This window comes from Nicotiana tomentosiformis, chromosome 8 (assembly GCF_000390325.3).
Source record: "Nicotiana tomentosiformis chromosome 8, ASM39032v3, whole genome shotgun sequence".
Taxonomy (NCBI): Eukaryota; Viridiplantae; Streptophyta; class Magnoliopsida; order Solanales; family Solanaceae; genus Nicotiana; species Nicotiana tomentosiformis.
Genome location: NC_090819.1, coordinates 108,293,804 through 108,437,982, shown reverse-complemented (window position 1 = coordinate 108,437,982; position 144,179 = coordinate 108,293,804). Strand labels below are relative to the sequence as shown.

The following is a 144,179-nucleotide window of genomic DNA, read 5'->3' as shown; positions in this document are numbered from 1 at the left end:
AAGCAAAGAAACAAAGAGAAAAACATGACACTTATGTGTATAGTTCCAAGCCTCAGGGAAGCCATCGACGTTAGCCATAACGTCCTCAATTCTGACATAAAAAAAGTCTAGCAAGATTTGGAGACTAGCCTTATCATCCATCTTCACCACCAAGCACTTGCCTCCACGGTGGCAAAGGTTTAGCATCGTTACCCTATTGTGGCGAACAAGTGCACCAAATGTTGCAGCGTCAGTTCGACCCCGGCCAACTCAACAAATTTGATCAACATTATGATAACTTTGTAGACGTACGGTGTAAGCTGAGCAGGGAAACTGCCTTAGTGGTGACAAAATTCTTCTACCAACAGAAGAAGAGGGAACGGGTAACCAATGAGAAAGGGATAGATGTATCAAGCACACTACCCAAGACGATGAACCTGCACCACATCCCCTTCAGTTGGGATCAGTTCGACGTGGTTGGGAAGACCAAACTTGGATTTGAATTCAACCAACTCTTTGGATGCCATCGTTGATAGAAAATTCCCGGGTGCCGTGTTCGGTGATCGGGTGAGATCAGACCTGGTATCAGAGTTGCGGGGGAGTATCTCCTCCACCGACGAGAAAGCTTCATCCTCAGTAATGGCGGAAACACTCTTCTCACAAGTAGGAAACACAACCGCCAAGGGAGCAACGCGACTCCCTTCACCAGCATCTGAGGATATGTTTGACATACTTTGAGATAATGAAGAAGAATGCAAGAAAGAGAGATTGGGATGCGGTGTAAGGCAATAGAATAAGAAAAGAAGTTTCAGAGAAAAAGGTTGATATCTCAAAACTTTAAGAGATCGAAATTTCAAATCCATGTTTAACAACCCCTATTTATAGAAATTAAGGCACCAAAACCCGAAATGGCTCATCATAATAGGCACCGGAATCGAAACGGCAGATCCAATCAAAGGTCACGTGCAAATCAAAGCAGTGAGTCGGAAACATATGCCATTATGACGCATGACGTCGTGACATCATCCCTTCTCTTGGACCAGATGACTCCAACAAATCACCCGGAAAATTTAAGGGATTTGAAATACACGACCCACAGAGAGCCACATTACCTGCTCTCCACGACGACTACGACCCGTATAGTCTGCTTAATAGATCGAGCATGAATGACATTATCCATTAATTGAACTCGCTTGCGAGGACGACCTCAACAAGTGGAGGGACTAACTGTATGGGCCAAAAATTATCTTTGATATGATTAAACCGTATTAGCATTAAGAAGGTCCTCATAGATTGCCATGTGTCACCAGTACGACTTCAACAAAGGCCTGCCCATGGTCGAAGTGGTCTCTTAAAAGGTGAAGGGCGGAGCCGATGAAGTTATTGAAGATTAAGGTCGAGGAGTCATCAAAGATCAAGGTCGAGGTCGAGCACTCATCGTAGACAGAGTAAATAACAACTAGTTTTAGGATAAGACATTAAAAGAGAATATTCTAGTGGATATTCTTTGTACCTGTACTATTAGGTTTTTTTAAGGTATATGTTCCCTATATATAGAAAGAGACACAATGATAGGGGACATAAGATATTTACTTGTAAGAAAACACGTTGACTTTCTCCATAGAATCTGGTTTTACTGCAAACAAACAATATATACCTTCTCTTAAGATTCTTGCTTAACTCTTCCACTCGATCCAAGAACAATCTGAACATTCGAAGGCTCATCAATCATTCCTCATTGTCAGAGGGAATATCCACAAATCTCACCCTTTTTGGGCGACTAACATGTTCTTATTTATTTAAATGACATTCATTGCTATTTATTATAATTTAGTGCTATCCCCTTCTTTTTGGGTCATTGAATACTGTTAGTATTGTCAACATTTATTGTTGTTCGTATAATATATATATATATATATATATATATATATATATATATATATATATATTATCTTACTATAAAACCAACAAACATATCTTTTGAATATTAATATTGGCTAAGATTGACTCTATTTTATTAAATCTAATTGTCTAAACCCAGATCTAAATTTTGGGTCAAATAATACAGAAGTTTGATTGTATTATATAAGTATCTTAAACTTCATATCCAATCAAATGATGTCATCCAAAATGGCGGTGCGGATTGATTGGCGCTTGCATATTTTTATTTTAAGTTCTAGATTATATTTTTCTGAAGAAATTTTTAACCATGAGGAATATGCATAGTTCGATATTTTGATTGTAGCTTTGTCAATTTAATTTAACTAAAATTAGTGAGATCCCGATAACTTTTGTATACTTATTGATTAGATAGATAACCATAAATAGTTTTCATAATCCAAAAAATACCAGTGGTACCTCCATAGGTGTAAGTTGTTGATCAATAAGTTTAGTTTTTATTTTTTAATGACGGGGGAAAGGTGGAGGAGGATAAATTCATTAGCAAATAATAAACCTATCATTTTTAACTTGCCGTCCGCTTTTAGTTTCATCATTAAATAAGGAAAATAAAACTATGTATATATTCCTGCCTTTAATTTCGTCAACCAAATTTCAATGTTATATATTCACTCAAGCTAGAAAGGAACGGGTTATGGAAAAAAGTCAAGAACCAAAATACAATGTATTATATTTTTATTTTTGGAACCCCAGGAAAACCCGCAGCCGCTACAGCTTCTGCCACAGCCTCTATCCTTCGGGTGAGCACTCTGTGCGCGCTAGGTAAATCCCCTACTGTGTAATAGCCTGCAAACCACACAAGGGATGTAAACCGCACGAGGCTTATTTTTGGAACCCCAGGAAAACCCGCAGCCGCTACAGCCTCTACCCTTCGGGTGAGCACTTTGTGCGCACTAGGTAAATTTTCCACTGTGTAATAGCCTGCAAACCACACAAAGGATGTAAACCCCACTAGGCAAGCTCCGTACGACAGGCTCAGACCCAGAGGGGCATTGCGGTGGATTGATCCTGTATCGCCCGTGTGGACGTCGCCCGCCAAACCCAGCTGGGCCGTCCCTTCGGGACAATGTATTATATTTTTGATATTGTATTTATGTCTTATTGCAAATGATCTTTTTTTTTAGGTCAAAAGTATAATACATTTATAATACTAAGTTAAGATTGTTCTTACATTAGGCTAACGAGAAGTTAAGCCCATTGCACCAAACATTGAATAATCCAAAGCTACATTTACACTATTACAACTTGTGACATTCATTTCTAAAATAGTTTCCAGGGTGTCTGCCCATAGTACTTCATTGACAAACACTGGAGGAACTACCAAAAAATTGATTTCTGCTTTCAGCTGCTTCCCTGCCTCTGTTGCCAACTTCTCCGCCACCCTATTTGACTTTCTGAATGTGTTATTTACTGGTGGATGGCCCAACGCTGCTAGAAGAGACCTGCATTCATAGATCAGTGGATCATATATCAGATGTCCATTGTTTATGTATTGTATTACCTCCGTTGAGTCCACAGTGGCCTCTAAAGGCACTAGATTGTTTGATATTGCCATTTTTAGGCCATGCAAGAAAGCTGTTAGCTCATTGTTCATACCCAATTTTGGCCTCATATTTTTTCAAATAGTATATATACCTTCAAAATATTATTTTGTATTATTACTTAATTTACAAGAGTTATACAACTATTCTTTATAATTTTCCATAATTTTAGAGCTTTAAATTAATTTCCTTGCATTTTTAATTACTTGATTATTTATTTATTATTATTTTAAATTATTTTATGATGACTTAATTATCCAAATTTATTATTAGTATCCATATATATGCTTCACAATATTTTACTTTATCTTATATAATTATTTTTGTATTTTTAAGATATTTTACATAATTTTACAATAATAACCTATATTGTATACATAATTGTATTTATTATATTATTTATACTAAAATAATATTTTTATATTTTATAATATCAAGCTAGTATTCTAAATCATTTTATTGCATAAGTGATATTTTTATTATTTATTAATTATTTTTATAAATTATTTTTATAACAATTTTGCATATTTAATTTATAGCCTCAACACAGGGCTAATTTCGGATCAAATTTGCCCCAAATCATTATCCCAACACTCCAGCCCAATCCAAACGACCCCTGTGACCAACCCGGTCGCAATCCGTCTAAACGCCACGCCCCGCTCCCCTTTCTATCTTGTCCGTTGATCTCAAATGATCAACGACCCCTAATAAACTAACCCCTTTCCATATATTCCTCCCCTCTAACCCTAAAGACCCATTCCTCACTTCCGCCACCTCTACTCTCTCTATTCCTCTCTTCCTCTTCTCAAACCCAAATAGCCGCATCCTCAATCCTCTCCAATTTCTGCTCAGATATGGAATCTCTCTGGGATTTTCCTTTCATATATGCTCGATTCCTCCGTTATTTATATGGTCTTGGTATCACATGATACTTGCCTATATTTTGCAAGTATACAGTCTAAATCAAGCAACCATCTCCAGACCTTCGAGATTTAGATAATATTTCGTCTATATACACCCACTACCAGGCCCTACGTGTCCGATTCAGTGAGATTTTACTATTTTTTGTTCTTCGTTTTAAACTAGGGTTTGCCGTATTTCTCCTAAATTAATTCTAATTGATTTTGTATGCTATGTTTTCCTTATTTTATGTTTAATCGATTGTCTTTCCTTGTTTGGGTACTTAATTTTGATGCTATATAAACCCCTCCCCAATTTCCTCTTGGGACAAACTATAATTGCTAAAAAGTTACTAATGTCTTTCTTATTCTTTCTTGTCTTACACTATTCTGAGGCTCAATCTTTTGGCTGACTGAAAGCCAAGGCCACCGTATTCTGTTAACCTTCCTCTAATGCAAGCATTGCTCGGGATCTGTTTTGAGACTCTTGTGAACCTCTGGAGCGCTGAAGGTTTGGGGGTTTTCATCACTCTCATGCAATTGTTGATATTCCTGAGATTTTGAGTTTCTCGTTCTTTATTCGTTTGTTTGCAACTGGTTAATGCCATGTACCCTCATAATTCTACTTCTTTCTGTTTATTATTATGTTATGTGCATTAGTGTTATCTGGGTTTCTCTGAGTTAATTTCAATATTTTATACAATGTTGCTTATTTCAGCATTACTCTATAGTTCCATTAGCTTCAATTTTGTGCAGGTCTTGATATTAACTCATATGTGTAAAGCTAAGTTGATTCATGACGCCTGCCTGATTCGTAATTGAAACCTAATTGATAGTTATTGAATTTCGATTGATTTCTTGCACTGAAACCCCTTTGTGAGACTATGTTCTTGCTCGAAATTTCTCTCTTCATGTTGAATCCCTTATGCCTAATTTGCTATTTTTTTTGCAAGTCATGCCTAAATGCTTAGCCTAATATGCTAACCTTAATTGTGTCCCACCTGAATGATCATTATGTTACTTATACCTGTTGCTTATTTTGAGTTTGTCTTTTTGCCTTGTTCTGTACTATCATGATAACTAACTTATGCCCAAAATGTGTTCTAATTCATGTAGAGACATTCATGCCCAACCTGGTATCTCTATGGAATTCTCCTATTAGCTATGATCCTTTCCCATGCTATTTGTAACTCCACTGAGTTCCTGACTTGATCAATCTTGTGTTCCTCAGTATCAATTGAGACCTTTAGAGTAGATACCATAACCGACACTTTTCCCATAAATGTGACCAACTAGCATAAGGTTTGATGCTTGTCTGGTATGAAGGTGACATATTTTGTTCATTATAAGTCTTCTGGTATTTTAATTGATACTCATCATGTTAAAATTTTCTCATTCTCGATTAAGTGATTGTTCGAATATGTTCTGTTATGTTGTCTTCATTAAGCCTTCATGTTGAAACTTTTCATGAGAAGGCTATGCTCTATTTGTTCTTGTCTATGACTTTATTAGACTCTTACGCTTAAATCTTGTGTCTAAGATTTTTTTTAGGCTAATTCTGAATCAGTTTACTCTTGAAACTCTATTTTTTGGAATAGCTCACTATCCTATGATGATCAATTCTATTACTTTAACTTTGTTTCTGAAAATACAAGCATGAATCTGCCTTGTGAACTTGTCTGTATTCTTATCTATATGTTTGGGCTAGAATTGTTGTTAGCCTTAGGAGTTAAGTATGAAAATCGTTAATCAATTCCATGAGTATTTTGTCACTAGTAAGGCTAAATTGGGCATCCCTTTTGTTAAGTAAGTCATTCATTTGGGCCTAGTATGGTTGTCCTGCTGTGGTACTGGAAGTCTGAAATGCAATGTTCACATTTGAAGTTTGGGCATGCTGTCCGTGTGAAGTTCTGAGCATATAGCAAGGCCTAGGTATGTTACTGGGTTATTTTATATTTGTAATTGGTCTGGAGCTCTGTTCAATATGGTATGTAATAACTTGTAAAACTGAATAATAGGGAAACTAGTGAAATTGGAGAAAACGGGTACATTCTAATGCTTGCAAAAAGGGTAGAAAAATGCCTATAGGGTCTACGTGGTCTATTTGGTATTTTGTTCAACATTCCATATATGCTATTTAATTTCATGTGTTGTACACTAATAGAAAGCATGCCTATAGGAATCGCGGACACTCTTCACTTTTTTTGTCAAATATGCCACACTTGTTTCCATGTCTACTATTCAACACTCTTAGGTAACATGTTTATAGGATATAGCAATGCAATACTTTTACTTACCTGGATACCATGACTATAGGATCTTAACTAATTAATCAACTACTTCGTGTTGTTTTCGTACTGCTTCACTTAGATAACATGACTATAGGGATAAAGTGTTACAAAATCGAGTCCATTTGTCAATTGTTAGAAATCCTGTCCATAGGATGTTGATTGACGCTGCTAATCCTGTGTTTTCAAATGACTTCACTGCCTAATTATGTGACTACTAGAGATCATGCCTATAGGGACTGTCATCTGACTAAGACGCATGCCTATAAAAACCAGCATTAGTAATTCAGAATTATGAGATTGTTTTCACTACCTTATTACGCAAAATGATTAGATATCATATCTATAGGGCTTGCAACACTCAAATTTGTCTATACGTTAGTCCAGAAATTACAGCACTGCCTATATAATACTGGAATCTAGCATCACATAGAAATGATGCCTATATGACTTAACGATTCCAACACGTCTTAATACTGTTTACTGCCTAACCAGAAAATCAGTCTACGTGCTCTCTTGCTTATGTGTGGAGGTTACTTGAGCCTTTATTGCAATTATATGTAGTCCTATCTGTTTTTGATTGTCTCCTAGTTTTATCATTTTGAGCATCTGAGTTGAGTTTAGAACTACCAAATAGTAGGTTCAAAGCCTCCTGGACGATAGGCCTGGGACGGGTAGTGCACGCATAGGGTACGACTTAGAAATGAATTAGAGCGCCTTTAGGTAAACAACTTCAACATAGTAATCGAGTAGCAGGAGATTATAGTCTGTGCCCGCTGAATAATATGAGCAAACCCTACCTAAAGGGAGTTGCGAAGTATTATTTATGTTGCACGGGGTAATCCTTTAGGCAAAAAAACTTAGTACCCCCTCCCTTTTTATTTATGTGCATGTTATCCATACTTAACATAGATCAACGTGGTTTTTACCTACATAGTCATTAAGACTTGTATCGATTCTCATATGTTTAACAAGACTCTACGACTTCTGAATTTCGCTTCTATTTATTTGATCACCTAGCTTAATTATATAATCCACATAGTCTAAAGTTCGGCCGGGACCCACAGTTGTAGACCTCGAAGAGTGCCTAACACCTTCTCTTTGAGGTAATTTAAGCCCTTACCTGATCTTTGTTGGTGTTAACTAGTCAAACAGAGTTATTTGCAAATAGGTGCCCTAACACACCTCAAAAGTGTTAGGTGACGACTCTTCTCTTGTAATACTACCTTTAAAAGAGTTGTCACATGTCGAAATCCGCTTTCGCGAGAAAATGGGGGGCGTTAGCATGGCGACTCTACTGGGGAAACTTAGGCTTTTACCATAATGAACTCGACTTACGTGGATTTCTTTCTTTTTCTTTATTTGTTTTAAAACTTCTATTACATGCACATCCCTTCCCTTATTCACCTTTATTTGTTTAAATTTGCTATGATATACTTTCCCCTATTCTCCTTTGTTTGCTATGACCGCTCTCAATTTTTTTCATCTTGTCTAAGACTGCTATATCATGACTCTTCCATCCCTACTTCCTTACCTGCTTCATTACGTTCTCGCACATTTTTCATGAAATAAACTGACTTCTTTCTTTTGTCTTTCTTCTCTTTTATTTTCGTGTTTACTTTTGATATTTTATTTACTGCTTTTACATATTTTATCATGCAAATACTTGGCAACGTGTTATTATTTTTGCATAAAGCATGCTCCACATCATACTCCACTCGTGCCAGTTATCAACATAGCGGCGCTTGATGAGTGTTCGCTCTTTCCTGAAGATTACCCTTTTAAATTGGAAAGGTTTACTTGCGGTAGACTAGTCGATCAACATGCAATCGATGGTCCCATGCCTTTCCCTCTCATGTTGTCCACTTGGGAGTACCGGTCTAGAAACCCTACTCCAATTTGAAATGTACATGCATCATGCTAAACCTAGTACGGGTTGAAGCATTGTTAATGTAACAACCCGCTAAGATGAACCTTGTCTTAAGTCCAACAGGATTTCCACAATCCCAATGGACACTATCATAGTATGTGCATCACTTGGAGAAAATGTGCCAACTTGTTGATCATTATTGCGTAAGTAGTCAAATCTGGAGGGGAAAGGGCTAACTTTTGTTTGTTTGTAGCAAATGAAGCATGAAATCCCCAGGTTTGGTATGGTCCAAAATATCCCACCTTTGCTACTTGATTGGTGGAAAGACCTTGTACCGTGCGATAAAAATCATGTGAGAAGAGTACTTGGTGACCTGCCATCCTTGCTAAACGTTCGACCAAACGGGGAATTGATTGAGGCCGCTACCATGTTCTGGGATGAGAAAAGAGTTATTTTTCGATTTGGCAATATAGAAATGACTCCTCTCTTGGAAGAAATAGGAGGCTTCGCCAATTTTCCATGGGATAGTCCGGGATTACTGGTACCAGACAATCGCACTCCCCGTAATTTTCTGAAAATGTTGGGTTTTAAGAAGAATGATGAACTACTATATCTAACGAAATCATACATCCCTTTTGAATTTCTTTACGAGCGCTATGGGCATAGCAAGTCGTATCGTCTTCACCATGATGAACTCGCCATTAATTCCTTGGGTTGGGTGCACCGCCGGGTTTATGTGTTCGTCGTCTGCTTCTTGGGGTTGTTGATATTTCAAATGAAAGGAGGAAGGATTCATACTTGCTTAGCCATGGTCGCCAGGACCTTGATGGATGGCATCAAGGGACAAACTTATACCATCATCCCTATGATCTTAGCTGAGATATACCGCACTCTAGATCGGTGCAAGCAGGGATTTGGACATTTTGAGGGTTGTAATCTATTGCTACAAGTGTGGCTGCTAGAACATTTTCAGAGAGGAGAGTACCGTCAAGAGCTTCTGCAAAGGCCACTGAATGACTACATAGCTAACCATCACCCAAGGAAAATGACGTTTATCCCAGACAGGTTTGCACAGCCTGGGAATGCTGTAGGCCTACCTCAGGCACGATGAGGTCCCCAAAATTAGGGCGTGAATTATTGCATGACTTTGCGAAACATGTTTAAATACTGCAAACACTCTTTTATTTTTTACCTTACTAACTTGGTTACCTTTGCCTTTTCTTTTCTTTTTGATTATTCCCATTCCCAAAGGTTGGTTCGTATATACCGGCATCATCATCATACCACACCAGATCCATAGGACCTCTACCTCCTCCTCCTCCTCCACTTAGCATCCCGAAAAGGGAAAATAAGGGAAAAGGGAAGATGGATGATTTGAGCATCAGGAAAGACAATGCTACTATGGCAGAAAATGTGGAAACTTCAGATGGCAGAAGAACTCCAAGGCAGAATGAACTGGTCTCATGTTTAGAGCAGAAAATCCTGGAACTACAGGGCGAGCTTGAGCAGGTCCGAAATCTGGCAAACCTCTCCCTCACTCTCAATGTTCCCGATATCAACCAACATAACTCGACTACCCAGAACCAAACGCCACCACAAAACCCACAAAACCTAAATTCTCCACCAAATCCTCCTGCACCACACCAATATCACAACCTCGCACTTCCCAAAACCTTAACCCATCACCAGTACCGACCCTCAACACCACCACCATCATCCAAATTAATATTCATAAACCACTACTTATCATACCCCCCAACATGCACCATAATCCGTTCCCGATCCCCAAAGCTCGACCAATGACCACCCATATACCCAAGTTTTGGGAACTCATCAAAGCAACTCGATATATGTTGAAACCTTACCCCACACCCCACAGCAAACTCTATACATACCCGAATTAACTGAGTAGGACTCGCTCATTAAAAACATAGTGGAGGAGCTTAAGAAGCTCACAGGTAGAGTCTAGAGTATTGAAGGTGGCAAGGCGTTGAAGGTCTAAACTATGAGGACCTATGTATTTAGCCTGATGTGGAACTGCCAGAGGGTTACAAATCTCCCAAGTTTGAAATATTCGATGGTATCGGTTATCCAAAGGTGCATCTGAGAATATACTGCGACAAGTTTGTAGGAGTGGGCAAGAATGAACAAATCCGCATGAAACTATTCATGCGAAGCCTTACAGGAGACGCTTTGTCTTGGTATGTCATTCAAAACCCAAAGAAGTGGGTTAGTTGGGTGAGTATGGCATTAGATTGCATGGATAGATTCAGGTTCAATACGGAAAATGCGCCAGACATTTTCTACATTCAAAACCTCAAGAATAAACCGACATAAACTTTCTGCGAGTATGCTACTCGTTGGAGATCAGAGACCGCAAAGGTAAGACCAACACTTGAAGAAGAACAAATGAACAAGTTCTTTGTTAGAGTTCAAGATCCACAGTATTACGAAAGGTTAATGGTCATTGAAAATCACAAATTCTCCGACATCATCAAGCTAGGAGAAAGAATAGAAGAAGTAATTAAGAATGGGATGGTAACCAATTTTGAGGCACTCCAGGCCACGAATAAAGCTTTGCAATTAGGAGGCATTTCGAAGAAAAAAGAAGTGGGTGTTATGATGGTAGCTTTGGGCCCTAAGTATTCCCTTACATACCAAACACCCCCACCCACATATCAACCCTCACGTTGTTGTGGAAAATCCCTCCCAGTAGATCAACCCCAACAAAACATGTGCTTATCATTCAGGTATGAAAAGTCATACCATTGAGGAATGTCGCATGTTGAAAGACAAGATTTAGACGCTAATCGACACTAAGGTTATACAGGCGAAGGAAGTTGCACCAAATATTCGCAACAACCCTATCCCGGATCACAGAGGTGGGGGAGTGAATGTGATAGAATTGATGAGGAATGGGACCAGGAAGGGTCCACTGGACTCATCCGAGAGGGACACGCTCCTAAAACACCTCCAGTCACCCTCACGCTAGTTGTGGTACAAACCCAGGCGCCATTTGAAGTTGAGGTAGCTACGCCCTTCACTGTGATGGTAGCTCCCACACCATCTTACAAGTCTAATGCTATTCCATGGGATTATGTTGCGAAAGCAAGGTGAAAAGGAAAAGCCAAAATGGAAGAAACATGTGTCGCGCAATGTATGGCTAGAATATGTAGGGTTTACACACCTGAGAATCTGGGTGGAACGAGCAAGGAAACTGCACCTAAGCCACCTGTTGTCGAGACTGGCACTAATAACCTTTGGAGGAAGATACAAGCAAAAGAGTGCTCTGTTGTTGACCACTTGAACAAAACTTCCGCTCAGATATCCATCTTATCACTGCTGCAAAACTCAAACGCGCACAAGAATGCTATGATGAAGGTGTTAAGTGAAGCTTATGTACCCGCCAGCATCACTAGTGGAGAGATGGCTAACATGGTCAGACAGGTATTGGAGAGCCACAAAATCACCTTTCACGAAGATGAATTACCACCAGAAGGACTGAGTCACAACAGGGCATTGTATATCACGGTGCAATTTGAAGATAAGTTCATCTCCATGGTCTTGATAGATGGAGGTTCAAGTCTCAACATATGTTCATTGACTACTCTAAAGAGACTAGGTAAAGGCCTGCATGAGATATGAATGGGAAGCATGAATATGAAGGCCTTCGATGGATCTCAGAGAGCCACCATTTGAGAAATCAACCTCAATCTATAGATGGGTCCGAATTGGTTTGATGTTTGAGTTCCAAGTGCAAGATATATCTGCTACCTACAATCTATTGTTGGGACGACCCTGGATACATGCAGCCGGGGTAGTGGCTTCAACTCTGCACCAAGCCGTGAAGTTTGAGTGGAAACATCAGGAGGTGATTACCCATGGAGATGGAAGCAACCCCATCTGTACCAACCAGACTATTTCGGTCATCGAAAACAGAAGGAAGCTGGGTGGAGAAACATACCATCGCATTGAACGGGTTAACGCAATTGAAAAGGAATGATGGTGGAGCAACAAGATAGAAAGCATATTGCTGTGGACGGGGTATGGACCAGGCAAGGGTCTCGGCAAAAAGCTTCAGGGGATCACCAAACTCATCCAACCACAGTACCATGGCACGACTTTTGGACTCGGATATGAATACATATGGCAAGAATATCAGGATTGGACACCACCATGGTATGCTCCTTATTATCCACTCGAACAACCCGTACCACCTCTGCACCAGACATTCCATCAGGATGACATGATGTGGGGATCTAGGGAAGATGAGTTTTTGGATGGCATGAGGAAGCTGTTTCTAGATGAAGAAGATATGGACTGCAGTGCAATTGTTGAGGAGAAGGAGGAGGAAGACCTTACCATTCAGACCGTGGAAGAAGGAGTTGTTCTCAAGAACTGGACCGCTGCACCATCTCGGGCTCACCAAGTTCCTGGGTAGCCTCGAAAATTAGCATGAATTATTTTCAAATAGCTTTGAGCATTAAAGACATTTTCCAGTATTTTGTTCTGAAATAATTACTCGAACCATCGAGTCGTACTAGTTGACATTTTTAAAGTTTTATTAATGCATTACTGCTTTTCATATTTATTATTATCTTTCTACATTCTTTTCAGCATAATTATTACATATCCTAATGAACCCATGACTGTGACATGTAATGAGACAACGCAACATAAGGACAGTGATTCAGAGAATCTGGAAGATTATATAATACCCGAGGAATTCATTAGAGAAGTAGAGAACTTTGAAAACAAACCTAAGTGTAATTTGGAGGAAACTGAGGCCGTTAACTTAGGGGATTCCAAAACGGTCAAGGAAATGCGCATAAGCATTTATCTATCACCATCGAAGAAGGAAGAGTATATCAGATTCCTAAAGGAATATGAAGACATATTTGCATGGTCCTTCGACGGTATGACTGGTTTAAGCATATCCATAGTAGCTCACAAACTACCCACCGGTCCTATGTTTCCACCAACAAAGCAGAAGCTCAGGAAGTTCAAGTCGGATATGAGTTTGAAGATAAAAGAGTAGGTCACCGAGAAAATCAAAGTCAAGGTTCTCTGAGTGGTCGAATACCTGACTTGGTTGGCCAACATTGTGCCAGTTCCAAAGAAAGATGGGAAAGTTAGAGTATGTGTCGATTACCGGGACCTGAACAAAGTAAGTCCTAAGGATGATTTTTCGCTGCCCAACATACACATACTGATTGACAATTGTGCCGAGCAAGAGCTCCAATCCTTTGTGGATAGCTTCGCAGGATACCATCAGATCTGGATGGATGAAGAGGATGCCGAAAAGACAGCCTTTATCACACCATGGGGAATATACTGTTACAAAATGATGTCGTTTGGTTTGAAGAATGCTGGGGCCACCTATATGAGGGCCCTGGCGACTATCTTCCATGACATGATACACAAGGAAATAGAGGTGTACGTGGATGACATTATCATCAAATCAAAAAAAAGTCCGGATCACATAGAAGACCTAAAGAAATTCTTCGATCGGCTTCGAAAATACAATTTGAAGTTGAATTCTGCAAAATGTGCCTTCGGAGTCCCTGCTGGAAATTTGTTAGGATTCATCGTCAGTCGCCGAGGTATTGAGTTAGACCCATTAAGATGTAATGAGTTTTCTAGGGTACCTCAATTACATTAGCCGCTTCATAGTGCAATCAACCGTGATATATGAGCTAATCTTCAGAATGCTAAGGAAAGATGTTGCAACGAGTTGGACTGAAGAATGCCAAAAGGCCTTCGAAAAAATCAAGGAGTATTTATCTAAGTCGCCCGTTCTGGTCCCACCAGAACCAGGAATACCTCTACTGCTTTATTTGTCCGTGTAAGATACGGCCTTTGGTTGCGTTCTGGGACAACATGATGAAACTGGAAGGAAGGAGCATGCGATATATTATCTAAGCAAGAAATTCACGCCTTATGAAGCTCGGTACTCTTTGTTGGAACGCACCTGTTGTGCTTTGACATGGATAGCTCAGAAGTTGAGACATTATTTCAGTGCATACACCACATATACCATTTGAAGGATGGATCCGCTAAAATACATCTTTCAGAAACACATACCTACGGGTAAGTTAGCAAAGTGGCAAATATTTCTGTGCCTATGGGTATTTCTATGCATACACCACATATCTCATTTCAAGGATGGATCCGCTAAAATACATCTTTCAGAAAACCATGCCTACGGGTAAGTTAGCAAAGTGGAAAATATTATTGAGTGAGTTCGACATTGTCTACGTAACTTATAAGACAGTCAAAGGGCAAGCATTGGCAGATCATTTGGCAGAAAATCTCTTAGACGGAGAATACGAACCATTGAAAATATATTTTCCCGACGAGGAGGTGTTGTTCGTAAGAGAAGATATCACCGAGGTGTACGATGGTTGGAGGATGTTCTTCGACGGAGCGGCAAACTTCAAAGGAGTAGGTATCAGAGTTGTCTTAGTATCAGAAAATGGTCAACACTATCCGGTATCCCAAAACTCAGGTTTCCATGCACCAACAACATGGCGGAATATGAGGCATGCATCCTCGGACTCAGATTGGCCATTGACATGAACGTTCAGGAACTGCTGGTAATCGGAGATTCAGATCTTTTGGTGCACCAGATTCTAGGGGAATGGGCTCGAAGAACACCAAAATATTGCCATATTTGCACTGTGTACAAGAGCTTATCAAGAGGTTTATAAAAATAGAATTCAAACATGCTCCAAGGATTCAAAATGAGTTTGCATATGCACTAGACACTTTGTCTTTCATGATACAACACCCAGATAAGAATTTCAACGATCCTATACCGATAGGAAGTCATAAGCAACCAGCTTATTGTGCTCATGTTGAAGAAGAGATTAACGGAAATCTGTGGTTCCACGACATCAAGAGGTACTTGGAAAAGGGAGAATACCCAAAGATTGCTACACATACTCAGAAGCGCATGCTTTGCAGATTAGTCAACCACTTCTTTCAAAGTGGAGGAATTCTGTATAGAAGGACTCATGCCTTGGTATTACAGCGATGTGTCTATGCCAATGAGGCATGCAGATTGCTTAGGGAAATACATGCCGGAACCTGCGCACCCCACATGAATGGTTTCATTTTGGCCAAGAAAATATTAAGAGCAGGGTATTTCTTGATGACTATGGAAACAAACTGCATCAAATATGTTCAAAAGTGTCACCAATGCCAGATACATGCTGACATGATACGGATACCACCCAACGAACTTAATGCAATAAGTTCACCCTGGCCCTTCCCCACTTGGGGTATGGATGTCATCGGACCAATCAAACCCACTGCTTCAAACGGACGTAGGTTCATTCTGGTGGCTATATACTACTTCACAGAATGGGTTGGAGTCGCATCTTATAAATATGTAACTAAGAAGGTTGTAGCGGATTTTGTTCGGGACCGCATCGTTTGTCGATTTGGAATACAAGAGTCATTCATTACGGACAATGCTGCCAATCTCAATAGTGACTTAATGAAAGCCATGTGTGAAACATTCAAGATCAAGCATCAGAACTCTACAACATACATGCCGTAAATGAACGAAGCCGTAGAAGCCGCCAACAAGAACATCAAGAAGAAATTGAGAAAAATGGTAGAAAATTACAAACAATGGCACAAGAAGCTATTGTTTGCTTTGCTCGGGTATCGCACCACAGTTCATCATCAACTAGGGAAACTTCTTATCTACTGGTTTATGGTACTGAAGTCGTTATTCCCGCCGAAGTGGAAATCCCTTCTTTAAGAATTATACAAGAAGTTAAGCTCAGCGATGCAGAATGTGTACGAAGCCGGTATGAAAAACTAGCTCTCATTGATGGAAAAAGAATGAACACAGTATGTCACGGTCAACTCTATCAGAATAGAATGGCAAGAGCTTTCAACAAAAAGATCAGGTCGAGGCAATTCACGCCGGTGCAGTTGGTACTAAAGCGAATCTTCCCACATCAAGATGAAGCAAAGGGGAAATTCTCACCCAACTAGCAAGGTCCTTACATGGTTCACCGGGTATTGACAGGAGGAGCACTTATACTTGCATAGATAGATAGAGAGATCTGGCCAAAACCCATCAATTCGGACGCAGTCAATAGAAACTATGTTTGAGATTATGTTTGCACTTTCTATTTAATATAACCGAACTACGCTTGACCTGATTCCCATTTAAAAGGGGATACGTAGGCAACCCTGTGGGTTCAGTCACGTCATAATAAAATCTTCTTTTCCTCTATGGTCGGAAACTGGGGCAAGGTCGCAAGTTTGCCCGATCTTGTCATGTTCGGAATCGCCAAAGAATCTATTTCCAGAAGTATGCATTTAAACTGGGGCATCCTCCTTAAAATTCTGAATCAAGGAGGTTGCAACGTCTCAAAATGCGTCACAATCATTAATTCATCAAAATTATTTGATCTCGTGCATTATCACATATTTCAAACAACTACATTTCTACAAATAATTTGTCAAATATATGCACGTTTTTTTTAAAATTTTTGTTTCTATGGCAGCCAGACGTTACCCAGGGTGACTCAAGCAGGACCTCAAGACAAGAGTAAAGGCGAAGCAAGAAATCGAGAGCACGAACCAACCTTTCCCCCGCAAAACTCATGATTTTTCTTTGGATGCAGGTACAATGAACATAACAGGAATGTCCGCAAATACGTACACACAAAAAGATCACTATCTTCATAACGACAAAAGTCGCCAAGCGCAAACACATCAAGCTAAGAAATGTTTTATCCTCTTGCATTTGGTCATTGCTTTTCTTGCATAGGGCTAAGCATTGCCCTCATCATTGCATACGGCTAAGCATTGCCTTTCTTTGCTTAAGACTAAACATTGTCTCAAGTCCTTGCATAGGGCTACATATTGCCCTCACCTTGCATGAGGCTAAGCACTGCCTCCATTATTGCATAAGGCTAAGCACTGCCTTTCTTTGCATGAAACTAAACATTGTCTCTATTCCTTGCATAGGTCTAAACATTGCCCTCACCTTGCATGAGGCTAAACACTGCCTCCATTATTGCATAAGGCTAAGCACTGCCTTTCTTGCATGAGACTAAGCATTGCCTCCATTCCTTGCATGAGGATAAGCATTACCCCCATTGTTGCATAAGGCTAAGCACTAACTTTCTTTGCTTGAGACTAAACATTGTCTCAACTCCTTGCATAGGGCTAAATATTGCCCTCACCTAGCATGAGGCTAAGCACTGGCTCCATTATTGCATAAGGCTAAGCACTGTCTTTTTTTGCATGAGACTAAGCATTGTCTCCATTCCTTGCATGAGGCTAAGCATTGCCTCCATTGTTGCATACGTCTAAACACTGCCTCCCTTGCATGAGACTAACCATTGTCCCCGCTACACTGTATAAGCCTAAGCACCGTCTTCTTTCTATGCATGGGGCTAAGCATTGCCCTCATTTCATGCAAGACTAAGCCTTATCTTGTCTCGTCCTCGCATATGACTAAGCATCACCTGTTTCCTCTATCAAACGATCGATATCGCCACATCTTTTCATTTTATGGGCTGAAACATCGCCACATTGTACGAAGGCACCATAGTCCAAAGGCACCATCCTCATGGCCTGAAGACACCATTCCATGGCCGGAGGATCTCTCGAAACTGCATATTATTATTCAAAGGTGTCATAGTCCAGAGGCACCATCCTCATGGTCCGAGGACACCATTCCATGGCCTGCGAATCCCTTACCAAACGCTTCATGGCCCAGGACGTCATGGTCTAAGGATATCATTCTCATCGTCTTAAGACAACCTTCATGGTCCGAAGAAAATTTGCATCATGTTCAAATTTTTGCAATAACCTATATATTTCGCGTGCATCGTGTTTTAAGTTTTGCAGGTAACTCGGGAAGTAACCGTTCTACAAACAGGAGCAATTTTTGCTCTGGTTTTCGTTCACAATGTTCACATCCTTAGTTATCTCAAACGTAACCGACAATCAGTAATTGATTACCTTTTGCCCCATAACTGCTCAAACACTTACCTTATATATCCATAACGTTCAAAATCGCATCCACCTGAAATCATTCGTTACTCAACATCGCATCCAAAAGATCCTTTTTGAAACATACAACCACTCTTATAATAACTCAATCAGTTTCGTTCGACGTTGGATCCAGAACTACACACGACTTGATTCTCGTAACACCATGGATATGTAGACAACTCAAGAACCAGGGTTCGACCCCCATTTTTCAAAAGTAAATCATTTCTCACCCACTTCGGACAAAATTAGTCATCATTTTCTTTACCCGATAACTCTTTCATCCTTCCCGGGTAAAGAGGTGCACCTGTTGATATCCAATTTTGCCTCATATTTTTTTAAATAGTATATATATCTTCAAAATATCATTTTTCATCATTACTTAATTTACAAGAGTTATACAAGTATTCTCTATAATTTTTCATAAGTTTTAAAGCTTTAAATTAATTTTCTTGCATTTTTAATTACTTGATTATTTATTAATTATTCTTTAAAATTATTTTATGATGACTTAATCATCCAAATTTATTATTTGTATCTATATATATGCTTCATAATATTTTACTTTGTCTTATATAATTATATTTTTATTCTTAAGATATTTTACATAATTTTGCAATAATAGCCTATATTCTATACATAATTGTATTTATTATATTATTTATACTAAAATAGCATTTTTATGTTTTATAATATCAAGAAAGTATTCTAAATCATTTTACTGCATAAGTGATGTTTTTATTATTTATTAATTTCTTTTTTAATTTATTTTTAAAACAATTACACATATTTAATTTATAGCCCAACACAGGGCTAATTTCAGACCAAATTCGGCCCAAATCATTAGCCCTACACTCCAGCCCAATCCAAACGACCCTTGTGACCAACTCGATCGCGATCCGTCTAAACGACCCGCCCTGCTCCCCTTTCTATCTTGGTCGGTGATCTCAAATGATCAACGACACTTAATAAACTAACCCCTTCCCATATATCCCTCCCCTCTAACCCTAAAGACCCATTCCTCACTTTCTCCGCCTCTACTCTCTTTATTCCTCTCTTCCTCTTCTCAAACCCTAATAGCCGCCTCCTCAATCCTCTCCAATTCCGGCTCAGATATGGAATCTCTCCGTGATTTTCCTTCCATATATGCTCGATTCCTCTGTTATTTACATGGTTTTGGTATCACATGATACTTGCCTATCTTTGGCAAGTATACAGTCCTAAATCAAGCAACCATCTCGAAACCTTCGAGATTTAGACGATATTTCGTCTATATACACCCACTACCAGGTCCCACGGGTCCGATTCAATGAGATTTTACTATTTTTTGTTCTTCGTTTTAAACTAGGGTTTGCCAGATTTTCCCTAAGTTAACTCTAATTGATTTTGCATGCTATGTTTTCCTTATTTTGTGTTTAATCGACTGTTTTTCCTTGTTTGGGTACTTAATTTTGATGCTATATAAACCCCTCCCCAATTTTCTTTTGGGACGGACTCTAATCGCTAAAAAATTACTACTGTTTTTCTTATTCTTTCCTGTCTTACACTATTCTGAGGCTCAATCTTTTGGCCGGCTGAAAGCCAAGGCCATCGTATTCTGTTAACCTTCATCCAGTAAAAGCACTGCTCGGGGTCCCTTTCGAGACTGTTGTGAACTCTAAAACGCTGGTGGTTTTGGATTTTTCATCACTCTCCTGTAATTGCTACTATTCCTTAGATTTTGAGTTTCTCGTTCTTTATTCGTTTGTTTGCAACTGGTTAGTGCCATGTACCCTCGTAATTCTACTTCTTTCTGTTTGTTATTATGTTATGCGCATTAGTGTTTTCTGGATTTCTCTGAGTTAATTTCGATATTTTATACAATGTTGCTTATTTCAGCATTACTCTATAGTTCCATTAGCTTCAATTTTGTGCAGGTCTTGATATTAACTCATATGTGTAAAGCTAAGTTGATTCATGACGCCTGCCTGATTCGTAATTGAAACCTAATTGATAGTTGTTGAATTTCGATTGATTTCTTGCACTGAAACCCCTTTGTGAGACTATGATCTTGCTCGAAATTTCTCTCTTCATGTTGAATCCCTTATGCCTAATTTGCTATTGTTTTGCAAGTCATGCATAAATGCTTAGCCTAATATGCTAACCTTAATTGTGTCCCACCTGAATGATCATTATGTTACTTATACCTGTTGCTTATTCTGAGTTTGGTTTTTTGCCTTATTCTGTACTATCATGATACCTAACTTATGCCCAGAATGTGTTCTAATTTCTGTTGAGACATTCATGCCCAACCTGTTAGCTATGATCCTTTCCCATGCTATTTGTAACTCCACTGAGTTCATGACTTTCTCAATCTTGTGTTTCTCAATATCAATTGAGACCTTTAGAGTAGATACCATAACCTGCATTTTCCCATATATGTGACCAACTAGCATAAGGTTTGATGTTTTTCTAGTATGAAGGTGACATATTTTGTTCATTATAAGTCTTCTGGTATTGTAATTGATACTCACCATGTTAAAATGTTCTCATTCTCGATTAAGTGATTGTTCGAACCTGTTCTGTTATGTTGTCTTCATTAAGCCTTCATGTTGAAACTTTTCATGAGAAGGCTATGCTCTATTTGTTCTTGTCTATGACTCTATTAGACTTTTATGCTTAAATCTTGTGTCTAAGGTTTTTTTTAGGCTAATTCTGAATCAATTTACTATTGAAACTCTTTTTTTTGGAATAGCTCACTATCCTATGATGACAATTTAGTTACTTTAACTTTGTTTCTTAAAATACAAGCATGAATATACCTTGTGAAATTATCTGTATTCTTGTCTATGTGTTTGGGCTAGAATTGTTGTTAGCCTTAGGAGTTAAGTATGAAAATTGTTAATCAATTCCATGAGTATTTTGTCACTGGTAAGGCTGAATTGGGTATCCCTTTGGTTAAGTAAGTTATTCATTTGGGCCTAGTATGGTTGTCCTGCTGTGGTACTGGAAATCTGAAATGCAATGTTCGCATTTGAAGTTTGGGCATGCTGTCCGTGTGAAGTTCTGAGCATATTGGAAGGCCCAGATGTGTTACTAGGTTATTATATATGTGTAATTAGTTTGGAGCTCTGTTCAATAAGGTCTGTAATAACTTGTAAAACTGAATAATGGGGGAAACTAGTGAAATTAAGATAAACGGGTACATTCTAATGCTTGCAAAAAGGGTAGAAAAATGCTTGTAGGGTCTACGTGGTCTATTTGCTATTTTGTTCAACATGTCATATATGCTATTTAACTTCATGTGTTGTACACTAATAGAAAACTTGCCTATAGGAATCACGCACACTCTTCACTTCATTTGTCAAATATGCCACACTTGTTTCCATGTCTACTATTCAACAATCCTAGGTAACATGTTCATAGTATGCATCAATGCAATACTTGTACTTACCTGAATACCATGACTATAGGATCTTAACTAATTGATCAACTACTTCGTGCTATTTTCGTACGGCTTCACTTAGATAGCATGCCTATAGGGATAAAGTGTTACAAAATCGAGTCCATTTGTCAATTGTTAGAAATTCTATCCATAGGATGTTGATTGACGCTGCTAATCCTGTGTTTTCAAATGACTTCGCTGCATAATTATGTGACTATTAGAGATCACGCCTATAAAAACCAACATTAGTAATTCAGAATTATGAGATTGTTTTCACTACCTTATTACGCAAAACAATTAGATATCATGTCTATAGGGCTTGCAACACTCAAATTTGTCTATACGTTAGTCCAGAAATTACAGCACTGCTTATATAATACTGGAATCCAGGATCACATAGAAATCATGCCTATAGGACTTAAGGATTCCAACACGTCTTAATAGCGTCTACTGCCCAACCAGAAAATTAGTGTGCGTGCTTTCCTGCTTATGTGTGGAGGTTACTTGAGCCTTTATTGCAATTATATGCAGTCCTATCTGTTTTTGATTGTCGCCTAGTTTTATCATTTTGAGCATCTAAGTTGAGTCTAGAACTACCAAATAGTAGGTTCAAAACCTCCTGGACCATAGTCCTGGGATGGGTAATGCACGCATAGGGTACGACTTAGAAATGAATTAGAACACCTTTAGGTAAACAACTTCAACATAGTAATCGGGTAGCAGGAGATGATAGTTTGTGCCTGCTGAATAATATGAGCAACCCCTACCTAAAGGGAGTTGCGGAGTATTATTTATGTTGCACGGGGTGATCCTTTAGGCTAAAAACTTTGGACCCCCCCCCTCTTTTATTTATGTGCATGTTATCCATACCAACGTGGTTTGTACCTACATAGTCATTAAGACTTGTATCGATTCTCATATGTTTAACAAGACTCTACGACTTCTGAATTTTTCTTTTATTTATTTGATCACCTAGCTTAATTATATAATCCACATAGTCTAAAGTTCGATCGGGACCCACAGTTGTGGACCTCGAAGAGTGCCTGTCACTTTCTCTTTAAGGTAATTTAAGCCCTTACCCGATCTTTGGTGGCGTTGACTAGTCAAACAGAGTTATTTGCAAATAGGTGCCCTAAAGCACCTCAAAATCGTTAGGTGGCGACTCTTCTCTTGTAATACCTCCTTTAAAAGAGTTGTCACATGTCGAAATCCGCTTTCGCGAGAAAACGGGGCGTGACACTCATAATTGAGGGTATTTGTGCTCTTGATTTTCCCCATGTACCCTATTACCCAATCCCCATTATTGTTTCTAATTACCCCTCATATTCCCCATGTGTTGTCTTTTTTATTGTAAGCATTGTCAGTGTTTAGCTTGTAACATCCTCTCTCGGGGAGCTGCCATTTAATTGACACAATAATGCTATGTCTGGGCTCTATCCCTCCTATTGCTATGTGCAAATTCTACAACCTTGTTAATGGCCACTCTAAAGGGGACATGATCCTTTCTATGGTTAAAGTTGTTGATATTCCTGGTTATCCAAATTTGCCAAAGGCAGAAAGGGATTAAGTGCCCTCGTTGAGAATGTCATTGAAAGGTTGGTGTTTTACCTTGTTAAGAGTGAGCACCCAGTGTGTTTGGCTAATTACAAGGTTTGGGATGCTGAGGTTGGTTTGGCTTTGCTCAGCTAACTTCTTCCAGCATTGCTTAGCATTGTCACATTTGTTGAGCAGATGTTCAATGGTTTCTTCCTCTTTGTTACAGAAGAAGCTCATAGGGTTAAGATTCATCCCCCTTGAGTGGAGGTATTGGGTTGTAGGGTGCCTAACATGGTTAACTAACCAAAGAAAGTATTTTATATTGTTTGGAAATTTTTTGCCTTAAACCCAGTTGATGTGTTTCCCAGAGTTGTGATCCTAATGATGGCTCAGACTTCTTATGAGGGTATATGCATTTTTGGTTGAGAAGAGGCCACTTCCAGTTTGGTTCCAAACCATCCTATCAAAATTCCCAGAGTTAGGATTAACAAATATTGAGATGATAGTAGTAACTACCTCCTCAGGGAGGTCAAAGGAGATATTACTAAGGTCCCAATGTCCCTAAGTGTAGCATGAGCCTACATTCAAACTCTCCTCTCCCCTGTTGAGTGGACCACTAATAATGCTTCTAAGGGTCTCCTTACCAGGGATCCATCTGTTACCTTAAAGGTTAATTCTATCCCCCTTATGTACTACCCACCTAGTAGCCTTACTACAAACAGACCAACTATTTTTGACATTTTGCCAAGTCCGAGAGGCTATGTGTTTAGAAGGGTTCCTGCTAGTACAGTGCTTGTGGAACAGAACTCTGGCCCACAGGGCATTGGTATTGTTGTACATCCTCTATGCCAGACCAGTGTGGGTGGAACTGTTTCTGCTTTTAGTAGTCTGCACTCCCAAGCCACCCTCCTACTTAGGCTTGGTCACAGTTTTTCACCCAACTAGGTGCATTTTCCTTTTTGCTGCAAGGATACCCCCGATGACATTCCTCTGTATACTGTCAATTTGTTTGCACACCTGGGCTGGGAGCTTAATGTATTGCATGACATGGCTAGGGATGCACCCAAGTGAGGATTTAGCTAGAGTAGTTCTCCCAGCCATATTCATGAAGTGGGTTATCCAGCCTGCAAGCTTAGTCTGCATATTATCAATGATAAACTGGTAGTCTCTATTGGTGGGTCTTTTGTGGAAGATAGGAAAGCCCAGGTACCTACCAAAGCAGAGACTAGTTTAATGGTCAATATCCTGGCTAGTCCATCAACTTCCTCTTGGTGGCAATTTGTGGAGAAGATAACTTTGGATTTGATGTTATTCACTTTTTGGCCAGACTTACAGCTAACTCCTGGAGAGTTTCTATTATAGTATTGCAGTCCTTGGTGTTTGCTCTAGCAAAGAGAGTAAAGTCATCTTCAAAGAAGATGAGGGAGATTTTGGCCCTGATTGTAAGCACGTAATTTTTGACCCGCACATTAAAATTTTCTTTAATAGTCTTAATATTTTTAGAATATTTATCTGAGTTTATCTCTATAGGATTTCACTTTTTATTAATTTTAATTCTAGTTTTAAAGCACAAAAATTGAAAAATACAAATAAAAAAATAGTTTCATAAAGTTTGCCTTAATTAATTGGAATTAATTTTATATTAAAATTATTAAGTTTCTTAATTGATAGACTTTAAGAGTTGAAATCCCAAATTTTGAGCACAAACTTGGCCACTAAAGACCCAAATCTGAGCCCAACTCGCTCAAGCGGATACCCACTCCCCACTTGACCTAACCTAATTCCTACTCCCTACAAAAAGGACCTCACCCCTAAATTCCCAAAGGAGAGACCTCACGGCGGTAATTTTCTGCACCCCAAAAAATGGTAGTCATCTCCCTTGATTGAAAAGGGATTTCTCATTCTCCCTTCAAAAACAAAAAATGGCAGAACACCATCGGGAAGGAGAACACTCCTTTTTCTTCTTCAAAATCACGACAGTCTCACACACATGAGAGAGAGCTCTCATTCTCTCAGAAAATGGTCACTTCCCCCACTGAATTCCAGAAAAAGCTTCAGCCACTGACTCCCATAAAAACATGCACACAGTCACAAAAGAAAAGGCACATAACACGTTTCTATGGAGTTTTGAAGTTAAGCGAGGTTCCATGTCGACGGCAAGTTTACTGGCTTCAGTTTTGGTCGTTGTACTCATCCAATTCCAATTCATTGCCGGATTCTCTTGATTGTACATCTGAAGCCTAATTTATTGAAAAGATTTTCATCTCAGGTTCATCCCTTTCTTTTTTACTATCTTATTTTGGTGTTGATTTGAATGTGATAAGAGCCATGGTTAATTAGTTTTGGGGGTGTTTAAGAGTTAGGTTAAATAAAAATAATCAGGAAGTGATTTAAGAGGGTGTATGGTGCAGTTTACAAATTCTGGCGGAAATTTTGGTTCATGTCTATTTGGTTCTAAGTTAAAAGATTGGAGAAATTGACTTTATCTTTGAAGATTAGGCTTAATATTAAATCTTCAGTTATTTTTCTTTTGAAGAAATCTTGTTTGTGTTCTACTGCCATGGAATGTGTAATTAGTTAATAATTTTGGATGCTATAGGCTAGCTTGTTATTAACCGGATCTGATGAACTAGGTGTATAAATTCATTTTATGTTTATTATTAAGTCCAATAATTTAGATATATCATTAATCTTTCTAATTCCATTTAGGTAAGTTTATACTTTACCCATAAGTTCTGGGGCCTTACAACAATCTCAAACAACTCTTGAATATCGTAGTTTGTTGTAGGGGCGATTAATAAATAAATCACCGTGAATATGGGTACGGTTCCCGTGGCTTGGTCACGATACGCAATCCCCAATTCGAGTGTGCATTTCACGTGACTCGACCATAACTTTAAATAATAATAAAATTAGCATGTTGTAGATTGTGGGTGCGTTTCACGTGACGCGGTTTGCAATATGTACAAAATAAATGAGTTGCGACATCGCGACTTGTTCAAACAAATTTCATAAATAATTAAAAGCAGTTAGAAGATAAAAATGCACAATAGGTTTTAAAACATGTAATAAATCAGATAATTAGCCAATTATTAATAATTGAGCGATCGTACTAAAATCACGGAACTCGGGAGTGCCTCACACCTTCTCCCGGGTTAACAGAATTCCTTACCCGGTTTTTTGATTTTCGCAGACTTTAAATAGAGTCAAATTTCCTCGATTTGAAATTTAAAATAAACCGGTGACTTGGGACACCATAAATTATTTCACATGGCGACTCTGATCAAATAAATAATCTCATTTCGAATAATGTCACTTTAATTGAAAAAACTCATTATCCCCTCGGAAAAAAAAAGTGTGATAGCTCTGGCGACTCTGCTGGGGATCAAACCCAGAATCTCTGGTTCAGGGTTTAGAATTCAAACTTAGAATAACTGTTATACTTGGCTTTTGTTTATTATATGATTTTTACGTGATTGAGCCTAATGTGCTAAATACCGCTTTTACCGCTTTGATATTGTGTGAATTGTATATTAAACTGTTACGAAACCCTTCTTCTCTCTGAGTTTTCTAAATCTTTTGGAAAGTGCACGCTGGCGTGACTTCTTTTCTGTTAGTGTCATATCCCTAATTTTAGAACAAGGATCGGATCAGTTACAAAACCGGATGGCATTTTGGTTCCCGGTACGTTGCCCCCCTCGGCTCGAGTTGTTCGCTCGGGTAAGCTAGGTCTAGAACAATACACCCCAGGATTTAAATTTAGAATAACATATCCTCATGCCGGATCCCTAGTAGGAACGTTTGTTTGCATCATTTGCATTTGACTTTGGGGACTCAACATAGGGACTGGGTCCGTCTAGGATAGGTGTACCCAAATTAAAAGACCATCTTGATGTATTTTTACGTGCTACTTGTACATTTATTTGCTTCGGCTTGCATGTTGACTGGCTTCTAGAATAGGGAAAGAAAATCAAAAAAAGAAAAAAAAAGAAAGAAGAAACAAAAAAATAATAATAGTGAGAGGTAAGTATCTGAAAAGATTCGAAACTCTGCCGACATTCCGAAAACAAGAAGAAGAAAATAAAAGGTCATTTCATAATGAGCCAAAAATTTCAAGTCATGTTTTCTCTGTTCCGTCAAAACTACCGAAATACACGGGTATGATTCTCACCGGATGAGAGATACGTAGGTAAACTTTATCGGTTCCGGCCCACAATTTTCAAAAAAAAAATTAATCCAAAAATATTTTCCTTTACTTCCTTCCTTAGAAAGTCTTTCTTTTAGACCCCAATTTTCAAAAAATCCAAAAATATTTTCTTTTAATCTCTTCTAAAAATCCAAATATACTTTCATTCCTCTTCAAAAGTTATTCTTTCGAAAATTGAAAAGAAAATTCAAGATTCAAAAAATATTTTTTTTTTAGAAGTCTTTCTTTCATAAATTCAAAATCAAAGTCCAGAATCAAAAAATATTTTCCTTTTTTTCCGAAGTCGTTCTCCGGAAAAAATAAATAAATCGAAATCCAAAAATATTTTCTTTCTTCTTTATAAGTCTTTCTTTCGGAAATTAAATAAAAAGTTCAAAATCCAAAAAAAAGAGTTAGTTTATTTTCTTTATTCTGGATCTTCCCGAACTACGCAAGATCTAATTCATGTTCCCACATGATATGTAGGCAACCCACATCAGGTTTGCTCGACCATTTTAAAATAAAGTGTTAAAAATGATGATGATAATAATAAGGACCGACTGAGTCCATTCTAACATGTCTCTTGTTTGGAATTGTAAAGAAAGGTTGAGGTGGTCGGTTTGTGGTAAACTGACAACACAAGATCCAAGGAAAAATGACAACTGACATTGAAGTTATTACGAGTGCTCAAGAAGCTCAGGGTCATAAGGTTCAATAAGAGTCTACTGTGGTTGAGGAAAATAGAGTATTGAAGCAGCAAATGACTGAAATGTGTCAAGCATGGGCCAATGGCCAAGGACCTCCTTTTTCTATTCATGGTTTTCCAGAGTTCACATCCATCTCGACTACTACCATTCCGGTCTCATTGTCTGATCAATCCTATCCATCTGGGTTCAGTCTTTATCCCAACTGTACGACTACAACTGGAACTTCTATTGCGCGCTCCCAAAGTGTGCCATTGATAACCAATCAGAAAACCACTACTGTTATGCCCGTCTTCACAATCCCAGAGCCGACGGTGGTGCAGAGGAAAACTCATGAGTCACAATTTGCTATCCAGCAAGAACAGTACCACTCTCCTCAATACCGCTCGTACCTATTTGATTTTCCTGCAAAGATTGAGAAGCCTGCCCGAAAGATGGCACGGGAATAAATGACCCAAAGAATGAAAAGCTTAGAACAATAGTTGAAAAACATACAAGGGTTGGCAGGTTAGAAGAGTATTGCCTTCAGGATCTATGTATGTTCCCCGATGTCCACTTGCCACCTGGTTTCAAGACTCCTAAATTTGAAAAATATGATGGACATGGAGACCCCATAGCCCACCTAAAAAGGTATTGCAATCAACTAAGAGGTGCGGGAGGAAAGGAAGAATTACTGATGGCTTATTTTGGGGAAAGCCTTACGGGAGTAGCCTCCGAATGGTTTATGGATCAAGACACATCTCGCTGGTATGTCTGGGATAACATGGCCCAAGCCTTTGTCAAACAGTTCCAAAATAACATTGTCATCGCCCTAGACCGCAATTCCATTTCCAACCTAAAGAAGAAACCAACTGAAAGTTTCAAGGAATATGCCATTAAATGGAGAGAGCAAGCGGCTAGAGTTAAGCCACCCTTGCATGACCACGAGCTAATCACTGTCTTCCTTCAGGCTCAGGAGCCAGATTATTTTCAAAACATGATGTTCGAAGTGGGCAAATCCTTCTCGGAAGCAATCAAAATTGGGAAAATGGTTGAGAATGACCTTAAGATAGGCAGAATTATAAGTCAATCAGTTCTCAAAGCCGCAACTCATGCTGTCCAGATTAAATCTGTTAATTTTAGTGACACGAATGAGAAGGATGAAGAAACCATGATGACATCAGGGTCGAGAAGAGGTCCTAAGAGAACATCTTAAAGGTATGACCAGCCTCGTCTGGTTTTCGATGATTCCCCTGAGCACTACTATCCACCTCAGAACCCACATAACTCTGTTGTTGCACCTCAGAGCCCACAATACTATGTTGTTCCACCTCAGTATGTTGTCCAGCCACCAAGACACTTCGGAAGGCGAGCACTAGCACCGCAAAATCTCCACCAGCCTACATAAAATTTTTAAATGCCCCATAACCCATATCCAAGCCAGGGATATAGAGGGGAACAAAGGTTGAAAGATAATTTTACACCAATAGGAGAGTCCTATGCAAGCTTGTTTGAGAAGTTAAAGTATTATGACATGATTGCACTTATTACTCCCAATCATATGGACCCACGTGCAACAAGCTTTGACCCTTATAAAAGGCATGAATACCATTCCAATGCTCAGAGGCACAATGTTGAAAGCTGTCGGGATTCGAAAAGAAAAATTGAAAGGATGATCCAGGAAAAATTGATTGTGATCCAAGACAGTGACACCCAGAATATCGCGCATAATCCTTTACATGCACATGATGATGTACACTTTGTGGGAATTATACGTGGTGACATGGAACATGAGTATCCTCTTGGGAACTTGCTGATTGAAGTTAATGATGTTGACATTGGAGAAGGCCCCGGTGATTCTGATGAGCAATTTTGTGGCTAAATGTCAGGCTTAGCAATTGAAAAGTCATTCCCTCCTCACTAGGAAGGAATCTTGGTAGCTTGCTTTGATGTTTTTTCTATTATCTAGGTTATTTCAGGATTGTGATCCAGATTTTATTTGTTTTATTGAATCAAACTCTTCTATCCCTCTATTCTGTTTGTGTAAGTCTTGTATGTCTGTTATGTTGCTATTTTCATTATCCGGGTTATTTTAGGGTTGTAACTCAGATTTTAGGATGTTTATCTTGTTGTTAAACCCTTCCATCCTTTACTCAATAAAATACATTTTGTCCTTTATATCATTCCATGCTTAATTCTTTCGCTGCTAGTTCTAGTGACATGACATGCACGCAGAATTTTTGGCCAGATCTTAGAAAATTGATTTAAGCTTGAATTGGATAACTGAGAAAAAAATATTTTTGAGGATGAAAAAGAGTTGAAATACCTTGGAATTAATCCCGAGTAAAATTCAAGTGGACCTATAATATTCATACCCATGGAGTTTAAGGATCTTTACCTTCAAAATCATTGTGAAGATCATATTTGAGAATGTTGAATCATTTGAAGTTCGGTAGAAAGTTTGACATTCAATGGATGGAAAGTGTCTTTCGACCACGACATACCAAGAAGGCGTCATCTTCATCAATGATGTGGTTGTGAAGAGATAATATATTTGGCGTTCTCTAGGCTTGGAGGCCATTTTTCTGCTATCCAAACACTTTATAACCTTCGTTACCCCTTTCGAGTCTGTATTATTACCTTTGACCACCTTCTTTTGGAATCAAGTTTAGATTCAAAAATAAAAAAATAAAAAGAAAAGTCCATGCCCCAAGAGTACAAAATGGGGCAACTCTTAGAAAGTTCAAATAAAAAAAAAAGAAGAAGAAAGGAATAATCAAAGGTCCATGCCCCCAGAAAATAAAAGTTGGGGCAACTTGTTTTAAGAAAAAAAGAAAAAAGAGAAAATAAAAGAGGAAAAAAAAGACAAAGAAAAAGAAAGAAAGAAAGATGAAAAAAAAATAGTTAGGTCAGATGTTTGAACTACGTTTGACCTGATTCCTTTAAAAAGGATATATAGGCAGCCTTACACGGTTCGGTCTAACCAAATAAGAATTCAAAAACAAAAAAAAATCCACAGTATATGAAACTGGGGTAAAGATTTTATTTCACTTTTTAAGGAGTCGATTCCAAGAGTTGTAAGTCTGCAACCCCTCATTTTAAGTCTACTTTGAGCCTTCATGCGGTCCTTTCTTTCCAATCCTATCCAAAAACCTTCAAAATAAAGACCTCCTGATCAGCCTTCAAGAATGCCAAGAGAAGCATGCAATGAGCAACGGTTGTCATGTAAACACTGCCAGTTGCTCACACTAGAAAGCAAAAGAAAAGGAAAAATAAAAAAGAAAAAATGAGAGAGTCTTACTAGTGAAAACCCTCACGGGCACTGTAAGACGACGGTAAGCATAAATGAATAAATGAGAGAGACTTGTTGGTGAAAACCCCTCGGGGTACCATTAGTCTAAAGTGAGTCACGAAACTGATGCAAAGGATTGGCACGAACAAGCCCGACTTCAAAGATCATAAGAATGGTAAAAGATAAGATTTGGTCAGTTTGATAAATCAGACTGTTAAGTTCAAAACGCATGTCAGGATCATTAAGGTTAGTTACCGAAAAATAAAAAGAAAAAAAAACTCTTCCTTCTGTCCTTTCGATAGGGGCATTTCTTGTTAGTACTTGTTTCTTTGCATCATTATGTCCTTCACTCTGAGTCAGTCCTTGTCAAAACAAGCAAGAAAAGATTTTAAAATCTGCTACCAGCTTTTTAGTTGCACAAAGTAAATTTGGCCAGCACACTTAGTTTTTACAGTCAACATGCATTGAAGATTCATGCAAAGGCTTTCCCCCAAAAAACTCTTGTCAGCCTATTCGGGTAACGCAAGCAAAGATAACTTCAAGGTTAATCAGGGATTCTCTGTAGTACCGAACAATGACTATAAAGTATGCACATCGTGCAAAAGGCTCTTACCAGTTGTGATTCTCTCTGACAGACAAATTGCTCCAAAAGCAAAGCCATTCAAGATATCATAAAAGATTATCCAAGAAAAGAAATCTCTTTTTTGAGATAAGGCTGACTGAGCCACAAATACAAATAGTACTGGGTGTGAAACAGGAATAAAGCAGTGCAAAGAAAGTGGTTCAAAAAAAAAGAATAGGAGAAGAGCCGACAAAGGAAAGTTTCTTAAATCTTTGCCTTTATTTGTCTTGCTAGTGTGCATAAAATGTTGCCATTTCTCTTCACATTTTTCCTCCTAAAAAAAATACCTAGTCTGATGAATTTTCTCATAGGATCGAAATCTTAGTTTGATGAATCTTTCTCCTAAGTTAGAAGACCTAATCTGATGAATTTTCTCCTATAATAGAAATCTTAGTCTGATGAATTTTTCTCCTACGATTAAAAAAAAAAGACATAGTCTGATGAATTTTCTCCTAGGATAGAAATCTTAGTCTGATGAATTTTTCTCCTAAGATAAAAAAAAAGACATAGTCTGATGAATTTTCTCCTAGGATCAAAATATTAGTCTGATGAATCTTTCTCCTAAGATAGAAGACTTAGTCTGATGAATTTTCTCCTAGGATAGAAATCTTAGTCTGATGAATCTTTCTCCTAGGATAACAAAAAAGGACCTAGTCTGATGAATTTTCTTCTAGGATCGAAATCTTAGTCTGATGAATCTTTCTCCTAAGATAGAAGACATAGTCTGATGAACTTTCTCCTAGGATAAAAATCTTAGTCTGATGAATCTTTCTCCTAAGATAACAAAAAAAAGGACCTAGTTTGATGAACTTTCTCCTAGGATCAAAATCTTAGTCTGATGAATCTTTCTCCTAAGATAGAAAACCTAGCCTGATGAATTTTCTCCTAGGATAAACATCTTAGTCTGATGAATCTTTCTCCTAAGATAATAATAAAAGACCTAGTCTGATGAACTGTCTCCTAGGATAGAAATCTTAGTCTCATGAATCTTTCTCCTAAGATAACAAAAATTAAGGACCTAGTCCGATGGATTTTCTCCTAGGATACAAAGTCTTAGTCTGATGAATTTTCTCCTAGAATCGAAGTCTTAGTCTGATTAACTTTTTCCTAGGATAGACGTCTTAGTCTGATGAATCTTTCTCCTAAGATTAAAACCTAGTCTGATGAATTTTCTCCTAGGATAATAATTTTTTTAAAAAAGGAAAGTCTGGATTTTAAAAAACAAAGGTCAATTTTTAGTTTTCTTAAGTTATCAATCTTTAGTTTTCTCGAAATCAGGGGTCCCGCCTGGAGAATAGGGTCAGTTTTTAGTTTAGTCAAAGCTCAGTTTATAGATTTCCTTAAGCTCAATCTCAAATCTAGGAGACGCACTTCCTAGTTTGGGTTTTTCAGATTTTATTTCTTTAGGAGACGCACTTCCTAATTTTAGGTTAAAGGTTTCACCCCTAGGATACGCACTTCCTAGTCTGGGTCTTTCAGGATATACTTTTAGGAGACGCACTTCCTAAATTGAGATTTCACCCCTAGGAGACGCACTTCCTAGTTTGGTTCATTCAAGTTTCACCCTAAGGAGACGCACTTCCTAGTTTGGTTCATTCAAGTTTCACTCGTAGGAGACGCACTTCCTAATTTGATTCATTCAAGTTTCACCCCTAGGAGACGCACTTCCTAGTTTGGGTTATTCAAGCTTCATCCCTAGGAGATGCACATCCTAGTCGAGTCTTTAATTTTACTCTCATCATTGCATCATTCATCAATAGCATAGGTAATTTATAGTTCTGCTAACAACTCACAAATCTTCCTATTGCAAACTAGGGCAGAAAAGTTTCTTTTATTTTGTCTGTTTTGCTGTAGTAGCAGGCGCCCACCTGGAGAACGAGAGAAGACATTTTAGAATTCATTTCAGAGTTATTTCAAGTTTCAAATCAGTAGCAGGCACCCACCTGGAAAACGAGGGAAGTCATTTCAAAATTTATTTCAATTTTCAAGTCATTGGCAGGCACCCACCTGGAGAAAGAGGAAATTCATTTCAAGTTTCAAGTCAGTTACAGGCGCCCACCTGAAGAACGAGGGAAGTCATTTCAGAATTCAATTCAAGTTAGAGAGGCATCAGGAGCCTGCCTGAAGAATAGGGTCAACTTTCAATTTTCAAATTCAAGTTAGAGAGGCATCAGGAGCCCTCCTGAAGAACATGGTCAACTTTCAATTTTCAAGTCCAAATTAGAGAGGCACCAGGAGCCAGCCTGAAGAACATGGTCAACTTTGAATTTCAAGTTCAAGTTAGAGAGGTATCAGGAGCCCGACTAAAGAACATGGTCAACTTTCAATTTTCAAGTTCAAGTTAGAGAGGCATCAGGAGCCCGCCCGAAGAACAGGATCAACTTTCAATTTTCAAGTTCAAGTCAGAGAGGTATCAGGAGCCCGCCTGAAGAACAAGGTCAACTTTCAGTTTTCAAGTTCAAGTCAGAGGCAGCAAGATCCCTCATGAATAATAGGGTTAACCTCCAGTTTGTCAAGTCAAATCAGAAGTAGCACGAGCCGCCTAAAGAACAAGGTTTGCAAGCTCAAGTCTACCGCAAGTTCAAGTTTATTTTAAGTGCAAGCAGCAGGGTGCCCGCCTGAAGAATAGGGTCAACTTCCACTTTTCTTCAAATTCAAGTCAGCAGGATGCCCACCTGAAGAATAGGGTGAATTTTCAGTTTCATGTTGAAGGATCAAATGGAGATTCAAGGAAGATTCAAGACAAGAAGTAGATAGGATCTTGTATTTTTCTTTTATTATTGCTGTAATTTTTGCTTTCAATTAATGATGTAATGGCAGAGACAGCGGACCAGAACCTCGACAGAATCTCACTCGACTCTCTCATCCTCTCCACATATTCCATCACTTCATTCACCTCTGAACTACACGTGGCCTGATTCTTTTATAGCCAAGGATATGTAGGCAGCTCCGATACCAGGGTTCGGTCACAATCTTTTATCTATATTTCTTTTCTTTTGAATAAGTGTCGGGTCAGAAATCAATTACGTCGCTTACTTGTTTCTTTGCTCAAAAATACTTTGTGTTTCCAAGCAAAGAGGGACAGCTATAAGCACGTAATTTTTGACCCGCGCATTAGAATTTTCTTTAATAATCTTAATATTTTTAGAATATTTATTTGAGTTTATCTCTGTAGTATTTCACTTTTTATTAATTTTAATTCTAGTTTTAAAACACAAAAATTGAAAAATACAAATAAAAAAATAGTTTCATATAGTTTGCCTTAATTAATTGGAATTAATTTTATATTAAAATTATTAAATTTCTTAATTGATGGACTTTAAGAGTTGAAATCCCAAATTTTGAGCACAAACTTGGCCACTAAAGGTCCAAATCTGAGCCGAACTCGCTCAAGTGCATACCCACTCCCCATTTGACCTAACCTAATTCCTACTCCCTACAAAAAGGACCTCACCCCTAAATTCCCAAAGGAGAGACCTCACGGCGGTAATTTTCTGCACCCCAAAAAATGGTAGTCATCTCCCTTGATTGAAAAGGGATTTCTCATTCTCCTTTCAAAAACAAAAAATGGCAGAACACCATCGGGAAGGAGAACACTCCTTTTTCTTCTTCAAAATCATAACAGTCTCACACACATGAGAGAGAGCTCTCATTCTCTCAGAAAATGGTCACTTCCCCCACTGAATTCCAGAAAAAGCTTCAGCCACTGACTCCCATAAAAACATGCACACAGTCACAAAAGAAAAGGCACATAACACGTTTCTATGGAGTTTTGAAGTTGAGCGAGGTTCCATGTCGACGGCAAGTTTACTGGCTTCAGTTTTGGTCGTTGTACTCATCCAATTCCAATTCATTGCCGGATTCTCTTGATTGTACATCTGAAGCCTAATTTATTGAAAAGATTTTCATCTCAGGTTCATCCCTTTCTTTTTTACTATCTTATTTTGGTGTTGATTTGAATGTGATAAGAGCCATGGTTAATTAGTTTTGGGGTTATTTAAGAGTTAGGTTAAATAAAAATAATTAGAAAGTGATTTAAGAAGGTGTATGGTGCAGTTTACAAATTCTGGTGAAAATTTTGGTTCATGTCTGTTTGGTTCTAAATTAAAAGATTGGAGAAATTGACTTTATCTTTGAAGATTAGGCTTAATATTAAATCTTCAGTTATTTTTCTTTTGAAGAAATCTTGTTTGTGTTCTACTGCCATGGAATGTGTAATTAGTTAATAATTTTGGATGCTATAGGCTAGCTTGTTATTAACCGGATCTGATGAACTAGGTGTATAAATGCATTTTATGTTTATTGTTAAGTCCAATAATTTAGATATATCATTGATCTTTCTAATTCCATTTAGGTAAGTTTATACTTTATCCATAGATGAACTCCATAAGTTCTGGGGCCTTACAACAATCTCAAACAACTCTCGAATATCATAGTTTGTTGTAGGCGCGATTAATAAATAAATCACCGTGAATATGGGTACGGTTCCCGTGGCATGGTCACGATACGTAATCCCCAATTCGAGTGTATATTTCATGTGACTCGACCATAACTTCAAATAATAATAAAATTAATATGTTTTAGAACGCGGTTGCGTTTCACGTGACGCGGTTTGCAATGTGTACAAAACAAATGAGTTGCGACATCGTGACTTGTTCAAACAAATTCCATAAATAATTAAAAGCGGTTAGAAGATAAAAATGCACAATAGATTTTAAACACATGTAATAAATCAGATAATTAAGCCAATTATTAATAATTGAGCGACCGTGCTAAAATCACGGAACTCGGGAGTGCCTCACACCTTCTCTCGGATTAACAGAATTTCTTACCCGGTTTTCTGGTTTTCGCAGACTTTAAATAGAGCCAAATTTCCTCGATTTGGGATTTAAAATAAACATGTGACTTGGGACACCATAAATTATTCCAAGTGGCGACTCTGATTAAATAAACAATCTCATTTCGAATAATGTCACTTTAATTGGAAAAACTCCCTATCCCCTCGGAAAAAAGGAGGTGTGATACTGATTGACTGATTTTGATATGGGAATCAACTCCCATTCTACACTTTAGCATCAATGCTTCCTGATAGTCTATCCATACACATGATGAAGATGTAGGGAGACATGGGGTCTCCCTGTCTGATTCCCCTACTATGTTTAAAGTACCTAGTCCTACTCACATTGACAAGCACAAAGATAGAACTGGTGAAAATGCAGGACATAATCAGCTTTGTGATGCTACTAGGAAAACCAAAGGAAAGCAATGTTTCTATGATGAAGGACCATTCTAACCTATCAAAGGCCTTTTCCAGATCAATCTTTACGATCATATTAGCATTTTTGACTTTCATTTACTTAAAGTGACTAATGTATTCTTGCACAATAATGGCATTATCACAGGCCCTCCTATTAAACAAAAAGTTGGCTTGGCTAGGGCCTATGATAGAGGGCAGGGTAGGCTTGATTCTGTTAACAATGATTTTAGTGATCAATTTGTACATTGTATTGCATGGGCCAATAGGTCTGAAGTTCTTTAGCACTGTTGCATTTGCACATTTAGGGATTAGCCACAGATGGGTAGTGTTAACCTCGGGGTTCATTTCAAGGGTGTGGAATACTTGCTTACATAATCTGGTTACCTTACCCTCAAGGACATTCCAGTACTTTTGGTAGAACATTAGGTGTAGGCCATCGGGCCCATGTGATTTTGGAAGGTCTGAATGAGAATAAAGCAATCTTTATCTCATTATTCCTCAGGGGAGCTCTAAGGAGGTAATGTTCCCTATGTGAAAGAGTGTGTGAGTCATATGGGGTGGTATCTCTATCATTGGTAGAAGATTGATAGTCAGTAGTGAATAGGGATGAGTAGAACTGAAATATGGCATCTTCAATTCCCTTATGGTCATTTATCCAATCTTCTGCCTCATTTTGTAGGGCTAGAATCCTATTCCTTCTTCTCCTGTTGAGGGTAGAGGTGTGAAAAAACTTAGTGTTAGTATCTCCCTCCATTATCCAAATTATCCTAGATTTAGTTTTCCAGAATTCCTCTTCACTTTTTAGAATGGTTGAATAGTCTTCTAGGAGTTGACACTTTAGTTACTGAAGGTAAAGGCTGAAGGGGTAGGCATTAGATTTTTGGACACCTCCTAGCCTAGCTAGTAGATGCTTCTTTTTATGGAAGATGTTACCAAAAACTATCTTGTTCCCAGTAGTAACTTGATCTTAGAATTTGGTAGTTCCCTCAAGTAGATTGCAGTTACCCTCATAGGCATACTGGGCCACATTGGCGAGGAGGGGTGGCTGCATCACATGAACTCAAATATAAATAAATGGTTTAGAGAGACTGTTGGGCATGAACCAAAGATTGATTAACATAGGGAAGTGATCAGAGTGAGTTCTAGGAAGGTGGATAATTGTACTATAAGGGAATTCTTGGATCCAGTCTTCATTAGAAAAACACTTGTCTAGACTTTTTAAGATTAACGGACTCCTATTCTTATATCTCATGTTAGTCCAGGTAAATTTGCTACCTTTAAAACCAAGGTCAATCAGTTTACAATGATTAATGCAATTCCAAAAGAGATTAGTCCTAGGAACAGAGATGCAATTCCCTCATACTTATCTCTGGCTCTCGGGACTGCATTAAAGTCCCCCTACTAGCTTGCTCCCCTGATAGGTATCAGGTATAGTTTTGAGTTGCTGCCAGAGATTTCTCCTAAGTGCATAAGTGTTACTAGCATAAACAACAGTGAAGAGCCAACAGTTGGAAGAGGGAATTACCTTGACCATGACATTAATGCCCTTAGATGTGGTGGAGACTTCATCAATTTTTAGCAGATCATCCTTCCACATAATGACTATGCCCCCAGACAGACCAATAGCTGGGCTTTGGAAGCCCAGAGAATCCTAGTTCATGAATCAGGTGCTTATGCTCAGTTATCCTAGTTTCTAGGAGGACTAGCATAGCAGGCCTGTGCATTTTGACAATCTCAGCATAGTGCCTCCTAAACTCACTACTATTGGCACACCTAGCATTCCAAATGATGAAATTTATTAATAGCTTGGGGTGTGGTGGGGACTTCCTTTTCAGGCATTTGGCCTTCCCATTCACAGGATTGATATCCAAGTTCACATGTATAGGGATGACCTATTTATTTTCATGTGTTAGGACTAGACTTAGTTTTACAACTTAGTCTCTTGAGTTTGGATTTGAGGCTAACTTTAGTCTTACCCCTCACAGTTTCATGCTCCTTAGGCATAGTGCGATAAGCATTTCTCCCCCAGGCCCTTTGAATTATATTAACTCCTCTTGTTGTAGGAGCATTGCCTTTGTTTTAGGTACTCCAGTTTTGCAATCAAGGCCTACAGCTCTGTGTTAGAGGCTTGGAAGTACTTGTGGACCTTTTCTGATCCTGCCATCTGGGTTTCCCTTGATGGTGGGGTCATGGTCCATACTGGTGTCCATTGAGAGAATGTGGGGCATACAATCCCCTCCACTAGTATTACTAGGGGAAGAAGAGTAGGGAGTGGCTGATATGATCCATCAGGGCACTCAGCTGGTTTAGTGACATTGTTTGTTGGTTGAGTGCTACTTGGACTTGTGCCAAGGTTTCCAGCCACAGTGTAATGAAGGTTCTGGATTACCACAGTGAGAGGCATTGGCCCTATTGAGAGGGTCAGTGGAAAGGTTGCTCCCTGGAGTGCGATTTTCATCCAAGAAGTAGGAAGGTGGTCTGGTGGTAGTGGGTCTGTTGTCACCATCATAAGAAACGGTTCCCCTTCTAGGTTTTAAGCTTGAGTGGGGGGTTGCATGTTGTTCTAGTTATTTTCCATCGGAGCAGATGAGAGTAGAATGGTGTTGGATTGTAGAAGGCATCAATTTAGTTGGTTTTAAAGCTTCATTTGCCTTATTTGGTTTTTGTGCACAAAATTTCCCATCATTACAAATCTTTTGAAGGCGATGGGTACTGTCAATTCATTATAAGGGTCAATATGGTGGGGGGGAGAGGATAAGTAGAGCTCTGAGTGGGTAGCTCTCTCAAAGAAAGAAGCTCTCTTTCCCCTTGATCAAATCTGAGGCTATCACATGTAGACTTGACCTTAGTCGTGGTCCCTATGGTATGGCCCTTAGAGAAGGTGGTTGATATCATTTTTGGGTTAGAGGCGGGTATATCAAACTTACCTCTATTAGTTGTTTCATGTTTCCCTTGGAACACGTGCTCATTCAGAAAGGAGTGTGCTTGGTTTTGGCGTGTGGGCTTCATGTGGCCAGTTTTACGTTTGTATTTAGATACGTTTGTATTCAGAAAGGAGTATGCTCGGTCAAGGCTTTTTTGACCATCCCATTTAAGACCCTCTGTTGGCTCACCTAGGCTCAAAGTCCTAGGTCTATTATATTTTCGTTGGGCCTGGACTCTTTGGCTCGTTAGGGTTTCAGCCCTGGTCTCCTTTTGCCCCAAGTCCTCTAAGACGATAAACTTATATGTCGCCGGTGATACCGGGTTGTTTCCCCTTCCACCTACTGTATCCACCGTGTGTTCTTCTTTTGATAGTTGATGTGCTCTTGCTTTCCTTCATTTTCTTCAAACCCAAGTATGAGTAGCTAGATTTTTACTAGGGTTGTGACTCAACCCTAGTGTATATATCCGTCTTGGGAACTCCGTTGTTATCCAATCATTGCCTCATTTGGTTGTGGTTCCATCGTGTATGATTCCGGCTTCTCCGTTGTTTCCAGAGTTCATCTAGCCGTGCACTTCCCCGTTGTGTGGCCTATCCTCCCACATGCCTAGTACAGGATTCCCTCCTCCTCGCATTCAATTTGATGCGTGTGCTCTCCAATTACGATGGAAGTTCTAAGTGGTATGTCCACGGGGACTTGGATGCATATCCTTGCACTAGATGAAGATTGCCCGTGTAACATATTAAGCATTATGTTTGTTTGTTTTTAAGTGTTCCGGTGCCGATAGAATAGTACTCCGTCTGTAGATAAGAAATTGGACTATCATAACCAGTAGGCTTTTTGATATATCATACAAAATGGTAGGATGGTACAATAAAAAAGTTATTCTAAGAGATAAAACGCCTCAAGATCCTATATAAAAGAGGATTGTATGAAGCAGTATCCCATAACTAAGGATTACATGTTATGTCTTAACCATTTTAGTGCACCATTCACGTCAGACATGCGATCACAAACCTTTACTTAGGAGAAAGAAATATTGGCAACATGGAAAACAAAATAAGAGCACTTGAATTTTAAGGAAAACTAAACCAAAACGTGGATAGATCAATTATTGTAGAATTAAGACGATGCCAATGGTGCAAATTTTATCGTTAAACCAAAGTACAACACCGAGCTAAAATATAAACCTACAAGTAAGTTGTCATTCTACCATGGCTCGGTGAATGTAAGTAATGTCTATTTTCTAGCACGTTTGCTCAATTCATAAAGCAAAAATACTTATATGGTTAATGATAATGTGCTCTACCCATGGTTTTAGATGGAAAATAAGTGAATTCTGTGGTTCTAACAACATAAGCATTTAACTAAGAAATAAATACTTTCCAAGAAAAATCCTATTTAAAGAGTAATGTCAAGAAATTTACCCAGCAAAATCTGTTAACTTCTTCAATAGATCATCTTGATCTTCTGATGACTCATTGATTTTTGTTGTACTTGAATCTGAATATGCTGGAGTTTCGGTTATTTTAGCTGCAAAGTAGAAAAATATGGGTCAACTTTTATGCTAGAGGAATTGACTAACTATAAATAGGATATTCATTTTGATACCCAAGTGCCATGGCTTTTAGTTTACTCAACTTGATCATAATGTTCCTACAGTTAGAGCAACATGTGGTTTCCCTTTTGAGTGAGGAGAATTTCTAGCTTTTGATATTGAGAGTGAATTCAGAACATGATTTTCCTATCCTCAGAGTGAACGTACTTCTTTTTTGGGACAGTTGTACAGAGGAGGGGTTCTAACACCTGACTATAGTTTCTAATCAAGTGCTCTACATTATTTCTGAGAGCACCCTCAGAAAATGATTTCCTCTCCTCCTAACGTTCTAGGTTAAGAAAACGCGAATGAGCATTTATATACTATGGGGTGGAATCAATTACTTCATTTCTCAATTCACAAGTAATAATATATTTCTCTTGTTCTCCACATTTTGCATCAGTTTTAACTTCTTGAAGCATCTCACAGATTTCCAAGTCAAAGATAGCGGTTGATCTTGCGGTGTTTAATGACTATCCAAATACCAAGCTTCTCTGAAGACGGATAATTTTTCCATATAAGACAAATGAGGCATATCGGTAAATCTTTGTTAATCTGATAACTTTTTGACAAATGCTACTGGTATATGAAACAGAGGTTTGACGCTTTTAACCAGTATTCCTAAAGAAGGCAAAGTCTATTGCCAGTTATTTTGCTTATTGTTCATTTCAGTAATTCTTGTTGAAACAAACCTCTTGTGATTATACTATAAATAAGGGTTGGCTTGTGTGCTTACAAATCATTGCTAAAATGTTATCCTTCTGAAAAAAGGATAAAATTTTCTGATGCGCAATATATACATCAATGCTATATCTATTTGATTTTATTTGAATAACAAGGCTTATTTTTGTGGATTAAAACAAATGCAACTAAAAGGAAAAAAAGTGATCAGAACGAAAATCTTTGAGCTTTGCTCAATTACCTCAGCTAATGAATGCGAGGACAAGTATTTGTTGCACAATCATCAAGACGAACATATACTCTGTAACTCACAGCATTCATATACCTGAGATACTTTAATAAGATGAGAATTCAAGCAGAAGTCATTCTACCTATATTGACAGTTTCCTTCCTCACTTTTATCATACAAGCTAGTAAACCTTTAATTTCTACAAGTGTAAAAAAGTATTTCTTCTTTCATCCCCTGACTATGACCCTCTAATCCAAAAATAGACCAAATCAGCCAACAATAAATTAATCACTGGCAGTGCGGGATATAAATTACAATTACTTGAGCAAAACAATCTCGTCAATGTTTAGCTAGAAGAAAGATGAGATCTTCCAAAAGCAGTATACTTCGAGAACCCAATTTAAGCGTGGTGCCTACCATAGATATGTGCTAACTCATATTATATTTTACACATCTCCAGTAAATATTCTATTTCAAGTTATTATAGTATCAATGTCAAAGATCGCCAAGAGTAATAACCAATAAGACCTGAATAATGAGCATTTGATCCCAAAGACAACTCCAACAACTATCCATTGTTGAGGCAGCTTAATCGGGTAGTATAGAGAAGACAATAAGGGAAAAAATAACACAAGAGCTCCAAAACAGACAATATAGAGAATAATTTTTTTTTTAAAAATCTATATGAATGGTGTTATGATTATGCGGGACAATATCACAACCATCACATAAATCTCCACTACTACCATAAAGACATAAGATGACATTAACTAAATAAAATAAACACATTGTTGGCATCGATAAATTATTCACTTGGGCACAGACAAAGAGACTTGTAGCCATTCAAGAAGAATCTTATCCTACTGTGGTGCTTATCTTTTGTTGCCTCAATACCCAAAGTTTTACCTTTCGATGTGTCGATACCCAATGTTAGAAAAACAAAATAAAGATTTTTTTTGGAAATCTATCTCACGCACTTTTGCAATTTTAGTGATCATACGAATTTTGTTAGAAGTGTAGCAACTCAATCTGTAGAATATGTAATCAAAATTTTAACCATAATACATTAATGAACCCAAAGAAAGAAGTTTCAGTACTTTATTCGAGAACCAATAGAAAATTGATTCACATATTTTCAATCAGTGTTTTATTCGAGAACCAACAGAATAATATTTTTTTATTCACATATTCTCAATAAACACTAACAAAACAAGAAGCAAAGCAAATTAAAAAAGGGCAATACAATAATAGAGAAAGCCTCAGCAGAAGTATTGATATTCACAAAAGGAGAATCTATGAGAGAAACCGAGAACTGTTGAAGAAAATAGATAAGTATAACAGGGAAGACGATGGAGCAGAGTAAACTCAGATAAAATCCGGTGGTCACTGCTTGATTATGTTGTTATCGTTAGATGCTGCGAAGACTTTGGGCGGCAGAGAAACTCAGCCGAAACCCCAATTTCTATTGTCAAAAGAATTTGATACAATATCAAGCACAGATGAATTTAATTCATGAATACAAAAGTGGTATAAAATCCACAAAGGAAACGAACTGAAACTTGTATAACTGAGAGAAGAAAAGGTTCAGAAAGGTGAAGAGTGAGAAAATACGATAAAGCAACGTCTGTAGCTATGATTGCTGGGTAGGCTAGGTTAAATTGACCACATAGACCCTATTTTGATCAGCATTCAATAATAGTCACGAGGGGCATAATAGATAATTCAATATACAGCTGGTCTGAAATGACCAAATAGCCCTTGGTCGGCAAGCAAGGATGTCGATGGTCTCATGTTTGCTTTAGAGCGTTTCTATATAGTAGAAAATATCTGCCTATGAGAGTGGAAGATGTGCAGGTATCGATCTTCAATAGTTTCTCTACTTTCTTTCCAACTCGTTGTAGAATATCTTTATCGTAGAACTCGGTGGGTAATTGGGGTAGCCTAATCCATATGGCGGTTGATTGGACCTTGGACTTTTTGGAAACAAAAATGGGTTTTCAATTTGGGACGAAGAGAAAATGGCCCATAATGGACCATGGGCCTCCGTGTAAGGCCTTTTCCGTGTTAACTTTCTCCAGAAATTTGACTACGAAAAAGTCTTAGCCCAAATCTATGATCATTAGGTGCTCACTGGGGCACCATAGTTGTTGTAACTTTGGTTTGAGTAGGTGACGGGGAATTTTCTTCCCAAATATTTTGATGATCACTGAGATCCTCCAAGGGTGATAGATTCTCATTTTTTGGTCATGGGTTAGAAGGATTTTCCCCGTATTTTCTTCTTCCAATGGAGCTTTCAGAGCTGCCTCCACTTGGTGGTAGTTTGGATGATAGACGCTTGACTTTGTCAAGTGGTTGTCTCCAGGACTTCTTTGAAGGAGTTCTTCATTGAAGAAGCTTCGATATCCATTGGTGCTGCCGTGGGATCCGGTGGATCAGGCGGTTTTCGTAGTGGTGAGGGGAGTAGGTCTTGTACAGGGGGTGGGAGTAGAGCCATGTTAGGAGGATATAATAATTGAAGAGAGAAGTCAGAGCCTCTCTCTCTAGAATCGCACACTATTCATCTTGTTCGTTTTTATTACAAATGATCTTTATATTCCCCAATATGAGTAGATCGGAGTTAGAAAATAGGAAGAGTAAGGATTCATTATATGTCCTAATATTTTTCGAATTAGAAAGTAGGAAGAGTATGGAACAAGTATTGTTGTTTTGGAATACGTACAAAATTGAAGAGTAACTTTGATACGAGAAGAAGAACTTGAGATCCTCAAAACAATGAGGCCCTTTGCAGATGGTAAGGCTAAAATCACATAATTATGAGTCTTTTTTTACATACTAGGTCGCCTTCGGCTCGTGCTAATGAGGCCCTTTGCAGATGGTAAGGCTAAAATCGCATAATTATGAGTCTTTCTTTACATACTAGGTTGCCTTCGGCTCGTGCTAGCACGAGCCCAACAATTTAGGTTCAAATGTGATTTTATTTGTAATTCCTTTATTGATAGATTTCCTAATATGTTTTACTATTATCTTCGACAAATGGAAATAGTTTCATTTTTTTTGTTCCAACAAACTTTAATATTGCTAATATTTATTAGGAAGTTAAATACCTAGTTCTACAACAATAAAAGTAATCATAAAAGCAACTTTGTTTCTACAGATAACAATTATCTTAATGTTAAGTTCTAGATGATACTGTTCAAATTTTTTTGTAGCAAACTCCAAATCACATACCACAAAATAATTAATATGTCTGCTCCCTTTTTCAATTTTTTTCAGGTTGTTCCTCCCTTGTTTTATTTTGTTTTTACTCTATTTGTTTTTCCAATATGTCCTAGTCTCTTTTTTTAATAAAATGCAATTATCCCTCAAAAATAAGATGCAACGTAAACTTCTATAATTTTCAATGTAATAATATATCTTTATATTCTTTAATATTTTAATCATTTTTAATATTTCTTAGAATTTGAATATATTTTATTTGATTTTTTCTAATTTTTTCCCTGGTAAATGGTTTATAGTCTTTGATGTTAGAAAGTATCAAACATAGAAATGACAGTCCATATAATAAGCTACAATAATTTTATATTATCTAATTAATAAACAAAATTAGCACACAAGTAAATTTAAAATTAAATAGATAATATTAAAATAGTAGTACAGTGAAACAAATGTTAGATAAATAAAAATGCTAATATAGGTTATGATTTGTTAAAGTAATACCGAGGGAAGAAACGATGAGTTAGGTTGCACGTGTGGGCTGGGGATCTGCTGGGTAGGAAAGGGTGTGATGATGGATAATGACATAAGTTATGGGTAATTTAGTCAAAACTGTCGAAAGTTTATATATAAGCTACAACAAGATTCCTTTTTAGCCAGTTGTATTACTCTATTTGAACTAAAATGACCAAATTGCCCTTTACTTCCCAAGCAGGCCTGCTTATTCCCCTTATTAATACAGAGAAAATAACAAATGAGAACTTTCTTCATGTTTCTTTTGATAATAAAATCAAATTACTAAGGGTTAGGGCGTAAGATTCAAAATTCAGTGGATAACGAGCTTGTTCTTCTATTCTTCTTCATTCAATAGTTTTTTATCTACGTACAACTGGGTCAGACCTTAAATCTCTTTGACACTCTTCTAATAATAATTGTATGATAATCATGATTATAACGTAAATAATGTATTTGGCTATACTTTTTGACCGAGAAGGATAAAGCTTAAATGGCAAGCAGATCAGTTATTAAGGCATTCAGCCTTGTTGCAAACAATAAAAGGTTTTCTTCAGTTTGGAGGTCATTGCGATGGGGCAGCTCTTCAAAAATGTCGGTGACAATATGACATAGTACCATTTATTGTCAATAATAAAGACTATGCATTTTTCAAATTAATGATGCAACCATGTTTTGCACACCCTTGATGTTCTACCACAGAGTTCAAGTAATTTAATGTATGTTATTTTCATTTTCGACTCCTCTATTTATGGCATTTCTTGAAAGAAAACGATACCAAACGCCACAGCTGCATTTTAGCTGTTGACAGACCTTTTTTTTTATTTTATGTATATAAAAAAAAAATCGCCCTTAAAAGCTTTGAATTTTAGCACAGAAAATGCTTTACAGAATTGATTCTGCGCTTTATGGTGTAAACATAGTTGTAAATCTGTAGTCACTAGACTGTAATTCGTGTAGTTACACTGTCACAATTGACAAAAGTAGTACTCCTTATAAATTCCATAAATAACGTCTATGTCTCAATTAATGATCAAAGAAGATTAAGGAGTCTAAATAACATCAACTGCAATGTACGATCGTAACTATAGTTTTTTTTATACTATATATGTCATTTTTATCTGTTGTAACAAATAACACATCTTATTTTTAAGGTTATAAATCGTATTTGTAAAGAAACTTACTTATAAATATTTTTTGGATCACCTCAATAATTTTTTATATTGACGGTTTATGTACTCACAGGGTCAGCCCCCACAATTTGTGGATCATTCAGAATTTAATAATCTATACAAAGGAGCATTTTTTCTTGACTTTCAATATAATAAGAAAAATAAATCAGAGGGACCAGTACTTATATACTTGTAAAATACTATTCTACTAGGTAGCTGAAGTATGTTATGCTAAGGAAAATGACAAGACGATCTTCTGTTGCATGCCTCCAAAAATAATCAGACTCAAGATTGTCAGATGAATTAGAAAAGAAATATTTTTTGAGATCATGAGCAGGGGCCAAGGCCTGAACATATCAAGGCAAGGTACTGTACTGTAAAACGGACCGTTTGAAGGGTCTATGAAAAGGACTTAACTCTCTTTGATTATAGATTTTGGCTTTATTTTTTATTTTATTTTTAAAATATTATTTGTTTATGAAATATGATTATGTTTTGGGGGAAAAAATTCAGAAATTTTCAAGTTCTCAAAAATTGCCCTAAACTTTAATTTTTGTTCAAATAAAATGCATATCCAAACACAATTTCAAAAACTATTTTTTCAAGTTTACGCTAGCTTAAACTAATGGTTTCGGAAAAAAAGAAAATAAAAGAAAGACCTCAGATATTACTTAACCGACACAATTAACTAGAGCAAAAGTTTTATTCGAAGGACGATTGGCCAATTCGATACTTGAATGATGAAGTAAAACTACTGAACGTATAAATAAAGAAATTATTTTGGTCAAAGACTATTTTTGGGGATGTATTGAGTTTTTCATGTGTTTGATACTGTAAAAGTAATTTTTCGATATTCGGTTAGTGGGTGGAGAATACTTTAAGAAAAGTATATACTAAAAATGAGTATTAAATAATATTAGCAAATTTTGATTATTTTGATAAAATTTTCTCGCATTAAAGAATTAATAATATCTACTTAGTTGAAGGGAGTAAAATAAAATTAAGAGTTAAAATGGTTGTAGGGACAAGGACTTTCGCCCTTGAATGAGATAAGTCTTTTTTCTTTTTTGATATTTTCTAACTAAACACCAAAAAATAACATCACTGTACAAAATATTTTCTTCAAAAATAATTTGGGTTGTACCAAACACACCATCATGGACACCTATATTAGTATAAGATGGAGAGTAAGAAAATCTCCGCGCATTTGCTATTTTGAGAACAAGCATTTATTGCTTACCGGATACATGTAAATTTTCAAGACCAATAATTTGTTAGTTACTATTCTTTTTCCCTAATTTAAGAGATGTCATTCTCATGATTATTTTGCTATGTCGTTGTAAATAATAATAAAAAGATATCCTAGATCTCTATGTCCATTTAACTAATAAAATGAAGGTTAATTTTGGCAACGTGACAGCTATACAACACCGTTTCTTTTCCAAAATCAACCAAACGACAAAGATCTGTAATTTGTACTAATGAGTATTGACTTTCGAACAAACGGCCTTGTAAAATGTGTCAAGGGGCCGGGCCGGTAGGGTAGAGGAATAGGGAATCGGTCGGTTTTGGTACCAGGCTAATTTTCGGTTATTTTTTACCGGTTTCGGACTTCCTCGATGCTAAGTTTAATTGGAATGGTTCCGGTCCGGGCTGGGCCGATTTTATTTAAATTTTTTTTGTTTTTTGTATAATAATCTTAATTTATATTAAGATAAAGTAAAAATGTAAAATACTAAAAACTAACGTATAAAGAGAATGTTTAAATAAATTTAAAAGGCTTTAAAGCCTTATATTTGAAAAATGAATTTAAGATAATACAATGAACATGAAAAAAATATATAACTTATAGTATAAGTCTTATACTGGAGTGTTGATAACTTGATATGTAAGGATCAAACTTCAAAGGATTTCATTTTAAATTTTCATTGCATAATAATACTTCAAATTAATCTAACAAGCTAAAACAATAAGCCTAAATAAGTCTAATAATTTTAAAATAACACAATTGTCTCAAATCAACTTAAATATAAATTTCTGGAGGACGCACAAAACAACTCTTCATATGTCTCCTTAAACAGCCTGTGCCCTCCCACTTTCGACGAACATTTAAGACTCGACCACAGTTCTTGCACTTTACTTTGCGAACTTCTTCATTTTCTTCTACCACCTCAAAGTGTTTCCAAACATATGAGCGCACTCTACAAGTACGGGGCATGATTTAACTTGAATTGAGAATTTGGGTTTGAGAATTGAGAGCTGAGTGAAGAAATGAAGAAGAGGGGGGTCTATTTATAGTTTTTCAAAGGGCTAAATTAGTAAATAATTAAAGTGTTATTTTTGAAGGAAAAAAAGCCTAAAAAAAGGGTTATTCTTGCAAACTAGCCGTTGGGCAACGGTCAAAATGGCAGTTGACCGTTGCCAACGGTCAACTTTATTTAAAAAAAATAAAATTGAACTAGCTGTTGGACCGGTCTGGACCGGTTTGGTTAATCGGTTCCCAAATAACTTGACCTTAACGGGTCGTACCGGTCCGGTTAACCGGTACCAAAATTCTACCTGGTACAAGCCAGTTTCCGTCCCAACCCAGCCCGGCTCCTTGCTACCGGGCCAGGTCGGTCAAAAATCGGTCGGTGCCGGTCCGGAACCGGACCAGTCCGCCCGTTTGACACCTTTGGCTTGTATAGAGAAATGTAACCTCTCTAGTGTTTTGCGATAATGAAGCAAGGAATTAGTGCTTTGGAGTCTTGGACAGACAACTAATTCAAACGTCAGTGACTCATTCATTGACACCGACAGTTTTTTAGCTACGTAGTGAAATCAAACTGGACAGTGGACACTGGTAGATCTCAGATTTCCTGGATCGGACACCTCAATTAAAGTTTATCACCTATACCCAGAATTTTAAAGACCTCAGATGGTGTCGTACACGGTACAGGCGCATCCGATGCATAGCATTTAAGAATTTTACCCTCAAACGTATAAAAATAGGAAATACGCAGCTTCCCTCCTACCATACATAATAAGGAACACCACCAACCAATTCTTAATTTGGAAGCAGGATTTGATCCATTTTCAAGTCGAAATATAAATCCCACTCATGAAATTGCACTATACTTTTGTTTAAACCCCATCTCTTATCTCCTAATGAATTATTTCAACTCGGACGAAAGGCGGAGCTAAATTACTAGCTACTTTGGTTAGATCTTGTAGTTATATTAAAAAATTCATTTAATATGTATAAATATCTAATTGTAAATCTAGTAACTGAGACTAGCTATAATTCAGTGATAAGTTCATAACCGATAAACTTCAAATTTTGGCTCCGCCTCTGACTCGGACGGCAATCAAAGTTGCATAACAAATCAAGTTGACTAGAAAATCAAGATTCAGAAAGAGATATTGCTGCAATATAGTCTTGTAAACTCTCTCCCACAACATAACAAATACTCCATTGCATATGTAGCAAATGTATATGAATCCGATCAACAACAATGCCACTTCTTTTTATTAGCATGGGAGGTCTACAATAACTAAATATAGAGCAAGGACAAACTCTCTAACAGTAGTAGATATCCATGAACACGAAATTAAGCAAGAAGGAAGGCAACTAATTTACTAATACTAAAATTTACAATATACCAGTTTGACTATATTGCCATATAGTTTCCAAAACTAGAACTGCATCAAAGACATGCTAAGACAAAACCATACCTTAACTAGAAAATACCAAGCTACCAAAATACTGAGTCATTTCAAAATGGCAGGCTCTTAGAAGTTGAGCTTGATGTGAGGGACTTCAAATGATCAGAAGGAACAAATTCATGGGGTAAGTTAGCCCTTTTCACTATCCTTTTCATGTTACTCTGCAAGCTCTGTTGAACTAATTGCTTCACTGCTTTTTTCTCTTCACTCATCATATCATCATCCATCCGATCTTTCAATTGAACACTTGAAGAATATGCCGTAGAAGCTTGTGGGGCAGATATCGTCGCGCCCACACCACCACCTCCATAGTTTTCAGAAACTTGCTTCCCTTTGTCCACCCTCAAGGATTCCAAGATTCTGGACGCCCGCTTTTGAGCCAATGTGCTGCCTAGAAGGGTCAATTCGAGCAGGGCTGAAGCAACTCCAGCCTCAATCATTGTCTGTCTATCTCCGTATGACTTGTGAGCCATCACCATCAAAATATATGATGCTTTCTCTTGGCAACCTGGTGCATCCGTCCAACTCAGAATATCAATCAGCATGGAGAAGACATCACGTACACTACTAATTGCCTTCCGGGCCTCTGCTACTGATACTACATTGCAAAGAATGGACAGAATTCTCTCGGTTACATCCATATCTCCCAATTTGTTCATGAGATACGATATGAGATCGCTCTCAAGTATGGGGAAAACGTTCAAAGGCGAGATGGAAAGGTTGTAAAGCGCTCGTAATGAGTCTTGTCTAGCTTGACAACTGTTTGTGTTCTCCACATTCTTCAGAGTTTTCACCAGAAATGCAATTGCTCCAGATGAACCAATTATGGGTTTATTGGAGTCCAACGCACTCAATCCAAGAAAATTAGCAACTACAGCTTCAGCGACCTCTGGGTTTGGAAATTCAATTACTACTAGCTTGAGCATCTTGTGAACAGCCCCTGCCTTGACGATGGCTGCTTTATTTCTACATTTAAAAACGAAAAATAGCAAAAATTAGCTACCATTGTTATGTACTTCTACTATACTAGAGAATGGATTTAAACTATATGCACCGAATGTGTAACAAAAAAATTTACAACATCAATAATTTAACTTGTTAGCAAGTTACTTACAAATAACATCGTCAGCATAGAACTTAAACTCGACTAGAATAAAGCAATAGGTATACTGAATCAAGCACAATGAAAATCAATAAAACTTACGCATCATTGCCAATTCCAAGGTTAAGCAGAGCATAGAGAGCGGCGATCTGAGAAACGGAATCTTCTGAATCAAGCAATGCTATGAGCGGTGGAATCGCTCCGAGCAAAGCAAGGGTGGTTCTGGCGTCGGAGTCCTCTTTAGTAAACCGCCGGACCTCCTTGGCTCCTTCCAAAACGGCGTCGACGTGGCTACTCTGTAAGCGTTTGACTACTCCCTTCAACTCCTCCAACATTTGCTCCTTTCGCCGGACGTCTTCTTCGTTCTCTGACGACTCCGAAAGCCTCAACAGCTCCGACAACCTGTCGGATCCGGCAGGTTTCTTCTGTTTTACGTTGCGTTCACATTCAGATCTTAGGTTGACGGGATCGACAGGTCCCGGTCCCGGCGGTGGCTGATCGGAAGGAGACTTGGAAGCACGCTTGTGACGTCCGCCGCCACCGCAGCGGAAGGCGTCGAGGATCATGCGGCGGAAGGAAGCGCGAGAAAAAGAAGACCATAGCTTGAAGTGATCAGGTCCGGGAGGAGTGGAAGAAGGGCGGTCGAGGACGACCGATGCCACGTCATTTCCGCGATGACACTTGCCCATTCTAGTTTTCAGCAATGCTGCATTACACGACGGTTGATTGTTACCTCGGGGACGGAGAACGGAGGCGCGTGTTTCTTACTTTCTCCGAACTAAACAAACTCTAAAAGTAGCAGCAGAAGAGCTAGCGCACTACTTAGGTGTGCACAAGGAGTGGAGAGTGCAGCGCTGTGCTGTGGAGTCTACTATATTTATATTATATGATTGAATTATTAAAAAAAGAAAGAGAAAGAGGGACAGTGACAGTGTGGAGGAAAGTAATACTCAATAATGGTGTGGAGGGAAGAGAAAGTAGTTGGAAAAAAGGGAAGAATGAAGAGGCATACACCGTCTAAAAGAAGCCATTTCCCAGTACACCACCGACCCCAGTCTCCCAAATTAAAAAAAATCTTCTTCGCCATAAATTGTTGTTTTTTCTTCCCTTTGAGTAAAGTTGGACATGAATGTTTCAATGCCAAAGTTAGCAGTTAGCACTTTGCTTGGCACTTTTGGACGAGACAAAACCGTGGGTAGTCATTTGGTTACAAATTATGTTATAGTGCCATAATTATACGTGAAAATTACGCGACAACAAATGTTGTATTAACCCTTCGGGTTTGCCTAGTTGGTTTGGAGGGTGATTATCCGTACGGTCTACGGATGACCTGGGATCGATTCCTCCCTCAATGCTTTCTGGGTTGAACATGTCGCACATGGCTTGTCTAGTGCGGTTTACGTCCCTTGTGTAGTTTGCACGTGTCACGACCCAAACCGAGAGCCGCGACGGACCCAGTACCTTACACAACCGAGTACCAATATAACGTATCTTTCGTATCATTCCATCATGGGTAAATAAACCGAAGTAAAGCATGAGGGAATAAACTTATACATATGACATACTTGCCTATAAGACCCAAAACGATCACTCGTACACTCAACATAGGCCGACAAGGCCATACAATATTTTACGTACATGACATCTGCCTACAAGCCTTTAAGAATACATAATTGTCATAAGGGTCAGGACAGAGCCCCGCCATACCAAACAATATATGTCTAAAACATACTGACCAAACAAGCAACTCCGGAGCAAATGGAGCGCACCAATACCTTTCGCTGAGCTAATAGCCTACTTGGAAGACTCTCAACCTCTCTATCGGGACCTGCGGGAATGAAACGCAACGTCCCCAGGCAAAGGGACGTCAATACAAATAATGTACCGAGTATATAAGAAATGAAAATCAGTAAATAATAGACATGGGAGAAACATGGAGTAAAAGACTCAACATGTACGTCTGCATAGCTTTGCGAAGCATTTCATTTTTATAATGTCATGCATATGCATATAAATCTCATATCATGCATAGGTATATGCGTTCATAACATCATCAAGCCTCTGAGGGCATCCCATCATATCATTTCGGCCACTATGGGCAAATCATCAACGTATACCGGCTGATCAAGTGGTGGTCTGTATATAATGTCGTAACCTTTTCCCATATATATATATATATATATATATATATATATATATATATATATATATATATATACACACACACACACACACACACATATATATATATATATACGCGTATATAACGTTGTATGGTCATGGGTCAATGTACATGTATAAATGAATGCAATGCATGAGAAGTGCGTCAATAAAATCTCTCGGAACGTCATAACACCATTACACCTCTGATTAATATCATGAAACAAACTTTATCAACTTGCGTATTTTCTGAGATCCATGAACAGACGATAGAATAATAAGACATATGGGAATTCAAGAATATAGACATCTCTAATACTTCTATGAATAAAGTCATTTATGGAATTTTTGCATTTGCTCCTTTCGTTCGTGTCGTATAAATTATACGAAAAAGAAAGAAGAGATAGCCTTAACATACTTGGAGTAGGGAAAAAACCCGTACGATATTCTTGAGAAAGGTTGCACCGTACTCCCTTATAATTGCAAAATTTCACGTTGCTTAAGATGCTAAGAAATCTCGTTGGAATTTTTGTTTCAAGAAATCTTGTGGAAATCTCGTTAGATTGAGGTTGCTAGCGTTGGAATCTTTGTAGGAATTGTTGAAGACGTTATGAATTCCCTTCATATATTCTCACATCTGTTTTGCAATCTTCATAATAGGACGAACACTATAAGATCACTTACTTGCGTATCTTAAGCCAAATGAAGCCAAAAATACCAAACTTCTATGTATGGCTTTACACGTAAGTGTCTTGTGTATAACACCTTTGCCACCTTTCAATCTAGGTGTACGAGTCACTTAATTTGAAGGAGGGGGGCTGCCGCGTAGTGGAAATAAATCCTTATCCAATAATTCCCTAATTAATTAGGTAATATCTCATTATCCAATAATTAACCAATTATTCACATAATTAAGAGTTATTTCAAATTACTTAAAGTATTACCCGCTTTTAACATACATTATAATACATACCATCATGGTCATGTGGTACCTTGTATGGCACTAATCCATAAATTCCGGGTATTATAGCTCGGACCATATTTTATCCCAAATTATCAAATTTCGACGAAACTCGTTTTCTTTGATTCGTTTACCCTTTCACCTTCACGAATTTACTCATCATTTATTTAAAATTACATAATATTTATAATCTCCAAATAATCTTGTCCTTGAACTGATGTTAATTATCTTACGACAAATTCAACGTACAATACTACAGGGTGTGACATCGTCGTAAGAAATTATTGTGGAGCGTAACATCGTCGTAATAAATTACTGCAGAGCGTAACATCATCGTAATAAATTACTGCGGAGCGTAACATCGACGTAATAATGCGAGGCGTAACAACAAGCTATTACACGGGGAGGTTTACCCCGTGCGCACAAAGTGCTCACCCAAAGGACAGAGGTTGTAACGGCTGCGCGTTTCCCCTCTTACCAAAAAAATAAAAACAAATGTTGTATCATTTGTATATACTCTTATATTTCGCCTTGGTTATACAATTAATACATATTGTATTCGTTGCGCGAATGAATACAATTGCACGGACGAATATAGTTGATACACATTGTATTCGGTGCACGAACGAATACAGTTCACAGTTGTACGTTTGAATACAAGTGATATAATTTAGTAACAATTAAATAATAGCTACAGATGGTAAATAGACAAATTATAGTTACTAGGCATTAAACTATAATAGTTTATGAAAATTCTTCTTAACTATATTGCAATGAATAAATAATCATTCGGTTATCTGTACACTATGGAATAACATATACGGGCCTCCTCAAACTTAACGTTTTTTTTCCCTTCAATTATATACATTTGCTTTTCACTTTTTTTTTTTTCAGAAGGTTGATTCATTACCTTAAAAATGAGATACATAACGTACTGACGAGCGCAAAGTACAACACAAAATTAATACTCATTAGTCAAAGACGGTATAGTAAAATTATTGTCTCTATATGAATTGAATTTAAACAATGTTCGAATAGTTTCTTAGTTCACTGCTATCCATGACGATCAATATTTTGATTGGAATGTTTATCAACTAAAATTAAAACAACTATCAATTGATCACGAAAAATAAAAATTGAGCAACACAGAAATATCAGTGCGAGAAGTAAGGCGATTGACTAGACATGTGTAAGACAATTAACTCAAGATAGTTTATAATACTGTTGATTCTCGCGAATTCATCAGATTATTAGATTACACTTGAAGTTAAGGTTCCTCTTTCGATTAAAGTTTAATTTTCGGATATAATCCAATTGAAACACGACGAGCAAATGCTATGAATATAATGATGGTTTTAGTCTAAATAGTAACTTCTCACGAATATTTTTCTATATCCTAATTCAATTAAAAATTCAAGAGGCTCTTTCGATTACCTAGATGAATCAGAATTTAAACTAGAGCATAAGATGCGAAGAACTTCAATATCAAACTCCTCTTCCGATTAAGCAAAAATAATGAACAACTTCACAATACAATTCAAAACTCCATAAATAAATTCAAGCAATTATCAAGAATCAAATTCCTAGTCAAATTAACAATATACCATATCTATAATAAACCTAAGGGAAAACAACTCCATAATAGTGAAATTACCACATATAAAATTAAGTAAGAAAATATGAATTCAATCCAAATTGGGTACTGAGTTGATGGAAGAATGATGAATTCTTATGTCTTGGAGTCTCCATTTCTTTTCTAATCTTCCGTAGGTCAAAAGTCCTCTCAAAATCGTATTTTGGTGTATTTATACTATGTAGAAGTGGGTCCGAACGGAACTCCCTTTTATAGGCCGAAGTGACAAAACTTGTCAAATTGCACAGGCGCGACGCGCCCTGCGGCTCACCATGCGCCGCGCCAATGGAGAAGTTAAGAGAACAAAATTATGTCAGACATCTTTAGTTGCATTGCCGCGCCGCGCCCCATGCGGCGCATTAGTGCAAAAAGTCTTAGAGTGGGATTTTTTTTCTCACTTTTTGATATTCAAACTTGGTCTTCGACCCCCGAACATGATTCCGATTTAATTTCTTGGGTTTTTACTCATACTTCAAAGCAGGAGCGGGCCTACGTTGGGGGAAGGGCGGTCACCAGAACCTGTTAGTCTCGGCAAAAAATTATATATAAATTATATATATATATATATATATATATATATATATATATATATATATATATATATATATATATATATATATATATGCAGTGAAGACGCCTTAAGTATTTTATGCTCCCCCACTAAAAGCACAAAAACTGGACAGAGGCACTGGTTTGTAGGATTATTTAAGTACCTATGCATATTTGATGATCCAAGTTAATTTATGGGCTCCTACAATTTATTTTTATTTGTTTTTAAAGTGGTGCCCCTGCAATACTCAAATCCCGAGACCGCATATGCTTTAAAGCTCAAAATTATTCAATTTAACTCCAAAATATATTCTTAACTCAGAATCATCTCTTACAATGCATATAACACGCAATAAGTGCAAATCATCATCAATTAAACTCAAACACGAATAAAGTGCAGTAATTAGAGTGCAAAATATGATTAAAATACGAGTTACTAACCTACCATCACGTGCCATATAAAAGTTTACGGTGCAACCGTTATATTTTAAAGTAAATAAGAAATGAAGTCAAGATTTCTTTGAACTTTTGTGTCGTATTCCCTCTAAGTTTCATTAGTAGACTTAACCTCAAAATGTATTTATTATTGCACAAATGCCATCTTCTTGTTTAAGTGTGTTCAACGATGGTGGATTATCTTAAAAATATAGTTTTCACCACTTAAATGGATGTGATTTGTTGAACTAATATTTATATCACAATTACTGATTCGAAAATCAGATTAAAAGCTTGAGCGTTTAAAAAAATATTGAATAATATTTTCGAGAACCTATTTGAAGTTGAATGTTGAATCCTAGCCACTTATTTTTGGACTACACCTTTGCAAGGTTAAATATAGCCCACTTAGTTGCAATATATGTGTATTAGTTATATTTATGTCTAATTTTCCCTATTAATTATTAGTTACATTTCAGTTACACAATAAGTACAGGCTCTAAATTGATATAATTCTTTCTATTAAACATATATGGATCTTATGCTTTTACTAATAATTAGTCATACATTACACAGTAGACAAGGAATAAATTAATAAAAATGATGTATAATGATCTTATAATTATAGTTACGAGTAGGGCTGGCCATATATCGGGTAAAACTGATAATCCGAACCGTTAATTATTTATTGGGTTATCGATATTGGGTTAATGGGTTAACGGTTCTGTAACGGTTTAGAATTTTTTCACTATTGGGTTATCGGTTCGGGCCTCGGTTTGGCAATTCTGTTATTGGGTTAACCGATAACCAATAAGGATTAACGAAATTAATACTTTACCCTTAAGTATATACATGTGCGGATATGCTAGGGCTTCATTCTTTCCTATTCTTTCTCATCCTCAACCGCATTCTTCATAGTTCAGACTATTCACTCTTCAGTTGCTTCGCAATTCATATTTCTCAACCGCATTCTTCAGCTTCATCTTCATTCTTCGTGTAAGTTTTTAGTTGCTTCATCTTCATCTTCGGTTGCCTATTTGCCTTCATCTTTATCTTCAGTTGATTCAATCGTTTATTGATTTCTAATCCATCTTCGTGTCATTTTTTCTAATCAGTTTATTTTTGAGTTGCCTACCCGAATCGTTTATGCTCTATTTTGATTTTCCACCACAACTAGTATGAAATTAATTTGCTCAAGTTCCTTTATCCTTAATAAGAAATTTTGAGTTTGACCATTAAGAATGAAAAACTTTTGAGAACATGCGTTTCACCCCTTTTAGTAATGCGACTGACTCCAAATATGTCGGGCCAATTGATTTTGGATGATAGATGGCTAAACAAAAAGGAAAATGTATTTGCGGTTTTCGATTTTTTATGTGTTTCTCGCTAATATATTGATTTTTTTCAATGGTTTTTGCCTATTGTGCCCTAGGTTTGGCCAGTTTGTTGACTGTTGAATTCAACTTATCTGTTTTATGCAAAATTTCAGATTAGATCAGACTTTGGGTAACTATTCCAATGTGCAACACACTAATTGCTTGAATGTAGTTAACAACTAATCTTGTACATATTCATACTCATTGTCTACATGGAACTCATTTAACAATTTCAAGTCAAGTTTAAGTTGGTCTTCCACGTTAAGCACTCCTAGTGGTATGTAAAGGATTTGTGATGATATGATAATTGTCTATGTTGCTCCAACTAAGTCTTGTACTAGGAAATCATAAAATCAGCTTTAAGAATGAAAAACTTATGAGAATATTAATTGTAAAGTCACAGAGAAAGTAGGTGTAGGATAACCAATATGTATTTTGTTCGGTTGCCTTATGTCTAGATTTTTCATCTTCAGTTGCCTTATGTCTAGATTCTTCTAATTCGTTTTTTAAGATGTTGTCGCCTCGCTGCTTGATTTCTTTTAAATTCAAACTCGCATTGACACAAATGCATGGCTAAAAATATCATAATTGATAAGGTTATTGATGAAAGTGGAGCTTCTAATTCAAATGCAACAGCACAATCTCAATTAGTTCAATCGATAGTAAGGAGACAAAGAAAAAAGAGGTCTCCTGCATGAGATCATTTTGACCAAATTATTATTTCGGAAGAAAATCAAAAGGGTGCCTGTAAATATTGCAAAAGAGAATATTTTGCTAATACAAAAGATAATGGTACGAAATCACTGCTTACACATATAACCAATTGTAAAAAAATACCTTTAGATGTTGCAAAAAGTCAATCAAAACTAGCCTTTCAACCTGTTCCGGGGGATAATAAGGGTGATATAGCTGTTGTTCCTTGGAAATTTGATCAAGAACAATGTAGGAAAGCTTTGTGTCGTATGGTGATCGTTGATAGACTTCTTTTTAGCTTTGTTGAAAAGGAAGGTTATATGAATTTTATGAAAGTTGCACAACCTTCACGTGATGTGTATGACTCATATTATGAATCTTGTTGTTCATGATGGTATAAAAGAATCAATTGTGTCTATTGAATGTATTAGGCAAGCAGTGAGATATATCAGGCAGTCTCCTGCTAGGTGGAAAAAGTTTCAGGAATGTTGTGATGAAGAAAATCTAATTAGAAAATCTTTATGTTTGGATGTTCCTACAAGGTGGAATTCTACATTCTTGATGTTGAACAAGGCTATTGAATATGAGAGTGCAGTTTTAGAATATGCTAATCATGATATTGGCTTGTCACATCATCTTGAGTTATCTTATCGGGTAAACCGATAACCGATAACTAATATCTTATCGATTATAATATTCATAACCGGACTGAACCGACCGATGCCTACCCCTAATTACGAGACTCCATCACAGAAAGAGAATCACTTTAATTATTTTAAGATTATAGTATATCAAGTAGATTTATTAAACAATATTAATATGATTTATCTTGTCATATATTGTGCGGTCATATTCTAATAAATTTCACATTTATAATCACATGATATAAACTTTCACAATATCAAACCCAAAAAAAGAAGAAAACTTACACAAATGTCCCAAATAAGTGTCAACTTACCAACCTCTAGCCATTAGTCAGAGACTTACCAAAACTAGTCAAACACATATAAAAATTAAAAAAGCAAATAAATAAAGTTCTTTCTCTCAAAGAATCACATGCAAAAATCTCCTTCCATATTTTTAAGCATGATTACCAACATTAGATGCAAGACGGAAAGAAAATTTCATGGATGAGGTAGCAAATAAGGTGATGAAATAAAAATAAAAATATAATATTCCAAAGATCTAAGCAAAAAAGAAACTTTTTTTCAATGAGTATAGTTGAAATTCATTGAAAACATATAGATAAGTCAATATACAAAATTTGAGTAAGATTTGAGGTGATTTGGACTGGTTTTGTATCAAAATTCGTAATTAAATCGAGTTCAATTTTTTTTTTTGCGACACATGTATCTCACACACATGTATACATGTGATACACAATTGATACATATGTGATACACAAATGATACACAATGTGATACATATATTATTTTTTTTCATGTTCAATTTTTACTTCGAATTTTTAATTCAAACCACCTCAAAATTTCACCAAATCATCCCAAAACTGAGATTCCTTAAGATGTACCCAATTTATTCTAATAACACCCACTCAAAAGAAAGCAAAAATTTGATATTTTTTTGCTACAAATAGTTAATTGGCTAATATTAGTAATATATGGCTAATATTAATAATATTTTATGAATTAGTCAATTTTTGTATGAACTACTTATAAATGAACATAACGGTCGGTTTAAAAAAAAAGAAAAAGAAAAGCTTTAACAATAACATTACCCTTTAGCGATTGAGTCAGCTCTATAAATTTACTTTTTCATCTTGGACAAAACGTCGTCGAACCTCATTTTTCATGTTTTTTTTTTTTTTTTGACAAACCCCAAAAAGCAAAAAGGGTAAATAAAGATTTTAGAGTACCTCAAATTAGGAAAGGAAAAGAAATATCCAATCTCCTTAAATAATTTTCCAAAAGAAGAGGGGTTGGTCGAGATTTTAAGAACTAAAGAGGGAGGAGAATTATAATACGAAATTAACTAAGTACCAAAATAGAGGAACTGAAGTTCTTACTCTTGTTGTGGTGGGAAAGTGGAAATTAGCATACATCAGTTCCCTCTTATTCCTTACGTTCAATTCAGCAAATCTGTGCTCCCAACGGCATTTGTCGCTTTCCTCTGGCGTGTCCTTTTCTCTTTCTGGCATATATACAAACAGATACCAGGTACTTCATTCCCTCTTTGTTGTAATCTAAAGGAGTTCTGTATAAACTCCAAGCCCTAGTCCCATTTCATCCATTTTTCCTTAGAATTCTAACTCACATTTTAGTTTGTGTTTGATTTCACGGCGTTAACGTTTAAAGGTTTTTTGGTGCTTTCCACTACTCTCTTTTTATATCCTGTTTGGACTGGAAATAACGAAGATTCCGTTCGCCTGAATTTTGAGGAGGACCAAACGTGTCTGTGTTTAATTTAATTCAACTCAGTTCATTCTTCCTCTTTTTAAGTTTAGGACTTTTGATTGGATGCTGGCTAAGGGTTGATCTTTGTGTATTTTTTTCCCTCCTCACTCCTTTGTTTGATTTCAGCAAAAACTGAGATTCATATAGCCCGAATTTTAGAAGAGAAGTAAACATTTCTATGTTTTGCTTAATTCAATTGATTTTCATGCCATTTGGTTTGTTTTGTTGTTGTTGTTAATGATAGAAACTTTTTTCGTTCTTTTGTTTTCCTTTGTTGCTGTTGTTATTATTATTTTTATTGGTAGAAGTTTGAATGTGTATAAATTTTTTTGGGCGGTCTCCTCATCTTTTGTGTGAATGCAGAAAATGGCTAGCTTGGTGGAGAGGCTTCGTGTGCGATCAGATCGCAGACCTGTCTACAATTTAGATGAGTCTGATGAAGAAGCTGAGAAGCCTGGAAAGTCTGGGACTAAGAAGCAGGAAATTGAGAAAATTGTTCGATCTGATGCGGTAAATTGCTTGTAGATTGGGGATTGTTTAATTCTTTTACCATTTCTTTACTTGGCATTTTCCGAAGCAGGGTTCTTTCTTTGGATGGTACAAGTCATTTCATTGCATCTACAAGACTACAACTGTGAATTTCATTTAGAAATTTCTGTTGTATATTGGATCGTTATTGCTAATTCTTTTACCATCTCTTTCCTTTACTTTCCCCCCCATATAGCTCGTCCAGCCAACATTACTATTAATTTTTGTGCGTCTACGTGTGGGAATCATCTTCAGAAATCTATTTTCAGCTTTAAGATATGACTTAGAGAGACTAGACACGACTTGGGCTTTAGCTTGTTCATCATGGGGAAAGTTGTACCTTTTGCTATGTCTGATGACTTAATCATAGTTAACTTAATCCAGCTTGTGTGTGTGTGTGCTAGTCGGAAGATAAATACATGTTTATACTGTTTTCTTGAAATTGTTAGAATGGCAACACCGGAGTCAAGATCAGTTACAAACTTTAGTAATTGAATATGCTCGTTCCTCTGTTTCATGGTGTCTGTAAAAGACTGATTGTAGACTGTGGTTGCATCCTTTTTTTTAATCGGATGTCCCCAAAGGGGCCTGATTGGTTCCTTTCAGATTTGCTGAATTCCTTCTAAGTGTAACTGCTGCACCTTGATCTTCTATTAGGTACGTTTCTTTGCTGTTGCCTTCTAATTTTTTGTAGAAGGATATGCAGTAGAGGAGAATGCATCACATGCTTGCAGTAGGAATAACCAATCATCCTATCTAGCATCATAGCATCCTCCAAGATGAAGAGTTAGGATCACTGTCTCTTATTATATACCCGATGACTTTCATGAAGAGGAACTGATTTTGAGGACTATCACGGTCGGTCAAGCTAGTAAAAATTTGGACCATTTTAATATATATAGTCAAAAATGAAAGAACATGCATTCTTTCAAGGTCAATGGTTCGTCTCAACTCTGTCCGCTAATTTGGAAGATTGTATCTGGTGATGGATGCATGTTTAATTTTGTTTCAGCGGAGATATCTTGTAGCGTGCAACTATAAAGTGGAAGACTAACTTGTGAAATGTCACAAGATAACAAGAAATGATATCTAACATACTTTAAAAGAAAACCGAGACCGACCGTTAATTTTTTTTCTTTCTTTGACAGTTTGATTTAAGTGTGCGGTCATGAAAGGAAATTTATTACTCCCTCAGTTTCAATTTATGTAACGCTGTTTGACTCGGCACGTAGTTTAAGAAAAAAAGGATTTTTAAAAAAAAATTTGTGGTCTTAAAAGCTGAAAAGGTAAAAGCTTTTGTGGGGCTTTCAATTTTTATGACTATAAAAGTTTCTCATTAAGGGTAACTTGAAAGTTTAAAGTTAAATTATTTCCAAGTATATAAATGCGCCATTCTTTTTGAAATGGACTAATAAAGAAAGTGTGTCACATAAATTAAAAAGGATGGAGTATATTTAAATGTTATTCTGTCTGTACTAATTTTGTATAACTCTCGTCCTTTGTTAGGATGCCTCAAAACTCTAATTCTAAGGGGCCATTTTTAATGATTAAACTGTTTGAATGTAATTATTATTATGTTGCATTTAGATATGAATACAGAATGATTAAGTCTATTTGTTTTCTCAATTTCGGAATGTATATAAGTTATCTTTCTTATAAAATTAATAAATATAAAATCAAATAAAATTATTTAAACATCATATCCACTAATTATTAGGTTGTAAGGTGGTGATTGGTGGTGGCGGGTGGTATTTGGTGGTGGTGGCTGATGGTGGTGGTTGTTGTGTGGAAAGGGTGGTGACATTGATGGTTAGCCGTGGTGATGTTGGTGCTAGTGGTTGGTGGTAGTGGCTGGTGATGGTGGAAGCGGTTGGTATGGTAGTGACTGGCAATGATGGTGGTTGGCAGTGGTGGCAGTTGGCAGTGGCGGCGATGGTTGTTGTGATGGTGGTGATGGCTGATTGATTGTGGTGGTTGCTGGCTGGTGGCTGACAGTGGTGTTTAGTGGTGGCGGGTGGTGTTTGTGGACAGAGTGGTGGTGAAAAATCATCTTTAAAAATCTTTGAATAGCTTCTTAATAATTTAAGACTTTGTAAGGTCGGAATGATTCAGGTCAATTCAAACCAATTTAGTGGTTAAATCTTAAAAACAAACAAATGCACTTAATCATCTGAGGTTCGAACAAGTTAAATTCAACATCCATTAAGTGCAAGCAAATGGAGCCTAAATGAAACTGGGGAGAGAAATAGGAGAGTTTTTGAGGGGATTGAGTCTCCGTTTTCACATCTTAAGAATAGTCTTTTATCTTTGATCGCTTTTTGGTGCACACATATAGCCCCTACGTGTGTAGAAGATTGGGCGTCTTTTGTAGAGAATCATGTTCTGATGTAAATTCTCTACTTTTTGGTATATTTCTTGTATGCGGGAGTTTTTTCTCCCTTTTTATTAATACAATTTACCTTATAAAAAAAATGAAACTGTTCTTTCACTAATTACTTGAATTTATGTATTCATGAATTTGTATATTTATGTAACTAATCATGATTGAACTTTGATTTTGTTCTATCAATCAAATTAAATTTTTTACAACAACTACATCAATATTTCGTATAATTCATATGGGAGCTTTCGGTTTAACACTGTGTCAAGCCAAATCATGATATGCTATATGCAATAGTTTGATTATCAGCTGTGAAGCCCTCTATTTGTTGGCCATTCATTCTGTTACTTAATTCAATCACACGTAGTGGTTTTTAGGATAAATCAATCCTTTGTTGGGTTGTCAACAACAACAACAACAACAAAAAACCCAGTGTAATCCCACAAGTGGGGTTTGAGGAGGGTAATGTGTACGCAGACCTTACCCTACCTTGTGAAGGTAGAGAGGCTGTTTCCGATGAATTCATTTTGATTGAGCATCTTGTCTTCATATGTGCTATAGCATAATCATACATATAGTATGTCTTTCACAAATGAATAATAGTAGCATAATGTTCTCATTTATTTATAATTTCTGCCGAACCCAACTTTATAGGTCAGATAGTAAAATTGAAAGTGTTCTTAGCAGTTATGTTGTAGAAAACTTGAGGAATGTGAATTTTTGTTAGCTCCTTAGTATTAGCCTGTACATATGTATTAGAGCTGGCATTATTCCTTTTTGCTATAACTCTTTTGTAACTATTATACATCTTCCTGATGCCAACAATGAAATCAATTAACAACAACAGCAACAAATCCAGTATGTTCCCAACAGGTGGGGTCTTGGGAGGATAGTCTGTACGCAGACCTTATCCCTGCCTAATGCAGGTAGAGAGGCTGTTTCCAATAGACCCTCGGCTCGGAAAGGGTGAGAAGAAGAAGAAGAAATGAAATCAATTACTTCATCAAAAAAAAAAAAACTTGAGGAATGTGAAACTAAAAAGCTGTGTGTTTACAATACTTATAAAAAACAATTAAGGGGTTTCACAAACTTAGGATGATCATTTCGGAATGTGATTAAACTGTTTATTGTTACTGCCTTCAAGAAAAGTTTGTTTGACCTCATAGTCTAAAGCTTTCTTATTAAAAAAACTCACAGTCCAAAACTATCGCTTCAAAAGTTCGTGGTTTATATTATCTCTCTTCTGAAGATATAAAATTGCTTTTCTCTTGGCTCTTTGTTGTGAACCATGAAATGTCTTCTAAAGAAACCTCGGGTCATAGATTCTATATGTTAGAGCTGTAAATAAAGGCAGCAACAGAATTTGTTAGTATTTAGTCAAAGACATATCTGCTTTGCACGATAAGACAAAAGGTAGCTGTTTTGATTAGATCCAGACACAATCAAAAAGCAAATGGGCTTCTTGTTTAGTGCTAATGGAAGCCTAAGATGTACAAATTTCTACATCTGACTCACGCTACGTGCAACCTGTACTCAAATGTTTTGTTTTTTGGAAAGTAAATTATAATAGCAAAGAAGCTTAGAGAATGATTGGGTACAGAACATGCAGCTATTACAGGTTCATTTAATCTCTGTACTTGGCAATTCTTAGACACAGTTTTAATCGCATATAGTAATTCACTGTATTATTTTGATCCTATTTAATTTGCAAGCATTAATTTCTGTAGTAAAAACAGTCATCTTGATTTAAAAAAAGCAGTCATAAATTAAATGAATTTCTGAAAACTAGATACTAGGGCACACCGATAGTTGGCTAGTTTCTGGAAGGCTTAATGCACACTTGTACCATGTCAGTTTTGTAAAGATAACACCAGCTTAGTGTACGTAAATGCATATATTTGATTTATCAATAATTTTTTTGCTTAATCGAAAGATATATCTGATTTATACGAAATAGCTAGATACCAAGGCACACTCTGCTGTAAGTTAGATTTGGATAAACTCTAATGAAACATAAACATAAGTCGGGAAAAGTAACAAACTGGATGGTGCTGGAGAAAGAAAGTACATGGAAGTAAAGGAGATAACCGGCTACTTAATATAGTGTCTGTTTTAACCTCCAATTTATTCTTTATGGTGGGTGTTATAAGTTTGAAGATAAACGTAACAAGTTTCGTTAACTGAATAACACCACTATTTAGGATATACTATAGACAAAGAATCTCTCTACCTCCGCGAGGTAGGGGTAAGATCTGCGTACACATTACCCTCCCAGACCCCACACGGTGGGAGTGTGTTGTTGTATAGATAAAGAATCAGATTGTTAAAAACATCACTTTTGCATTTCAAGATACTGAGAAATGATAACGGATGTAGGAATTTATTTTGGATACTGTTAGTTTATCTTTCAAAGTTTCATCTCCTAGCCTATCTTCACTTTTGGTTAAATTTCTTTCTATACCATTTTTTTTGATCAAGCAAAGAAGTTTTCATTAAAATCAGGGCCAAAACAAAAGCGCCCGTATACAAGAAGTATACCAAAAAAGTAGGGAACCTACAAAATATGGTTTGTACGAACCTACAAAATATGGTTTTCTACGAGATACCCAATCTTCTATACAACAAGGAACTTCATGGGTGCACCAAAAGAAAATAATGGATAGGAGGCTACTCCTCAACGGAAAAAAAACTCATCTACTCCTCAACGGAAAAAAAACTCATCTCTACCCCTTAAAAGCTCTTTTGTTTCTCTCTCTCCAAATAAGCCACATGAGTGTTAGTGGAGCACCAGTCCATTATGTCCGATGGTAGAAACATTTCTTCGCAAAGATGATTGATGATACTTATTATTATATGAATTTTCGAGCCTGACCATGGTGGGACATGTTGCGTGGCCAACATAGTTAAGACTATAGGTTGAATTATTATAGATTTCTTTACAAGGTCAAATGAAGTGTCTTAACATGTACTTTAAGTATGTGTAGAGGTTGTTAGTGGTCGCATGTTGTCCTCTTGCAAGTGCCTGAGCTCCTGTGCTGCAGCCAGAATTGGTTCTACTCCTTATGTCCGATGTCCTACTTATATATTTGTAGCTTATATGATGTGTCTGTCCCATAAAATCTATAGTCTGATTCTGAAGGTATCAGACTGGGTGACGTGTCAATGAGCTTTACGACAGTTGTTTCATTTATTTGTTTGTGTCACTGGTAGCTCTTAATTCAATGTAAACAGTGAAAGCAATTAATTCAAAGATCCTTTTACGGTGTTTCCTTCTATGAATTCGGGTAGTCACTTGCTGTGCTTAGTGGGGATTTTAAATAATTATTTCAAGTTGCGACTTGAACATCTTAATTTTAATTTTTTGTTAAAAGAAATTTAAGAAACCTTCCTAAAGTTGAAAGTTTTGCCTTCTGTTGTTCAGTATATGTACTTTTAGTTAAAAATTGAGCGACACTTCCCAAAACTTTAGGAAAAAGGAAAAAGAGAATGCTGGCAGTTTAACCCTTAATTTTACCCTCACTTTAGACAATTGTGCACCTTAAATTCTTTTATTAAAAGTATCATGTAAAAGGTCTACGGTTGAGATATGTGAAACGCATGATAAAAGCATACGGGAAGTACTGGGCATTCAATTTGAAAGCTGCTAGATTAGTTAAGATGCTATCGCCTACCAGTACTGCAGGTGCACTGCTCAGATTTGAATGTTAGTTTCTTCAGTTCTAGAAAATATTGATAGGCTAAAATAGTTGAGTCGTAAATATCCTATCCAAATATTGAACAAGTAGGTACTTTACTTTGATTTTCAATTTTAATTTTGCAAAGCTTGTCTTTTTCCTTTTCAATTCTGTACTTTCTCCAGCATTACAGTTAATTCAAAATGAGTTGCTGCCTTAAATTGAGGAGTGTTGCCTGCTTCATATGCTTTCAACTCTTGGATTAAGTTGAAAATTTACTTTCTTTCCTCATTGAGATGACACCTTTCTACTCTAGCTCCTTGACTTTGCGTTTAAAGATTTATGTGGCGTTTACAAAGTAATTCTTTCATAGGAAACAAATATAATCAGAAATAATGAAATGTTTACTTGCTAAGACGTATTATACTTATACGACTGAACTGGCTTAATTAACGTTTGGATTGGATTGGGTTCTTTTGAGTCTGAACAACTTGTCCACGGGAGTCTGTAAAATGATAAATGGCACATGCATAATTCACTTTTTCCTCTTTGAGTGGATTAGTGAAAGATTCTTTTAATTAAATATTTTTTGTGGAAATATTAGACATGCCCTCGGATAACGCTTGTTCATGCGAGGTAATTGACATATCCTTTTTTGCCTTTATTTGACCCCAGTAATGGATTGGATCCCCTCCCTTCACGATTAGAGTTCCCTTAGCCATGTCTTCTATTGTTTTTTTTTTTTGATATGGCTACTAACAATAAGTTAAAAAGAAAGAGGAAAGTTTTTCGTTTCTCGTGGTGTGGTAGTGTTCCCAAATAGGCTGATGAAGAGGAGTACTACTGACTACTGGCCTCCTCCTGTTGAATCATGTGAATTTCCTTTTGTCCTTGGATCGATTACAGCATATCTAAGTTGCTTTATGGAGTTTGCTTGTATTTAGAGAATAAATGACACAATAGCTCCATAAATCATAAACACGTGCCAGTACATAGTAATACAATTCTAGTATGGTTGCATCAACAGCTTCTTGGAAACAGGCTCTCTTTTGTAGTATTTCATGGTATTGATCTTCATTCGTTTTACTTACACCAGAAATTATGATGCAAATTTACTCTTTTGATAGAAAGACGAGTCTTGTCAAGCTTGTGGAGGAGATAGTAACCTTTTGTACTGCGAAACATGTAACTACGCTTACCATCCCAAGTGTTTAGTTCCACCACTAAAGGCTCCTCTGCCAAGCAGCTGGTGGTGCCCTGAATGTGTATGTACCCATTCTATCAAATTTATATATTTCACATGGAATTCTGATACTCTTGTTAGTTCTCTTTCCCTCCCCCCTAAATTTACTCTCGATGTTGCCATTTCTGCAGGTGAGTCCCCTAAATGATATTGACAAGATATTGGATTGTGAAACGCGCCCAACTGTTGCTGATGATAATGATGCTTCCAAGCTTGGGTCGAAGCAAGTATTTGTTAAACAGTACCTTGTTAAGTGGAAAGGATTGTCTTATCTTCACTGCACATGGTATTTTTATTTCAAAACTACTACTTTATTTGCTCTAGATTCTCTTTACATCTATGAAAGCTGTACAGCAACTAAGGGCATCTTGTAGTGCTTATAGTTGTGTTCTATGCTTCACCATAACGCTTGTTTGTGTAAATTATCAGTTTAATATGTTACGTTATCTCCTTTAGACCTTTTGACAGCTTCATTTTTATGTATTTGAAGTCATATTGTGCTTTACATGCAGGGTGCCAGAGAAAGATTTTTTAAAAGCTTACAAAGCGCATCCCCGTTTAAAGACTAAAGTGAATAACTTCCATCGCCAAATGTCATCAATGACTAACTCTGAAGAGGAATACGTCGCAATCCGTCCTGAGTGGACTACAGTTGATCGAATTCTCGCTCGCAGGTTCTTTGAAAGAATTGACTAGTAGATATTCAATTGAGCTGCTTTATCCAAAAAACAAAACAAAACAAAATAAGTTGAGCTGTTAACTAGTCCTCAAAATTTTCTGTTCAATGCTTTTCTTTTGCTTCTGAAAAGTTTTAGTTCTTAAAGTTTGCTATTTCCCATGTTTGCAAGAATTAGGCTCTTGCCATATTGTCAGTTTCCGGATTCTTAATGATTAGAACTAGAGGACCTCTATTAAGAAATAAATTTGTTTGTGTTGATGAAGCACAGACATGTTAGTGCCCACATGGGGGCCATGACTGTGGCATGGGAAATGTAGTAATAGATTGTGAAAGTACCTACTATTTGTATTCTTTTCCTAAATTGTTCATTTCTAGGAGTTGTTTTACCTTTGGGAGATTAATATGTCAGTAGAAAATAAAATGAACTTCTAATACTTTTAAAAAAAAAAATTATTTCTTATTAATTATTTTTATTAAATAATATTAGCCCGAGATAAGTTTATATGGAGTAGCATGGTCAGATTGGATTCATATAGCCGACCCCAACTTGTTTGGGACTGCGGCTTAGTTGTTAATGTAATTTTTCCGGCCTATGCATGAAATTCTAGTTTCAGGTTAAGTTGCATTGAATAATATGCTGTTGTTCTTAGGGGAGATGGTGAAGAAAAAGAGTATCTTGTAAAGTGGAAGGAGCTTCCATATGATGAGTGCTACTGGGAATTTGAATCAGACATTTCCTCTTTTCAGCACGAAATTGAAAGATTTCATAGAGTTCAGTCTAGATATAAAAAATCTTCAAAACAAAAGGGTGAGCTTAAAGAGACAACAGAATCTAACAAGAAAGCCAAAGAATTTCAACAGTATGAAAGCAGTCCTGAATTTCTTTCTGGAGGTATATCTGATATCGGTTTTAATTTGTCTACACTATGTTATTGTATATATCTATTATCTAGTGAAGTTCCTTAATCATCATCTATGGTTGAAATACAGGTTCACTGCATCCATATCAGCTTGAAGGGCTGAATTTCTTGCGGTTTGCTTGGTCCAAACAGACACATGTCATACTGGCTGATGAAATGGGGCTAGGTAAGATATATTTTGTTCTTCCACTGCTTCTAGTTTCTCCTCGTCTTTTTCTTATTTGCGTAATACTGCTGCTGCACGGTCCTTTTCTAAAAATTGTTTTTTATTGTCCTTATTGCCTATAGTTTCTTCTTGAATACTATTAGGTTATTTTTGCTGATACATTTCCAAGCTTGCAGGCAAAACAATACAGAGTATTGCATTTTTAGCCTCCCTTTTTAAAGAGAATGTTTCTCCACATTTAGTAGTAGCGCCTCTTTCCACATTGAGAAATTGGGAGCGTGAGTTTGCCACTTGGGCTCCTCAAATGAATGTGGTAAGTTTGAGGTGATTTATTTCCTACTATGAATAGCGTAACAATAATTACTGTTATGATTACTATAATGAATAGCAGATAATGCTTCTCCTGAAGAGAATTGACGTGTGTAGGTTATGTATGTCGGGGGTGCACAAGCTCGTGCTATTATTAGACAATATGAATTTTTCTTCCCGAAAAATCTCAAGAAGAGCAAGAAAAAGAAATCTGGTCAAACTGTTAAAAGCAAGCAAGATAGGATAAAGTTTGATGTCCTCCTGACTTCATATGAAATGATCAACATGGATAGTGCCTCTCTGAAGCCAATAAAGTGGGAGTGCATGGTAATTGCTTTCTGAATCCTCAATTGTGCCATTAGCGCTTGTTATTTGTTTTGCCTCTAAAAGATTCTTGACATTTGCATTTAGATTGTTGATGAAGGTCATCGTCTGAAGAACAAGGATTCCAAGTTATTTTCAACTTTGAAGCAGTACTCTACTAGACATCGTGTTCTTTTAACTGGAACTCCCCTTCAGGTTTGTTGCAATAGGTTGCTTTCTATGCACCTTGTAGTTCTCTCATTTCATGTTCAGATACCCAGTTATGCAGAATTACAGAGTGTATTTATCCTGATGTTACATCCTCCATACTAAAATTTTTGGTACAAAATTTAATCCCGTCTTTCTTTACGTTTGTTTGACCAGTTATTCTACTTCTATGGTTATAGCTTTTGCCCCCCTTTTTTCGAACATGTGAATGGATTTGTTAAATAATGAACACCCTTGGGAAGAGCAGGCTGCAGCTGTATGCGACAGATGTATAAATATGCCCCAAGAAAACGTATAAACCCTCCTTAACCTGTTGTTTCAGGTTATCTTTCAAGTAAATTTTCATTTCCTTGCATGTCTGTTTTTTTAAATCATAGATCATGTAACATTTTTCAAGTATCTAGGGGAGGGAGACAATGAGTGGCTAGAAAGAGCTTTCGAGGAGGAGGAGGTGCACGATGCTGTGTCGAGTTGTGCTGGTGATAAGGCCTAAGGCCCCTGGGCCTGATGGTTTCTCCTTGGCCTTCTTCCAGCTCTGTTGGGACACCGTTAAGGGGGAGTTGATGGAAGCCATCGAATATTTCCACTTGAATGGTGCTTTCGAGAGAAGCATCAATGCTTCTTTTATTACCATTGTGCCTAAGAAAGAAGGCGCATCTTGCATCAGGGACTATAGGCCTATTAGTCTAGTGGGGAGCATTTACAAGATATTTTCTAAAGTGCTCTCCAACAGACTGACTCAAGAAGGTTCTTGACGTGTCTGTTTCGTCCTCCCAGAATGCGTTTGTGGAAGGTAGGCAGATCCTGGATGCTGCTCTGGTGGCAAATGAACTTGTAGACTCCAGAAGGAAAAATAGAGAACCCGGATTACTGTGCAAGTTGGATCTTGAGAAGGCTTTCGATCATGTCAATTGGGAGTTCCTGGACTTCATTATGAAGCGGATGGGGTTTGGGGAAAGATGGAGGGGATGGATCAAGTTCTGCATTTCATCAGTCAGATTCTCTGTCCTGGTTAATGGTAGTCCGTGTGGTTTCTTTGGCAGCTCCAGGGGGCTCAGGCAAGGTGACCCCCTATCCCCCATGCTATTCATTTTAGTGATGGAAGCTCTGAGTAAAATGATGGATCGTGCAGCGAGTGGAGGCTTCTTGAGAGGATTCTCAGCTCCGATCGGGGTGCTCAGTGCCCGAAGGGTCTCTCATTTGCTTTTTGCGGATGACACCCTGGTTTTCTGTGATGCCGATATGGATCAGTTGACCTGCCTGAAGCAGGTACTGTAGTGGTATCAGATAGTATCAGGACTCAAAATCAACCTCGACAAGTGTGGGATTTTCCCGGTGGGTGAGGTTGCTAACATTGATGCTTTGTCTCATGTTCTCGGATGCAAGATGAGCTTTCTTCCCACTACTTACCTGGGTCTACCATTGGGCGCTTTGCAAAAGGATACTACTGTTTGGAATCCAGTCATTGAAAGGGTTGAAAAACGATTAGCAGGCTGACAGAAACGGTATTTGTCAAAAGGCGGTAAGGAAGTGCTTATTAAAAACACTTTGTCGAGTATCCCTACCTATTACTTATCCCTGTTGCAAGCACCACAGAAAAACTGGAGCGGCTTCAAAGGAATTTTCTTTGGGATGCGGCAGATGGAACTAGAAAGTTTCATCTAGTGAATTGGCAGACAGCCACTTCCCCAAAGAAGTGGGGTGGACTTGGAGTAAAAGATCTCAGGGTATTCAACAGAGCTTTGCTGGGGAAGTGGCTGTGGAGATTCGGGGTAGAAGAGCATGCTCTATAAAGGGAGGTCATAGAAGAAAAGTACGATTCCACGGGAGGGGGTTGGAGGACAAAGGCAATCACAACACCGTTCGGGTGTGGCATGTGGAGGAACATCATGAAGAACTGGAAGGCTTTTATGGCAACATCACTTACAAGGTGGGAGATGGAAGGAGAATCAGCTTTTGGAATCACAGATGGTGTGGAGAGACTACTCTGAGGGTCACTTTCCCCCACGTCTTCAGAGTTTCAAACCAGAAGGAATTGATGGTCCAACAAATTCGCAAGGAATATGAAGGGGATAGTATGGGACCTCTCTTTTAGAAGGAACATGCAAGATTGGGAGATTGCGGAGCTCCAAAATTTGTTGGCACTGCTATACGGGCAAGATATGCCCCATCCATCTTATGATTCTTGGAGATGGGGGTTGCGTGGCGATGGCTTGTTCACCGTAAAGTCCTTCTACCAGAGTATGTTGGTGAGACAGGAGACTACTTTCCCATACTCATCGATCTGGATTCCTAAGGCGCCCACGAAGGTGTGCTTCTTCGCGTGGCTAGCAGCGAGGGGAGTGATCTTGACATCTGAAAATCTGCGAAAGAGAGGAATTACACATGTTAGTTGGTGCTACATGTGTAAAAGCTCAGGGGAAGAAGTTGATCATCTTATGCTGCATTGCCCTGTGTCCTGGGGTTTATGGAGGGCAATCCTGAATCTTTTTGGTGTTTAATGGGTGATGCCAAACACTGTAAAGGAAATGCTATATAGCTGGGCCGGTTTCCGTAGAAGAACCAAGCAAAAGGCGTGGAAGTTCGCCCCGTTAGCTCTCATATGGTTAGTCTAGGGAGAGAGAAATAGGAGAGTTTTTGAGGGGATTGAGTTTCCGTTTTCACACCTTAAGAATAGTCTTTTATCTTTGATCGCTTTTTGGTGCACACATGTAGCCCCTACTTGTGTAGAAGATTGGGCGTCATTTGTAGAGAATCATGTTCTGATGTAAATTCTCTACTTTTTGTATACTTCTTGTATGCGGGAGTTTTTTCTCCCTTTTGATTAATACAATTTACCTTATAAAAAAAAAATATTTTTTAAGTATATGTCTTAGTGTCATAGATCATGTGACATTCAAACCCTCATTTCTAGTTGACCTCTGTGTGACTACTTTACATTTCTGTATAACTTCGTATCTCTCTCTCTCTCTCTCTCTCTCTCTCTTTCTTTCTTTCTTCTTTCTTTCTTTCTTTCTTTCTTTCTTTCTTTCTTCTCTCTCCTCAAACCCTATCTGTTATTTATACTCTATGTCTTGCATCCTCTAGATTTCCCTGCAATTCTAATTTTTCTTTGCCCATTTGAATCAGTCAAGAATTCCTGGATTTCACTCATTCAATTTGAACTCCTCAAAATTCGCACTCTGAAAATTTAAGAGTGTGACTAGGTGCTACATCACTTTGCGAATTGTGCTTATGCCCAAAGTAATTAGAGAATGGTAGTATTAAATAATCTGATACTGAACTACTTAACCTCTAGTGGTGTGGGACGTTAATATCAGCCTACTGCATACGTGCCATTAATGCAATAAAATCATGGATGCTTTACTTATTTCTTTCTATGCTTTAATTAAAACCTTTCTAACATAAATAATACTTATTTATTTCTTGATTAGATTAAATAATACTTATTTATTTTTAACATAAATAATACTTATAATGAAGTGTTTACTGCATATGCCTTTTCCATGCTATGGTGACCTTGGAGCTTGCACTAAGGACTTTTGGAAACTCGACTCACACACTCCTGCAGTCCTCTCCGGTCTCCAGGAATTTGCCCCTCATTTTTCTCAGTGGTTAACGTGTTATTATATTCTGTTCAACCACTTCCACTACCTGAATCGTTAGCTGTTTGCTGGTTTTGATATTTGATCCACCAACCATACTGTACCTGTATAGTGTTAGAATATTCCTTGGGGCGACTGTATATTCCACTCCCTCTCCCAAATTGGTTTAGAGTAATCTGCCCGTTATAATAGTACCTTCGGTTCATATCTTACTGTTACCAACTGCCTTCTGGTTCTTTTCTCCCTGCCAGATCAGATTTTGTTGCTGAGGATGTATTTCAGTTTTCTAAGTTCAGACATGGAATGGACCTTTGGTGATAGCGACTTGATTTGATGTTTCTATTTCTCTTTCTTGCTTCTTTCTCATGTTGCCTCATGTGATCTGCTTCAACCCACCACAGAATAGCTAAATTATGTAACAACAGGGCAAGCAACCATGCGATTTGTGCACATCGTGGTGCCTTCGCGCTGACAACATTATAAGGAAGCCGTATTCTGCCAACTTCCCTTTTTCATTGTCTCTTTAAGCAAGCTCTTTGTGACTTTCATCTGCACCATCTTAGCCACTTGGGGTAATTCTGATTCTTTGTATTGTACTTCCTGCTTAATGGTACTCAATGCACAACGTGCATCCTTTGTGCTTCTCATCTACTCAACAACAACAACAACAAACCCGGTAGTTTCCTACAAGTGGGGTTTGGGGAGGGTAAGATGTACGCAGCCTTACCCCTACCCCTGGAAGGGCCGAGAGGCTGTTTCCGATAGACCCTCGGCTAGAGAACGAATAAAAAAGAAAAGGTAATTGCAACAAGTAGGAATAACAGCAAGATGAAATAAGATCGAATCCAAGAATACAGTCAAATTCTAGGTAGTAATAGCCATCTATGAATAAAAGATGTGCTTCTCATCTACTCAGTGAAGTTAAATCTTTTATCCAACAACAACAACAACATATCCAGTGTAAAAGGTCGTCCTCGATTGTCTAGCTTCTTGAAGCTCAAAAGTCATTCCCATCATGTTGGTTATTGTGTTACTGCGTGGCATCCTACTATTTGATTTATTCATAAAAATCCGAGCCGTGAAATCAGCCATTGATGCTTGCATCAGGGTTGTCTGCCTACATCACACCCCCTTGGGGTGCGGCCTTTCCTCGGACCCTGCGTGAACGCGGGATGCTTTGTGCACTGGGTTACCCTCATAAAAATCTGATATTTCTTTCGTTACCGGTCGTTATGGCAATAGAACTTTGTTAAACTCCAGCTCACCATCTTTCCTCGGATAGAGTCATGAATTCTGAAAGAACTGCAGCCGTTTAATGTACGGATTAGGATTACTGATACATCTGTAAAAAAGAGACTTGAACGGAAGTGGTAGATAAGGGAATATCAAATTAGGACGCTTTATTGTTATTACTTTGCTTTGATATGATAAATTCACACTTTACCCTTAGTGGAAATAAGGAGTTTTTATTATGATAATGTGGAAAAGTAGGTCCGAGAGTTGTTCTCTTTTGGATTCATTGGTTGGAGAAACAACAGAGTACGAGTATTGACTTATCAATATACATGTATTAGTAGTAGAAACTGCTTTGCATAAACTTGTGAGTTATAGAACATAGTATTACCTTGAATTTTGGTGCATAGGTTTAGGGAGGTTGTATGCTAATTTTCTATATGACTGCCTGCTGGGGATCAATTTGGGGTAAATGTGTTACTAACTCAGCCTGTGAAATGAAATTTCATTCGTCTCAAGGAAACTCTAAAAACTACAGTTTTTTGACTTCTCGACCTCTCAGTTTGTCAAGTGTCAAGTTCGAGACCATTGAGTGCTCATTTACCTGCTCCTGATTGGTTGCAGATCTTCAAATGTACAACTCATCTGCAACAAATTACTTTACCAGCTTCTTTCTCTTATCTGCTGTCCTTGTCCTTCTTTTCTATTCCTTTGTGGTGTGAAAGTGGGCTAGTGGTGGTGATTGATGTCAACATGTTTTGCTTCTTACCATCTATCTAAAACAATCTATACACTTTCAATACTTTGTATTTTCCGTAATAATTATAATCTTCAAATAAACAAGAATGGGGGTTTTTGTCATGCAAAAACTGACTTGCACGAGGACAACTCTTCTTTATTTCTTTCGTTTGGCTTTAATAGTAATTCTTTCGATGCATTTCAGAACAATCTGGATGAACTTTTCATGCTGATGCACTTCCTTGATGCTGGGAAGGTCAGTCCCACTACATGTTTCTGGCAAAGCTTATAGCACTAGTTTACTTGTTGAGTTGTCATGTGAAATATTCATGGGTCCTGATGTCGGATGCAGTTTGGAAGCTTGGAGGAATTCCAGCAGGAGTTTGAGGACATTAGTCAGGAGGAACAGGTTTCAAGACTTCATAAAATGCTAGCACCTCATCTCCTCAGAAGTAAGATTCTGAAACTTTTTCCTGCTTTTGTGATTGAATATTTGTTAGTTCGATGATACGGTTGGTGAAATGTATATCTTATCAGCTTTTCCTTTGTCCTGTTTGTCATAATTTCTTTGTTGATTTCTGAATGTCATCCTAGCTATATCCTTGTAAAAGCCTTTCCAAATTGCGATTCATGTTTGTAGTAATATGAAACTTTTCATATTAAACATGAACTTTTGGTTTTTGTCTTTTCTGGACACTATGGCTTATCATGATAGAATAAGCATTGCAGATTTATAATGGCCCAACAACAAGGAAGTTTTCAAACTTCTCTTTTATCATTTCATTAGAAATTCTTATTAGGTTGACCTTTGCACCCTTTATTCAACAACGTTGAGGGAATTTATGAAACAAAAATTAATATCAGCTCATAAATTCTTAGTGTGTAACTCTTAGAGCCCGTTTGGCCATGAAATTTTTTTCACCTTTTTTCGAAAAATTTTCACTTTTTTTTCGAAATCAATGTTTGGCCATAAAATTTTCAATTTTCACTTGAAGCTGAATTTTGTAATTTTTCGAAAATTTGAAAAACTCCAAAAAGGTTTTTTCCAAATTTTTCACTCGGATCACTCACAAAATTCAAAAACAACCCAAAATTATATTCATGTTCAAACACAACTCTAATTTTCAAATACCATTTTCACTTGAAAAATTTTCACTTTTTTTCGGAATTTTACATTTCTTATGTCCAAACGCCCACTTAGTTTTTGAGAATTATAATTTTCTTGAGAATAGTGTATAACTTTTAGTTTATTTTAGAAAGATTCATGAGGCAGGGCATGTTTCGAGAACATGAATTTAGTTAATTTTTCCTTGTGACATCTATTTTAGACTATTCTCGGTTGCGAGTTTGGTTTTTCAGGAGTCAAGAAAGATGTCATGACAGAGCTGCCTCCTAAAAAAGAACTTATTTTACGTGTGGAATTGAGTAGCAAACAGAAAGAATATTACAAAGCTATTCTGACGCGTAACTTCCAGATACTGACTCGCAAGGGAGGTGCTCAGGTGGGCTAATTTCTTGTCTAAGTTACCCTTTTTGCTACGAAGGAATTCTGACCTTGCTGGATGTTTGTGTATCAGATTTCACTCATAAATGTGGTGATGGAGCTGCGCAAGCTCTGCTGCCATCCGTTTATGTTAGAAGGTGTTGAGCCAGAGGATAATAATGAGTTTACCAAGTATGTCATGTTTCTTGACAGTCAACTGCATGATTGTTAATTCTTGTTTGTTAAGATTGAGTTTTCTTGGAGATTTTAATGAGGGCTTTTTTCTTTTTGAGTCGGTCCTTTGGTTATGTAAAGCTCTTTTTAACCCTCTGTGACTCTAGTTGTATTAAAAATTCACCTGCAATGCTACAAAAATGGCAGTTTTAAGTAAATTGTTGATGAAACTATACAAATACTTTTTTATGTATAGGTAATTTAAAGTTTAATCTCCTACATTTTCTTAAAATAGGAAATGCCACTTGTGAGCGCAATGTGATAGCCCACTGAAGCTCTGAGGGTGCAGACACACATTAAGTACTTTCTATCGCTTTGGAGCATTAGGGTAGGCACCAAATCGATTATTGCAACGCCCATGAGCTTCATCTTGAAGAGGGAAACAATAAGCAGTAAATATAACTTTTAAATCAATATATTCCTTGTTACGGCCAAGTTATGGATGTATATTTAGTGAAAGGAATAAAAAGTACAAAATTTAGTTGGCAAACAGTCGTTAATGTGTATTATAAAGTTAAAACTACATGTTTTGCAATTAGAAATTAGAGATTTAAGATGGCCGTTGAACTTGATTGATATGGTTTTTACTTCATATATCTTATTTATTGCAGGCTTTTTGATGCCTTGATATATATATATGTATGTATGTATCGTTTCTTCCACTTCATTTTATATGGTGGTGTTTAACTAGGCAGGGGGTTTAAAGAAGAAAGATATACTTTTGGGGCATACCATAAGTACCCTTAGAATTTGTGGTTTTAAACATGCCATGCCATTTCTATGACTGTAAGAGCATGCTGTTAAGGGTAAAGTGAGAAGTTTAAAGTTAAAGAGCAGTATACGAAGGAAAGAGTGCTACACAATAGAAAACAGAGGGAGTTGTTATTTTCTTGCATCTGTTTTTTTAATCATTTTTATTCATCTGCGTCTTTCTTCATTAGAACACCTTTAAATGCGCTTTGTGCTTAAATTCTCGATAGGACTTGATGCTTTTCGCCTTTGACAACCCTGGGTGTGTGGAGTTTGGCATTGTTTGTGAGGGCCGGGAGTGAAGAAGGGGTGATATTGGATTATGAGGGAAATGTTCTTCTTTGAACTGTAGAATGGCAGATGAAGAGGGAGGCTGTGGGCTTGCTCATGTTGAAAATCTTAAAGATTTTGTTAAACTGGAGGGTGATTAGCAGCCTGGGAGGGATGGGGGACTTGCGGACTGAAGGTTGGGGATCATGAGGTGTGGTGGGCAAGCGGTTGGAAGGGGAAAAAGTTGGATATGGTTAAGTGGAGATGATGGCGTTGAGGAAGATAGGGATGCCGGTGGTTGCTTTCTGTAGGATAAGAGATGATGTGGGAGTTAAACTTGAGAAATGAGAGAGCAATGGTCCTTTTTTTTCCTAGTTCTTTCTCTCTCTCTCTTTTCATTTCTTTTCGGGTCAAAATGTTTTATTCTCTTTTCAGTCGCCTACTTTCTCTGGTTATTTCAATGTGCCAAATCTCCCTTGAAGTAAGTGGCATTTAAGATACTTGTATTTCCCTTGGATACCATCATAACTTTGACTGAAGTGCTACCTTCCAAAAAGAAAATTGACTTTTCTTGTGACAGAGGATCAAAGAGGAGTTTCACGTTGTTAGTGGCCCTTAAACGCAATAATCCACCTATTGAAATTCCAAGTGTTATGCATTGTCTCAGCAGTGTAACTCTTGGTGACCTAGGGAACAAGAACGGTGTGCCTATGGAGCTAACATAGTTTAAGAAAGTCATTATGCTCTTTCTGTTGACCTCACATATATTTGTTCTATGGCTTCTATTTATTTGACAGACAGCTGCTGGAATCTTCCGGCAAATTACAACTTCTGGACAAGATGATGGTTAGGCTTAAAGAACAAGGTCACCGAGTTCTTATATATTCTCAATTTCAGCATATGCTTGACTTGCTAGAAGACTACTGTAATTATAGGGTATGGATACAAACTAGTTCATTAAATTATTATTAGAGCTATATCAAAGTCTGTCTTCTTTATTTCGAGTTTGGTACACTTACCTGGTAATTTTTCAGAAATGGCAATATGAACGGATTGATGGAAAAGTTGGTGGAGCAGAGAGACAAATCCGAATTGATCGATTTAATGCTAAGAATTCATCAAGATTTTGTTTTCTTCTTTCTACTAGGGCAGGGGGTTTAGGAATAAACCTTGCAACTGCTGACACAGTAGTTATTTATGACAGGTAATTTTATTGTTCCACTAGATTATCTCCTTACCTCAAACGTGGCTCCTTACAAAGCAATATTGATGGAAATATTAGCATAACTGTGTAATCCTGAATACACCTGCATGAGTTTTACCTTCTTGAGTAAATGGTATTAGACTATCAGTTATCAAAGAAGCATCATCCCTGTTAGTATTTTGTGCCGGAACAAAATAATCGAGTTTCTAATCTCCTGGATGAACTTAGCCAAACTTTTGAAGGTTCTTAGATAAAGCTCTAAATCGTACAAAATTTCATCCGAGCAGGTCTTCATCTTTCCTTATCTCTATCTGCTGGTTTGTAGAAATTGAAAGTACCTTCATTAATCTCCTTCTTCGTATCTTACCTTCTCTACAAATTATTGTTAAAGTTTTCAAGTCTTAGGGTTAGCAATGCAACTGAGATGTCATTATCCCGTTCCTTAAGCTAAGCAATTCTTATCTTTACTTAACGAGTCTTTTGAGCGCCCTCCATGATCGTACTTTCCCTTTTCAGTCCATCTTATTGTTCCATTCTGATTGGCCTTTCTTCTTCCTCTTTATCTAGCAAGCTCAATTAGTGCTATTATTCTCTCTGGCGACCGACGCCACACATCTCTCATGCGGCAGCTACAGCAGCACTTAGCTTCTTTCTGAGGACTCTTTCGGTGGCAGAATGACAAGATTCTGACAACTAGAGCTTTACTGACCAGATATCCATGGGTTATTGGCATATTTTTCGACAATATTTACTTTTTTATGAGGGTGCGTGTTAGAATATTATGTTAATGTTAGAATATTATGTTAATGTTAGAATGTAAAGTATTAGAGCATTTGTGTTCCTATCTGGGATATTGTCCCCCATTGGAGAAAAATATTATGCATATCTTGCATTTAACACATAAATAGGTGTCCTTGCATTCATCAAATCACTAAGTCTTCAATATATTCTCCTCTCTTATATTTCTTCACTTGTTAGAATCCCACCTATAATCTCCTCGTTTGGTCTGTGGTCTCCTTATGCGGTCTTGAACAATCTTCATCACATTAGGTAGCTTTTGTGGTTAAGTTAGGTTTGATGTCTATTTTACTTAACATGGTATTATAGGCAGATCCATGGTGATATGTTACTGAACTCTCCTAATTTCCAGTCTTGGGCGTATGGGAGGATATTAGATCCTACATTTTTAAGTACATGCTGTTCTCTCTTTATATAATATGTGATATTCTTACTTCATGAGCCAGTTTTGGTGTTGAGTTAGGTCAATGTCTACTCTTAACATAATATCAGTGTAGAGCCAGATCCATCCCTGATATTGAGCTACCTAATGATGAGCCACACATACTATGTTACTCCATTCTCAGATGTCTAGCCTTGGGCGCGTGAGGGAATTGTTTTGGATCCCATATCAAGTGTATGAGATGTAGGCTTCTTATATAGTATTTGACAATATTTGTTAACAGTACTCCTTCATTTAATTCAACTTTCTCTCTATTCGCCTCCTGTTTCATGGAAATTTGGATAGGAATACACCACAATGTTATGCTTGAACACCTCTCCTTGATGCTTCTTCCTGTCTTGGCCCGGTCTATTCTGTGCTTGAAATTGCCTTTTGAATTGCTTTTAGAACTGAAACATAGCTCAGTTGTTGCTTGATTGCCGGTGAATTAGGTCGATGATCTTAGAGGCATATTGAAGATACTGGTGTTCTTGAATTTTTCAAGGCGTATGATATAATGACAATAAACAATTTTTGAGAATTCTTAAACAAAGTGATGAGAGCTCTTCCCAGTGCCTCCTGATTTATGATCAATCCTGGAATTAGATCTTGATATACTGCTGTAAGAAAGGTGATTCCCCCCTTTTCCCCTCTGGTTGATATACTGAGCCGTTTTATTTCAGGACATATGATGAGTGGTTTGGTGGAGGCTTATTATGTGTTGAGTAGAAGATCACTCGTCTTGGTAGATTTGCTGATGATACTTTCGTTTCATTAGGTTTGATGAGAGTGCCTTTAACAAAATAGTACGGTCATTAGCAATTTGGAGTTCACTTCGGTCTTGCAATGAACGTGGTTGTGAGTAGGATGGCGGTGATTTTATCTTCACAGGCCTTTCACTTGCATAGGATTGCCTTTAGGTGTATTAACCTTCCAGATCAATTGCTCTTCATTAACTTCTTCGAAGGAAGTTTTATGGGTCAATTCACTGGAAGCAGCAGCTTCCTTTTTTCTTGGAACCTGTATTACAGATTGTTTTTCGAGCACTAGTTTTTTTTTTCTGGCTTTCCTCAAAATCTTTGAAAAATTTGCAAATAAAATAATGAAGCTAGTGCATGACTCTCTCAAGGGGTACACATAGGTCTATAACTTGTTGAGACCCCTTCTAAGAGGGACGTGTGGTATTGGATAATTTGATGTTGGAGAACATCCCTCAATTAGGAAAATGGTTGTGAAAGTTTTCGGAGAACCTACTTCTGCTTGAATTGGTTGATTAAAGCAAACAAGTCTCTGAGCTGAGAGAGAACTAAGATGCTATGATTAGTCAAGTTGTTACATATTCTAGTCTATGGAAATTTATCATGTTGGTCTATTGGTCTACTCTTCTTTCTTCTCTTTCGTTTCCTTAAAAGTAGGTGATAGTGCATTAGCTCTCTTGCCCCTGGAATAGGAATACCTTTTATCTTTGATTTGCCAATTATTTTTGTTAACTCTCCTGCCTCGAAATATTTGCCATTTCATCCTTCTGTCATGGGAATGTGAATCACTTTGACCCTTCCCATAAATCCCAGCTCTTTGGAGGTTGTAAGAACATAAAACAAAAACAACCTGTAAGAGTATAAAAGAAAACTACCCGTGTTGCTCTTCGTTTATCATCTTTAAGGAGTTTCCCTCTGTTTCTCTTTCATTTGTGAAACTAAAACCGGCTTCAGCAAGAACCGAGGGGTTTTACTTGGTCCTTGGAGCCCTTAATGTTGCATTATGTGCATGAACAGCAGTGCAAGTATTCTCCTTTACCTCTATATTGTTATACCAAAGTAGAAATGTGGCACAAGAGTATTAGAGCGATTTGAGCAATCTTTATTGCTTTATATACACTTTCTGAGCTTTTTGTCAGTAAATTAGGAATACAGCTTTGAGAAGAATGATAAGATTCTCTTGGTAAGTACTTTGTTAATTGTGATAAATGTCTATTTGTTAAGCATATAGTGAAGTGATTCTGCACGAAGCTAAAACAATATGGACAATTAGATTCTCCATGTTGAAATTTCAAACTGGTTGTCCATTTCAGGAATTCTCCTCCAAAACAAAAGCGTGTGTGGGGAAACTGTTAGTTTACAGCATGTATATAGTGTAGTATTGTCCCACATTGGTAGAAGAGTAGTATGTCCTTGTATAGTATAGCTATAAATAAGGACCTCTTGTATTGTATTGTTCATCCAATATCAATAACATATTTTCTCCCGTGCTTTCTCACATGGTATCAGAGCAATTATGAGAGACTTATCGCTGTGCATAAATTCCAGCGATTCCGGGAAAGAGAAATCGCTGTGCATAAATTCCAGCGATTCCGGGAAAGAGAAATCAGTACTTTTTTAAGGCTGTTTTCTATATGCTTCATTTCTGTCAGTGTTGTGCAAAATCCAACACTACCACAAGAGTCGTCACTGTCCGGCGACCAAACCCCAGTGAAAAACTCCGGCAGCAGCCTCCTCACGCGCCACCAGTAGCTCACGCGCGTGAGCTCACGCGCCGGCGCGTACGACCACTTCCGGCCATTTTTTGAAAATCTTCCTTCAGAACAGTTGGGTCGCCTGGTAATTCCGATCCTACCCCTACTGTTTTCATTTCATTCCGACAACTTTGAGTTTTTTCAGGCAGCTACAGTACTATTCCGACGGCTACAGTAGATTCTGGCAGCTACAGTATTTCAGTATTCTGTTTCTGTGTTTCCGTACACTGTTTCAGTGGATTACAATTGATTCTTTCTCCTATTTGGTAATAATTTGCAACAATGTCTTTGTGATTTGATGCTTTTGGGTCTAGAAACATGAGTTCTGGAAGCTCTAGTGCTATCATTACCTCGGAACCTTTAATGGGAGGTTCAAACTACTTAGCTTGGGCTTCATCTGTCGAGTTATGGTGTAAAGGTCAAGGTGTTCAAGATCATCTAATCAAACAGTCTAGCGATGGAGATGAAAAGGCAATAGCACTTTGGGCAAAAATCGATGCTCAGTTATGTAGCATCTTGTGGCGATTTATTAATTCCAAGTTGATGCCCTTGTTTCGTCCATTCCAGACATGTTATTTGGTTTGGGCAAAGGCACGCACCTTATACACTAATGACATATCTCGCTTCTATGATGTGATATCACGGATGACAAACTTAAAGAAGCAGGAATTGGATATGTCTACTTACTTGGGTCAAGTACAGGCAGTCATGGAGGAATTTGAGAAGTTGATGCCAATTTCTGCTAGTGTGGAAAAACAACAAGAGCAACGACAGAAGATGTTTCTCGTTCTTACCCTCGCTGGACTTCCTAATGATCTTGATTCAGTACGCGACCAGATTTTGGCTAGTCCGTCTGTCCCTACAGTTGATGAATTGTTCTCTCGATTACTCCGCCTTGCTGCAGCACCAAATCCACCAGTGATCTCATCACAGATACTTGATTCCTCTGTTCTTGCATCCCAGACAATGAATGTTCGGGCATCTCAAACTATGGAGCATAGACGAGGAGGAGGTCGTTTTGGAAGATCTAGACCCAAGTGTTCTTATTGTCACAAACTTGGACACACTCATGAAATGTGCTATTTCTTACATGGTCGTCCACCCAAAAATGCTTACATTGCTCAGACCGAGACTCCATGTAACCAAGGATTTTCTTTATCTAAAGAAGAATATAATGAGCTCCTTCAGTATCGAGCAAGTAAGCAGACATCTCCACAAGTAGCCTCAGTTGCTCAGACTGATACTTCTGTTACTGGTAATTCTTTTGCTTGTGTTTCCCAGTCTAGCACTCTTGGCCCATGGGTCATGGACTCCGACGCTTCTGATCACATCTCTGGTAATATATCACTTTTGTCAAATATTGTATATTCACAGTCTCTTCCCACTGTTACTTTAGCCAATGGGTGTCAAACTAAGGCAAAAGGAGTTGGACAAGCTAATCCCTTGTCTTCTATCACCCTAGATTCCGTTCTTTATCTCCCTGGCTGTCCTTTTAGTTTTGCATCTGTTAGTCGTTTGACTCGTGCCCTCCATTGTGGTATATATTTTATTGACGATTCTTTTATTATGCAGGACCGCAGTACGGGACAGACAATTGGTACAGGACGTGAATCAGAAGGCCTTTACTACCTTAACTCACTCAGTCCTTCCACAACATGTCTAGTTACAGATCCTCCAGATCTAATCCACAGACGTTTAGGACATCAGAGTTTATCCAAACTTCAGAAGATGGTGCCTAGTTTATCTAGTTTTTCTACATTAGATTGTGAGTCGTGTCAACTTGGGAAACATACCCGAGCCTCCTTTTCGCGTAGTGTTGAGAGTCATGCAGAGTTTGTCTTCTCCTTAGTTCATTCTGATATATGGGGCCCTAGTAGAGTCAGTTCATCCTTGGGATTTCGTTATTTTGTCAGTTTCATTGATGATTATTCAAGATGTACTTGGCTTTTCTTAATGAAAGATCGTTCTAGAGTTATTTTCTATATTCCAGAGTTTCTGTGCTGAAATCAAAAACCAATTTGGTGTTTCTATTCGCATTTTTCGCAGTGATAATGCCTTAGAATATTTATCTTCTCAATTTCAGCAGTTTATGACTTCTCAAGGAATTATTCATCAGATATCTCGTCCTTATACCCCTCAGCAAAATGGGGTTGCTGAGAGAAAGAATAGGCACCTTATTGAGACTGCTCGCACACTTCTAATTGAATCTCGTGTTCCGTTGCGTTTTTGGGGCGATGCAGTTCTCACAGCTTGTTATTTGATTAATCGGATGCCTTCATCTCCCATCAAGAATCAGATTCCGCATTCAGTATTGTTTCCCCAGTCACCCTTATACTCTTTTCCACCTCGTGTTTTTGGGAGCACATGTTTTGTTTATAACTTAGCCCTTGGGAAAGATAAGTTAGCTCCTCGTGCTCTCAAGTGTGTCTTCCTTGGTTATTCTCGTGTTCAGAAGGGATATCGTTGTTATTCTCCAGATCTTCATAGGTACCTTATGTCAGCTGACGTCACATTTTTTGAGTCTAAACCTTTCTTTACCTCTGCTGACCACCATGATATATCTGAGGTCTTACCTATACCGACCTTTGAGGAGCTTACTATAGCTCCTCCTCCACCTTCGACCATAGAGGTTTCATCCATACCAACCGTTGAGGAGTCTAGTGTTGTTTCCCCTAGTTCCCCAGCCACAGGAACACCACTCTTGACTTATCATCGTCGTTTGCGTCTTCCATCAGGCCCATCTGGTTCTCGTCCTGCACCTGACCCTGCTCCTGCTGCGGACCCTGCTCCTGCTGCGGACCCTGCTCCTAGTACACCGATTGCACTTCGGAAAGGTATACGGACCACACTTAACCCTAATCCTCATTATATCGGTTTGAGCTATCATCGTCTGTCATCTCCCCATTATGCTTTTATATCTTCTTTGTCCTCGGTTTCCATGCCTAAGTGTACAAGTGAAGCGTTGTCTCATCCATGATGGCGACAGGCTATGAGTGACGAGATGTCTGCTTTACATACAAGTGGTAGTTGAGAGCTTGTTCCTCTTCCCTCAGGTAAATCTACTGTCGTTGGGTTTATGCAGTCAAAGTTGGTCCCGATGGACAGATTGATCGACTTAAGGCCCGTCTTGTTGCCAAAGGATATACTCAGATATTTGGGCTCGATTACAGTGATACCTTCTCTCCCGTGGCTAAAGTGGCTTCAGTCCGCCTTTTTCTATCCATGGCTGCGGTTCGTCATTGGCCCCTCTATCAGCTGGACATTAAAAATGCCTTTCTTCACGGTGATCTTGAGGATGAGGTTTATATGGAGCAACCACCTGGTTTTGTTGCTCAGGGGGAGTCTCGTGGCCTTGTATGTCGCTTGCGTCGGTCACTTTATGGTCTAAAGCAGTCTCCTCGAGCCTGGTTTGGTAAGTTCAGCACGGTTATCCAGGAGTTTGGCATGATTCGTAGTGAAGCTGATCACTCTGTGTTTTATCGGCACTCTGCTTCAAGTCTCTGTATTTATCTGGTAGTCTATGTTGATGATATTGTTATTACTGGCAATGATCAGGATGATATTACCAATCTGAAGCAGCATCTCTTCCACCACTTCCAAACTAAGGATCTAGGCAAATTGAAGTACTTTCTAGGTGTTGAGGTTGCCCAGTCTAGCTCAGGTATTGTTATTTCTCAAAGAAAATATGCTTTAGACATTCTTGAGGAGACGGGGATGATAGGTTGCAGACCTGTTGACACTCCGATGGATCCGAATTCTAAACTTATACCAGGACAGGGGGAGCCGCTTAGCGATCCTGCAAGCTATAGACGGCTGGTTGGAAAATTAAATTATCTCACAGTGACTAGACCCGACATTTCTTATCCTGTGAGTGTTGTAAGTCAGTTTATGAATTCTCCATGTGATAGTCATTGGGATGCAGTTGTCCGCATTATTCGATATATAAAATCGGCTCCAGGCAAAGGGTTACTCTTTGAGGATCGAGGTCATGAGCAGATCATTGGATACTCAGATGCTGATTGGGCAGGATCACCTTCTGATAGACGTTCTACGTCTGGATATTGTGTTTTAGTAGGAGGAAATTTGGTGTCCTGGAAGAGCAAGAAACAGAATGTAGTTGCTCGGTCTAGTGCAGAAGCAGAATATCGAGCAATGGCTATGGCAACATGTGAGCTAGTCTGGACCAAACAATTGCTCAAGGAGTTGAAATTTGGTGAAATCAGTCGGATGGAACTTGTGTGCGATAATCAAGCTGCCCTTCATATTGCATCAAATCCGGTGTTCCATGAGAGAACTAAACACATTGAGATTGATTGTCACTTCGTCAGAGAAAAGATACTTTCAGGAGAGATTGCTACAAAGTTTGTGAGGTCGAATGATCAACTTGCAGATATTTTCACCAAGTCTCTCACTGGTCCTCGTATTGGTTATATATGTAACAAGCTCGGTACATATAATTTGTATGTACCTGTTTGAGGGGGAGTGTTAGTTTACAGCATGTATATAGTGTAGTATTGTCTCACATTGGTAGAAGAGTAGTATGTCCTTGTATAGTATAGCTATAAATAAGGACCTCTTGTATTGTATTGTTCATCCAATATCAATAACATATTTTCTCCCGTGCTTTCTCACAGAAACAAACTCCTGCTACTTTATTTTCCAGATGCTTGTGATTACTAGCTTATCTCTTACTTGGATGTTTATCTCAGTGACTGGAATCCCCATGCTGACCTGCAAGCAATGGCTAGAGCTCATCGGCTTGGACAAACAAATAAGGTTATAAATCTTGCTCCCCCAACCCCCACCTCTCACCGAAATGATTATAAACCGTTTAGTCCCCATTTCCATGCCAAAATGGAGGTCATATGATTTTGCTTAGTGAATTCGACCTGTATATATGAATTGATAGCTTATACTTTTGTCTGTTGCAGGTGATGATCTTCCGACTCATAACAAGAGGAACCATTGAAGAAAGAATGATGCAGATGACTAAGAAGAAAATGATTTTAGAACATCTCGTTGTTGGAAGGCTCAAAGCTCAAAACATCAATCAGGTAACATATTCACAAGCTTGAATTTATGGCACATCAGGACCACACAAATATTCATTGGTATATAAGATTGATATCTTAGACATCTTAGAATAAGGTCCTACTCGTCCCCTCAACCGGGCTGTGATTTTTCAGTACCTCGTACAATTACAGTCTGGTCTGCACTTTTTCACCAGTCACCATGTGATGAAGGGAGGTTGCATATCATCATAGCTCAAAAGTGTGGGGAAAGACTGAGACACCCTTAAAAAAGTTGTTTTTCCAGTCCTTGATAGTGAACCAGATTGATATTGGGAAGTTAATACAGTGGAAGTTACAAAGAGAAAATTCTGGGGCATGGCTGAAATTGCGTGCAAGCTACTTGTACAACACGCAACTCACATTCCAAAGTGAGTTGTATTAAACGTACAAAAAATATGAGGTTTTCCTTTTAGGTACATCAAGAAAGATTAAGCACCAACTTCAGTTCTTGTGGCTTTTGTTCCTTCTTGGTGATTTTCCTTATTATAAGAGTTTCTTTCTATAATTCAGTGATAATACATTGGGCCTAACTCAACCCCAGAAGCTAGCTTATGCGATGAGGATTGCCCAAGACCATATAAGGAGACCAAGGACCTCAAATCACACCGTGGGACAGCTTAACACCCCTCTCACGCCCAGACCTGCAAATTGGAGCGTGAATAATATAAATAGGGGCCCAACATCGGTTGCAATAATAGGGATGGGTCTGGCTTTGATACCATGATAAAATGGACATTGGGTTTAACTCAACCCCAAAACTAGCTTATGAGGTGAGGATTGCCCAAGATCATATTGGAGATCAAGGACCTCAAATCCTACCGATGTGGGACAGCTCAACACGGTGTTCTTCAACATTGTCTCCTACTTCTCTTGTTTCTGGTTGGATAGATGGATTGCCATGTATAACTCGTAAGTTTGTAGTGAAGCTTCTTTGGATTGGAGACCAGGGGCAGACCTACCTTCAACCAAGTGGATTCAACTGAATCTGCTTGGTTGAATATTGTTTCTATTTTCATATGTGAATTTTTCTTTGGAACTGTACAAATGTTATTTTGGAATCCGCTTGAGAAAGCGAACTCTTCCAGAGTCACGGCTTAAGTGGTTCAAGCGGATTCAATATAACACTAAGGTTCTGTGTTCAAACCCGCAACATTCACATGTACTTTTTTATCTCAGTTCCCAGGGTTCAACACTCTACAGAGCTCTTTTTCCCACTCTTTTTCTGTTTTTTTGGGGTAAAAAGGAAACTAATATTATTAATACTAGGAAATTAATTTGTGATTTATGTTGTTTGATGTCAGTAACTTTTTTTTAATGATAGGTAGTTTTGTTTTCTGTGGTTCTATACTACTAGCAATTTCCGGTCTGTCTTTTTAAAAAAGAACAAATTAACCTAGGGTTTGGTAATTTAGTTTTGTTTAGTTTATTATAAGTTTAAATGTCAAAAACTTTTCATTGATATATACAATTTGGACTTCTTTTTTTGACTTTTATGGAAAGGTTTCTGTATGTTTATTTGTAGTGATAATTTTACCGCGAAATGTCAGTAATGCAAATATTATTGAGGCTAGGAATTAAGTTATGCTAAAATTTTAAAAATTAATTAAATACCAATGGAAAAAATAAGTAACCCAGAAATGCTAAGAATTTCACAAGAGGTGGATATATATAAAATGTTTATAAAATTTCTTAGTTTGTATCATATTGAAATTCTTAATTTAGTTTGTAAGCTCTCTTTCATCTATAAGTTGTGTTTGTTCAATTTAATTTATAACTTTGACATTGTTATTGGCTTTGTTAATTTAGTTTAGTGTATAACTCATTTTATGTTGTTTCCTGTTTGCAGTAAATAGTTTTGTTAAAGATAGAAATTCTAAAAGTAAATATATAAATTGTTATATAGATTCTCATGTTAAGATTGTTATCTCTTTGTCAAATCAATTTTTTTTCTTTTAATTTATTGTCTCAAAACATTATCTAGAAAAAGGGAGTAGCGGTAAACCGCATCTACGTGCTTAGGCCAGTACGAAGGTTCTATCTTAGTTTTCGACTGAATCTGCTTGTGAAAATTTCTGGATCCGCGAATGTTGGAAACTAATAAAACTTACAGGAGTCGGGCAATTGATGTGCTTTTGAATCCAAAGGCCAATCTTTAGCAGTCAGATGATGTGGTATTGTTTTAATTGGAGTGGTTGCTGTTATACCTCCTTGGTTAGCTGTCCATACAAATGCATTCTTCTTAATGACCAACTGATGAAGCGTTCTTTGATGCGTTGTTGTCAACGAGATTTGCAGTCAGATGATGTGGTGTAGTTTTAATTGGAGAGAATGTGTTTCTACAATTAAACCATCATTTGAGTGTATCCTTTAGTAAAAGTAAAAGCCAGTAAAAGCCAATAACAGACCTGTCCTTTGGCGCCAGACCTATTCACATGTATTACATGTATGAAGAGAATCCGGCTCTATCATGGCATCTCATTGTTTCAATGTATCACTAACAGTTTTTCATATAAAAACTTTAGACACGGTTGACTGAAACATATAGTAGGATGGGAAAAGACGATAACTCAAAAGTATGTAAATGAGATGTAGATTATGAGAAGAGCAAAACGACAACAAATGGAGATAGGATGGAGAAATACAATGTTAACTCCGAAATGTGTAAATGAGATGTGGATTATGAAAAGACCAAATACCTATACGTATGACAACAAGTGGAGTTTCTATGCCTATCAAAGGCATAACTGGAGTAGGTAACAAACAGAGTAGCAGGAAAAGAGTCGTCAAGAGTTGCCGATGTATATCTTGGGGAGAAATATCACTGGTGCTAGCAGGAAGAAACTCGTAGTGTAGAAGTATAACTCGTAGAACCCCTGGGATGAGACTTGCAGAACTTGGTAAAAAATATGTTGAGTTTTCAAAGAAGGTTACATCTATTGAGATAAAATACTCATTTGTGGTGGGATAATAGCATTTCTTACTTTTGCTTCATAAAAAAATAGCATTTCTCACATCTCCTAAGATGAGATTTGACCAATTTTGGTTGAAGTTTAATCTTTAGTTGATGTATGGTCATTAACACAACAAGTACAACAAACACTCTTAATGGTAGGTGTGCGGATTCTGGTCTGGAAAAAGACTTTCATGAGGAGTCTGATGTTATAACACAAAAGAGGGCAACTGATTAATAGATAACAGGTAGTTGGAACATCTGCCAAAAATGAAGAACACGATGGTAAATAAGTAAGGTACAAACAATGACTTGTTGATTCCTCCTCGCCAACTTCATTTTGTTGAGGAGTATAGGTACAATTTGATCGGCGATTTCCTGATAACACGTGGAAGTGGTAAAAGGAATAATTGTCACTGTGTAGTACCTACATTGAAACACCAAATTGATTGCTGATTTTAGCAGCAACAACAACATATAACAACATACCTAGTATATTTTCACAATTGGGGTTTGGGGAGGGTAATGTGTAGGCAGACCTTACCCCTACCTTGTGCAGATAGAGAGACTGTTTCCGATAGACCTTCGGCTCCGGAAAGCACAATATCAACAGTAAAAAAATGTAATATAAAAAATGAACTAGTCATGGAAAGAAAACATAAGCAATATGGGGATATTAACAAATCGAAACAAAATCAATATCAGGTAATAATATGAATTCAAGAATAAGCCACCACTAGAGTAATACTAAAGCTACCGATATGTAAGGGAAGTACGCTTTACTACCTATTAATCTTCTACCCTAATCTTCGACCTCCACAACCTTCTATTAAGGGTCATGTTCTTAGTAAGCTGAAGATGCGCCATATCATGCCTAATCACCTTTCCCCAATACTTCTTAGGCCTTCTTCTACCCCTCCTTAGATTACCATGCGCAACCTTTGACACCTTCTTACTGGGGCATTCAGGCATTTCATTCTCACATGCCCTTATCCTCACTTCCCGCAGCTTATCCTCGCTACCTCTCCTTGTCCCGAATATCTTCATTTCTGATCATGTCTCTCCTAGTATGCCTACACATCTACCTCAACATGCTCATTTCCGCTACTTGCAACTTCTGGACATGAGAGTTCTTAACTGGCCAACACCCCCCATACAACATAGTCAATCTAACTACCACTTTGTACAACTTACCTTTAAGTCTTGGTGGCGCTTTCTTATCACACAAGACACCAGAAGCAAGCCTTCAATATGGTGTGCGACATCCTCATCAATCTCCCTGTTACCTGACCCAAGATACTTGAAACTACCCCGATTGGGGATGACTTTTGAGCATCAAGCCTCACCTCCACTTTATCATCACGAGTTCCGCTATGGAAGTTGCACTCCATGTACTCTGTTTTATTCCTGCTTAACTTTAGATTCGAGGGCGTGTTTCCAAACCTCCAGTCTGGCATTAACTCCGCCTTGCGTCTCGTCAATCATCACTATGTCATATTCAAATAACATGCACCATGGCACCCCCGAATGTGCCGCGTCAATACATCCATCGCCAAGGCGAACAAGAACGGGCTAAGCTCTGATCCTGGTGTAACCCCACCATGACCGGGAAGTATCCCGAGTCTCCTCCTATTGCCCTTACCCGGGACTTAGCTCCATTATGCATATTCTTAATCGCCCTAATGTATGCTACAGGGACACCTCTCGCCTCCAAGCACCTCCATAAAACTTCTCTTGGGACTTTGTAGTATGCTTCTCTAGATCGATAAACACAATGTGCAAGTCCCTTTTTCTCTCCCTTTACTGTTCCACCAACCTCCTTATGAGATGAATGGTTTCTGTGGTTGATCGGGGCATGAATCCGAACTGGTTCTCGGATATAGATACTCTCCTCCTCACCCTTATATCCACCACCCTCTCCCAAACTTTTATAGTATAGCTTAGCAGCTTGATACCCCTGTAATTGTTGCAGTTTTAGATATCCCCTTGTTCTTGTACAACGGGATCATCGTACTCCATTTCCATTCTTTGGGCATCTTAGATGTCCTAAAAATAACATTAAATTGGCCTGTGAGCCACATTAATCTTACGCTGCCCGTGCTCTTCCAAAACTCCATCGGAATCTCGTTGTGCCCGGTCGCTTTAACCATGTTCATCTTACGCATAGCCCACTCCATCTCCTTGGCCTTTATCCGCCTACGGTACCCAAAATATCGGCGACTTTTGGAGTGCTCCAGATCATCCAGCACAATATTCCTATTCCCTTCCTCGTTCAAGAGTTTATGAAAGTACGCCTGCCATCTTCGTTTGATCTGTGCCCTTCCATCAATATTTTTCCTTTCTCGTCTTTGATGCACTTCACTTGGTCCAGGTCATTGGCCTTCCTCTCTCTTATCTTGGCTAGCTTATACAACTTTTTGTTTCCGCTTTTACCCTTAAGTTCTTCATACAAGCGTCCAGATGCTGCTGTCTTCGTTGCCTTGACCGCTAGGTTCGCTTCCCTCTTAGTCGTCTTGTACCACTCTTTTTCGTCCTCTTCTCCTCGTCTTTGATCTCTATCAACTTCAAATATGCCGCTTTCTTGACCTCCACTTTCCCTTGGACCTCTCGATTACACCACCAGTCTCCTCTGTGCCTCCCAGAGTAGACCTTCGAGATCCCTAGCACCTCTCTAGCTGCTTTCCTGGTGCAATTCACTGTCTTGGTCCACATACTACTGGCATCCCCACTACTCGGCCATGCCCCATAATCCTTAGCTTCTCCCCCAACTCCTGGGATATCTCCTTAATCAAAGCTCCCTTCTTGATCTTAGGTTGACCATACACAACCTTCTTTTTCCTCTCCTTTATAATCCCCAAGTCCAACACCAAGAGCCTATGTTGGGTCACGAGGTTCTCGTTCGGGATAACCTTGCAATCCATGCATACCATTCTATCACTCTTTCTGAGAAGTAAGTAATCAATCTGGGTCTTGGCCACCGTACTCTGGAAGGTGGCCAAGTGCTCCTCCTTCTTTTGGAAACTCGAGTTTGCTATCACCAAATTAAAGGCTTTAGCGAAATCCAACAACGATGTTCCTCCTTCGTTTCTAACTCCAAAATTGAAGCCGCCATGCACATCGTCATAACCCCGGGAGATAGTCCGGAGGTGGCCACTGAAATCTCCTCCTATGAATAGCTTCTCGGAAGATGGAATACCATGCACCACCTCGTCCAAATCCTCCCAGAAATGTCGGTTGACCTCCTCATCCAAGCCCCCTTGAGGTGCGTAAGCACTAATAACGTTGAAAGTAAGCCTTCCAAGGACCAGTTTAATAGCCATCAACCTATTGCTCACCCTCTTAATCTCCACCACCTGCCCCCTGAGACCCTATCAACCAAGATTTTACACTTCAAGACTCCAAAGTACCACAGCTTAAACCCGTCTACATCCCTAGCCTTAGAACCCGCCCACCTAGTCTCCTAGATAGTTTGAAAGACAGAAAACAACTTAAACAAGGTTTCCTTAAAAACGCCCAAGTGAAACCCTTGTGCTGAATTTTACCCTAGGTTTCTTTAGCAAGGTAATCAAGAGAGAACATTTTAGCCTTGTCTGCTGGAGTATCCTGATCAAATTCAAGAGATGGAGGTCTCATCAAAGACTTGAGGAAGTATAATTGAAGCTTGTAGATGAAATGGCGTTGGAAGTTTAATATTGATATAGAATTTCTATGGGGAAATGTTAGTGCTAGAGAATGGAATGGAAGGTCAATGGTCCATGGAAGTTGTCAAAGTAACATATGGTTTTATTATTTGGAAAAGCATAAGCAAGATGTGGCCTGAATATTTGGTGAGAACTGAGCATAGCTTAGGAAATGGCAGAACAATACCTTTTTGGTATGACATGTGGATAGGGCGCACTCCTCTAAATGATCAATCCCTTGATCTTTCATCCTAGCTCAGTCCCCTGGAGCAACATTGGCAGAACGCAGAGGCGCTCGTACATGGAACTTCACATTTAAAAGACATGAATCAGATAAGATTCTTATTTAGTGAAGTCCTTTTCTTTTCAAGGAAAATGGACAACAAAACACTTGGCTCTACACTCAAACTAAGGTCTTCTGAATAGACTTCAGTTGAAATATAACATAGATTAGAAAAATTGTACAGTATCTTTTGTGACTCCAACTAATGAAGGACCAAAGGACGTTGATTCAAACACCAGAAGATGAGTCTGAAGAGAAATAATCTCACACAACAAAAAGTCGACAAACATAGAAGCAGGTCAAACCAAAGCTGTAGAGAAGTTGAAGATACATATCGAAACAAGCAGTGGGATAGATATAACCTGTTAAGGTCGTTGACCTCTTAGAAATCAACTGTTGCAAGTTGCAAATAGAGAAAATTGTGGAAGCATGTATTTCAAATTTGAGAAGTCACAAGTTAATGATGTGGAGCAGATAGAGTAAAGATTAGTGGATAGATGGATCACCGTCTTCAAGCGAGTATTTGAAGTTCATGAGATTATTGATATGTGGCAATCGATTGTGAAGGTTTGGCAATGGGCTTTAGGTAAATTGTTCGCTGGGGTTCTCGAGCCTTTCTAGCGGGGTAGTGAGGCTAGAAGACTGATGAAAGAACGAACATTTGCAAACAATCATTGGGAATATTTTGGTCTTTATAGATCCTTTGGCTGCCCTGTAGATTTTCCAGTGAGCAGCGTATACTTGAAGAATATGATGAAAAGAGTGAGAAGTGAAAAAGACTTGATTATTCCCTTGCTCGGTCAGAAATTTATTGTGATTACATATGTCATAACTTTGGTAGATTATTATGTCCCAACTTTGGTAGATTATTGATTATAGGAAAGATTACATTCTCTAATATAGGCATAATTAGAGCAATTAAATCAAATCAAATCTAATGGCTCTAATTAATGCAGAACATTTATAATCTCAACATTAGATATCAAAAACCTTCTGTGGATGCTCAACATTTTGATATAATACTGCCTATTAGATGCCCATTCATATGTATGTGAGGCGGCTCTGATTGATTCCTTAATGCAGGAAGAACTTGATGACATCATAAGGTATGGGTCAAAAGAGTTATTTACTGATGAAAATGACGAGGCTGGGAAATCTCGGCAAATTCATTATGATGATGCTGCAATAGATAGGTGAGTTTTACTTATAAAAAAAATAGATATGTAAGTTTTGTTTACCTGTAATGGCTTCTTAACTTTTTCTTCATTTAAAATATAATTTTGGGGTGTAACCTTTTTGAATTGCATATAGGACATCTCCCTCTGTCTTATTAGTTGTACCTTTTGATGCGTCCAAAAAATTTGACCTATTTCTTAAATGGCTAGTATTTCTCCTTTGAGAGAGAAGATCAATACAAATTATTGCTCCTTTTGTTTTACTTTCTTATGGCACTGTAACTATTTGGAGAGTCAAACAGTTTTTCATTTTTTAATTTTTACTGTGATTTTTCCTACATTTTATAAATATTGTTAATTATAATAAATCGTGTATTGTAGTCCTTAGTAGTTTTTTTTTTATAAAAATTGAGTTATAAAGGAATCGATATACGCATTGGAACTAAAAATTGATTTATTTCTTCATCGTACTCCTAATCCCACCATTCTTTTCCAGATGAAGGTAATAGTTATATTTTTTCTATATTGATTCTACGAATTTTCTACATGCTCAGCATTTCACATTTTAAACAATTAATTTTAACACGACTCTCCAAACTCAATGTAATAATTTATTCAAACATTTTACTCTTAGATTACGCGCATGTCGAAATGGGTCTAATTTATTGGGTGGAAGGAGTACCTTAGTACTTATGATGTTTTATAAAATGTATAATTTAAGTAATTTATTCATTCTATTAATTCTAAGATTACTTGATCGTGAGCAAGTTGGAGATGAAGATGCTGCAGTGAATGATGAAGAGGACGATTCATTTCTGAAGGCTTTTAAGGTTTATATCTCCTCTAGCATTTTAGATCAGAAACTGATTTTTTGGAATTATGACTTGCAATTGAAGCGAATTATAGCTAGATTCACTAAAGTAATTAAATATGAAATTGAGTGTTGTGAATTACTTCTATTTCGTGGTTGGCAAATTGAAAACTGAAACTTAATGTTGCAATGATTCTTCTTTGGGCTTGTTCTACTTATGTTTTAATGATGTTTAAATTGACTTGGGATTAATACAACAACAACAACGACCCAGTGGAATCCCACAAGTGGGGTCTGGGGAGGGTAGTGTGTACGCATACCTTACCCTTACTCCGGAGGAGTAGAGAGGCTGTTTCCGATAGACCCTCGGTGACTTGGGATTAATATATTGTTATTATGTATTGGATTCTGAAGGTAGTAATGATAATGATAGTGATGATGTTATAAACACTAACTTCATATATGTAAGGTATCTTTTTTTTTTGTTTGTAATTTCACCACGAAAAGCATGCACTTCTCTCTTAAGCGCCAAGAGTCTTGTTGCTTCGTTTTTTCTCTTTTTGGCCGCTTATCGCTTTTAATAATGCTGACTTGACAATCTTAAAGTAGCTAAGTTTAATGCATTAAAAGTTAAATAAATACATTTGTGATTTTAAGTACATTTACTCCCCCGAAAAAGGTAAAAAGAATGAAATAAATACATGTTAAACGAACTTACTTAGTTAAACTGTAAAGCAAGTTATGATTAGTCATGAAAGAAGACACTTTTCATGAAGTATACTTGCTTCTTTTTTTTTTGTCAACATGTTTAACTTGTAGCATAATATCACTTGTTGTATTGGTGAGGCATCTTTCTGAAGATAAATATATAGGTTGAAATAATCGATCACCAAAATAACTATATATATTTTGACTGATGATAGTAATCTCAGCTAGTTATTATTTTCGAGTTTTTATATTTAATTTCATGTAAATTTCAAAAAGAATATGTCGACTCAGATCCAGGACTGGCTATTAAAGTAAAAATTCCTGGTCAGTGTGAACTTGATATTTCTGCGCTAAATTTTGGGGATTGGCAACTCTCGTGTGATTGGATCATTCTATCGGTTTGATCAAATACCACAAAGTTCGCTACTCCTTTTCAGGTGTTCCATTGAGGCTTGCTATCCAGGATAAGGAGTTCTTATACATATGGACTTGCAGTTTGGAGTTGTAGCCAATAAATTTGATCTAGTGCAAGTTGATAGAGTTAAATGCAAATACTTATAATGATTGACTTTTTGGTGTAACTTCTTAAATTTACACGTATTAGATACTCTGGTAGATTTTCTCAGGTCCTTCCAAGTTTAGTGTGGAGCTGAGTTTGTGAAACTGTTATATTCAGCACCTACTCAGTGTGGCCTTGAATTAACTTTTTCTGCTTGCTTGTAATGACAAAAAGTTCATAAATATTTGGCTTTGAATAAGAAAGAAATAAATTTGATGACTTTTATGCTTTTCTGTAAGGATAATAAATAAACAATGTTATGACCATCGATATACTAAATTTCTGATTTAGTTGGGTAACTGCTATAATTTAAAAATTCATAGCTGCATTTTTGGCTTTTCTTTTTTCATTTGTTCATATAAGCTGCTGAATGTCTCAGGTAGCTAATTTTGAGTACATTGAAGAAGCAGAAGCAACAGCAGAAGAGGAAGCACCACCAGCCCCTATGGAGAATAAAGCAACTGTAAACAATTCTGAGAGAGCAACTTATTGGGAAGAATTGCTACGAGATAAATATGAAGTGCATCAAGTTGAAGAATTCAATGCTATGGGAAAGGGAAAGAGGAGTCGTAAGCAGGTGTGAATTGTCCTTTGCATGTTTATTCAACTTGTCGTTTATTCTGTTGTATAAGTTTGATGGCCTATTAAGCACTGTTTCGTGCCTCTCTCTTTCATGCTCTTCAATAATTTCTGGTATGTGCTCTTTCTTGGACATGTTAATCTAGCCATTTCTCGCGACTTTTCCTTTTTGATTTCTCCATTTTATATCTTATTCTCTTCCTAGATGGTGTCTGTTGAAGATGATGATCTTGCTGGTCTGGAAGACGTGAGCACTGATGGAGAGGATGACAACTATGAAGCTGAAGCTGATTCGAGTGATGGTGAGACAGCTTCACTAGAAGCGCCAGTTGTGAGGAAGGCTCACAGAAAGAAAGCCCGCGGTGGGATATGGGTTCTCAATCTCATTTTTGAATTTCAGTTAAGACTAATATACTATGATGTCTTAGTGAAGAATATATTTTCTTTTGACAGTGGATTCTGCTGAATCGCACCCTTTGATGGAAGGAGAAGGAAGATCATTTAGAGTACTGGGCTTCAATCAAAGCCAAAGGGCAGCATTTGTTCAAATTTTGATGAGGTTTTGTTTTTTTCTATATTCTTTTTCTGCTACATTTTTATTTATATTTTCCTCCCACAACTTCCTACCATTGAGTTTGGGATTGAGACGTAGTTGCTGTTGTTATAGTTGTTGTTCTTGCACTGACTTTCTACGATTCTGAATTTGCATCTTTTGTGCATGCAAAACTTGAAAATGTTGGAGATAACTAATCTTCTTGACAGATTTGGGGTTGGTGAGTTTGACTGGGCAGAATTCACTCCACGATTGAAGCAGAAAACTTATGAAGAAATTAAAGAGTATGTGCATACATCAACTTTCAAGTTGTATATTTCCCAATTTTCTAAATTAGGCTATTAGTAACGTGCAAATTCTGTGTTGCTCTAGGCAGTAGCTATCTCTCAACTAAATGTGTTTGCAAGTGAGGGGTAGACCTAACTTGCCTTCTATTGCTGAACCACTACCTCTTTCTGGTCTCAAAAGTTGCTCATCATGCATCTTCTTACTCTTCTCCTTCTCTGTCTCGCTCCCAGATATTTTATGCATCTGAGTATACCGATTGAATAATTGAGATACTTGTGGATGGAACATTATGTCCTGTGCTTTCCCACCAAGTGTTAATTCGATAATTTCTACAATTTTGATGCTTTGTCAATATCAGTAGACCGCTTGATGTGGTATAACGTCTTCAAAGCTATGTTATGTTATGGTAAATATAGGTAAAATTAGACCTGTTGAAAAGTAAAGTAACATCACTGTGACAGTATAACTTATCCCCCAAAAGAACAACAGATTCTTCTTGTGCATCTATGATGATGTGGTATTATTTCGACAAATTCCTAATTTTGTATGTCTCTTGTTGAATAGACATACCTAGTGCTCCAATTTCTGCTGGAAAAGTTTTTCCCAGTCACAATTTTCACTAAATGAATAACCTCCCCTAGTGATCTCCACTTGATTTGTCTGAAATTTGCAGATAATATGTACTGACATGTTCTAATCTCTGTCATACAGTTATGGAGCTCTCTTTCTGTCGCACATAGCTGAAGATGTCATTGACTCGCCAACATTTTCAGGTGAAGAAAATATATTTCTCTTTAAATTCGTGGTTTATGATTCTTATAGGCTTTAGTTTCTCCTTTTTCTTCTCCTTTACCCTCTTGCTGGTCAGGAAACATTTAAATATTTTTGATTGCAGATGGGGTTCCAAAAGAAGGACTTAGAATACAAGATGTGCTTGTTAGGATAGCTGTCTTGCTGCTTATAAGGGACAAGGCAAGTCTTTATTTATGGCAAAGGATATGTTATTGCATATCTCTGATATACCAATGTCCCGTATAGCTTCTAATTGCAGTATCGAACTCTCACTGGTGTGTGTGCTTGTAACTTTCAGGTTATAGCCCTGTGTAAATTATATGAATTAGTCCTAGTCCTACATAGAATAGGAGTATGATATGTATTGTATACATAGGGCTCATTGTATTATAATTAAATAGAATATCAATAATAGAGTTTTCTCCCGTGCATTCTCACATGGTATCAGAGCATTGGTGAGATAATTATGGTTGTGCGTCAATCCAACGACATCCGGGAAGAAATCAGGCAATTTTCCGGTGAGCTGAGAAGCCGTTTGCATCAAAACCATTTTTTATCGGTGTTGTGCATAAACCAACACCACCACAGTGTTCTCCATCCTCCGGCGACCAAATCCCACCGGAAAAACACCACCCACGCGCCGTCACGCGCCGACCAGAGTGAGAATTTTCCGGTTAGATCTGTCCACGCGCCGGCGCATGGACCATTTTCCGGTCAGTTTCCGACGAGGCTCCTTTTGGACAGCTTTCCCAGGACGTTATTCCTAGTGTGGCCATTCAAGTTTCATCAAATTCCGGCAACCTTTTTATTTTCCGGCTAGTGAACAATGTTTTCCAAAAAAAAAAGGGGTGTTTCTGATTTGGCATTCGAAGGTTAACCATACAAGTTGTAATTAAGAATTTGAGAAGTTGGTTGTAGCAAAATGGAATCCAATACTATGAATAGTTGGATGGTTTCTCTACCGGATTATATTGAGTTCCTTCAGTACAAAACATGTAAACAGACATCTTCAGGAATAGCTTCCGTTGTTCAAACAGATGGTAGCGTGACTTGTGTCTCCCAATCTTAAACCTCTGAGTCTTGAGTCATTGATTCAAGTGTATCTGATCATATTTATAGTAACAAATCTCTTTTCACTACTATTTCATGTTCTCAATCACTCCCAACAGTCACAATGGCCAACGGGACTCAAACCATGGCAACTGGAATAGGTCAAGCAAGTCCACTTCCTTCCTTACCTTTAGATTCAGTTCTTTATGTTCCCGATAGTCCTTTTAATCTCATAATTGTTAGTCGCTTAGCCAAATCACTTAAATGCTTTGTTTTATTTCTTGATGACCTTGTTTTTATACAAGAACGCAGTACAAGGCGGATCATTGGTACCAGGCGTGAATCAGATGGACTTTATTACTTTATCCTTGCAAAATCACATGGACTCACATCTTGTCTTCCTTTGACAACTTGTCATGTTAATGATTCACTAGATTTATTACATAAACGGTTGGGACATCCCAGTTTGTCAAAACTTCAAAAAATGGTACCTGGTTTATCTTACTTGTCCACCGTAGAGTGTGAGTCATGTCAGCTCGATAAGTATACCCGCTCCCATTTCCTTCGGCATTTTGATAATCGAGCAGTCACCTTTTACTTTAGTCCATTCAGATGTTTGGGGTCCTAGTCGGGTTAGTTCTACCTTGGGATTCCGCTACTTTGTCAGTTTCATTGATGAATTCTAGGTGCACTTGGATATTTTTGATGAAAAATCGATCTGAGTTGTTTTTTATTTTTGAGACCTTCCACGCTAAAATTCAAAATCAATTTGGGATTTCTATCCGCACATTTCGTAGTGATAATGCCCTAGAGTATTTGTCATCCCGATTTCAGCAGTTTATGAACTATCTTGGGATTATTTATCAAACATCTTGTCCATACACATTCCAACAAAATGGGTAGCTGAAAGAAAGAATAGACATCTTATTGAAACTGCTCGTACCCTACTCATAGAATCTCATGTTCCGTTGCGTTTTTGGGGGATGCAGTTCTTACATCTTGCTATCTTATTAATCGTATGCCATCTTCAGCCATTCAGGATCAAGTTCCATTCTCTGTCATGTTTCCCCACTTACCTTTGTTCTTTCTTCCACCTCGTGTCTTTGGGAGCACATGTTTTGTTCATAACCTTACTCCAGGAAAAGATAAGTTAGCTCCTCGTGCGTATTTTTGGGTTACTCGAGAACGCAAATGTTACCTTCTTTGAAACCCAATCATACTTCACAGGTCCAAGTAATCACTTAGATATTTCTGATGTGCTACCAGTTCCTTCTTTTGGAGATTCAGTCACTTTCTCTAATTCATCTTCCTCTATAACTCCAGCTTCACCACCTACAGCTCCAGTTGTAGCTCCACCACCTATAGCTCTAGTTCCACCACTTAGTACAGTTCAACCTTCTACAGCTCCACCTCTCCTGACTTATCGTCGTCGTCCGCGCCCAGCATCAGGCGCAACTGATTCACGTCTTGCACCTGACCCTGCTAATACTGCGGACATTTGTCACATTTTCGAACAAATTCCTTCGCATCTTTGCCCATAACGATCCAATAATACTCTGCTCTGATTATTTTTCGGACTAATGGATCGGCACCGGAAGGATTCCCACAAGTGCCCTCGTGCACCTCACGTAAGATGTAATCGGTATCTCCTGGAGCCAAGCATACTGCTAATGGTCCATCGAATGTCCTTCAGTATAGCGTTCCATCAGAAGCCAACGTGAATCGAGCGGCTTTGGTCCGTAGGCCCTTGAATCTTTAGGATCCGATGGGAGCTTTTCGCTCTTTAAGTATTCAATGTACTTATTTCTCCAATCCCAGGTTTAAGCTTGTAGAATTTATCTCGGCGTGACCCTCTTCGATCACGGATCTCGAGAGTTGAACGACAGTCCCCGGGCTCAAGTCACCTTCCTCAACCGACGATCCCAAATTCGCAAGTGCATCGGCCTCACTGTTTTGTTCTCGTGGAACATGTCGTAAAGTCCATTGTTTGAAATGGTGCAAAGTAACATGTAGCTTGTCTAAATACCTTTGCATTCTATCTTCTCGAACTTCGAAGGTTTTGTTTACTTGATTCACCACCAGCAAAGAGTCACATTTGGCTTCAATGCCTTCTGCTCCCAAGTTTTTAGCTAGCTCGAGACCTGCAATCATGGCCTCATACTCGGCCTCGTTGTTAGTCAACCTGGTAGTTTTAATAGATTGCCTAATAGTGTTACCCGTGGGTGGCTTCAAAACTATGCCTAGCCCGGACCCCTTCACGTTCGAAGCCCCGTCCGTAAAATGGGTTCATACCCCCGATGATGTACCCGATTTCAACAGTTCTTTTTCGACTTCGGGTACGAGGGTTGGATTGAAATCGTCCACGAAGTCTGCTAAAATTTGAGACTTGATGGCCGTACGGGGTTTTCGATATCGTACCCACCGAGTTCGACGGCCCATTTATCTAATCGGCCTGATAGTTTGGGCTTGTGCAAAATATTACGAAGCGGATAAGTGGTTAATACGCATATGGGGTGACATTGAAAGTACGGTCTTAACTTTCTAGAGGCTCTTATCAGTGCGAGTGCCAGTACCGATTGCACTATGGAAAGGTATACGGTCTGTGAGAAGACACAGGAGAAAAAATGTTATTGATATTGGATGTTCAATACAATAAAAGAGGTCCTTATAGCTATACTATACAAGGACATACTACTCCTATTCCAATGTGGGACAAGACTACACTATATACATAGCTGTAAACTAACACGGTCTACACTTAATCCTAATCCCCATTATGTCGGTATAAGTTACCATCGTCTGTCATCACCCCATTGTGCATTTGTGTCATCTTTATCCTCTGTTTCCATCCTTAAATCTACAGGTGAAGCACTGTCTCATCCAGGGTGGCGTCAAGCTATGATTGACGAGATGTCTGCTTTACATACGAGTGGTACTTGGGATCTTGTTCCTCTTCCTTCGGATAAATCGACTGTTGGTTGTCATTGGGTGTATGCAGTCAAAGTTGGTCCCTATGGCCAGGTTGATCGACTTAAGGCTCGTCTTGTTGCCAAAGGGTATACTCAAATATTTGGGCTCGATTACAATGATACTTTCTCTCCCGTGGCTAAAATAACATCAATCTGCCTTTTTCTATCCATGGCTGCTGTCCGCCATTGGCCTCTCTATCAGCTGGACATTAAGAATGCTTTTCTTCACGGTGACCTTGAGGATGAGGTTTATACGGAGCAACCACCTGGTTTTGTTGGTCAGGGGGAGTTTAGTGGCCTTGTATGTCAGTTGCGCTGGTCCCTCTATGGTCTAAAGCAGTCTCCTCGAGCCTGATTTGGTAAGTTCAGCACAGTTATTCATGAGTTTGGCATGACTCGTAGTGAAGCTGATCACTCTGTGTTTTATCGACACTCCTTCAAATCTCAGTATTTATCTGGTGGTTTATGTTGATGATATTGTTATTATCGGCAATGATCGGGATAGTATTACTAAGTTGAAGCAACATCTCTTTCAGCACTTTCAGACTAAGGATCTGGGCAGATTAAAGTATTTTCTAGGTGTGAGAAAGCACAGGAGAAAATATGTTATTGATATTGAATGATAAATACAATACAAGAGGTCCCTATTTATAGCTATACACTACAAGGAGATATTACTCCTCTTCCAATGTGGGACAAGACTACACTATACATATTTGTAAACTAACACTCCCCCTCAAGCCGGTGCATACACATCATATGTACCGAGCTTGTTACACATGTAACTAATACGAGAACCAGTAAGACACTTAGTGAAAATATCTGCTAGTTGATCGTTCAACTTTACAAACTTTGTAACAATATCTCCTGAAAGTATTTTTTCTCTGACAAAGTGACAGTCGATCTCAATGTGTTTAGTCCTCTCATGGAACACCGGATTTGACGCAATATGAAGAGCAGCTTGGTTATCACACACTAGTTCCATCTTGCTGATTTTTCCGAACTTTAACTCCTTGAGCAACTGCTTGACCCAAACTAACTCACACGTCGCCATAGCCATGGCCCGATATTCGGCTTCGGCGCTAGATCGAGCAGCTACATTCTGTTTTCTTGCTCTTCCACGAGACCAAGTTACCTCCTACTAGAACAGAATATCCAGACGTAGAACGTCTATCAAAAGGTGATCCTGCCCAATTAGCATCCCAGTGACTATCACAGGGAGAATCCATAAACTGACTTACAACACTCACCAGAAAAGAAATGTCAGGTCTAGTCACTGTGAGGTAATTCAATTTGCTAACCAACCTCCTATATCTCGTAGGGTCTCTAAGAGGCTCCCCCTGTCCAAGCGGAAGCTTAGCATTTAGATCCATAGGAGAGTCAATAGGTCTGCAACCCATCATTCCAGTCTCCTCAAGAATGTCTAAGGCATACTTCCGTTGTGAAATAACAATACCTGAGCTAGACTGAGCGACCTCAATATCTAGAAAATACTTCAATCTGCCCAAATCCTTAGTCTGGAAGGGTTGAAAGAGATGTTGCTTCAGATTAGTAATACTATCCTGATCATTGCCAGTAATAACAATATCATCAACATAAACCACTTGATAAATACACAGATTAGGAGCAAAATGCCGATAAAACACAGAGTGATCAGCCTCACTACAAGTCATGCCGAACTTCTGAATAATTGTGCTGAACTTACCAAACCAAGCTCGAGAGGACTGTTTCAAACCATATAGTGACCTGCGCAATCTGCAAACACAACCATTAAACTCCCCCTGAGCAACAAAACCAGGTGGTTGCTCCATATAAACTTCTTCCTCAAGATCACCGTAGAGAAAAACATTCTTAATGTCTAACTGATAAAGAGGCCAATGACATACAACAACCATGGACAAAAAGAGACGAACAGATGCTACTTTAGTCACGGGAGAGAAAGTATTACTATAATCAAGCCCAAAAATCTGAGTATATCCTTTTGCAACAAGACGAGCCTTAAGCCGATCAACCTGGTCATCCGTGCCGACTTTGACTGCATAAACCCAACGACAACCAACAACAGACTTACCTGCAGGAAGAGGAACAAGCTCCCAAGTGTCACTCGTATGTAAAGCAGACATCTCGTCAATCATAGCATGTCGCCATCCTAGATGAGATAGTGCCTCACCTGTAGACTTACAGATAGAAACAATGGACAAAGAAGATATAAAAACATAATGAGGTGATGGCAAGCGATGATAACTTAAACCGACATAGTGGGGATTAGGATTAAGTGTGGATCGTACACCTTTGCGGAGTGCAATTGGTTGACTAAGAGGAGACAAGTCCGCAGTAGGTGCAGAATCTGATACGAGGCGTGAATCACCTGGTCCTGATGCTGGATGTGGACGACGATGATAAGTCAAGAGTGGTGGAGCTGCAGAAGGTTGAACTGGATTATGTGGAGGAACTGGAGCTATAGTTGGTGGAGCTACAACAGGAGCTGTAGGTGGTGGAGCTACAACAAGAGCTGTAGGTGGTGGAGCTGGAGTGACTGAATCTCTAAAAGATGAAACTGGTAGTACCTCAGAAATATCTAAGTGATGACCGGAACCTGTGAAGTATGATTGGGTTTCAAAGAAGGTAATATCAACAGACATAAGGTACCGCTGGAGGTCAGGAGAGTAGCATCGATACCTCTTTTTGTGTTCTCGAGAAATCTAGAAATACGCACTTAAAAGCACGAGGAGCTAACTTATCTGTTCCTGGAGTAAGGTTATGGACAAAACAAGTGCTTCCAAAGATACGGGGTGGAAGAGATAACAAAGGTAAGTGGGGAAACATGACAGAGAATGAAACTTGGTTCTGGATAGCTGAAAATGGCATACGATTAATAAGATAGCAAGATGTAAGAACTGCATCCTCCCAAAAATGCAACGGAGCATGAGATTGTATGAGTAGGGTACGAGCAATTTCAATAAGATGTCTATTCTTTCTTTTAGCTACCCCATTTTGTTTAGTTGTGTACGGACAAGATGTTTGATGAATAATCCCATGAGATTTCATAAACTGCTGAAACGGGGAAGACAAATACTCTCGGGAATTATCACTACGAAATGTGCGAATAGAAATCCCAAATTGATTTTGAATTTCAGCGTGGAAGGTCTGGAAAATAGAAAACAGCTCAGATCGATTTCTTATCAAAAATATCCAAGTGCACATGGAATAATCATCAATGAAACTGACAAAGTAGCGGAATTCCAAGGTGGAACTGACCCGACTAGGACCCCAAACATCTGAATGGACTAAAGTAAAAGGTGACTCTGCTCGATTATCAAGACGCCGAGGGAAATGAGAGCGAGTATGCTTACCAAGCTGATATGACTCACACTCTAGAGCTGACAAGTGAGATAAACCAGATACCATTTTCTGAAGTTTTGACAAACTGGAATGTACCAATCGTTTATGTAATAAATCTGGTAAATCAGTAACAGGACAAGTTGTAGAAGGAAGACAAGATGTGAGTCCATGTGATTTAGTAAGGATAAGGTAATAAAGTCCGTTTGATTCACGCCCGGTACCAATGATCCGCCCCGTACTGCATTCCTGTATAAAAACATGGTCATCAAGAAATAAAACAACACATTTAAGTGATTTGGCTAAGCGACTAACAGTTATGAGATTAAAAGGACTATTAGGAACATAAAGGACTGAATCTAAAGGTAAGGAAGGAAGTGGGCTTGCTTGACCTATTGCAGTTGCCATGGTTTGAGACCCATTGGCCATTGTGACTTTTGGAAGAGATTGAGAATACGAAATAGTGAAAAGAGATTTGTTACCAGAAATATGATCTGATGCACCTGAATCAATGACCCAAGACTCAGAGGATGAAGATTGTGAGAAACAAGTCACGCTATTACCTGTTTGAACAACAGAAGCTATCTCAGAAGATGTCTTCTTACATGCTTTGTACTGAAGGAACTCAATATAATCTGCTAAAGAAACCATCCGACTATTCAAAGCATCGGTTCCCATGTCGCTACAATTTGTAGTAGTAGGGTTAACTTGAAATAGTGGAAATAAGTAATTCCTGTGAAAAAAATGAAGAACTAGTTTGAAAAATACTGTTTGCAACAGGAAAACAGAACACTGTTCTGCGCCGGAAACACTGTTCACACTGAAAACACTGTAGCTCGCCGGAATCTACTGTAGCTGCCGGAAAAACTCAAAGTGGTCGGAATGAAACAAAACCAGTGAGTGTAGAATCGAAATTACCAGGCAATCCTATTGTTCAACTGAAACTTTATCAAAATCTGGCCGGAACAGTGCTCACGCGCCGGCGCGTGGGTCAGATCTTGCCGGAAATTGTTTTCTTTTCCAGGCGCGTGAGGGCGCGTGGACGTGTGTTTTCCGGTGGAGTTGACTGGGGTTTGGTTGCCGGAGCCTGAAGAATCTTGTGGTGGTGTTGATTTTTGCACAACACCAACAGAAAGTGATTTGCTTACGGACAACTTTCTAAGTCGCCGGAAAATTGCACGGCGAAGAGGTCTTTCTTCCCGGAAGTCGCTGGAATGATGCACAACGACGGGTTTCTCACTAATGCTCTGATACCATGTGAGAAGGCACGGGAGAAAATATGTTATTGATATTGAATGATAAATACAATACAAGAGGTCCCTATTTATAGCTATACACTACAAGGAGATATTACTCCTCTTCCAATATGGGACAAGACTACACTATACATATCTGTAAACTAACACTAGGTATTGAGGTTGCTCAGTCTAGCTTAAGTATTGTAATCTCACCACGGAAGTATGCCTTAGACATTTGTGAGGAGACAAGAATGACATGATGTAGACCTGTTGACACTCATATGGATCCGAATTCTAAACTTCTACCAGGACAGGGGGAGCCGCTTAGCGATCCTGGAAGATATATGCGGTTGGTTGGTAAATTAAATTATCTCACAATGACTAGACCTGACATTTTCTTTCCTGTGAGTGTGGTAAGTCAGTTCCTGGATTCTCCCTGTGATAGTCATTGGGATACAGTTGTCCGCATTCTTCGATATATAAAATCAGCTCCAGGCAAAGGATTATTGTTTGAAGATCGAGGCCATGAGTAAATTGTTGGGTACTTAGATGCTGACTGGGCAGGATTACCTTCTGATAGATGTTCTACGTCTGGATACTGTGTTTTAGTAGGAGGTAATTTGGTGTCTTGGAAGAGCAAGAAATAAAATGTGGTTGCTCGGTCTAGTGCAGAAGCAGAATATCGAGCAATGGCTGTGGCAACATGTGGGCTAGTTTGGATCAAACATTTGCTTAATGAGTTGAAATTTGGTGAGATCAGCAAGATGGAACATGTGTGTGATAATCAAGTTGCCCTTCATATTGCATCAAATCTGGTGTTCCATGAGAGAACTAAACACATCGAGATTGACTGTCACTTCGTCAGAATACTCTCAGGAGATATTGCTACAAAGTTTGTGAAGTCGAATGATCGGCTTGCATATATTTTCGCCAAGTCTCTTACTGGTCATCGTATTAGTTACATATGTAACAAGTTCGGTACATATGATTTGTATGCACCGGCTTAAGGAGGAGTGTTAGATAGTTATGTAAATTATATAAATTCGTCCTAGTCCTACATAGAATACGAATATGATATGTATTGTATAAATAGGGCTCATTGTATTATAATTAAATAGAATATCAATAATAGATTTTTCTCCCGTGCATTCTCACAAGCCCAAACTGGGCCTTCGATAGTATGTGCTAGATGTTTCCCAATACGCATATCCTATTTGTTTCTTTAGTCTCATTCTTCTAGCAACTTTTTTGTTTATCGCGGTTATACAAAAATCTTAAGTTTTAAACTTAATATCCAGTTCCAAATTCGATTTGTGTCTTTATAAGTTCCTACAATTATCGTGCCTTTTGTGTTCGCCTCCAACACGACGTTTGCGTCCTCATTTGTGCTACCACGATTATAACTTGGTCTTTTTGGCATGAAAATATGAGAAAAGAATTTCATGTTTGAAAAGAAAAAAAATGGAAGTTTCTCTTATTTCATGGTTAATGGTATTATGCAATGTGGTTGAGGTATAAGACAGGTATAAATATGATGTGACTTGTCCAAAAATAGAATGGCAAAATCCAGTGCTGTTGCTGGATTTCTTCTTGTAATGTCTGGTAGTGGTAAAATAATTTATAAGTATGATGTCTGTTTTTTATATAGTCCTTTTGATGCTATCAAATTTTTATGTGACCTTTAATTTCCAGTAAAACTGAAGCTTTTTACCTTAAGTTAGATTGTCTGATGACTGTAGATATTCATTAAACTACAATTATAGAGGTGTGTTCATGGTTAAAGGTTGATAGGTATTTTCTGCTGTTTCAGGTGAAGGCTTTTTCAGAAAAGACAGGTGGCCCTCTTTTTGCCGAGGACATTGTGTTTCGGTTGCCTGGATTGAAAGGTGGAAAGCTTTGGAAGGAAGAGCATGATCTGCTGCTGCTACGAGCAGTGTTAAAGTATGTAACTTTTCATCTCTGCTGATCTATATCATGAATTTAGGAACTGTCGAACCAGTTGAAATAACTCTGTAGATCTGAAATTGCACTTTATAAAGAAAGACAAGTATACGAGTTGATTAGATTGCATATACCAGTAGTGAAGAAAGACGTAAAAGTCTGGATTAAATTTAAAGAGATGAAGGCTCTTAAAAGATGATCCTTTGTATTGGTCTCATACTTAATTGGCTTACTTTCCTTTCATTTATCACAACTACTTGAACCCTTCCTCAAATGCTAAAAAGTAAATATGGTTTATCTAAAAAATTCACAGTAACATATTAAGATACTGATACCCTTGACTCCAAAAACTTGATTGGAAGAACTTATCCTGCACCTTATAAATGTAAAACTTGTTTAAATGCTCCAAATCTTGGCTGAATAACTGGAAAGAATTTGCTGTGATCAGTTTATGTTTCATGTCATAATTTTTACTGTTTGACATCAAGATTGCCAAGATGCATCTTGCATATGTTCTAGACCCAAACTTATAATGATTGCACTGTGTTTCGAGGCCTGGTCTTTCTTATTAATCTGCTTCAGACTGCAATTTTGTGTGTTCACACCATGGAAACCATCATCTCACATTTGCTCCTTGAAACACAAGTTTATGTATTTAGGGTCACGTATTTTTCACTGTACATTTCTATTAAGTTCATCTTAGTAGATTGGTTCATCTCTGGATTTCGGCAACTGGGAGCATAACTGTTCAATCAATAACTGCGGTAGATATTGCCAAGTTCTGCTGATATTGTTTTTATTTTGTTGTGTCTTTCTGGTTGTGTAGGCATGGTTATGGAAGATGGCAGGCAATTGTTGATGATAAGGAGTTGAGGATTCAAGAGATCATCTGTAAAGAGCTCAATCTTTCCTTCATAAATTTACCGGTTCCCGGAGCTTCTCAGCCACAAGTTCCTCCTGCTCCAGGAGCTTCCCAAGAACTTCCTGCTTCAGGAGTTTCCCAAGCTCAAGTTACTGTTCCTGGAGCTTCTCAAGCAGCAATTGGTGTAAATACAGCTAATGCTGAGCCTGCTGGAGCTGCTGGAAGCCAGGTGAAAGCTACTGGTGATGGGAATGCCCATGGGGCTGACCTTTCACATGGGACAAGCGATCCTTCAAATAGACCACAACCTTACCAAGATCCATCTTCATTATATCATTTTAGAGAGATGCAGAGAAGACAAGTGGAATTCATAAAGAAAAGGGTGCTGCTTCTTGAAAAGGGCCTTAATGCTGAATATCAGAAAGAAGCCTTTGTAAGTTGTCTTATTACAACAACAACATACCCAGTTTAATCTCACAAATGGGGTATGGGGAGGATCGTGTGTACGCAGACCTTACCCCTATCTTGTGCAGGTAGAGAGGTTGTTTCCGATAGACTCTTGGCTCAAGGAAAGCAAAAATCATAGCAGTTTAAAACGAAATATGATAGCGAAAAAGACGTGGAATAAGAAGCATTGATAACAACTAGATAATAAGAGAGCCAAAGCATAAGAAACATTAGGTAGTAATGGAAATTTAAGACTAATAATAATAGTACTACTGGTAAGGGAAGGAAATACGTCGGACTACCTACTAACCTTCTACTCTAATTCTCGACCTTCACACCTTCCTATCAAGGGTTATGTCCTTGATAAAGCTAATGATGTGCCATATTCTGCCTAATCACCTCTCCCCAATACTTCTTTGGTCTATCCCTACCTTTCCTTAGGCCCAAACCTCTCATACCTTCTCACTGGGGCATCCGTGCCGCTCCTCTTACGTGCCCAAACCATCTTAGTCTCGCATCCCGTATTTTCTCCACCACGAAGGCCATTCCCGCCTTATCCTCACTATCTTCATTCCTAATCCTATCTTTCCTATTATGCCCGTACATCCATCTCAGCATCCTCATATATGTTAAATTCATTTTTTGGACATGAAAGTTCTTGACTGGCCAACATTTTATCCCATACAATATAGTCGGTCTAACCACCACTCTGTAGAACTTACCTTTAAGTTTTGGTGGCACATTTTTATCACACATGACACTGGATGTAAGCCTCCACTTTATTAATTCTGCTCCAATATGATGTGTGAGATCATCGTTAATCTTCCCATTACCTTGGATTACTAACCCAAGATGCTTGAAACTTCCTCTCTTAGGGATGACTTGTGTATCAAGTCTCACTTCCACTTCCGCCTCATGAGTTCTGTCACTGAACTTGCACTCCAAGTATTCTGTTTGTCCTGCTTAACCTGAAACCTTTAGATTCCAGGGTCTGTCTCCAAACCTCCAACCTAGCTTTAACTCCGCTTCTCGTCTCGTCAATCAACACTATGTCGTTCGCAAATTACATACATCATGGCACCTTCCCCTGAATGTGATGTGTCAATTCATCTATCGCCAACGCAAATAAAAACGGACTAAGAGCTGATCCCTGGTGTAACCCCATCATGACTGGGAAGTGTCCTGAGTCTTCTCCAACTGTCCTTCCCGGGTCTTAGTTTCATTATATATGTCCTTAATTGCCCTAGTGTATGCAACAAGTACACCTTTGGCCTTCAAACATCTCCATAGGACCTTTCTTGGGACTTTGTTGTATGCTTTCTCCAGGTGAATGAATACCATATGCAAGTCCCTCTTCTCCTCTCTATACTGTACCACCAATCTCCTTACAAGATGTATGGCTTCTGTGGTCGATCGCCCCGTCATGAATCCGAATTGGTTCTCCGAAAATAGGAACCCACCTTCTCACCCTCATCTCCACTACCCTCTCCCAAATTTTTATAGTGTGGCTTATCTGCTTAATACCCTCATAATTGTTGCAATTTTGAATATCACCCTTGTTCTTGTACAACGGAATCATTGTGCTCCAGTTCCATTCTTCGAGTATATTCGCCGTTTTGAACAGCCCAGTTAACCACTCCAAACCTGCCCTGCCCACGCTCTTCGAAAATTCCACTGGGAAGAGTCTGACCCGGTCGCTCTTCCCCAGCTAATCTTGCGCATAGCCCTCTCAACCTCCACAACCTTTATATGCCTACAATACCCAAAATCTCGTCGGTTCTCGGAGTGCTCCAAATCACCAAGCGCAATACTATGTCCCCTTCTTCGTTCAAGAGTTTGTGGAAGTATGTCTGCCACTTCCGTCGAATGTGTGCCTCTTCTGCCAATACTATGTCTTCCTCGTCTTTGATGCACTTTACTTGGTCTAGGTCATGAGCCTTTCTCTTTCTTGCCTTGGCTAGCCTGTACAACTTCTTGTCCCCCTCTTACTCTCGAGATCAGCATACATGTGTTCAAACGTACCCGTTTTCGCTGTCGTTACAACTAACTTTGCCTCCTTCCTCGCTGTTTTATACCACTCCTTGTTCGTCCTTTTCTCCTCTTCGTCTTTGCTTTTCACTAACTTCAAATATGCGGCCTTCTTGGCTTCCACTTTCCCTTGGACATCTCCATTCCACCACCAATCCCCTCTGTGTCCACCTGAGTAATCCCTCGAGACCTCCAACACCGCTCTAGCCGTGCCCCTAATGCAATCCGTCGTCCTGGTCCACATATTACTCGCATCCCCACTACGCCTCCAAGCCCTTATTGCTATAACTTCTCCCCGAACTCCTGAAATTTTTCCCTTGTCAAGGCTCCCTACTTGATCTTAGGTTGACCATACACATCCTTCCTCTTTCTCTTAATCTATAGGTCCATTACCAAGAGCTTATGTTGGATCATAAGATTCTCACTCGGGTAACCTTGCAGTCCATGCATCAACCTTTATCACACTTCCTAAGGAGTGTAATCAATTTGGGTCTTGGTCACTGCACTCTGGAAGGTGACCACGTGCTCTTCCTGCTTCTGAAAAACCAAATCAAACACTTCAGCGAAATCCAACAAAGAAGTTCCTACATTTGTATCCTCAACTGCCATGCACATCGTCATACCCCTTTCCGATGTGATGCTGGATTGCATGTGATCTAATTATGAAATCCATCAATTTATGCCTCAGCCCAAACAAGTTGGGGTTTGCTATATGAATCCTCACTTCTCCATTATGCTCAACTCATGTCATCATCATACCTTAATATATTTTAATATATGTAAACAATAATAGATAATACTAATAATGTTAGAAGTTCTCTAACAAGTCTAAAACTTATTCCCAACTAGTAGATATCGCCTATATGGATCTTTTTCTTCCATTGTGCCCTATCTTTAACTAAGTCTACATTGATTCCAAGCATTTGTAGGTCTATCGAGACAATTTCTTTCCTTGTAATTTTTAGGTCTACCCTGTCCCATTTTTAACACTTTCACTATTACAGTTCCACACCTAATGATCGATGCATCTGAAGGTTGACGCAGGACATGAACAAACCATCTCTGGCGACCTTATCTTTTTATCCTCAGTGTGCTACTTGCACCTTCTGGCGAATGTGGTCATTATTAATCTTATTTAATCTTGTATAGCCATGCATCCATCTTAGCATCCGCATCTCTCAACAGTCAGCTTGTGAATATATTGGAATTTAGTGGCCAAGCATTTACTACCCTATAACATTGTCGGTCTTATAGTTGTTACGTAGACTTTAATTTCACTTTGGTTAGTATCATTCTATCATATAACATTCTGGTAGCACCTCACCATTTCAGCCATGCGGTTTTAACTTTGTGAGTAACATCTGTATCTGTCATTCCATTCTATTGAAAGCCTAGATATCGAAATTATTTTCATTTTGGCATAGCAATCCCGTTTAGTCTCACTCAACTTCGCTCTTCTCATGTTGGCTAAATTTGTTGGGCATGTATTATGTCTTACTTTTACTTATCCTAAAACTCTTACTCAATAAAGTGCTTCTCCATGGTTTAAGCTTTTGCTTGACACCCTCTCTGGCTCTGTCATATCATCAGTAAATAGCATACATCATGAGACCTATCTTGTATTATGTAGGTTAGCTCATTCATAACTAGGATAAACTAGTAGGGGCTCAATGCCGATCCCCGGGTATAGACCCATTGTCGTGGAAAACTCCTTTTTAAAATCTCCTATTACTGTTCTCCCTCTAGTGATGGCTTCTTCATACATGTCCTTTCAGTATATATCAAATCAGATTAGAGAACTAATTCAAGTAATTTCAATACTCCCTCTGTTTCAATTTAGATGAGGTAGTTTGACTCGGCACGTAGTTTAAGGAAAAAAAGAAGACTTTTGAAATTTGTGGTCTTAAAAGCTTAAGGGGTAAAAACTTTGTGGGTCCATGACATTTGTGTGATTATAAAAGCTTCTCATTAAGGGTAAAATGGGTAAAATGAATAGTTTAAAGTTGAATTATTTTCAATTGTAGATATGTGTCATTCTTTTTGGAACGGACCTATATGGAAAGTGTGTCATCTAAATTGAAACAGAGGGAGTAGCTGTTTTATGTTCTCTGAGATTCATAGTACTATGTGCCTGGTTTGGCAGGTTAGCTCATGAATTGAACAGCATATTCTCACTATTATAGAACTTTGTGGGTTCCCAACTGTATATAAGGATAGATTTTCTCCTCTATAATCAATCAAGCCTTGAGAATTTGAGCCGCTCTCTTGAGAAAGAACTGTTGGATATGTTTGAAACTCACTACAATTCTTGGACTTGCTTAATTGCTTCAAATTCTGTCAGTGAACCAGTTTTTGAAATCTAGGTCACCAGGTGTGGCAGCTCCATTGGTTACTTCTGTGGAGAGCTACACTTGTAATGTTATACTGATCCTTGCATGTTTCCTCTAGGGTGATGAAAAATCTCATGAACTCCCTAACGAAGAGATGGTGTGTGATACCAAGGCTGCGGATGAACCAAATCGAAATTTTGATGAAGCCAATACTGAAATGATTGATCATTTCCCTAGACTTGTAGCAATTTGTAAGTAGAGACATTTACCCTCCTCGAGTTTTCTATAGTGTGTCATGTAGTAAAGGCACTGACCTAGTATCCAATCATGCTCTTCTTTGAATGCAGCTCCACAGGGAATCTCTCAAGTTGCTTGTGATCGTAAACCAGATCGTTTAGGTGTTGCAGAGCTTTATAACAAGGTGAATATTTCACTGACAAACATACTTCGACTTCATCTTATGCATAATTTGACAAACTTGCCAGTACAAAGACGATAAAACCACATATTTCTCAGCAAGTATTCTAAAGATGATACTTATATGTTTTTTTGTCTGTTCTGCAGATGTGCCAGGTACTCTCTGGAGATGTCCAAGATTCATTAAATGTGAGTCACCCTTGTATGAGAAAGAACATCCTTCCATTGGAAGCGATTTGTCAACAGATGAACCAAATTCTTTCTTCATCACATCAAAATACTCCTAATTTCAAGAGGGAACTGGTTCAAGAAAATAGGGATTCTGAAGCTAGTAAATCCAGTATTCCAGTCCTATCATCTCAAGTAGTTAATAGGGTGCTCAATACCGAGAAAGAAGATGACAGTCATCCAAAAAATTCAGAATCTGTATCCAAGAGTGCTAGCAATTGTACAGTTGCAAGCATGGCTGAGAGCAACGAGCACCACAACATTTCTCCTGCAGAAGTTCCAGAGACTAGACCTAGTGGTTTATCAACCGGAGAAGCTGATATAGAGATGGTGGATCATAGTGACATTTCCACCACCAATGTTGACAGAAAAGAAGAATTAGGTTCTGAGGCTGTTCGTATAGATGATGATTAAAAGTGAATCTATGTATGTACTTTTGTCTGCTAGCTGCTACAAACACTTATAAAAAATGACGGTGACATTTTTCTTACTCCAAGTTGATAAACACTGTTGAGGGAGGAGCCTCTGTGTTGTACTCTATTCTCCCTAATATCCCATGTTTTGATGGACATATTATAAAATGAGAATCAGCATAGTCATACTTCAGAGTTCTGGTCTTCTCACAGGTTCTACTGAGTCATTCTCCGTATTATTGCAGTAGAATGAAACTTCATGGTTTTTCAGAGAGTTTTGATGTGTATTCTTGAATTTAGTCTATTCCTTCAGTTTAATCTGATGAAATCTTTTAGTTAGTCTTGTAGCTTCCCATTCTTCATTGCGGACATGACATATGCTTCACTAAAATAGGGAAAAGGGGAAACTGTCTAGGCGAAGTTGCGGATCCCTCTTATTCTACTTGTTGTATTGACTTCCTTTTGTTATAGTAGTAAACTTTGGAGATTTACCATGATAATATTACTTTGGTATTTTATTTTCCTTTAACTATGATTATTTTAAAAATATTTGCAACACTACAGCAGTCAGCTACGAGAAAGCTACATTTTTATCATTCTTTTTAAAAAAGAAATTGCTCTTTGAGACCCACGGGGCTAGATAACACTTTAAAATGTGGTACTTTGTCTTGTATCTCGAGGGTTACAAGGTCTTTTAGACTATTATATTAACATTGTTACATTATCTTGGATTATCTTTGGTCTATGAGAAAATGAGGTATTAATTAATGAATTATAAGATAGGGTTTTTCTCAAAATTTAAAGCAAATGGAGTAAAGGAGTTGCTATATTGTCCATGTCAAGAACGGGTGAGACACCAGATGAGTCCATGAGGTTCGCAAGTGATCAGTTAGTTTTCTTCACCAAAAAAAAATCATGAAGATTGATCAATGTAAGAGACCAACCCAGAGATGTAATTATACGCAAGCAATGAGTTAGGTGGCCAAGATTGATTGGTCTTGTACCCCATATATAATTATATAGCTACCTTAAACTTAGAGAAATGAGTGGCATCCTGCAATTGATCAAGCAAATCATTCTTGTGAAGCAACATACTTATCGCTTTGTTAATTATTGATAATCAAGGAACGTGCATATTGAACTATCCGCAAGTGCTTCCTATGATGAAATACTAAATCTGAACCCTACCCCTATTAAGCAAGTCTTGTATCTATTCCTTTCAATTCTCTGAACTTCAAACAGAAATAAGTTGTGATACATATATCAATCAATATAAAACTCAATCTCCCGCATGTGAAGCCGTCATTTGGGAACATATGCATCGGGTTACTCACATATGACTCAAACGTACACTATCGAGCATAGTATCCTCAGCTCGAGTGTTATTGACTATGCTATAAGCCCATACAATCCATATTAATACTTTTCTAATCCCTCATGAAAAATATGATATTGCTCTTAGGCACAACTGTCATACCCTTCAACTCAAAATACAAATCACAACCCTGTATTCATGTAAACTTCACAAATCACAACCTGGGCGTACGTGGTGGTTGAATGTGTTGCATGGCATGCACCGATCGATCAAGCAATATACATAATCACATCAAAGTCTATAATGCATGTGTGGCAGTATCATGTAAACCATCGTATCTTTACCCTGTATTGCAACATTATATTATCGATAAACAACTATAGACTCCTCCACCAGAATAAAAATTGATCATAAAAAATATCAAGTCCCTTAATTATTCTTCCTCAACTACAGTGTTATCCCATCGATGATATGCCCCTCTCTCTCTCTCTCTCTCTTTGTATTTATTGATCAGTTGCTTGTCTACCGTCCTTATATATATGACTCTCATAGTATTGTTGTGCTAGGGTCTTTACTGTCTCTAAAATATACGCAGACCTTACCCTACCTTGTGAGGTAGAGAGGTTGTTTCCAATAGACCCTCGGCTCAGGAAAGAATAAGCATCACATTAATGAAAATATAAATACGAAGGGACAGTACTAAAAAGCCATATAAAAGCAGAATAAAAACAACAAGATAGTAAGGTGATCAACAATGAAAGAAAATAACGGTTAGTAATAAAAACCTACTACCAACAGAAAGCGAGAGTGCGTACTAATACTACTGGTATGAACAATCTACCACCTACTCCACTACCCTAATCCTCGACCTCCACAACTTCCAATCAAGGGTCATGTCCTTAGTCAGCTGAAGTTGCGCCATGTTTTGCCTAATCACCTATCCCCACTTCTTCTTCGGCCTACCTCTACATCTCTGTTAGGCCCTCCAATGTCAACCTCTCACACTTCCTCACCGGGGCATCAGTGCTCCTCCTCCTCACATGTCCAAACCACCTAAGCCTCGTTTCCCGCATCTTGTCCTCAATGGGAGCCACACCCACCTTATCGCGAATAACCTAATCCTATATAACTTGGTGTGCCCACACATCCATCTCTACATTCTCATCTCTGCTACCTTCATCTTCTGGACATAGACGATCTTGACAGGCCAACACTCAGCCCCGTGCAACATAGTCGGTCGGACCACCACTCTATAGAACTTACCTTTAAGTTTTGGTGGCACCTTCTTGTCACACAAAATACCAGAAGCGAGTCTCCATTTCATCCATCCTGCCCCAATACGATGTGTGACATCTTCATCAATCTCTCCATCCCCCTGAATAATAGACCCAAGGTACTTAAAACTTTCTTTTCTAGGGATGACTTGCGAGTCCAACCTCACCTCCCTTTCCCCTCCTTGGGTCTCACCACTGAACTTACACTCCAAGTATTCTGTCTTGGTACTACTCATCTTGAAACCTTTAAACTCCAGGGTCTGCCTCTACACCTCTAACCTCGCGTTCACACCGCCTCACGTCTCATCAATCAATACAATATCATCTGCAAATAACATGCACCACGACACCTCCCTTTGGATGTGGCGCGTTAGAACGTGCATCGTCAGGGCAAACAAAAAAGGGCTGAGTGCCGACCCTTGGTGCAACCCCATCATGACCGAAAAATGATCGAAATCCCCTCCCACCGTCCTCACTCGGGACTTTGCTCCATCATACATGTCCTTAATCACCCTAATGTAGGCAACATGCATGTACACCTCTAGCCTCCAAACACCTCCACAAAAGCTCCCTCGGGACTTTATCATACACCTATTCTAAGTCGATGAACATCATATATATACAAGTCTCTCTTCCTCTCCCTATACTGCTCTATCAAACTCCTAACAAGGTGAATGACCTCTGTAGTCGAGTGCCCTGACATAAACCTGAATTAGTTCTCGAAAATAGACACACTCCTCCTTACCCTTAGCTCCACCACCTTCTCCCAAACTTTTATAGTATGGCAGACTCAAGAATAGATAATATTAGAAATTAAGTATCCAACAAGAAAAAATCTAATATGAGAGAAAATATATCAAATACCTTATGACTTATTAATCAAGATGATAGAAGTGGAACTAATTTAGTTTTAATAAGAGTAGCAAAATAGGTTTGGTTGTTGGGACCGTTGCCGTTAATTACATATTGACTTAAAGTCGTTTTCATAATCCTAATGCCTAAGGAAATTTTTTAAAACATTGTTTATCTTTAACTTAATATATAAATATATTTTTCATATATAAATTTATTCAGTATGGTTCAATATTTTTTCGATTTATTTTTGTAAAATTAAAAACTTGATCTAATTATTCGGTATTGTTATAGATTTACATAAAAATGTACGATTTTATAAAAAAAATCTCTTAGTCGATTCGGTCAGTTTAATCGATTTTTAAAAGTTCATTGACACCCCTACTTAGAGGTCATTTGGTTACCAGGTATAATAGACAAGGATATTTCATGAATTAGTTATCCTACCTTTTATATGCTATAGCTAATTCCACTATTTTAATATAAAATTTATCTCACCACTAAACTAATATCTATATTTATATATGAGAATAATACAATCTAATATTCTATCTCGAAATTAGTATCCATAACCAATGTACCCTTTAGGATTTTAAACTAAGCTCTGATATCAATAACTTTACAATGGGTTTTCCACCTATTTTAATTAGGTTCTTCAATTATTTTAACATAGCACGATTTTTCATCCACAAACTACTTATTAATGAAATATATGGTAGTAAAAATAAGTGCAAAATGTCAAATGTAAGGGGTATAGAGTGAGCAACCTGTTGCGTTGACAAAATTCTTGAATTGTGAGACTGCGAAAGTAATTTTTCTAGGTTCAGACGACTCTCTCTCTCTACGGAATTCAGTTTTCTCTCTTTCTTCTTCTTCTTCTTCTTCTTCTTCTTCTTCTTCTTCTTCTTCTCTCACAATTAAAATTGGGCAGTCCCAAAAGGGTATATCATAGAATCTCTATTTCCCGCAATTCTTCAATCTTCATCGTTTTTTTGTTACTCGCTTTCTCATGGATCCTCCTACCTCTTGGGACTCCTTGCGAAAGCAGGTATTTTTTTCCATCTTTATGAATTATGCCTATATTTGTCGATGTATATACATGAATTGGGTTGATGAAATTGGATTCATTTTGGGGAATTTTATTTGATTTCTTAATTTTTGAATATTATTAGTGAATTCTGAAGCTAAAAGGAATAAACTTTTCTTTTGTTATTGGTATCATGCTTATACGATAGTATTTCATTAGTCCGTAATTTCTATAAGGATGTTTAGGTTTCTTCCATTTGCATAAGTTTTTGCCATAAAAGAGTTATCTATGCAAGTAAAGTAACAGTAAATTCATAGACTTATTGCAATTCCCTTTTTCCTTAAATCTGAAACTTAAAAGTAGTGAACGAGATATTCCTAGGCAAGTGAAAAATATAGTCTCCAATAAGAACAAGCTTTTACAAAGCGTATCTAATCCCTTATATTTAATCAGCTGAAGGAAAATGATATACTGTTTGACTGTTGTCTAGCTCTTGTTATGCAAAGTTGTTTTCTTTATATTTGTTCATTTGATTGCTTCTGCGAGCTCAAGTATAACTGGTCCAATATCTCTTCGAGGCTTTATATCTTGAGTTCTTGACCAGATGAGGTCTAACAATCTTAGTTTATATATCCTTGGAGCCTTGACTTGAGTTCTAGACCAGATAAGGCTTAAAGGTTGCATATTGGTTATGGATATTATGTGGAACATGTTTGGTATTGAACGGGTAATGCAAGCTCCGTAAAAGGAATCCTATTAGAGAAGATCAGAACGAAGAGGCAGAGAATTAGAGCTTGGAAGTAACTCCTCTTACACTTATGTGGACCATATAGAAGGTCAAAGGAATGGAAGTTCAGAAGGTAGTGACAGAGAAGTAGAGCTTGGAAATTAATGCTTATGTGGACCGTATAGAAGGAGAGAAGTAGGTGAAGGTAGTGGAAGGTTTTTTGGTACAAAGTAGACTTGATCGAAAGAGTTGTTTCACTGGAACATATTTGCTTTGTTAGATACTTGGAGTGCCTAAGCTATATTTGTTAGATCCCCTACTTTATCTTATATATCATGTATGTAAGATTTTTCTTTTTGATCAATAAATTACAACTTTCGCCAAAAGTAAAGGCTTACATATGAAAGGTCGAACTTGCTTTTGGAGGTTAAGAGGCTAGAAAAAAGGTCCAATGATTGTGTCTGGGAGGGTGGCTTTTTGTTCACTATATAAAATCGACTAAGAGCCAAAATCACTTGAAGAAACATGAGCATAGTTACTTTTTAACTTCCTGCGGACTACAGCTGATGTTTTCTTTTGGCTTTTGGCTTTGGGTGGTTGTGCTAATTTCTTTGTGTTGATGTTACTATAGCACTCTCTGGGTATTCAAATTGTACTAGCTTGTAATGGTCACAGTCTCTTCGGTGATGATAGTGGTAAATGAAGGAGGTTGGGAAAGCATTTTTCTTGCTTGCGCTCAACTCTTAAAGAATGTTGCTTTTTCTTAAACTTGTGATGAAAAAGAGCTTCCTTAGACGATTTGGAAGCCGGTGAGAATAATGTCAAGTGGGTTGTGTGTGAAGGGGGTCTTTTTGGTTGCCCGTCTTTGCTTTGGCTTGATCGAGCTAAGGTTCTCTGAAAATAATTTTATTCAATCTATGAAAATATTTCTTGGAATTGCATTTTTAGTTACATTTCTTTCCGTTGTCTTTTCTTCCTTATTGATGGTTCTTACTACCAGGCACGGATGCTTGAAGCACAACTGGATGAGCAAATGCATTTGTATCGTAAAGTTGTTTCCACAAAAATTGACAGTGCAAATGATAATGATCTTGAATCCAGTATAAATCAACTACTCAAGCAGCTTCAACAAGTAAATTCACAAATGCAAGCTTGGGTTTCCTCAGGAGGATCTGAGATCTTTTCTCATACGTTGACTCGCCATCAAGAAATTCTTCAGGATCTTTTTCAGGTACTTGAAATTCTTTTTCAATGTTTTCATTGTAATCTGTTATCGTCATAGTACTACAATGACAAAGCATGGGAATTTTCTTCTAACAGAATCATGCCAAGCAAAGTATTATTACTCATTTGTGGAGTTCTAAGATGAATATAACATAGAGAAGTAGCAGAGACTCACATGTACTGGAGCTAATCATCTACCTTTTTGTACTCTTTGCATATTCTTGATGCCTATTAATGAATTCCCCTTACTTCATCAAAATAAATATAACATCAAGAAGTGAGGTCATTCGTAGGAGGCCTCTTTTTCATTTTTATTATGCTTATAATGTGAGTCTGTTGAAGACCAAATCACCATAGCAATTAACTGAGTCCATTGAAGACCACTTCCCCTTTGTATAAGTTCTGATTTACCATCCAGCTTAGCATCTTCCCACTTGCTATTTGCAGCCCGCTCTTGTGCTTATGATGTGAAGGTGAATAACTGGAACATTCGAAAATGGTTCTACTATGGTTCCAGAATCCAGTCTGTGTCAGGATTACAAATCAACTTTACCTACTGAGACATTACTATGCCAGCTGGTCTTTTGACTTAAGTCAAAGCATCGCTTCCCTTCATAGCAGTACAAGGACATTTGCACAGTGTTCTGCCATACTTCATATATTCAGGATACGAATCAACATTATCATAATTCTATAACCAAGATTGCATAAACTTTCGATCTATTACTCACTTTAAACTTACTTTGTAGTTTGTACAACTTCATCGCCCTTATAAAAAACTATAAGTAACTTTTATCAACTGATGGAAAAAGCTTGTTATTCTGTTAATTAAGGGTTCAATAAACAAGCGAAAACCTAAGATTCTTGTGATTCAATATAAAATGGCGCTTCATCAACTTTATAATTGAATTCTGTCATGTGAGATCGCAACCTTGCACTGAGAATCAATGAAATGTCTTATCTAATTTCGTATATTGTGACTTGTAATTCTATGTCAACGGATCAACACATTATTGTTTTTCCTTTCACATGGGATTCTTAAACAATGAAATATGTGATTACAGTCATTTTATTTGGAAACAGATATCTTGTAGCATAACTTGCTATAATTCTTACTTAAGAAGGTTGTTTATACTACTAAAGAGAGCTACAATTCCTGTTGGATTATAGGAGTTTAATCAGCTTCGTTCAAGTTACAGAGCTAAGAAAGAGCATGCTTCACTGCTTGAAGATTTTAGGGAATTCGATCGGACTAGATTAGATCTGGAAGATGGCAGTGGGTCATATGATCAAGCACTCCTTAATGGGCGTGCTTCCCTTCATCGGAGTACTGGACAGGTATATCTTTGTAGTAAATTGCTTTTTTTGTTATGCTATGAGGAATGAAATTTCTTAGATATTCTCATGATGTTGAACACAAGTGAACAAACATAGTTTTTCAATGTGAGCTGAATTCATTGGCTCTTTCAGACTTGTGAGGAAACTAGAAAGTTCCACCACTAGTTATGAAGTTGAATATGTCTTTCCAGAGTTAAGTTCCAAACAGTTAAACTGCCTTGAAATTACTTTTACATGTTGCTTCTCTCGCAGTGTGGATCTCCTGTTTTCTTCAAATATGATTGTATGGTAACAGTCCTGGGTATGAATATATATTCTATGGAAAGAAGAACTTGAACTTGTGGAGATTTAGGGGTCGTTTGGTAGGATGCATTAGAGAAAATAATGCATGCATTAGCTTTTGGTATTACTAATCCCTTGTTTGGTACACTTTTTCAACCTATTTGGTATTATTCTATGTATAACTAATAATGGTATTAGCAATACCAAGGCTATTAATGCATGCATTAGCATGGTTAAAGATAAAATATTCCTTAAAGTCCCTTAAAGTTAAAGAATATGCAGGGCATTTTTGTAAACAACTAATTTTCTTAAAAATTGTGCAATGTATTTTAATTTTTAACACACCACACCAAACAGTGAATAAAAAATAATCTTTGCATAACTAATGCTTGCATTACTAATCCATGCATTTCTAATCCCTGCATTACTAATACACCTTATTCAACATTGTTCTTATACACCCTACCAAACGAGCCCTTAGTCACGTAACTGATTTAAGAGTAAATTATTCTACAAACCTTTGTTATATGACTCAATTGCAGATACACCCCTTGTATTTTAAAATCAAACACTTACACTCTTTATATAATCGAAATTCTACACAAAATGGTATCCTCATTTTTGCCTCTCTGCCCTTCCAGGGTAAGGGTAAAGCTGCGTGCATCTTACCCTCCCCAGATCCCACTTGTGGGAAATCACGGGGTTTGTTCTTGGTATCCCCATTTTTAAAATCAAACATTTAAACCCTTAATACAAAGGGACGTTCATCTAGCTAAGTAAATTAAGAAAAAATTGACCGGAACAATAAAAAATAAACTAAACTAAAATTGGAAATTTCATATATTAAATATAATCATTTTAAAAAAAACATAGCTTACATGCTCAAGTGCAAGAAAGTTATTGCTTGTGATTTATATATCTCATTAAGTAATTTGGTCATTTTCTATTTAAGAGTTTTGGAAGATTCATGTTTCAAAAAAATGTTTAATCAAAGGCGTGAATAAAATTTTTCAACCTAAATGTTTGTTCTTTTCTCAAATATCATAAGATTAAACAAGTAGGAACTTTCTGTTTGTAGTTTAATCTGTCTTTTAGTTATTCTATTTTAATATACTTATTTCCGAATATACCTCATGTTTTTAAAGGTAAACACTTATAGCCTGTTTGGCCAAGCTTCTCAAGAGGTCTAAAGTGCTTTTTTTCTCAAAAGCACTTTTTTTTTCTAACTTGAGGTGTTTGGCCAAGCTTTTTTGGGGGAAAAATTACTTTTGGAAAGAAGCAGAAGCAGTTTCTGAGAAGCAAAAAAAATTAGCTTCCCAAAAGCGAAGCAGAAGCAGTTTTGACTTTTCTTCTTACCAAATATACCCTTAACAAAATATAGTATATACCAAAATAACCGTTAAACCTAATACGTAGGATATTAATGTATAAATATTTCTTATTATTTTTAGGATAGCTTTCTAATATATAGTGACTTTAGGGGTGAATGCTTTTATATTTGTTGAATGATTTTAATATATTTAACTTATATTAAAAGAATTAAGTACTTTTAAATTTTATTTTCATATTTTATTTAAATAAAATGAAAAGATTTAATTATTACAATAACAAATTTTTAAGATTATTTATTTACTTATAATATTAACTATTAAGTAAATCTATTCATGTCCTTATTCATAATTTGATATTTAAACGCATTTTATGAAAAGCTTGGCCAAACATAAATTATTGCTCAAAAGTGTTTTTCGAGTGATTAGCCAAACACAAACTGCTTCTCTCAAAAAGTACTTTTGAAAAAAGCACTTCTCAAAATAAGTTGATTTCTCCAGTTTGGCCAAACAGGCTATTAACCTCCTTGTAAATTGAGAATGTTATTCGAACTAATATTTGGGTAGGATATCCATTGCATTAAAGGGTTAAGTGTACGATTTTTAAATGCAACGGGTGTATCTGCAACTGAGTCACATTACAAGGGCGTCTAGTGTAATTTATCCTTGATTTAACGATCTTGATCCGGATAGGGAGGGTAAAATAGACGTTGCAGTAAGCAATATGCTATTGTGTCCTTAATTACTGTTAGTGTTCCATATTGGTTAAGGGTATAGACTAAAAGGGCAGCCCGGTGCACTAAGCTCCCGCTATGTGCGGGGTCCGGGGAAGGGCCGGACCACAAGGGTCTATTGTACGCAGCCTTACCCTACATTTATACAAGAGCCTATTTCCACGGCCTGAACCCGTGACCTCCTGGTCACATGGCAGCAAAAAAAATATTGGTTAAGGGTATAGACTATAGTCTCTTTATATGGTCTTGGTCTTGGACACAGTTGTCAAAAAATGGTCTTGGCTTGGACAATCCCCAATCCTCACTGCAAAATGAGCTAAACTTTTGAGGTTAAGTTAGGTTCAAAGTCTATCTTTCTTAACATGTATCAAAGTCAGATTTATCCCTGATGTTGGGTTACCAAATGTTAGGCTCCCAAATAATGTTATCCACACTTCAGTTATCCAACCACGAGTAAGCAGGGAAATGTTAGAGTCACTCATTGGTTGAGGATGAGTTGTAATCTTTTTATATCGTCTTGAACAATCCTTACCTCGTGCGCTAGCATTTTGGGGTTGAGTTAAGTTTAAAGTCTATCTTAACAGATACAAAATCTTGCAACAAAATGGTTAGATGAATTTTTGAGTTAAAATTAGTCGAGGAAAATTTGAAATGAAGAAATAAAAAGAAGAGTAAATCTCTTCCTATGGTCATACAACTTCCAAGTTTGGACCTGTATTTCTGAGTACTTGTTTTATGGGGTTTTCATTATGTCGTTACCTTGTATCTACGCATATTTTTATGATTAAATGTTGACTTATTCTGGTATAGATGGATGGTGTAATTTCTCATGCTCAAGAAACCATGAAGGCACTTGTGTTTCAACGATCAACATTTGGTGGCATCAATTCAAAACTCAGCAATGTCACCAGTCGCCTTCCAACTGTAAGGAAACTCTTTTCAAGATTCAACATTTATGCATTTCATTAACATCAAGATTGACCAGCATTTAGGGAAGTTAAAGTTCTCATTATTTTGATAGAAAATTCTATTGAGATCTTAAATATCTTATGCCTCGTCCACGTAAAACTACGATAAAAGTAATTCTTGATACAGTAGTGATCGTGTAAACCACCCATTGAGCGGTATTCTTAATATATTTGGATTTGTTGCAGGTGAGATTGTTCTCATGTATTCTTTGCTTTAATCTAATTTGTTTGACACACAATTTTGCAGGTCAATCATATTCTTTCAGCAATAAAGAAGAAAAAATCAATGGACACAATCATTCTTTCATTAGTTGCTTCTGTATGTTTGTTTCTCATTTTGATTTACTGGTTGACGAGATGAATCAGGTATTATGCTGGTCTTTTTGATAGAGAAGGATGAGCACGGTCTTTGCTCATTTTTATTGTTTGTATATTACGCACCAGAGTAATTTTTGTAATTTTTCATTCTTACACATTTAAGATGGTTTATTGATTTCTTTTATCAAGCACCCGATTTTCTCAAATACAACTTATAAATGCTAATTCTGGAGAATTATTGATTTGTAGGAATGAATATGATTCAGTTGTAACTGTCTTTGTTTTCTCTTTTTATTACTCTTTGCTCCAACTTATCTTGCACATTTTCTATATGGAGTCTGTGTGACTTAACTTATTGACAGTAGCTAATAAACTTGAAATGTAGAAGCTGATCTTATAAATAATTAATTAATATGATTCATCAACACTTTCTTCAATTAAATCACTAAGAAAGAGTTGATTATCGCAAGATTTTTAATTCCAAATTGATTCAATCACAAATAGAAGTGTATATAAGCTGAAAAACCATATGTGAGGGCAATTAACTGATTTTAAATCATACGCATTTATTTTTGGAAAAATGACACTGTATAGCCGCTCTCAAAATAATAGCCGATAAAATGTATATTTTTTGTATACATATACATTCTATATGTTATATATAAAATTATACAAATTTTATATGCTTATTCGGCTACCAAATATAAATAATTTTTTGCGTATGCTAAAATTGAAAAAAGCCCATCATTTTTTGTGTTTAATACACCCATAGAAGACATTTGTGTTTAATACGCCCATAGAAGACAAAAAGTGCCTATTCACATGGTGTAATATAAAATGGCATGGAGTAGTTACCCATAGCAGTATAAAAAAAAAAAAAAAATAATCGTGTTTTTTTGTTGCGAAAAATCTGAATTTTCTTTTTCTCTCGGTCAGAAATGGAGTTGATTAACTTGTGACTTTACTTGATTTTGACTTATAAGTAGATTTTATGTTTACTAAACACATAAATAATCTAAAAGTTGCATATTTTAATGGTGTAATATAAAATGTGATAGTAATAGCCCAATTTAAAGTGAAAACACTAGGTAGCAATACGAAAAAATACAAGAAAAGAATATAAAAACAAATTCCAATCTTGGTATTTGGTTGAAAACAGCTTTAAGTACAATATATTTGTCAGTCAATTATTTTTTTTAAAACTAATCTTTTCGTAAGTACATATATTTTAACAGTAAGTTTGTTCTCTAAAATCTTTTTCTAGAATTAATGATTAGACAAGGATCCAGTTGTTTGTAATTGAATTGGAAAGAAAATTTTATGCCTCAGTACTTTAAGAACATTATATTTGTCAAAGCATACATATCAACAGTTAAATTATTGTTGAATTGAGCAACAACTTTACGCCAAAAACAAACTCTCATTTAGACAATGCAAGAACCAGGATCATAATTTTTTTTTTAATCAAGACCATAACTTCGGTCTTGTCATTGTAAATAAAAGCAAATAAATTACTGATATGCTTCTTTCTTGGGAAAATTACACGATATATCAAATATTTACACTGTATTTATCATTCGTAGCTATACTTTCAGCAAATTTACCATTCGTAGCTATATTTGAATTTTATAGCAATAAGAAATTAATTGTTTTGAACTGAAATAAGAGACCAACAAGCTTTCATCGCTCAGTTGGTTAGAGTACATGCTTAGTTAGTGAAGGTAAGAGTTCGAATCTCAACAAGAATATTTTATTTTTCTGTATTTTTGTATTTCGCCTTAATTATATTCGTTGCACGAAAACAAATACAGTTGATACAAGTTGTATCCTTTATATACACCCTTGTATTTCGTCTTGGTTACAATTAATATATATTGTATTCGATGCACGAATGAATACAGTTGCGTCACCGAATACAGTTGATACAGGTTGTTCATCGCGCGAACGAATATAGATGACACAGGCTGTATTCATTGCGCGTTTGAATACAAGTGATACAAGTTATTAACAATTGAACAGTAGTTATGAATGATAATTAGGCAAATTATAGTTATTAGTCTCTAAATTATAGTGATTTTTGAAAATTCTTTTTATAGTCCTTACAAAGGTTTCTCCTGTGCTGTATTTTCAAAGGGGGGCCGTTTAAGATAAGACAGACAGATCTCGTAAGAGATTTGATTTAACTTTTCTGATTAGAGGAAGCATACTTAACATTAATTCCTAAAACTTAAATGAGGACAAACGACAACTCTTCGTGTCAATTTGACAACAATATTTTGAACCAATGGTATAAACATGACGAAAAGAAACAAACGGTATAAACGTGAATTTTAGACTAGATTATAATTAAGCTAGGTTCTAGTAGAGTTTATATGTTTTAATATATCACTAATATACTAACATGATTGAGTTAGTAATTTGTATTTTATATCCAATTAATTTTAAGAATGATTTAATTTCTAGTATGAAAATATTTGCTAAAAGAATTTGTTGATGAGCTCCTGACATAAAAAAGATACCTTTAAAGTTAAGTTCGAATTATTTCAGGTGATTTAATCAACATTTTAATAATCGATAAATAACTACGATTGATTGTCGATTACTATGGAGATTTTTTTTATACTATTAGGATTAGACGGAATTGTTAAAAGAGTCTATTCTCTTCCTTTTTTTTTTTTAACTGAGTTACCAGCATAAAAATTACCCTTTAAATATGTTAAGTTCAAATTATATCAGCTGATTATATCAATATCTTCATAATTCAGCTTTTGCTATTCATAATCAATTAAGTCAGCCCCTTTCTCGTGAGAAGGATAGTGGGTAGGGGTATCTTTCTCAGGATATTTTACTCATCGAAAATAATTCCAATTTCCACGTATATAAATTGAGGGGGAAAAAAAAGGAATTCAAACGGACGTGATTAATATTTCTGTTGGTATATGATCTAGGGCAGATGCAATATTGAACCACCGGTTCATTTGAATTCAATACTTTTGACGCGAAGTACAAATTTATATGTAAAATCTTACTTAAATTGTAATAAATAATAAGTCCGAATCCATAATTTTAAAAATATAATAAAAGTGTTAAAACCCTTAAAGTTTAAACCCATAAAATTTAAATCCTGAATCCGCCTATAATGAACCAGCAGAGCTCGCCTGTGCTGAACTGAGAAAGAAAACAATCAAAGAGTACGTAGAAGTTCAAGCATGAAAGTGGAGGCACCTCGACCAAAAGCTCTTTAAATTGACATTTAATCTCTCTTTTTTCAGTTTATTTGGTATAATTTAACTCGGCATTATAAGAACTTTTACATTTATAGTCTCAAATTTATCATATATTTATGTACAAAGTATTTATAGTAGTCTAAAAAAATACCATAGATACTTTGTATAACTATAAAATCATGACAATCATTAAAGGTAACCGTGGCAGACCCGAGATTTTGTGCAAGCGGGTTCAATCTTAGAAGCACATAACTTTAGTCGTAAAATAGTAGTTGTCAAGTGGGTTCAAATAAAATATTTATACAAAATTTATACAGCTTTAATCCTAATTTATACATATACACAGTATTATTTTTTGATGAAGCGGGTTAAATTGAACCCGCTTGCTACCACGTGCGTCCGCCACTAAAGTATAACATGAAAAATTTAAAAATAAATTATTTTTAAATATATAAAGATATCCTCCTGGATAGACTAAAAAAATATCACATAAAATAAGACAAACCAAAAATAGTATCACTTGTTTTTTCCCACAAGCTTGATTAAACACCTTTTACTCTTCAAAATAAGTACGTATTTTTTACCAGACAAATGACATTTCTATAGAATTTGGTAAATGTTTGGCCAAACAGACTGCATGCCATTGGAGAAAAATTAGCTAAGGCAGTTTAGGCTCAAATGAGAAAATGCTGCTCAAACAACCCAGTTTTCTAAATTAATCTTATCTTAATAATGTGTTAAAATCAGGATTTAACTTCCACTTCTATAATACTACAACCCAAATTTCTCTCATTCGTCAATAGGGTGAACATGACAAAAAAGAAAAGTGAAAAGGAGTAACACAGTAAACGAGGACTTACATCATGGAAATATATTATAGTAATAATTAAAAAGCAAAGATTATACTTATCTCAAGGGTTTACTTTTAAGATTTGATGATGATAAACTAACAAAATCACTAAACTTAGGGGATTAAAATATAATTAACGAGGCACAATCAAAGAAAGTTAAGTTCGAATTATTTCAGGTGATTTAATCAACATTTTAATAATCGATAAATAACTATGATTGATTGTCGACTACTTTGGAGATTTTTTTTATATTTGTTATAAAATATAACTCAAAGTAGCAATATAGAATAAGAAAAAACAAGCTCAGAGATATAGAGAGAAAAATATGAGAGATTCATATTTTTTCTTCAATTATTTTGTATTTCCTATCTATTACAAGATCTTTATATATGCATGAAAAGTGTAGAATCACTATTGTAAAATAGTGAGTGAAATAGCCATTATTTAGTGGAATGACCACTGTTGAGAGAAATGGCCACTATTGAGTGGAATTGTCACTACATAAATATGTCATTAAGCATTTAAGAGGAAGATGGAGGGGGGAGGGGGGGGAGGGGGGTTATGGAGATAATTGAGAAAAGTATTGAGAATTACTCCTTTGGTGGTTATGGACATCCACCATAATTCAAGATTTTATAACACTCCCCCTTGAATGTCCATAGATAATGTGTCTCGTTAAAACCTTGTTAGGAAAAAACCTTACGGGAAGAAAATCCTAGTGAAGGAAAAAGAGTATACATATCATGTAATACGCATTGCTTGTTGCCTCATTAAAAACCTTGCCAGGAAAACCCAGTGGGATAAAACCGTAGCTAAGGGAAAAAGAGTACATCGCGTATTTGCTTTCCCCTGATGAAAACATCAATTTATTTTACCGAGATGATGTGTTCTGATCCTGTATACCAACTTCTCAAATATTGAGGTTAATCATGCTTCATTGAATAGAATCACCAAATTATCAAACGAACAAATTTAGTGAACATCTATTTCACCATTCGGTGAAGATTGTGTCTGATAAAGAACTTTGATGAAATATATGATTTATTATGTCTCCTTCAATATATCCTTCTTTCAATTGAGATAAACAAACATTATCGTCTTCACAATTATCGGAGTCTTCTCTTCAAAGAAAAATCACACATCGGTTGTGTGTTGAGTGACTTGATTTATCCGTTGCTAGTAAATTGACATGACTTGAATAAGTATCAACCATTGACTGCCTTGGGAAATAATAATATGGTAGTATCCTCACATACAAATAGATTGTTTGAAGAACGAACTTCAAAAAATGCCTGCATTTGCATAACCAACAAAACTTTGGCAATATTTGTTAGAAAAAATAAATCTATATCAAGGATTCCTTTTACAATATAATCCTAATAGTATTCCAATATCTTCATATAGGGATTAAACTATATCTTGCAAGTATTTTGTTATACTTATAGTTCTAGCAAGATACAATAATGCACCAATTTCACTAGATAAAAAAATAAATCATGTACGCCATTATACGCATATCAAGTTTTTCACATGTATACCTGTGCAAGGATAAACGTAAGATTTAGAGAACCTCTAGTTCTAGGAAAACCTTACTTTGAAAGAAACTTTTACTACATTTCAGCTTAGAGGAACAGCCTATCAGTGGTGGCGTGCTTATGAGTTGGGTAGTCCGGCTGAGGCAGCTTCACTTACATGGACCCAGTTCTCAGACATGTTTTTGAGTGATATGTTCCCCAGAGTCTCAGAGACATATGGCGCGCGGAGTTTGAGCAGTTGCATCAAGGTGCTATGATTGTGTTAGAGTATGCAGTTCGCTTCAAAGATTTGGCCTGACATGCACCAGCCTTGGTTGCTACAGTTCGAGAGAGGGTTCGTCGGTTTATTCAGGGAATCCACTCCAGTATCGGGCTTAGCATGGCCCGGGAGTTGGAGATGGATACTTCTTACCAGCAGGTTGTGAGTATTGCTAGGAGATTGGAGGTTATGCTTGCTCGGGAGAGAGAGGAGAAGGAGGCCAAGAGGTCTCGAGAGTCTGGCACTTATAGTGGTACTCGTGCCCCAGCTGCAGTTCGTCATGGTAGGGGTTATGTGAGTCGCCCCGTCCATTCAGCACTTCTAGCCGCCAATGGTATTCTGGCCCCTTCTAGGCCCTAGGAGCCTTATTATATACCGCCAGTATCTAGTACACCTCCTCCACTGGATTTTTTAGCGGTTAGTCCAGCAGACCTGGCCCGATCCAGTCACAGCAGCCACGCCCTCCGAGAGCTTGTTTTGAGTGTGGCGACACTCTCCATATGGTGAGGGATTGCCCCAAACCTAGGAAAGGTGCACCTCCACAAACTTCTCAAGCGCAGCGTGCTCCACCGGATCTTCAGGCTATGATTACAGCACCAACTACTACTCTACCTGCTCAGCCAGCTCGAGGTGGAGGTCGGGGAGGTCGAGGTCTCCCTAGAGGGGGAGGCCAGACCAGATATTATGCTCTTCTTGCTCGTACAGAGGCAGTTGCTTCTGACTCTGTCATTACAGGTATTCTGTCATAGAGATGCATTGATTTTATTTGACCCAGGCTCCACTTATTCCTATGTGTCCTCTTATTTTGCTCCGTATTTGGGTGTAGCCCGTGATTCTTTGAGTTCTCCTGTTTATGTGTCTACACTTGTGGGAGATTCTATTGTTGTTGACTGTGTGTATCGATCATGTTTGGTTATTCTTAGTGGTTTTGAGACCAGAACCGATTTATTATTGATCAGCATGGTAGACTTTAATATTATTTTGGGCATGGACTGGTTGTCACCCCATTATGTTATTCTTGATTGTAACGCCAAAACCTTGACGTTGGCTATGCCAGGATTACCGCGATTAGAGTGGAGAGGTACCTTAGAGTATACTCCCAGCAGAGTTATTTTATTTCTTAAAGCTCAACGAATGGTTGAGAAGGGGTGTGACGTGTATCTAGCTTATGTGAGAGATGTCAGTGTTGATACCCCTACAGTTGAGTCAGTCCCAGTAGTGAGGGATTTTCTAGATGTATTTCCAGCTGATCTTCTGGGCATGCCGCCCGACAGAGATATTGACTTTGGCATTGATTTGTTGCCGGAAACACAACCTATCTCTATTCCTCCATATCGTATGGCTCCTCCTGAGTTGAAGGAGTTGAAGGAGCAGTTACAGGAGTTGCTTGATAAGGGCTTCATTTGGCCCAGTGTGTCACCTTGAGGTGCTCCTGTCTTATTTGTGAAGAAGAAGGATGGTTCTATGCGTATGTGTATTGATTACCTCCAGTTGAACAAAGTCACAGTGAAGAGCAGGTATCCGTTGCCTCGTATTGATGACCTATTTGATCAGTTACAAAGTGCCAGAGTGTTTTCCAAGATTAACTTATGTTCAGGCTATCATTAGTTGAAGATTCGGGAGACAGATATCCCGAAGACTGCTTTCAGGACTCGGTATGGTCACTACGAGTTTCTTGTGATATCATTTGGGCTGACCAACGCCCCAGTAGCATTTATACACTTGATGCACAGTGTGTTCCGACCCTATCTTGACTCATTCGTCATTGTGTTTATTGACGACATTCTGGTGTACTCCTGGACTCGGGAGGATCATGAGCAGCACCTAATGACTATGCTTCAGACCCTGAGAGAAAAGAAGTTATATGCAAAATTTTTAAAGTGTGAGTTTTGGCTAGACTCAATGGTATTTTTGGGTCATGTAGTATCGAGTGATGGGATACAGGTGGATCCGACGAAGGTTGAGGCAGTGCAGAGTTGGTCAGACCATCCTCAACTACGGAGATCCGGAGTTTTTTTGGTTTGGCGGGGTATTATCGTCGATTTGTAGAGGGTTTCTCATCTATTGCAGCACCTATGACAAGGCTGACCCAGAAGGATGCTCCGTTCAGGTGGACAGAGGAGTGTGAGGAGAGCTTTCAGAAGCTCAAGACAGCTTTGACTACAGCCTCAGTATTAGTATTGCCTACAGGTTCAGGATCTTATACTATATTTTGTGATGCGTCGCGGATTGGGCTCGGCACGGTGTTGATGCAGGATGGTAGGGTGATTGCCTACGCATCCAGACAGCTGAAGGTAAATGAAAAGAACTATCCAATCCACTACATTGAATTAACAGCTATTGTTCATGCCTTGAAGATTTGGCGGCACTATTTGTATGGTGTCCCTTGTGAGATCTACACTGATCACCGTAGTTTGCAGCATCTATTCAAATAGAAGGATCTTAACTTGCGTCAGCGGAGGTGGTTGGAGCTGCTTAAGGATTATGATATCACCTTTTTGTACCATCCCGGGAAGGCCAATGTGGTGGCCGATACTTTGAGTCACCGGACGGAGAGTTTGGGGAGCTTAGCATATCTGCTAGTAGCAGAGAGGCCATTGGCGTTGGATGTTCAGGCCTTAGCCAACCAGTTTGTTAGATTGGATATTTCGGAGCCGAGTCGAGTATTGTCTGGTGTGGTCTGTCGGTCTTCTCTTTATGATCGTATCAGGGAGCGTCAGTATGATGACCCCCATCTGCTTGTCCTTAAGGACACGATTCAACGCGTTGATACTAAGGAGGTCACTATTGGAGATGATGGTGCACTGGGGATGCAGGGCAGGCTATGTGTGCCCAATATAGATGGTCTGCGTGAGTTGATTCTCAACGATGCTCACAGTTCGCGATACTCCATTCACCCGGGTGCCGCAAAAATGTATCAGGACTTGAGACAGCATTACTGGTGGAGAAGAATGAAGAAGGACATAGTGGAATATGTAGCTCGGTGTCTGAATTGCCAGCAGGTAAAGTATGAGCATCAGCAGCCATTCGGATTGCTTCAGAAGTTAAAGATTTCGGAGTGGAAATGGGAGCGGATCACTATGGATTTCGTTGTTGGGTTTCCACGGACTCAGCGGAAGTTTGATGCAGTTTGGGCGATTGTGGATAGGTTGATCAAGTGAGCTCATTTCATTCCTATGATGACTACCTATTATTCTGAGCAGTTGGCTCGAATTTATATCCGCAAGATTGCCAGGCTTCATGGCGTACCAATATCTATTATCTCTGACCGGGGTATGCAGTTTACATCATGGTTCTAGAGGGCTGTGCAATAGGAGTTGGGTACTGGGTTGAGTTGAGCACAGTATTTCACCCGTAGACGGACGGACAGTCCGAGTGAACTATTCAAATACTGGATGATATGCTACGTGCTTGTGTGCTAGATTTTGGGGGTGCATGGGACCAATTCTTTCCACTTGCGGAGTTTGCTTACAATAACAATTATCAGTCGACCATTCAGATGGCACCGTATGAGGCCTTATATGGGAGACGGTGTCAGTCTCCAGTGGATTGGTTCGAGCAGGGCGAGGCTAGATTATTGGGTACAGACTTGGTTCAGGATGCTTTGGATAAGGTTAAGGTGATTCAGGATCGACTTCGCACAGCCAAGTCCAGACAGAAGAGTTATGTGGATCGGAGGGTTCGCGATGTTACATTCATGGTTGGAGAGGTATCTTACAGACTTGCACTACTACCTAGTCTCTCTACAGTTCATCCAGTATTCCATGTTTCTATGCGTCGGAAGTATCATGGTGATCCGTCAGATGCGTTGGATTTCAGCTCAGTCCAGTTGGACAAGGATTTATATTATGCTGAGGAGCCGATGGCTATTTTGGACAGGTAGGTTCGAGAATTGAGGTTGAAGAACATTGCTTCCGTGAAGGTTCAGTGGAGGGGTCAGCCGATCGAGGAGGGGACTTGGGAGACCGAGTATGATATGCGCAGCCGCTATCCTCATCTTTTCACCACTTCAGGTATGTCTCAATGCTCATTCGAGGACGAACGATTGTTTTAAGAGGGGGAGGTTAACACGACCCGGCCGATCATTTTGAGTGTATTAGCCCCGATCCCCTATTTACTGCTTCCCCCGTATCTTTTTCTGCTTATGTCACTTGCGGGGAGGTTTTGTTGTGCTTTCGGAGTGATTTGGGACACTTAGTCCCTAAAATGGAAGCTTAAGTCTTAGGACTTTGACCGTAGTTGGAACTGTGTGAAGACGACTCCGAAATGGAGTTTCGTCGGTTCCGTTAGATCTGTTGGGTGATTTTGGACTTAAGAGCATTTCCGGAATGCGAATTGAAGGTCTGTAGCTGATTTAGGCTTGAAATGGCGAAGTCAAATTTTTGAAAAGTTTGACCGGAAGTGGACTTTTGATATCGGGGTCGGATTCCGATTCCGGAAGTTGGAGTAGGTCTGTAATGTCAGTTATGACCTGTGTGCAAAATTTGAGGTCAATCAGATATGATTTGTTATGTTTCGGCATCGGTTGTAGAAGTTTGAAGTTTCAAAGTTCATTAAGTTTGAATTGGAGGGTGATTCGTGTTTTTAGTGTTGTTTTATATGATTTGAGGGCTTGACTAAGTTCGTATGGTGTTTTAGGACTTGTTGGTATGTTTGGTTGAGGTCCCGAGGGCCTCGGGTTAGTTTCAGATGCTTAACGGATAAAAATTTAGACTTGTGTAGTTGCTAAAGTTTTTCAACTTCAGGTGTCATCACACCTGGGGTGGGGTTGGCCGCAGGTGCAGACACGCATGTGCGAATGGAGGATTGCAAAAGCGGATTTGGGCAGCCCAGGCTGGGTTCGCAGGTGCGGAAAGATTTATGCAGAAATGACCTCGCTTCTGCGGTGGGAAGGTGCGCAGAAGCGATGAGGTCGCAGGTACGGATCCTTGGTCATGGGAGCGCATCCTCAAGTGCGACCCTCCTCTCGCAGATGCGGACCCAGGGGACTTAAGTCAAGTCTGCACCTACGATGGAATTTCCGCAGGTGCAGCGTTGTAGGTGCGACTGGAAGCCCGCAGATGCGAAATCGCTGGGTAGAAAAGGGCCAAGTTCGAGGGTTTAATCCCATTTTCAATTTTGGGACTTTGAGATCTCGGATTGAGGCGATAATTCAAGGATTTTTCAAAGAGAACTTTGGGGTAATGATTCTTAACTCGTTTATGATTATATTCCACTAATCTATAGTTGATTTCATCATTTAATTAAGGAATTTGGTTGAGAAATTTGGAAAATATGGGAGAAGTTCTTCAACTAAATTTTTGAGTTTTGATTGGGATTTTGATATCAAATTTGGATAATTTTGGTACGAGTGAACTCGTGAGTAAATGAGTGTTCATATTTTTTGATTTTTACCCGATTCTGAGACGTGGGCCCGGGTCGACCTTTTAGGACGATTTTTGAAATTTTTGTTAAAATCTTGATTTCATTAATTAGATTAGTCTATTATAGTTTTATTTATGATATGTAATTATTTTTGGTTAGATTTGGGCCATTCAGAGTCGGATAATCGAGGAAAGGGCATTCTTACGAATTGATTGAGCTTGGTTCGAGGTAAATGGCTTGCTTAACCTTT

General features: G+C 37.8%; 4 protein-coding genes across 7 annotated transcripts; 3 read left to right on the top strand and 1 right to left on the bottom strand.

The window, feature by feature from the left end:
- Positions 1-16,174: 16,174 nt before the first annotated feature.
- Positions 16,175-16,546, top strand: LOC138897967 (uncharacterized). Its single transcript, XM_070183994.1, has one exon. It carries the CDS (start codon positions 16,175-16,177, stop codon positions 16,544-16,546), a length of 372 nt encoding a protein of 123 aa, XP_070040095.1.
- Positions 16,547-51,376: 34,830 nt separating this feature from the next.
- LOC104092003 (U-box domain-containing protein 4) lies at positions 51,377-54,697 on the bottom strand. Its single transcript, XM_009597473.4, has 2 exons — positions 52,801-54,697; positions 51,377-52,562 (listed from the first exon to the last, which is right to left on the bottom strand). The coding sequence occupies exons 1-2, from the start codon at positions 53,385-53,387 to the stop codon at positions 51,647-51,649; spliced, it is 1,503 nt and encodes a 500-aa protein (XP_009595768.1). The 5' UTR covers positions 53,388-54,697; the 3' UTR covers positions 51,377-51,646.
- Positions 54,698-62,491: 7,794 nt separating this feature from the next.
- On the top strand, positions 62,492-121,499 carry LOC104092002 (CHD3-type chromatin-remodeling factor PICKLE-like). 3 transcript variants are annotated; one of them, XM_070182626.1, is made up of 31 exons: positions 62,492-62,679; positions 63,280-63,426; positions 70,626-70,763; positions 70,873-71,027; positions 71,254-71,415; positions 72,071-72,312; positions 72,411-72,506; positions 72,683-72,819; positions 72,933-73,142; positions 73,227-73,334; positions 79,128-79,178; positions 79,275-79,374; positions 80,282-80,424; positions 80,500-80,597; positions 82,457-82,595; positions 82,694-82,863; positions 91,304-91,370; positions 91,526-91,648; positions 99,663-99,772; positions 100,503-100,584; positions 102,212-102,409; positions 102,617-102,773; positions 102,865-102,970; positions 103,174-103,248; positions 103,964-104,025; positions 104,148-104,224; positions 114,451-114,581; positions 115,408-115,876; positions 120,367-120,499; positions 120,596-120,669; positions 120,813-121,499. In XM_070182626.1, exons 2-31 carry the CDS (start codon positions 63,283-63,285, stop codon positions 121,305-121,307), a joined length of 4,452 nt encoding a protein of 1,483 aa, XP_070038727.1. In that variant the 5' UTR covers positions 62,492-62,679; positions 63,280-63,282; the 3' UTR covers positions 121,308-121,499. The 3 variants fall into 3 exon arrangements, with proteins under 3 accessions (XP_070038727.1, XP_070038725.1, XP_070038726.1); XM_070182624.1 differs by lacking the exon at positions 62,492-62,679 and adding an exon at positions 62,703-62,817; XM_070182625.1 differs by lacking the exon at positions 62,492-62,679 and adding an exon at positions 62,733-62,913.
- A 3,987-nt stretch (positions 121,500-125,486) lies between these two features.
- LOC104090301 (Golgi SNAP receptor complex member 1-1-like) lies at positions 125,487-132,965 on the top strand. Of its 2 annotated transcripts, XM_070182623.1 has the most exons (6): positions 125,487-125,624; positions 125,658-125,795; positions 127,502-127,732; positions 128,896-129,063; positions 132,218-132,331; positions 132,623-132,965. In XM_070182623.1, the coding sequence occupies exons 2-6, from the start codon at positions 125,757-125,759 to the stop codon at positions 132,734-132,736; spliced, it is 666 nt and encodes a 221-aa protein (XP_070038724.1). In that variant the 5' UTR covers positions 125,487-125,624; positions 125,658-125,756; the 3' UTR covers positions 132,737-132,965. The 2 variants fall into 2 exon arrangements, with proteins under 2 accessions (XP_070038724.1, XP_070038723.1); XM_070182622.1 differs by having other exon boundaries at positions 125,518-125,795.
- Positions 132,966-144,179: the final 11,214 nt, after the last annotated feature.

What these genes read in the sequence shown, in the direction of transcription:
- LOC104090301 (XM_070182623.1), top strand. Translation starts at nt 125,757, where the DNA reads ATGGATCCTCCTACCTCTTGGGACTCCTTGCGAAAGCAG. An exon ending in GGGACTCCTTGCGAAAGCAG is followed by an intron (nt 125,796 to 127,501) that starts GTATTTTTTTCC and finishes TCTTACTACCAG; the next exon opens with GCACGGATGCTTGAAGCACA. An exon ending in TCACCAGTCGCCTTCCAACT is followed by an intron (nt 132,332 to 132,622) that starts GTAAGGAAACTC and finishes ACAATTTTGCAG; the next exon opens with GTCAATCATATTCTTTCAGC.
- LOC104092002 (XM_070182626.1), top strand. Translation starts at nt 63,283, where the DNA reads ATGGCTAGCTTGGTGGAGAGGCTTCGTGTGCGATCAGATCGCAGACCT. An exon ending in CTCGCAAGGGAGGTGCTCAG is followed by an intron (nt 80,425 to 80,499) that starts GTGGGCTAATTT and finishes TTTGTGTATCAG; the next exon opens with ATTTCACTCATAAATGTGGT. An exon ending in CCCTAGACTTGTAGCAATTT is followed by an intron (nt 120,500 to 120,595) that starts GTAAGTAGAGAC and finishes CTTTGAATGCAG; the next exon opens with CTCCACAGGGAATCTCTCAA.
- LOC104092003 (XM_009597473.4), bottom strand. Translation starts at nt 53,387, where the DNA reads ATGGGCAAGTGTCATCGCGGAAATGACGTGGCATCGGTCGTCCTCGAC. An exon ending in CTTGGAATTGGCAATGATGC is followed by an intron (nt 52,563 to 52,800) that starts GTAAGTTTTATT and finishes TTTTAAATGTAG; the next exon opens with AAATAAAGCAGCCATCGTCA.
- LOC138897967 (XM_070183994.1), top strand. Translation starts at nt 16,175, where the DNA reads ATGGCACAAGAAGCTATTGTTTGCTTTGCTCGGGTATCGCACCACAGT.